The sequence below is a fragment of the Miscanthus floridulus genome, chromosome 18 (assembly GCF_019320115.1).
Source record: "Miscanthus floridulus cultivar M001 chromosome 18, ASM1932011v1, whole genome shotgun sequence".
Classification (NCBI taxonomy): Eukaryota; Viridiplantae; Streptophyta; class Magnoliopsida; order Poales; family Poaceae; genus Miscanthus; species Miscanthus floridulus.
The window spans coordinates 38,007,192-38,150,256 of record NC_089597.1 but is presented as its reverse complement, the minus strand read 5'-3'; the positions used below and the strand labels follow the sequence as shown (position 1 = coordinate 38,150,256).

General features: G+C 46.2%; 6 protein-coding genes, 1 long non-coding RNA gene and 1 pseudogene across 13 annotated transcripts; 4 read left to right on the top strand and 4 right to left on the bottom strand.

The window, feature by feature from the left end:
- Positions 1-25,225: 25,225 nt before the first annotated feature.
- Positions 25,226-27,309, bottom strand: LOC136520201 (ethylene-responsive transcription factor RAP2-13-like). Its single transcript, XM_066513650.1, has one exon. It carries the CDS (start codon positions 26,642-26,644, stop codon positions 25,598-25,600), a length of 1,047 nt encoding a protein of 348 aa, XP_066369747.1. The 5' UTR covers positions 26,645-27,309; the 3' UTR covers positions 25,226-25,597.
- A 36,500-nt stretch (positions 27,310-63,809) lies between these two features.
- On the bottom strand, positions 63,810-67,430 carry LOC136521663 (uncharacterized). Of its 3 annotated transcripts, none has more exons than XM_066515415.1 (6): positions 67,311-67,430; positions 66,502-67,097; positions 66,286-66,372; positions 65,791-66,064; positions 64,671-64,992; positions 63,810-64,579 (listed from the first exon to the last, which is right to left on the bottom strand). In XM_066515415.1, exons 1-4 carry the CDS (start codon positions 67,398-67,400, stop codon positions 65,821-65,823), a joined length of 1,017 nt encoding a protein of 338 aa, XP_066371512.1. In that variant the 5' UTR covers positions 67,401-67,430; the 3' UTR covers positions 63,810-64,579; positions 64,671-64,992; positions 65,791-65,820. The 3 variants fall into 3 exon arrangements, with proteins under 3 accessions (XP_066371512.1, XP_066371514.1, XP_066371513.1); XM_066515417.1 differs by having other exon boundaries at positions 65,927-66,064; XM_066515416.1 differs by having other exon boundaries at positions 63,810-64,992.
- Positions 67,431-68,544: 1,114 nt separating this feature from the next.
- On the bottom strand, positions 68,545-71,199 carry LOC136521614 (type I inositol polyphosphate 5-phosphatase 10-like). 2 transcript variants are annotated; one of them, XM_066515363.1, is made up of 8 exons: positions 71,082-71,199; positions 70,949-71,000; positions 70,695-70,794; positions 70,482-70,586; positions 69,552-70,400; positions 69,349-69,457; positions 69,075-69,223; positions 68,545-68,994 (listed from the first exon to the last, which is right to left on the bottom strand). In XM_066515363.1, exons 2-8 carry the CDS (start codon positions 70,992-70,994, stop codon positions 68,832-68,834), a joined length of 1,521 nt encoding a protein of 506 aa, XP_066371460.1. In that variant the 5' UTR covers positions 70,995-71,000; positions 71,082-71,199; the 3' UTR covers positions 68,545-68,831. The 2 variants fall into 2 exon arrangements, with proteins under 2 accessions (XP_066371460.1, XP_066371459.1); XM_066515362.1 differs by having other exon boundaries at positions 68,545-68,989.
- Positions 71,200-90,078: 18,879 nt separating this feature from the next.
- LOC136523674 (syntaxin-22-like) lies at positions 90,079-90,936 on the top strand. The gene has a single exon (XM_066517279.1). It carries the CDS (start codon positions 90,079-90,081, stop codon positions 90,934-90,936), a length of 858 nt encoding a protein of 285 aa, XP_066373376.1.
- Positions 90,937-99,903: 8,967 nt separating this feature from the next.
- On the top strand, positions 99,904-101,912 carry LOC136523673 (uncharacterized). The gene is made up of 3 exons (XM_066517277.1): positions 99,904-100,423; positions 101,470-101,654; positions 101,745-101,912. Exons 1-3 carry the CDS (start codon positions 99,904-99,906, stop codon positions 101,910-101,912), a joined length of 873 nt encoding a protein of 290 aa, XP_066373374.1.
- Positions 101,913-112,034: 10,122 nt separating this feature from the next.
- Positions 112,035-116,686, top strand: LOC136522225 (uncharacterized). 2 transcript variants are annotated; one of them, XR_010775809.1, is made up of 5 exons: positions 112,035-112,577; positions 112,678-112,729; positions 112,934-116,102; positions 116,195-116,261; positions 116,368-116,686. It is a non-coding gene; the product is annotated as an uncharacterized lncRNA (long non-coding RNA). The 2 variants fall into 2 exon arrangements; XR_010775810.1 differs by having other exon boundaries at positions 112,675-112,729.
- Positions 116,687-117,503: 817 nt separating this feature from the next.
- Positions 117,504-120,431, bottom strand: LOC136522695 (2,3-bisphosphoglycerate-dependent phosphoglycerate mutase 1-like; annotated as a pseudogene).
- Positions 120,432-123,402: 2,971 nt separating this feature from the next.
- Positions 123,403-127,503, top strand: LOC136522198 (agamous-like MADS-box protein AGL66). Of its 3 annotated transcripts, none has more exons than XM_066515995.1 (11): positions 123,403-123,700; positions 123,858-123,911; positions 124,070-124,088; positions 124,193-124,257; positions 124,430-124,457; positions 124,590-124,651; positions 125,718-125,817; positions 126,373-126,432; positions 126,596-126,756; positions 126,871-127,051; positions 127,148-127,503. In XM_066515995.1, the coding sequence occupies exons 1-11, from the start codon at positions 123,516-123,518 to the stop codon at positions 127,334-127,336; spliced, it is 1,104 nt and encodes a 367-aa protein (XP_066372092.1). In that variant the 5' UTR covers positions 123,403-123,515; the 3' UTR covers positions 127,337-127,503. The 3 variants fall into 3 exon arrangements, with proteins under 3 accessions (XP_066372092.1, XP_066372091.1, XP_066372089.1); XM_066515994.1 differs by having other exon boundaries at positions 127,142-127,503; XM_066515992.1 differs by having other exon boundaries at positions 126,871-127,503.
- The last annotated feature ends 15,562 nt before the right edge of the window (positions 127,504-143,065 follow it).

Sequence of the window (143,065 nt, the reverse complement as noted above, 5' to 3'; positions counted from 1 at the left end):
AGCATTTATTAACGGGTTGCTTGGCAGATATCAGAGTAATCCAGGAATAGAACACTAGAAATTAGGTAAGAAAGTTTTACATTACTTGCAAGGTACGAAGGGTCTCATGCTAACGTACAGAAGATCAGATTCCCTGCACATAGAGGGCTATATAGATTCTGATTATGCGGGAGATGAAAGAAAGTCCACGTCAGGATACATATTCACTCACGCAGGAGGAGCTATATCGTGGAAAAGCTTAAAGCAAACCGTCACTACATCGTCCACAATGTATGCCGAGTTTGTAGCATGTTATGAGGCCACAAGGCAGATGAATTGGCTAAAGAAATTCATGCCTGGGTTAAAAGTGGTAGACAACATATGTAAACCACTTAAGTTATACTGCGATAATAATCCAGCAGTATGTTATGCTCACAACAATAAGTCAAGTGGTGCTGCCAAACACAATGACATAAAGTATTATGTTTTGAAAGATAAAGTCCAGGATCATATAATTAGTCTTGAGCATATAAGAACAGAAAAGATGCTCGCGGATCCACATACAAAAGGCTTACCACCCAGTGTGTTCAGAGAACACGTAGCCGGCATGGGTTTAAGGGAAAGCCTATGATTCCTAGACAATAAGGGCCTAGTTAAGAATCTGTTTCAAAACAGAGAGGTGCATTGTAGCTGTTTAATCTAATGGCAAGAGACCGTGATGATGAGGCACGCTCTATGCACTGATCTGTGATGGAATGGGAACAAAAAAAATAAGTAAGTTAAGTTTAAGTTATAAGTGAGATCAAGGGGAGAATGTTAGTTGATCTCCACCAATTGGCCCAACAGCCAATTGGGTCCTTGGATCCACGCCCTGATCGGGGGCGTCCAACCCTAATATGGTTGGTGGGCCCCCGTCGTACAGCACCATAAATAGGAGGTGGGGGCCAGGGCGCCAAGCACGAGGTTCGCCTGAGCCGCCAAGCACCCCACCTACAATCCTAAACCCTAACCGATCATAGAGAGAGCGCTGCCAGCGACGGGAAGCGCCACCACCGCCTCTGCATCAAGCCGGAGGGTTGCTACAACGCCGGGCTGCCCCGTGACCCCTACACCGACCCCTGGACAACACCGCTACTGCACCGTCGCCTTTCACCACCGAGCACAGCGATGGCGAGCCCGTTTTCCTCCAAGGCGGCCGATGGTTTACACCTCGTTCACCCTCCTCTCTCTTACTCTATCTATTAATCCTGTACTATTAGATGTTCTATGACTCACTGTTTATTCTAATAGCAAGTAAACATGCTAGATCTATGGCTAGCTCACTCACCGAATGCCGCCGCACATACTCGGATCGATACTCCTCTCCTCCGATCCATACACATGCACATGCCTTTGATAATTGAGGCCATCGAGACGATAAGATCATACCGTTGACCTAGCCTAGTTTTAGACGTACCCTCACGTATATACTACCAATGCAAATGCTACTGCATGCTGGGCCTCTCGCATTGTGTGGGTCCTTCGGCCGGTCAGAGCTACCACACTTTTGTTTGTGCTGACCTAGATTCTCCTCAGGGGAGGTGGCATGGAGAATCTGCAAAAGTAGTGGCCAGAAACAGCTAACACGATGATACCATTTTTTGGTGCATGATGATCGTCGTCACGTCGTGGACATGCATGGATGATGGATGTCTAAGCCAGCTAACCCTCCAGCACCTCGCGTGTCGTCGCGTGGTGAGCTCATCATACATACCGGAGAATATACACATACCAGGGACAAATATATATGCATCAACGTGTCGACTAACTATTGGATGGAGGAGGTTGCATTGTATGTGTGCTTAACTGTTTGTCACGTATGCTCCACGTACGTACACATATACAGCTATCTTTAGGTCTTCTTTTTTATCTCAAAACGGGAACGTATGTACGTAGATCCTAATTAAACTTGGAAATACAAGAGATCTACATGTTAGGGCATGTACAACCTACAGATGAGGTTCTGTCTCTAAGCACCTCGAATCTATCATACACACAGGTATAAAGACAAGCCATACAACCCATAGACGAGAGTCCGTCTCTAATATGTTTAATGCTTTGTATGTAGCTAGGATCAACTATAATTATTTTTTGTACACTATTGTGTGGCTATTTGATAGAAAATGTATCAAGGATAAATAAGAGCAACATAATTACAATATTTTTTACAAACCATCAATATAATAATTATGTTATATATAGTTGCGACGCCTTTTGTCTAATTTTCTTTAACTGAGAAGAAATTTAACTGGGAAGCATTCAGGTAACTAGTAGATAACATTCAGATAACTAGTAGATAATAGGAAGATATATATCTGAAAACAGGAAGACACCTTCCAATTCTAAACCAAAGAACAGGGCTGCTTTCGAGAGTCTAAAATTCAGAACTGAAAACAGGATAACTGGAAAAAGGAAAACATTGCGGACGGTTCAGAAGACTTGATCTAGGCCCTTGAGAGTCTATTCACTAGCAGCATTCGTGCTTCATGTCTACATTGCAACATTCAGTCATCAAAACAATTCTCTCACAATAAATCTGAATGGTACAGAAAGCCAAGGCAAATAGCACATCAACAGATAGCCTATGCAGCCACTTTAAATCTGATTGTAGTCTGAACATCCAGCTTCTTATATAACTCTCTACTTTGTATTTTGAGCAGGTAGCTCTTCCGATTTCAGAACTGATAGCACCCTGCTGAACAAGGTATCCAAGTAGCACTGCACATAATCTCGCTGAACAACCAAATAGTAATAATTAACAATAATGTAGATATGATGCAATTTGCATCTTCGCCGTACTGCATCTAAGCATTCTAATACAATAATTAAACAACAAGGTGCATAAGCCATACGCCCCATACCTGCTCCTCCCCAGTGAAGTCGATCGCGTACAGGTCATGTTGTTCCCACCGCACCCAATGCAGCCGCTCCCGCCGCCGGCGTGCCCGGGCTCTTCCGCTCCAAGACTGACGCCGCCCCAATGCCATACCTGGGCTCTTCCACCCCAAAAGCTGGTGAAGAGAAGGGTAGATTTGGCGCGTAGAATCCTTCTTGCGCACACCCTCAACTTCCTCTGCGGACGCGCCCGCACTAGATCCGTGGGCTCGTCGACTCAAGGAGCCCCTCCCGTACAACGCGTCTCCAGCGGTTGAGAGCGTCTTGGAGCAGCGCCCTCACCGCCGACTCGTGAGGCGACGAGGAGAGCGTCGACTCGTGAGACCGAGGATGTTTTCGCAAAATTCATGTGCTGGGGATGGAACCAGGAGACGCGTTGTATGTGCCTTTAGGTTGATCTCCTCCCGGCTCGGTCCAAAGATCGAGTCGGGGCCTTGATCCGCGCCCTGATTGGGGGCACCCAACCGTTCCATGGTTGGTGGACCCCCGTCGCGCAGCGCAATATAAAGAAGGTGGAGGCCAGGGCTCGCGTCATGAGGTTCACCTGAGCCGTCTTTCTCCCACCTACAGTCCTAACCCTAATCTGATCTAAGATGGAGGCGCTGAAGCGACGGGAAGCTCCACTGACGTCTTCACCACCGCCTCTGCGCCACCACTACACTACGACATACCTCAACGTCGTGACCGTGACTCCGCTGATTCGGACCGCATCACCTTCGCCATGGCTACGTCGAGCTCTTCCTCCAAGCCCACGGATGGTCGGTGACATCTCATCTCCCTTCCTCTCTCTCTCCAGATCATGTTCTAGGAAGTTTTCATCCCGTATGTAAGGTTGTACCGGCTAGATCTATGTCTAGGTGATCCACTAAATCTATCAATGGTATCAGCTAAGCCGGTTCTAGGCGTAGATCTAGGATTTGGGGTAGTTTAAGTTTCAACAAGTAGAAGGAGGTGATTTGATCTTCGATTTCAACTCAAATCCCGTGCAAACCCTAACCCTAAGTAAGAAAGAAGAACGGAGAGGAAAGAACCTACCTGGGTTTTTCCCCACCATCGCGTGGGAAGGAAGGGCAGGGATGCTAGCTCCCCGGCGCTCTGCCGCACCGTGTGCATCAGCACAGGGCCCCAAACGGGCACCACCATAGTGCGACTAGATGGTGCCACACGCGTGCACCGACGAGGGGTGCCGAGGCGGCATCGCCACCTTTTCCTCCGGTCGCCACCCGCGGTCGCCGTCGCTCAGGTCGCGGCACTCAGAGAGGAGAGAAGGGGTGAGAATGAGAAATGGGGATTAGGGTTAGGAGCCGATGGCAGCGCTGGTTTTGATCTCGTGAAAATGGTGCCCAGCCGTTGGATGCAGATGAACGGCTCAGGATTCACCGGGCCAAATTCGGCCCAGGCGGGGAGGTGAAATCCTATCCTAGGCCCATGTTGCGGCCTGGGCACGGGGGATCGCACGCTAGCTGGGCTTTGGCTATGCAGGCGCGGGCCATGCGCGTTGCTTGCTGGGCCGCGCACGCTGCTGTTGCTAGCTGGGCCGCGGGCCACTAATTCTAAGCCAGGCCAAATTCGTAGCAAAGAACAGTTTGAGTATTTTTTTCATAATCAAATTTTGATAAATTAGATCTAGTTTTCCATCTCTGTTTAAATTTGAACGAACAGAATAATTTTTTATAGAGTAAATGAGTACAGTAGAATGCTTCTGAAAAGTAGACAAAATTCTTTTTGACGTTTCCGTTGCTATGATTATGTTCACCCTCTAATTAAATTGGACAAAAGGAAAATTTTAATTGGAGGGATAGTCATATTATGATTATAAGTTTATTCATGAGTTGTTTTCCATGCATTAATTCTATTTCTACCCAACGGTGATATAGAATTAATGTAGAAGAATGTTGTATTTATGATGTTGCTATTTTCCGACCAAAGTTGATGATAACAATATTATAAATTTTTATTTATGAGTTCTATGCATTAGTTCTATTTCTACCCAACGGTGATGTAGAGTTAATGTAGAAGCACATTGCATGTTTTAATTTTGACCAACGTTAAATTAAGCCATGCAAATATTATGTCATGTTTTCTCACTTTCTTTGATGATGTTTTCAAGACTCAACCCTATGACATTTATCTCACACATTCCGCCTCTTGAAGGGGGCAACTATTGCGTATGATGAGAGAAGTATGAGTTGGCACTTGCGCTATTTGAGAATGACCTAGCACTTACCTCTCCGTGTCCTACTGAGCCAGTGGACCCGATGAGGGCAGAGAATGAAACTGATGCTGATTTCACTGCTCGGCAGGAAGATCATGCAGAAGTGAGAATGAAATATGATCTTGATCGTAAGAAGTGGGACATTTCGAACCACAAGTGCTTGATGGTGGTGAAGTCCGCTATTTCAGATGCAATAAGGGGATCAATCCTAGATTGTGACACCGCCAACGAGTATCTCAAGAAAGTGGAGAGTCAGTTTACTGGCTCTTAAAAGGCTTATGCAAGCACCTTGATCAAGAAGTTATTCAATGAGAAATACTCTGGTGGAGGGATAAGAGAGCACATATTGAAGATGAACAACACGGCATCCAAGCTTAAGCCAATGGATTTGGGGCTCAAAGATGAGTTCCTGATTCATTTGGTTTTTGCTTCTTTGCCTAAAGAGTATGAAACTTTTGTTGTTAATTACAACATACAGTCCAATAAATGGGACATTGAGAAGCTCATTGCCATGTGTGTGCAAGAAGAGGAGAGGCTTAAAAGCTCACATGGTGACTCTGCTAACCATGTGAAGTACTATAAAAAGAAGAACTTTAACAAGAATGCCAAACATCAATGGAAAGCCCCTCAGAATGATCACCATCAGAAGAACAATAATGTCCAAGTTGACAAGGATCAATACAAATGGTGCAAGAAGTATGGACATTACCAGAAGGACTGTCTAGATTTCCTGAAGAGCTATTTGAAGAGAGGTGAGGACATTATTACATTCATATATGAGTCCTTATATTTAAGTTATTCAAAATCTACTTGGTGGATTGACTCGGGTGTAACTATTCATGTTGCAAATTCATTACAGGGATTTCATACGAGGAGAACACTGCAAAGAGGAGAAAGAAGAATTAAAGTAGCAAATGGAGTTGAAACTGAAGTTGAAGCCATTGGAGATCTCTCTCTAGAATTAGATGATGGTTTTGTACTTCAACTTTTAGATGTCCTTTATGAACCCTCTTTGCGTAGAAATTTGATAAGTCATGTCTAGACGATGATGGATATGATTGTCATTTTGGTAATGGCAAATGTCAGATTGTGTTTAGTGTCGGTCTTGCCTTTTGACAAGGCAAGCTTTATTAGTTATCAATTTCTGAGAATGTGAATGTTGTGAGCACTGAGAATGAGAATGCCTCCTCGTCTATGAATGCAAGAAATAAACGGAAGAGAGTTTATGATGTATCATCAAAATTATGGCACTATCGTTTAGGCCATATTTTGAGGGGGAGAATAGAGCGATTGATTAAAAAATCAATTCTTTCGCCATTAGAATTTTTAGATTTAAAATAATGCATTGATTGCATAAAAGGAAAGTATGTTAAGAAAATAAAGAAAGATGTCAAACGAAGCGCATGAATTTTAGAAATAATTCACACAGACATATGTGGTCCTTTTTCTATTAAGAGTGTGGATGGTTATGATTCATTTATAACATTCACAGATGATTATTCTCGTTATGACTATATTTATCCAATTGAAAAAATATCAGAAGCATTGGATAAATTTAAGATATTTAAGGCTAAAATAGAAAATCAGCACAATTTAAAGATTAAGATAGTAAGATCCGACCATGGGGGGGAGAGTACTACGGTCGACACATCCCATATGGCCAAGTTCCTAGACCTTTTGCAATATTCTTACAGGAAAATGGCATAGTTGCCCAGTACTCTACATCGGGCGAGCCTCAGCAGAATGGAGTCGCTGAAAGAAGCAACCGCACCTTAATGGATATGGTGAGAAGTATGATAAGTTACTCTACTCTACCGATAAGTTTATGGATGGAGGCGTTAAAAACCACCATTCATATTCTTAATCGAGTGCCAAGCAAGTTGGTGCTCAAAACACCATATGAGTTATGGACAGGAAATGAACCCTCACTTAACTATTTACGTATGTGGGGTTGTCCAACTGAGGCTAAAGTCTTTAACCCAAATGTAGGGAAGCTAGACTCCAAGACAGTCAATTGCTATTTCATTGGCTATCCAGAAAAGTCAAAAGGTTATCCCTTCTATTGTCCTTCTATTGTCGTGACAGACATACGAAGTTTGTAGAAACAAGACATGTTGTGTTCTTGGAGGAAGAGTTGATCAAGGGGAGCATGGTAGCATGAGAAATTAACCTAGAGGAGAAGCGGGTACATGTGCCTACTCCAATGGTTCAGGAGCCATTCTTCACGCTACATGTTGTTGCTATACCAACAGTGCAAGACACTATAGTAACAACACATATTGTTAGTTCTCCCATGGCGACAATAAATAAATATGAGGAACCTATCCTTTAGGATCCTGTAGAACCCGTTGTCACACATGAGGAAGAGCAACAACAGCCTCATATAGAACAAGCATCAATTAACGAGGCCCCTAGAAGGTCTCAAAGAGTCAGGAAACCAGCCATTCCTGATGACTTCTTAGTGAAGAATTTCAAATGGAGGGTGATCCCACCTCATTTGAAGAAGCCATGAGAAGCGCTCACTCATCAAAGTGGCTTGAAGCCATGCAAGATGAAATGAGATCAATGAATACCAATGGTGTTTGTGACTTAGAAATAATTCCTAAAGGAGCCAAGACAATAGGCTCTAAATGGGTCTACAAAACTAAATATAACTCCAAAGGGAATGCAGAAATATTTAAAGCGTGACTTATGACGAAAGGATTCACGCAAAGAAAAGGCATAGATTACAATGAGGCATTTTCTCCAGTCTCATGTGAGGATTCTTTTAGAATTATAATGGTGCTTGTAGCATATTACAATTTAGAATTACATGAGATGGATGTAAAGACGGCGTCCCTAAATGGGGATTTGGAGGAAAATATTTACATGGCACAACCAAAAGGTTTTGTTATAAAAGGAAAAGAACGTATGGGATGCCGCCTGAAGAAATCCATTGACGGATTAAAATAAGCATCAAGACAGTGGTATTTGAAGTTTGATAGTACAATAAGAAAGTTTGGGTTTCAAGAAAATATAGAGGTCAATTGCGTTTATGCAAAGTTCAAGAATGGGAAATACATTTTTCAAATCTTATATGTGGATGACATCTTACTCACTATTAGTGATGTTAATCTACTACTAGAAACAAAAAAATTCTTGTCCTCGAATTTTTTAATGAAGGATCTCGGTGAAGTTTCATTTGTTCTAGGAATAGAGATTCACCGAAATAGAAGAAATGGGTTTTAGGATTATCACAAAAGGCATACTTAGAAAAGGTTCTAAAGAAATATAGTATGCAAAATTGTAAGCCTTCACCTGCTCCCATAGTCAAAGGCGATAGATTTGGAGAATTCCAATGTCCCTTGAACCAATATGAGATCGATCAAATGAAAGTGGTTCCATATGCTTCAGCTATTGGAAGTTTACAGTATGCTCAAGTGTGTACACGTCCTGACTTAGCATTTGTTACCGAGTTACTTGGCAGATATCAGAGTAATCCAGGAATAGAACACTAAAGACTGGGAAAGAAAGTTTTGTGTTACTTGCAAGGCACAAAAGGCCTCATGCTAACGTACAGAAGATCTGATTCCCTACACATAGAGGGGTAGACAGATTCAGATTATGTGGGAGATGATAGAAAGTCCACGTCAAGATATATATTTACTCTCGCAGTTGGAGGTATATCGTAGAAAAGTTCCAAGCAGACCATCACTACATCATCTACGATGTATGCCGAGTTTGTAGCGTGTTATGAGGCCACGGAGCAGGTAAATTGGCTGAAGAAATTTATGTCCGGGTTGAAAGTGATAGACGACATACATAAGCCACTCAAGTTGTACTACGATAATAATCCAGCAGTATGTTATGCTCACAACAATAAGTCAAGTGGTGCTGCCAAACACATTGACATAAAGTATTATGTTGTGAAAGACAAATTCTAGGATCATATAATTAGTCTTGAGCACATAAGTACAGAAAAGATGCTCACGAATCCGCTTACAAAAGGCTTACCACCCAACGTGTTTAGAGAACACTTAGCCAGCATGGGTTTAAGTGAAAACCTATGATTCCTGGACAATAAGGGCCTAGTCAAGTGTAAGGAAAATAGACCCTAAGCCCATTTACTTTGGATTTTAGTGCTTCATGACCAACACAACCAAATTGGACTAATGAATTTGCAAGTGATTGTTTTGTAGTTCAATAGGATGCAAGACGTGACTTGGACAAAGCCGATGTGATGATCCGATGATCAGCACCTCAAGCAAGACCTTAGGAGCACAAGAGAAGACCCAAGATATCAAGTAAAGTCCAAGCATGAAGATAGAAACCAAGCCGCACGCAAGATCATGAAGAAACGAGCTCACAGCAGCGGCCGGACGCTGATGAAAAGCGACCGGATGCTGAAAGGTCCTTGTTTGGTTTTGGTAATTGAGTGACAACTTAGGTGGACTAATTGTGTTTATGTGAGATACACAGGTGATTAGTCCACAGGCACATGTGTGTGAGCAACATATGCCATGGAGGTGAAAATGGCTTGGAGATGTTGCAAAGCTCACACATGTGATGATGAAGGAGCTTATTGCACATGAGACATGACATTGAGTCATATGATCAAGGTGGAGAAGATCAAGACAAGACTTGGCTTGATGGACCAGTTGCAAGCGTGAAGGGCAAGTCGAAGGCTTTGGAGTGATGGACCGCGTGGTGGTGAAGCTTGAGCAAGACTTGACGCCGATGGACGATGGCAACGGTGAAGAGCAAGTAGAGTCAAGATCGATGAACCAATATGATCACGTGATGATATGAAGTAAATCATATCATTGTTGATTGTGTTGGTGCATGTGTTGCATCGACATTGGAGGAGATGGAATGGAATGCGCAAGGCAAAGGTATAACCTAGGGCATTTTATTTCACCAGTCATAGGTGTGTAGAGAAGTTTATGACCGGTTTAGGATTCGGCGCTTTCGGGAAAATGGAATGCCTATTTTCTATTGCGCCGGATGCAAATTCTTGTGGTTGGCACATTAGAGCAAGGGTGAAGAAGTTAGAAGTGAAAACGAGTTGATCGCGAAGATGCTGGCGCCGGTCAACTGACCAGACGCTGGATCTGAAAGGACCGGACGCTGGCCGGGTGCGTCTGGTCAGGCTGACGTACGGTGACGCAGAAGCTGGCGTGTGACCAGACGCTGGGCTGCGTCCGATCACATGCGGCCGGACACGTCCGGTAGAAGAAATACGCCTTGGGTACCTTACTGGAAACGACCGGACGTTGGGGTCCAGCGTCCGGTCAGTTGAAGCTGCTGTGTCCGGTCAGGTCAAGTGACTGTTGGAATCGGGACACGTGGCCGTCTGCGGGCGACCGGACGCTGAGGTCCAGCGTCCAGTCGACCCAATTTTTGCCCAGTGAAGGGGTAACGGCTAGTTTAGCCCTTGGGGCTATAAATAGAAGTGGCCTTCGGCCATGGCTGGTGTGGGAGCACCTTGGGGGACTTTGTGTCTATGCTTGAGAGTGCTTGGGAGCCCTCCATCACATATATACTTGATAGTGATCATTCGATTGTGTGAGTGAGCGATTCTAGTGCGATTGCATCGTGATGTTGCATCGAGTGGCACTAGGTGATCGAGTTGCAAGCTGGTGGTGCTTGTTACTCTTGGAGGTTGCCACCTCCTAGATGGCTTGGTGGTGGTCTCCGTCAAAGCGCGCAAGAAGCTTGTGTGGCGCTCCGGAGAAGTGCTTGTGAGGGGCATTGTGCTCGCCCCGCGGGAGCCACGAAGAGCAACTCTAGTAAAGCATGTCATTGAGCTACCCTCACTTCCGGGGTAGGTTCTTGCGGCGCCCGACGTGCGGGCTTAGCGGGTGATGCTAATTAGCTGCCGAACCACTAAGTGAGCGGTCGACACAACGGGGACTAGCGTGTTGGCAAACACGTGAACCTCGGGAGAAAAATCATCGTGTCAACCTTATTTTTTCCATTGGTTTGCATCCCCGTTACACAAGCTTGCAATTACTTTTATACATATTAAGCTTGTGTAGTTGCTCTTGTAATTAGATAGCTTGTGTAGCTTGCTAATTACCTTCTTGCTTGTGTAGCATAGAAGTAGCTCCCTTGCGTGACTAATTTGGTTTTAGTAACCTTATTAGTCACATTGCTTAGTTTGTGTAGCTAAGTTTTTGCGCTCTCTAATTAGGCATTGGTTGCCTTGTTATTAAGCATTGCTAGTGAGCTTAGTTAGCTTTGTGCTTTTGCTTACTAGCATGTGTAGGAGCTCCCTTGTTGCTTAAAGTACTAGTGGCATAGGTTTGTGTAACCTTGCTCCTAGAATTGGTTAGGTGAGGTCTAGCTAGCCCGGCACCTTTGTTGCTTGATCAGTATCTTTGGAAGGTGCTAGAGAACATAGATAGAGGGGTGTAGTCTTGGCTAGACCAATAGTTATAATTCCGCACTTGTTTCGGTTAGCCGACGCGATTAGTTTTAAAAAGACTATTTACCCCCCTCTAGTCCGCCATCTCGACCCTTCAGATGCTCCGATCAGAGGCTCGGCAACAGCAGCAGCGACTGGATGCTGGACCGAACGCTGGCGGCAAACCAACCGGACGCAGGACAACAGCGTTCGATCGAGTACAGAGAGGTTCCAGAGTGGCAAACTTGCGACCGGACGCGTCCAGTCAGGACGACTTCAGCGTCTGGTCAGTAGCAGAAAAGCGAGATTTCGTCCCCAACGACTACTTTCTCAGTGGGGCTTATAAATACAACCCCCAACTAGCCATTTGATGTGTGTGGAGCTAAGGAAACATATCAAGGGTGTTGATACACCATTTTAGTGATCTCCACTTGCATAGTGCTTAGTGTTTCATTAGGTGATTAGCATAGGTGCTTTGCAAAAGTGCTTGGGTTGATTAGACCACTGCTTATGCGCTTGCTCTAGGTTTAGGCCTAGTGTTTAGTGAGGTTTGTATACCTCTTACCACTCGGTGCTTGCGCGTACCATTGTTGTACATCGAAGGGGCTTGTAGTCTTGCGAGATCACACCAACCGCGTTTGTGGTGTGGCCGCCACCGTGTACCGGAGGAAACAAGGCCCCTGGTGTTTCGGCCAGAAGCTTGATAGTGAAGACGACAGGGAGCATCTGGGAGAGGCTTGCCGGAAGGCACGTCAGAGACCCACTTGCGCATGGGAAAGGCCCGAGGCTATCCATAGAGTTACCTGACCGAAAGCTTGGCTCTTGCGAGGGATTCCTTGCGAGGGGCTCCAACGAGGACTAGGGGGAAGCTTGCGCGCTTCTTGATACCTCAGTAAAAATACCGGAGTCATTGACGGGAGTTTGCATATCTCTACCTTGCTCGTTAGCTTCCGCATTTACATTGATTGTATTACTCCTTTTGCGGTAGAGATAGCAACACACTAGTAAAACCATAGTTGCACATTTAGATAGTTTATCTTTTGCATATGTTTTGCTAGGGGTAGAAAAAGAGGCCATAGTTTAGAGTTAGAATTTTAAGTTGCCTAATTCACCCCCCTCTTAGGCGTCATGGTTCTCTTCAATTGGTATCAGAGCCGGCTGGCTCAATTTGGACCTTTGGCTTAACCGCCATTGAGCCGACGCCATTTAGAGTGGTTGGGATGGATACCTCTAGGCCTCCGCACTTTGACAGCACAAACTTCCCCTATTATAAAGCTAGAATGGCTTGCTAACTTGAGGCAGTTGATTTGGGTGTTTGGAGAGTCACTCGTGATGGGATAAAACCCATTAAGAATCCTGAAAACTCCACAAAGAGTGATGAAAAAGAAATGCATTTCAATGCTAGAGCTAAAAATTGCTTGTTTAAATCTTTTTAGCATGGATGTGTTTAACCAAGTGTTCACCTTAAATACGGCACATGAAATTTGGTTAAAACTCCAAGAGCTCCATGACAGCACAAGTAATGTCCGTGAGCAAAAATATTGTCTAGCTAAGCAAAATTATGATTCATTTACAATACATAATAATGAGCATGTTCGTGATATGTATTCTCGCTTGAATCTAATTATCAATGAGCTTCATTTAGTAGGATTAACAAAGCTAGATGATGCGGACATCATGAGGAAGATCATCTTTGTGCTATCACAAAAGAAATATGCAAGCATCATCACCATCCTTCACAACATGGAGAACTTGAGCACCATGACCCCGGGCATAGTCACTGGCAAGATAGTGGCTTTTGAAATGTCATGTAAGATGGGTCAAGACGAAGCCTCGTCATTGAGCAAAGGCAAAGCTCTCACATGTAGCGAGAAAAAGAAGATGAAGGGCAAGCAAGTTGAGACAAGCTCAAGCTCAAGCTCCTCAAGTGAAGATGAAGAAGAAGATGAGCACGATGATGATGATGATGATGAAGATTCAAGTGATGATGATCAATCTTCCTCCTCCACCTCCGACCTTGATGAAGAATCAATCAAATTAATCAACAAGGTAGAGAAGATGATCCACAGGCTCAATGTCAAGGGTGTGCCCATCTAAATTCAAGATCTCATTTTTACCAATCAAAGAAATGAGCAAAGAAAGAGAGGATGCTATGGATGCAGCGAGTTGGGGCACTTTGTGGAAGTTTGTGCAAATAAGCCCACACCCAAGACAAAGAAGGCACGTAAAAACCAAGCCCTCACATCAATAAAATCATGGGATGATTCTTCAAGTGAAGAAGAACACCATCACAAGAGGCGAGGTCGCAAGCACTCATCTTCAAGCTCTTCTCGTGTGTGCCTTTTGGCACGAGGTAATGAAAGCTCATCCTCTAGTGAGAGTGATAGTGATGATGATATGGCTTCTTATGATGAAATTATGCAACAAAATCTTAATTATGCTATAGTTTACACTAGTCAACAAAAGAAGCTCAAAAATTTAAAAGAAAAGCTAGATAGTTCACAAGAATCTTATAAAACTTTACTTGAACAATATGAGAACTTTGCTAATCTCGATGTTGAACTATCTACTAAAATTGAGCAACTTAAGTCTAGTGCAACAACAAATGCATGCACAATCAATGATGAGCAACATGTAAAGAAAAATGAAAAATTAAAAGAAAAGTTAGCTAGCTTACAAGATGCTTATAAAAGTTTGCTTGCAAAAATGCAAACCATGTGCAAACATTGTGATGAGCTAACTAATAAAGTTGCTAAACTTAAAGCCGTTAATACAACTCCCACCAAGGCATCTAAAAGGAAAAGTTCTATCTTTAACATGTCTAAAAAGGATGCCTCTACTTCTTGTAATGATTTATGTTTAGACTCACCTTTGTGCAACCAAGTTTATGTTGAGAAAATTGTTGTAGATACATGCACACAAGAGGTAGCAAAGGAGAATGAGCAACTCAAGAAAGAAGTAGCTCGCCTCACTAAAGACTTGACTCAAGTGAAAGGCAAGACGAAGCAAGCCCAACTTATCAAGATAACACTATCAAGGGAGTGAAGAAGCTTGATGAAGGACAAACCGTGGTTTGTTACGTGTGCCACAAGGAAGGTCACAAGTCCTATGAGTGCAAGGTGAAGAATCGAGGAGGAGCAAAGAAGAAAGAGAAGAAGCAAACATGCAAGCTCTCCAACACCTACACCAACAAGTTGGACAAGAAGGCCTCCACACCATACTTGCTAAAGAAGAAGAAAAATGACAAGGTGGTGGCCATCAAGGTAAACAAGTAAGCCAATAATGGGGTCAAACGCTTTTGGGTGCCAAAGGAAATTATCTTCAACATGAAGAGCACAAAAAGGTTTGGATCCCAAAAGGGACGTGAGAAGTCCTATGGACGGTGGGGAATTTGGAGACTTGGCAAAGTATGGGTGCATTTCATGGGGTGCATCATGATGGACAAAGACATTGCCGAGTGGATTAGTGAATACTATGGACCCAAATTCCCCTTCCCATATTAGGTAACTAGATTCAATTTACTTCAATTGGTATTAGATTTTAATTTTCCTACAATTGATATCTTTTAGCATCTAGTTACTCTTTATGCCTAGATTTGCATTTGAATTCTTATATCTTTTGTCATACATACACTAGGTATATCATATGGTAGGCTTGCTCGGTTTCATTCTTAACCCTTGGAGCAAACCTACATGGTTTAAAATTAGGAGCACGGCATATAGCTGTCCTTCAATTGTTCATCTAATATGTGCTAAAGTCCAAATTGTAGATAATTTCTCCCGAATATCGCCTTCGAAAATGACCCTCACATTCATGTGATGTCATCTTTCAAGTAGTATTTTTTATTCTAAAATTAATGTGCATGTTTTCTACAAGTATTCCATACTTGTGTGCACAAATTTATGGGGAGGTTATTCTACAAGTTGGATGTCTTGAGACTAACACCGTTTCAAGCTTATCATGTGTGTAGTAGTCTCATTGCAAGGAAAATAGAGTCCCCGGAGTTAAGCATCATACTTCAAATATCCACCACCTATTGCAAGTGGTAGAAATCAAATTGGTTTCCACATATGGTATTTCTAAACTGATATCATCATGTTGATTTCATTTTGATATTTATTATGCATATGCTTTGTCTTCTACCATATGTATGCATATATTTAGGGGGAGCTTAGTCTATATAATGTGAGAGTCAAATTTTGTGATCTATTTCACTCTACCCACAAAAGATCACAAGGTTTGACCCTCCCTTGTGCTACTAATGTCTTCCTTTTTGATATTTTATTCCAAAAGGGGAGAATTTAGAGAACCAAAAGCAAGCAATAATTTATAGTAATGGTCCAAGAAAGGGAGAATAGTGGATTATGGATTAGCCTATGTAATGGGGAGAATTTGTAGGAAGCAAGGCTTAAATCCATAATACCACATGGGAATATTTGCAAGGGCAAGATAAGTTTTTATACAGTCTTACAAGTAGTATCTTTTAGCATCATATAATCTTGCCCCTTGCATTGCATCCTAGCAAGTAGGTAGTTTTTAAATTTCAAAATTTTTATTATTTGCTTGCTTTGGTCGTGTTGTCATCAATTACCAAAAAAGAGAGATTGTAAGAAAAATAGACCCTAGGCCCATTTACTTTGGATTTTGGTGCTTGATGACCAACACAACCAAATTGGACTAATAAATACACAAGTGATTGTTTTGTAGTTCAATAAGATGCAAGACGTGAGTTGGACAAAGGCGACGTGATGATCCGATGATCAACACCTCAAGCAAGACCTTAGAAGCATAAGAGAAGACCTAAGATATCAAGTAAAGTCCAAGCATGAAGATAGGAACTAAGCCGCACGCAAGATCATGAAGAAATGAGCTCACAACAGCTACTGGACGCTGATGAAAAGCGACCGGACGCTCCGATCAGAGGCTCAGCAACAGCAGTAGCGACCGGACGTTGGCGGCAAACCAACCGGACGCAGGACAGTAGCGTCCGATCGATTACAGAGAGGTTCCAGTGCGGCAAACTTGTGACCGGACGCTGGCAGCGTCTGATCAGTTGTTCGCGGCTCCAATAGTCGGGACGACCGGACGCATCCGGTCAGGATGACTTCAGCGTCCGGTCAGTAGCAGAAAAGTGGAATTTCGTCCCCAATGGCTACTTTCTCAGTGGGGCTCATAAATACAACCCCAACCGGCCATTTGATGTGTGTGGAGCTAAGTAAACATATCAAGGGTGTTGATACATCATTTTAGTGATCTCTACTTGCATAGTGCTTAGTGTTTCATTAGGTGATTAGCGTAGGTGCTTTACGAAGTGCTTAGGTTGATTAGACCACCGCTTATGCGCTTGCTCTAGGTTTAGGCCTAGTGTTTAGTGATGTTTGCATACCTCTTACCACTCGGTGCTTGAGTGCACCATTGTTGTACATCAGAGGGGCTTATAATCTTACGAGATCACACCAACCACATTTGTGGTGTGGCCGCCACCGTGTACCGGAGGGAATAAGGCCGAGAAGCTTGATAGTGAAGACGGCGGGGAGCATCTAAGAGAGGCTTGCCATAAGGCACGTCGGAGACCCACTTGCGCGTGGAGAAGGCCCGAGGCTATCCACGGAGTTACCCGACCGGGAGCTTGGCCCTTGCGAGTGATTCCTTGCGAGGGGCTCCAACGAGGACTAGGGGGAAGCTTACGCGCTTCTCGATACCTCGGTAAAAATACCGGAGTCGTCGACGGGAGTTTGCATATCTCTACCTTGCTCGTTAGCTTCCGCATTTACATTGATTGTATTACTCCTTTTGCGGTAGAGATAGCAACACACTAGCAAAACCATAGTTGCACATTTAGATAGTTTATCTTTTAGATAGATTTTGCTAGTGGTAGAAAAAGATGTCATAATTTAGAGTTAGAATTTTAAGTTGCCTAATTCACCCCCCTCTTAGGCGTCACGGTTCCCTTCATCGAGAATCTGTTTCAAAACAGAGATGTGTGTTGTAGTTGTTAATCCAATGGTACTAACTGTTGTGACGAGACATGCTCTATACGCTAATCTATGATGGAATGGGAGAAAGAGAAAAGGATTTTATGTTTAAGTCATAAGGTGAGATCAAGGGGAAGAATGTTAGGTTGATCTCCTCCTGGCTCGGTCCAATGATCGAGTCGGTGCCTTGATCCGCGCCCTGATCGAGGGCGCCCAACCGTTCTATGGTTGGTGGGCCTCCGTCGCACAGCGTAATATAAAGGAGGTGGGAGGCCGGGGCTCGCATCACGAGGTTCACCTGAGCCGCTTTTCTGCCACCTACAGTCCTAACCCTAATCCGATCTAAGTGGGAGGCGCTGAAGCAACGGGAAGCTCTACTGACGTCCTCACCGTCGCCTCTGCGCCACCACTACACTATGACCGACCTCAACGCTACACTATGACCGACCTCAACTCTGTGACCGTGACTCCGCCGACCTGGACCATGTCACCTTCGCTATGGCTACGTCGAGCTCTTCCTCCAAGCCCGCGGATGGTCGGTGAGATCTCATGTCCCTTCCTCTCTCTCTAGATCATATTCTAGGAAATTTTTATCCCGTATGTAAGATTATACCCGCTAGATCTATGTCTAGGTGATCCACTGAGTCTATCACTACACGCGTATGCGTATATCATAGGATGCTACGGATGATGTGCATGTGTTATTGCACGTGTTGCAAAGAGATTAGCTAAATGTTGGGTTCTCGAGTTTCGAGCCTTTAGCAGGACGACAGTGAGTCAGATGTTGTGGGTCATTTCGTGACGTGTTCGATCTACTACGTCCAACAACTGAAAGCAAGTTACCGGGACAAGAAATTCCGTGTTCAAGCCCGTACACGGCCCGTTTCTCATTTCAGAGGAGACGTTACTGGGCCGTCTTATTTTTGGCCCAAGATATACACATCAACCATTTCGCCTACTTCGGACCAGTGAAGAAAATGTTTTCGGCGGATAATGCCCCGTTCAGCTGTTCTTCCCTCCGGCTACACTCCGTAACCAAAAGTTATTGGGCCGTCCAGCCTACATGGCCTGGCTCGGATCCTATTCCACGCCACGCCGCTCACAGTCACCAGGAGACCTCGTCAGCATAACAAGTTGGCCCGGTACGTTAAGAACATGAACTAAAGTTTGCCTCTTTAGTATGATGGAAGAAATTCCGCCGAGTAAACATTTTGGCCCAGCTAAATAAATTGTTAGCCCAAGTAAACATTTTGGCCCAGGTATAATTGAAACTCGGCCGAGGCAGACTCTCCCAATTTGTCCGAAGGAGCTCGGTTTTTCCCTTTGTACCGGTATTTCTTTCTTTCTTTTTGAGCGTATCTTATTTTTGTTTTTTGGATTTGTTACCATAAATTCCCATGCATCACACACATATTTATGGAAAATATTTCAAACACAATGAGGGATCTGAAATGAATTCTCGATATGTCAATTCATATATGTCGTCAACTGTTATATTTTTTCACATGACCCTCCAACATTTTTCTCATTTTCAAACTATTTCATTCTCAATCGTGTATGTTAAGTTACTATTTTATTAATGAAGTAACTTTGTTGGTTATAATGATTTTATTTAGCTTTTTTAACTTGTTTCAATGCATGTCATTGTTGATTTTTTTTGTTGCCAACTTTGAATGGAAGAAGGCAACCGCAACATTGTGGCCACTTTTTGAACACAAAAAAATCACTGGAATCGTTCAGGAATACCACAGGGATCAATTTATTTTCATAAGAAAATTTTCTATGTTCCAAAGGAGGTCTATAATTTATGAGCCACTTCACTTTTTCCAAAGTCAATCTTTTATAACTTTGGATAAGTTTCCAGAAAAAATATGCTAACAATCTGCAAGTCAAATAAATATAATATCAAGACATATTTCATATATGACTTAATGGAGTTTGATATTGTAGATATTGTTTTTTTTCTAATGAACTTGGTTGAAGTTAAATAAGCTTAAATTACAAGAAAACTAAAGTAGCCTATAATTTGTACGGTGGACTTACAAATAGGCTTTTGAGAAGAAAGAAAAGGTATTAAAAAGGGACTTGCTAGTGTCCGGATGTTCGATTTTTTTGAACGCTAGTGTTGGACGGTACCTACTCAGCGAGCGAGCGAGCACCCCAGCGTGTCGGGCTTGCGAGCGACCACCCCAGCAGGGGGCCGTGCTGCCCCGGATGTTGCCCACTGTAAGGCCGAGATGGCAGACTAGAGGGGGGGTGAATAGTCCTTTCTAAAAATAATCGCGTCGGCTAACCGAAACAAGTGCGGAATTAAAACTATCGGTCTAGCCAAGACTACACCGCTCTATTTATGTTCTCTAGCACCTTCCAAAGATACTAATTAAGCAACAAAGGTGCCAGGCTAGTTAGAGCTCACCAAACCAATTCTAGAAGCAAGGCCACATAAATCTATGCCACTAGTACTTTAAGCAACAAGTGAGCTCCTAAACAAGCTAGTAAGCAAAAGCACAAAGCCACCTAAGCTCACTAGCAATGGTCAATAACAAGGTAACCAATGCCAAATTAGAAGAACGTAATTACTTAGCTACACAAACTAAGTAATGTGACTAACAAGGTTACACAAACCAAATTAGCCACGCAAGGGAACTACTTCTATGCTACACAAGCAAGAAGGTAACTAGTAAGCTACACAAGCTAACTAATTACAAGAGCAACTACACAAGCACAATGTATATGAAATATAAATACAAGCTTGTGAAAAGGGGATTGCAAACCAACGGGACGAACAAGGTTGACATGGTGATTTTTCTCCCGAGGTTTACGTGCTTGCCAACACGCTAGTCCCCGTTGTGTCGACCGCTCACTTGGTGGTTCGGCGACTAATTGGCATCACCTGCCAAGCCCGCACGTCGGGCACCGCAAGAACCTACCCCGAAAGTGAGGGTAGCTCAATGACACACTCAACTAGAGTTGCTCTTCACGGCTCCTGCGGGGCGAGCACAATGCCCCTCACAAAGCTCTTCTCTGGAGCACTGCACAAGCTTCTTGCGGGCTTCGACGGAGACCACCACCAAGCCATCTAGGAGGTGGCAACCTCCAAGAGTAACAAGCACCACCGGCTTGCAACTCGATCACCTAGTGCCACTCGATACAACCTCATAATGCAAACACACTAGAATCGCTCTCTCACACAATCGGATGATCACTATCAAGCATATGTGAGATGGAGGGCTCCCAAGCACTCTCAAGCATGGACACAAAGTCCCCTGAGGTGCTCAGCATCAGCCATGGCCGAGACCCCCTTCTATTTATAGCCTCACAGGCTAAACTAGCTGTTACCTCTTCGCTGGGCGTTTTTCGGGTTGACCGGACGCGCCGGTCATATCGACCGGACGCAGGACCTCAGCGTCTGGTCAACGGATGCTCGCCACGTGTCGCCTTTATTCAACCTCAGTCACTTGATCTCAACGGTCAAGTGATGACCAGACGCAGCTGCTCAAACTGACCGGACGCAGCAACCCCAGCGTCCGGTCGTTTCCAGTAAGGTACAAGTCGTGACCGGACGCGTCCGGTCAGTCATGATCGGACGCAGCGTCGGCGTCCGGTCCTTCTCCAACTTTTCTGTGTTACCTACGTCACCATACGTCAGCCTGACCGGACGCTGGCAGGGTGCGTCCGGTCACCTCCAGCGCCAACGTCCGGTCGAAGACCGACGCCTGCACGCTCTTGGCCGCCACTGACCGGATGCAGGATCCCAGCGTCCGGTCACCACATGACCAGCGTCCGGTCCACTCTATGAGACCCTATCTTTTATATATAGGGCACCGATGGCATCGTCAGACTGTCCGCACTCTACGGAAGGACACTCCGCCGGTGGAGTTTCAAACCCTTCTCACCTCCGTTTCATCGCCGAGTTGATCCACATCAACTCCAACTTCATCTCCTTTGTAAATGTGCCAATACCACCAAGTGTACACCATCATGTGTATGTGTGTTAGCATTTTCACAATCATTTTCCAAAGGATTAGCCGCTCAACTTGCCACGCCACTCAATCCTAGCGACGATGCAAAGTTAGATCACTCGAGTGACACTAGATGACCGATATGCAAACAAGTTTGCCCCTCTTGATAGTACGGCCATCTATCCTAAACCCGATCATCAACTTCTCTACACACCTATGACCGGTGAAATGAAATACCCTAAGTTATACCTTTGTCTTGCGCATTCTATTCCATCTCCTCCAATGTCGATGCAACACATGCACCAACATGATCAACAATGATATGATCCACTTCATATCATCACGTGATCATGTTGGTTCATCGATCTTGACTTCACTTGCTTTTCACCGTTGCCTTTGTCCATCAGCGTCAAGTCTTGCTCAAGCTTCACCGCCACGTGGTCCATCGCTCCAAAGCCTCCGACTTGCCCTTCACGCTTGCAACCGATCCATCAAGCCAAGTCTTGTCATGATCTTCTCCACCTTGATCACATGACTCAATGTCATGTCTCATTTGCAATGAGCTCCTTCATCATCACATGTGTGAGCTTTGCAACATCTCTAAGCCATTTTCACCTTCATGGCATATGTTGCTCACACACATGTACCTATGGAGTAATCACCTGTGTATCTCACATAAACACAATTAGTCCACCTAGGTTGTCACTCAATTACCAAAACCATACAAGGACTTTTCACCCACACCGTCAGCTGCTTCCCACGCGCATCCCATGTGCAACACCCGATATACTTTTAAAACATCCAGATACAATAGTTGCATTATATAAAAGAAGACAGACGACTGAAACACTTGCAAAAACACTTTAAAGAACACTTGAAAAACATTGCAAACATATGTAACATCCAGATGAAACACTTGCAACAGACATATGAAAACACCTAAAACACTTGAAACATGCGCTTGCAACATGCATGTATATGCAACATCTTGATCTACCTTTGCAACATCCGGATAAAAACACTTGCAACATACGTCTGATACAGATGAAATATTTGTAACATACACTTGAAACATACATGCATAGACATTGCAACATCCCGCTCTACTTTTGCAATATCCCGATCTACTTTTGCAACACCGATAGGAAACACTTGCAACATACTACTGAAACATCTGAAACACCTGAAACATATGTTTGCAATATGCGCTTTCAACGCAACATCTCGTTGTTGCTTGGGAATAGAGGTTCGTTGACGTGCGGAGTTCACCGGTGTAGAGGTCGCTGCTCCGGTGGAGAAGACCACGATAGGTCCGATGGAGAAGGCTACAACATATCTGGCTCGAGCTACCACCGCTCAAGTGGAGAAGGCCATCCGCGCCCTAGAAAAGGCCACGGCGATGGGAGTCGCAGCGGAGATGGAGGAAGGCTGGTAGCCGCGGCGGGCTAGAGGCGCGATGGAAATGGAAGGGCGGCCGGCCGCGCTCGGGCGCGGTGGAGATGCTGGCCGGCGGGCACTCGGATGCCGTGGGGAACACCGAGGCGGCATGGTGGAGTGCGGTCATGGAGCTGAGGAATTGAAGTTTCCGAGTCTTGGAAGCCTTCTGAAAAACAGAAGCGTCCAAATGTTCGAGAGGATATGACTGAAGCATCCAAGTAGTGAAAATGATATAAGTGTTGGGCCGTTGAACTGGTGTCGCGACCCACGAACGGATGTGTCCGGACGATCCAACATCCTCAGCATAGCGTTTCCGTGTAAAAAAAACGAAAATAAAAGCAATCCGTCGTCCGTGTCCTCCGTGCATGGCGAGACGCACTGCCGAAACAATTCGGAAAAGTGAGAGAACACCGGCAACTGCAGGCCTGCTGGCTGCTGCCACCTGCCATGCTGTTGCATTGTAGGCCTCGGCGTCATCCCCCCATCCCCCCCCCCCCCCCCCCCCCCCCCCCCCCCCCCCCCCCCCACACACACACACACACACACACACACACCCACACCCCACACACACACGCGCACACGCCTGCCAATGTGAACAGCACCGGATGCTCCCGGCGACCTTTTCCCGGTCATCGAATCATATCCCCGGCCCCCCGCACGGGTGGATTTAACAAGATATCGAATCGGCGGCCACTCCTGGGGCTCCGTCCTTGGCGGTAACGTGGAAAACGGGAGCCAGCCAGCATCTGTTCCGTTCTTCAGCAAATCAGCAATGGTGTTACACCGAGTCATCACTGGGATTAGTTCCCCATGGAATATTCGCTAATCGTTATCAAGTGTGTACGCTCAAAGCTTCAGCTTCTAATCTTGTAGAGCATTCCAAATTCTGGCATACGGTGGCAGTGTCATGCATGTGGTGATGTGGAGATGATGAGAACAAACGTACAGTGAGTGAAAACGCTAGCGTGCTTTCGTGCATCGCGTAGCTGTCTGTCTTGCGTGTTCTCGAAACCTATTAAGAGCGTGTTTAGAATGACAGGTCTGCGATGGAATAGTTTCAGACTTTCAGTTGTTCCAAGCAAAAGCGTAAGTGCAAAACCCTTCTCAGCAGGAAATAAAGAAATACAATTATAGTGTTGGTATTTTGCCTCTCAATTCTGAAGTCCATAACAAGGTCCCTTTCTGAAGACAAGTCATTGAGGTGACTGCTGAGCAATCCAGAAGGGGATGATATATGCTTGTGTAAATTTTCAACTTGGAATATATATTAAACACCTGCGAACGGTGCTTGAGTGATTCTTAAGTTTGCACGCGCAACTCTAATTTGAAACGTTAAACTTTTTAGAAGGGTAGGATTGCAAAGGAAGAATACTGCTCTTTTTGACCGAGCATTCTTTTCCTCCTAACTTCCCTTGCTGGTTCCTTACCTTTTCTGCATTCCAATGCTTAACATGCTACAATGTCTCTTGCACTCAGGGTCAGGGGCTAGCTAGGAAAGTGGCTACTCCAGAAATTTTCAACCGGCCCATACACATGCTTGCACCAAGCCCAATAAGCTAGCTCCATCTCTCGTCGATGAACATGTTGTTTTGGATTATGGAACAAGGATCGTGTAGTATGAAACAAGGGCAACTCTGAATCTAGTTACGACATAGCCCTAAATTATGTACTATGATCGAAGAGCTTTTGCAGGCAGAAGGTACACATGCGTACAAGAAGACCTTCCAATTGTATTGAGATGGAAGGACTAAGAAAAGCATAACAAAAAAATTGAAGTCTCAAGACTACTCAGGGCAGTCCCAATGAAAGAAACTGGTAGTTTCTATAACATAGGATGTCGCACCAAAAAAACACTGTTTTCCAACCCATGGTTTCTATGAGTAATAATTATTTTCTCTTTCTCTCTCTCAACTCTATCTTCTTCCTCCAATGGGAGTGCGACACGAGCTCCCTAGAAACTGGTGGTTTCTCCCCAATGGCGATTTCATGGTTTCTTGGTGCATTGGGTCAAGAGTAGACCTGGTTTCTTCATGAAGAAACCATTTCTATAATTTTTGCTCTCTTTCTTCATTAATTACATTACCATGTCAGCATTTTGCCTACGTGGCAAGTCATTTAATGAGGATAGAAATCATCATCAATGCACCATTGGGACTGCCCTTAACTGAACTGAGATGCCATCTTCTTCCACAACAATATTGGGAGGAGAGCTTACTTTGAGGACCTTAACCCGGCCATACGGCGCCTACGTACCTAGCTGGTCCTTAGCCATTGCTTTATGTATTTCTTTTTTCTCTACGACAGTGTAGAAGCAGTACTGGAACACAGAGACAAAACATTTGTGATGATCTAGACAAATTCAAATTCAGTACTAGCCAACGGTAGTTACATGATACTCCATTACACTTACACGGATTACACCCTCAACTGGTTCTGCGCCGGGAGAGAAAAAACAACCGGTCAAGCAACCAGGAGACACTCGACAATCTTAACAACAATACTACTCCATGGTTGATGACTAAATGGAAAAGCTTGAGCTTAAACCCTCCTTAATGTCCTCTACGTCCGAAGTCCTTAAACCCTACTCGCAGTCGCTGCGGCCGATGTCTAATATTCCATCGGATCCGTAGCGGCTACGGTTAATTAATTAAATTCATTGACAAAAATTACAGCGTGATTGAGCATGTGCTTGTTGTTGGGTTGATCTTGATCACGAGAGGATGGAGTCCCAGTCGATCTCCCAGGACGGGTACTTGTTGAGGTGCAGGGCGGCGGACTCGTCCCACGGCGCCTCCGTGAAGTCCAGGCTCGTCATCTCGGGATGATTCTGCTGCTGCTGCTGTGGGAACGCCGGGAGGGAGGAAGGAGGCGAGCCGGCGGAGTGTACTGACTCGTCGCCCTCCGTCGTGGTCGTGGACGCCGAGGCCTTGGGCGAGTCCGGGGGAGCCGCGGCGGCGGCCTTGGAGGACGCGGGCTCGGCGGTGGCTAGGCCCTGGCAGATGGCGGTGAGCTTGGTGTCGATGGAGGCGTCGAGCGGGCCCGCGAGGTGCGCGCCGCCCCGGCGGAGGGACGGGAAGTTGAGGCGCGCCGCGTCGCCGCGGAGGCGGAAGGCCGCCTTGTCGTAGGCGAGCGCCGCGTCCTCGGCGGAGTCGAAGGTGCCGAGCCACAGCCGCGTCCGGTTCCTGGGCAGCCGGATCTCCGCCACCCACTTGCCCCAGTGCCGCTGCCGGACGCCGCGGAACAGCTTCGCGGCCGACGCCGACGGCGGTGGCGGCGCCCCAGCGTGCTTCATTGGCTGCGCCCGCGGGCCGAGGAACGCCGCCGCCAGCAGGCCCCTCTGCTGCTGCGCCAAGAACTGCGCCTGGATCTGGTGGATTTGCGCCGGGCCAAGGTGGTTCAGCGCCGCCAGCCCCGACACGGCGTCCGCCGACGACGTCGGGTACGACGCCGCCGGAGAGGTGTACGACGAGGAGGACTGCGGCAGAGGCGGGAGCTGCGAGAAGGAGGTGGCTGTGGTGGGAGCAGGAGGTGGTGGCGGGAGCGCGGTGTAAGAGGATGTGGCGGGGAGGTAGTACGAATCTTGAGGCAAAGCAGAGCAGTAGGGGTACGAGTAGGAGAAGGGAGAGGTGGTGGTGGAGGTGGAGGAAGTGGGTGAAGAAGCACTCCGGATAAAAGGTTCGAGTGCTTTCATGAGCTCCTGGTCCGAGGACGACGACGAGAAGCTCAGCTGGTTTGAGTACAAATCTGTGGCTGCCATAGGGAAAATGGGAAAAAGACTTGGAAGACTAAAAACGGGCGGAAAAGGTTTAATCTTTTTTTGTTTGTTTGCAAAAACTGAACTGAAGACGGAACTAACCGAAAAAGAAGAAGAAATTGGAAAAAAATAAGGCCTGTTTCTTCAATAAAAGCGAAGAACAGGAGGATGGTTGGTCAATGGTTTGGTTGGTGCAGCCTGAAAGGGGGCTTAAAAACGACCCTTTCTAGCTTGCTAAAAGGAAGAACCAAAACAAAAGAAGCTAAAAGAAACCAGAAAGTTCTACAAGAACAGACACGAACTAATCCAGGAGAGAAAAAAGGTTCTCCGGATCTCTGTTCTCCCTACTGCAAGGAAGGAGGAAGACGAACCGTTCGAAATAAAAGCTCTGATCTTTTCCGGTCACACTTCCCTGCTCGATCAAATAGCAGCAGCAAGAAAGGCTCCCAAAAAAGGCCTCCTTTTTTCCTAGCTTGCTTCTACGAGAAGGGTTCAGAGAACAAACCTGTTGCCACCGTGCGCGCGGTGGTTCGTCGCCGTCGTTGCCGTGGTGGTGGTGGTGGATCGCTCAGCCTCACCGGGGAACTGGAGTGGGTTCTGGGTCGGGTTGCTGGAGGGGATGGCCGGAGGGGGAGGGATTGAAGGCTTGTGCGTGTGGGAGTGGTGGGGGCGGGTGAGTCTCTCTTGGGGATTGCTGGCCTCTGGCGCTGCGGTTTATATAGCGTGGGACGCCGGGAGGTCAGTCGCCGGGGCTGCAAGTGGCGGGCGGGCATGGCGGAGCCTGGACGAAACTTCGCGCGGTACGGTGAATCAATGCTGCTGTCCCTGGCGCGTGGGCCCGGATGGTTCTTCGCGGGGTGATGTCCCTGCCGAAGCATGACTTCCGAGCAGTGAAATTACGGCGGCGGGGTGATGTTGCGTTCGGGAGTTGGTTCATTCCCCGGATACGGCGAGTAAATTTCCAAAGAGAGCACTAAGAAAATTTCGATAGAAGTATATTTAAAAAAACATATATTTTTAATGAAAGTGTCTTTAAAAAGCATATATTTTAAGGGAGTACAGTTATCTTTAAAAAGCATATATTTTAATGGAAGTGTAAGCATATATTTTAAGGGAGTACACATACCCCGGATATGGTGAGTAAATTTGCAGAGAGAACACTAGCAAAGAAACTTCGGTGGAGTACAGTTGTTCATACCCTGGATATGGTGAGTAAATTTGCAAAGAGAACACTAGCAAAGAAACGTCGGTGGAGTACAGTTGTTTCATACCCCAGATATGATGAGTAAATTTGCAGAGAACACTACCAAAGAAACTTCGGTGAAGTACAGTTGGTTCATACCCCAGATATGGTGAGTAAATTTGCAGAGAGAACACAGCCAAGAGCCTTCGGTGGAGTACAGTTGGTTCATACCCCGGATATGGTGAGTAAATTTGAAGAAAGAACACTAGCAGAGAAACTTCGGTGGAGTATAGTTGAGTAAATTTGCTGAGAGAACACTAGCAGAGAAACTTTGGTGGTGAGTAAATTTGCAGAGAGAACACTAAAAGAAGCTTCAGTGGAAGTATCTTTAAAAATCATATATTTTAATGGAACTATACGTGCCAATTGATACGATGATCGTTCACACACCAATAAGAGCTAGATTACTCAGGTCGCTACGGATTGAAGAATGCATCAGATAATCAACACGCTTTCGCGGTGAAGAGCGGCGAGGTTTACGAGCAAACCAACAAAGGATACCTGTCACACTGACGTCAAAGCTCTCGTTGAGGGACCCCATCATGGCAAGGACACGATAGGGTGTTCTAGGTTGGCCAGCAAGCTTAGGGAGCCATCCTTGATCTTGGGATCAAGAGATGAACAACACGTGGATGAAAAAATAAGGATTAAGGAGAAAAGGGTATTAAATGTAATTTTGACAATCGGATGTTGGATACCTCAATCGACCGTTTACACCATATTTTATACAGAGCAGAGGTGGTCTTATCCTGTTTCACAACCAATGTGGTACTTGTTGACAACAAAAAATGTTCATTTTGTGAAGTCGTCAAAATGTGAAACGGACTTCACCATTGTGTTTCTCTCGTCGAGACGGTCAAAAAAACATATATGGAACGTCTAATTCGAAGTCCAGATGAAGAAGTTATACCCTCGGAAAGATGTCTCGTTGTCGGGAGTTCCGACCCAAGTCGGGACTTCCGACTGTCGGAAGTTCCGACGGGTGTCGGGACTTCCGGGAAGCCTGAAGAAATCTACTCGGGTGTCTGGGGTTATACCTATGTTGGGAGTTCCGACAAAAGTCGGAAGTTCCGACTGTCGAGGGTTCCGACCCAAGTTGGGACTTCCGACATATCTAACAGAAAATCCTGTTCGGATCTGGCCTTTTGGATTCCGATCCGAACTGTTCCAAACTTGTGGAAAACTTGGAAAATAAGGCTTGGAGAGGTTTTCTACTGGGATAAGACCACCCCCTCTATATATACGAGAGGATCATGGCCGATTGAGTTCCTATCTATCCAATCGTCAAACAAATCAATCTACTACCTCTACTCCAACCCTTTTGTCCTCTTCTCCAACCCCCATGTTGTTCATCCCTTGATCCGACGATCGAGAATGGCGCCCTAGGCTTGCCGACCGACCTAGGGCAACCCAGCGACGTCCTTGCCCTGACGGGGTCCCTCCCAGGCGTGAGCTTCGACGGTTTCTTTGCTAGTTTGCTTGAAAACTAGCCGGTTCTTCGTCACATAAGCACGTTGGTTATCCTTTGGTGGTTTGCCTATAAACCTCTCCGTTCTTCACCACGAAAGAGTGACATCCTCGCTGCGTTCTTCGGTCTGTAGCGGCCCGGGCGTCCAAGGCCCTGTTGGTATTTGATTCGGATCACTTCCGACGTCAACGGTACTATTTTAATGCCATTGTTTCATAGAGTTTTTATAAGATTGGGCCAAATCTATCTAGCATGGGTCGATTCTAAACTGGTTTAGGCCCAAGTGTCAACAGTACCCTTGTATTTGAGGTTTTTAAGGGTGTTTTCTGCAACAAAGGTGAGATTGTGCCAAATTGGCATGCATAGCGAAGGGCCAAAATTATGCCCCGGAGCCAGGTGGCTGACTACAGCGTAGAGGAAAGGAAACTACATACAACGAGGAGAAAGAAAAACACATACAGAAAACCCAAGCTATTTTTTTCTTCCCCAACAGCAACATGTTTGAAATAGTTGCCCGATTCCAATGTGCGTGAAAACCGTGCACCGAAGAGATTGCAATAATAACGAAGGAAAAGTCAGAGCCTCTGACAGTGCCGGAGCTGTGCCACGTTGACAGTGAGCAGGCACCACACGCAGTGGCAGTGTGCAGCCGGACTTCAACCTGACGACAACCTGTGTGTGGTGGTGGTGAGCTGGGTGACCATCATCTCGTCTGCGGCACCAGCGCCGTGCAACCTGTACGCGGCGCGGCACGGGACGGGACGGGCGCACGAGTCGCCCGTTTTTCTCTCGCCGTCGACGGCGGCTGCGAAAATCACGTGGCGATTGTAGGTAAAACCGTAAAAGCTCTCTAGCTCAGTCTGTCTCTGGTACTGGAGAGTAGTACTGGACTACTAGTAGTAAAACACGCACACCCCCCACGTATTCGAAGCAGGAGGAGGAATTGCCATCGCAGCGCACGCATCGACCGGTCCCTTTTTTGCCCCCGGAAAAGGGCGAAGAAATCACCGTCCCGGAACCCAGATGAGGTAGCCGGCGTGTCCAGCTCTAGGGAAAGCGACGTCGAGAGAGGCCGCCGAGGGGGCTCACGCGGAAACGCATGGGAGTCGCCACGCCGCGCGTGCGTTCGCGCGCGCGCGCACGGCCTGGCTGTCACGGATGGGGCTCGCTAGCTCCAGAAGGGAGGAGGCGGACGTCGTCGACGCCGTGACGGCGACAGTACAGGCCTACAGGTCGCTCAAGGGCCGCCGCCGCCGGCCGGGGTTTTGACCGACCGAAACCTGCGGCGCGGATGCGTGCCGCTTCACGGGTGGAACACTGGAGCGAGCAGCGTGAGGTGTGCACCGGGAGGGAGAGCGTCACGGCGTGGGGTGGGGGTGGGGGCAAGGTTTTCATTATCGGAAATAAAAAATTTATCGGAGGTCATGGATAAACAGGATAAGCAAGATATATCGGAAATATCGGACCAAATTCAAAAAAAAATTCAAATTGTTTTAAAAAAATTTCGTAGAATTTGACTTGAAACTATTCCTAAGCTATTAAACATCACTTGTTCACCGATAAAAACAAGAATAAAACATTATAGTGTGGGACCGTCGCACGGCTGAATTTGGGTTGTCTGTGTGAGAGCAGGAAAGAAGGGAAAAATTTGGCTGATGTCAAATTTTATCGGACCCTGTGGATAGAAAGGAAATTTCGGAAATTTCGGTGAATATCGGCCGATAAAAAAAACCTTGGGTGGGGGTGGGCGCGATCGTGCCCACTCACGCTGGTGACACGGCGTTAGCGCGCGGAGATGGGAAACGCTGAAACGGGATGGCGACGCGACGCGGCGTGCGTGGACTTGGTGGCGCGCAGAGGTGAGCTACTCCATCCATCAAATGCAAGGCAAGGTCAAAGCCGAGAGGTCGCGCTGCGTTTCCCATCCATGTGCTACTGGAACACGGGTGCCTCCTGAGCCGCGCCGACGTCGCGTTCGTTTCGTGCCACTAGTTGAACTATATGCGGGTGAAACGCTAGATCAATCAAGGTGCCCGTCACGGTGGAATTGGCATGGCAATTCTTGATTTTGCGCACAGCCCTCGCTGCACTGTACATGCATGCAAACGTACGTCATCCCCCCGTCAACCACGGGCGGACCAGCATATTCGTGCTCCTCGCCGGTCGCACGCAGCCACTGGGCTCGGCAGCAGCAGCGGCTGGTGGTAATCTGGTATCCGATGCCCGGTGCCCCGCCCCGTTGAGTCGTTGACGCGCACGCGACTGGGCTGCGGGTCTTTGCCACTCTGCCGCAGTGCCGTCCGCGCTGCACTGGTGCCTCCGTGTCCGTGGTGGAACTGGAACCTGAACCTCATGGTGGGGCTGTGGTTGTGTGTGGGGGTACGGTCTCCACCACGACCTCTCCAGAGTCTCACGCGGCTGGAGCTCCAGTCCAGAAGAAGAGGTCGTGTGGGTCGGTTCTTCCGATCCAAAGACGTACACTGTCAGGACTCAGGACCCTATTTCTGGACAAAGGACACAGCACATTGGTGCTTTGTTTTCGTCTGGTTTCTGCTTCTTCCAAATCATTTGTGCGTGGACCTTTTGGTACTACTACTACTTGTGATTGGATCTGTGTTGTTAGTAGTCAGTAATTAATAAGCCCCATGTGTTCTTTTTTTTTTTTTCTTTCTTCTTCATAAAAAGAAGTTAAAACGGGTACAAGCTAAGTTCAGGTCGATCGGCAGATGTAGTAGTTTTACATATTCACCGCAAAGGCGTTGATGATGTGTGGTTCCAACCATGGTTAGGTTGCTTGTTTCAACTCCTGAAACGGTTGTTAGGCTGTTCATGATCGGCCTAATGATGATCAATAGTCAAGACCTGCACCCCGGCCTATCTTACACGTCACAGTTACATTACATGTGGCCAAAAGGCCAGAGCACAAACGGTGGCATACCCTTCCCTTTCTGCGAGGACAGCTAGCTGAATCATACGTAGAAGTATAGAACCTCTAGCTAATCCAAAGCCAGCATCAAGCAACAGCATGCAAATCAAGTCGTACCTAAGTTGGACGACCTAGCTAGTGCAGATGTGACACTCTACTTTCTAGATTAATGTTCCCCATTCGTGCTCGTGCAAGACAAATCCAGGGGCCCAGGGCAATGGATCAACCGGCCGAACACTCTGGAGCCACAAAGTATACATGCTAATAATACTTTATATTCGTTCACCAACATCCTCCACTCGATGATGAGCTAGCTAGCTTGTGCAAACTGGTTTATCTATGATATCCGTGTGTTAATTAGCAAGAGGTTTTGTTTGTTAATTGAGGAGATAGGGATGGAACAGTTCAGGATTGTGACATGATCTTTCATCCTGAAACTCCAGATAAATCAGGGAGATGGTGTCGTATGCAGCTCTGCACGCTCCTTCTGTTTGGGTTTCTTTTTCTCGCCTTTTCTGGCTGAGGTAAGCCTACTTTGCCATGAAGTCAAATGGATGGCCTCAAATTGTTTGGGGGCATCACATCATGGTTTGCATGATAGGTTTCGATGGATCAACTATCTCTCATATATAATTTCTCCACAATAAATTATCTCTATGGAAGTATGCTGTTTTCGATGGGCAAAACAATACTCCTTCCATTCTAAAATATAAGTCATTTCAACTTTCTTAGAGGGTCAAAGCATATCAAGTTTAACCAAATTTATATAATAAAATAATAACATTTATAATACCAAATACTAAATATCATTATATTCTTCATTAATTATATTTTTATAGCATACCTATTTGTTGTCATGAATCTTTATAATTCTCTCTATATTTTTGTCAAACTTGAGATGCACTCTCAAGAAAGTTAAAATAACTTATAATTTGGAACGGAGGGAGCACATTGAATTGGATTGATTTCTTTCTAGATCATCAAGAGGCTATAGATCCATGATAGTTTATTTTTAATCAACAACAACAAAAAATAACAAAATCAAAGTCCGTTGCAATACAACTACCAAGTCCACCACAATAGAGACAATAATTCATCATAAAAGATCATGTATATGCTACTACTCATGCTTTGTACAGATATATTATTTATTGATTGAGATATCTATGTACTTGCAGAACCAAAAACTCAATGATTATGAAATTAACAAAATTAGTCCGGCCCCGAAGACAATAATTTGTGGTGTTTGTTGATATACACTACAAAAAAAACCGGTGGTTCCCACCATCTAGCTTAGCAAGAGCTAAATACACCCTTTACAAGCATTCTTTCTACTAGAACCTATATCATATCATTGCTATTGTCGTCACGTCACATCTTACGTCACATATCTATTGTTCTAAATTGTCCTATAGCAAATTAAGCTATGACTTAACAATCTATAATATAATATACATTGCAAATAGATGATATATGCTACTATGATTTTTCTAAAGAAACATTTCAATACACAAATAACACTTTGATTCCTACTCTTTTTTTTTATGGCGCCACCTTGCTGGCGTGGCCTTCTTTGGAGGCCTGGTGCAGGATGGGGTTTTGAACCCCTGCCAGCCGGCTCCTCCTCCCTCGGATCCAGGCTAAATGCCCATCCGCACCTTTGATTCCCACCTTGTCCGCTAATCTACTGTTCTAATTAGATCGCCCTATAGCAAATTAAAGCCACTATTTGACACAATCTACAAAAGATATTGCAGATGGATATGATATCCTCTAGCTTGTTCTGCTAACACAAATATTTCGCTATGCCAATAACCCTTTGATTCCCACTTTATATGCTCACAAAAAGATGTTCGTTAAGGATTGTTGTTGGTAAACTGTTTAGCTTTGAATTCGACCACCACCGGTATCTAAAATTGAGCATAGATTGAAAACAAAATATTCATAGTACATAACTCGTTCTAAAGTTCAATTTCAACATCGTAATTAATGAACTTGTAGTTGTGACGAGAGAGTAGAAAAATTACAATAGAATTCTTATGGTGGAATTTGCTCACCTGAGTTTGAGTCCTAAACTTAGCATTGATGAATGTGCGCGTGTATATGAGTGGTTGTGTGTGTATCATGTTTTATAAAAATTAATTAGAAAAAAAGATTTTATTTTTTAATAAGGAAAAGTTACACCTTCAAACTCATAATTGATGAGACATCAATAAAAAATGTTTCTTAAATAAAAAAAGCTACCACAACTCGCATTGTCACACATGATAGATGTAAAAGATATCATAAAAGGAAATTAGAATTTATTGGCCAATCTTGAAAATAAAAGGCCATCCTTGTTGCGTAGCTATCAACTCCAAGTTTTGACAAGCCAAAATCAGAGAAAGACATATTGATCCTCAAGGTGCTACAAAATGGTGCCCCCATCATTATAGCCAATACGTCCCCATAAATATTTAAGCCCTGCAAGAAAGATTTTGTTTGGCATTTATCACAAATCACCCCCATTTCTAGATAGCCATAGGGTTCAACGAACAGTTGAAGCACCTAGCAACGGTTGTAGTACATTATTTCGCTCCCTCTAGTGGTTATATAAGTCATTTGCATTCCTAGATGGTCTAATTCCAAATGTAACGAACACGGCACGTTAAAGAAACTTAGTCTAATGAAAGACACCGTACGCTAAAAAAACTTAACATAGATAGATGTTGGATAATTTCTTTTTGGCTAATTCTTACAGTAAAAGATACATATGTAGAAAAATCAAAACAATTTAAAATATAGAGAAAAAAAGATATACTTATTAATTACCCTCCGTGGGACCATATAGCCCTGTTCAGTTAGCCTGACTTATCGGCCATAAAACAATGTTTTTCTCTCACAACAAATCAGCTTCAGCCGGCTTATCAGCCGCAAAAACCAGATTTCTATGTTGAGTAGGCAGTATTGTTGCTGTTGACAAGAAACTTAGTTTATTTTGATTAGTTAACCATAACTGTATGCTAAAAAAATGTTTTATTCCGTTCAGCCCACTGAATTGCACCGCAGCAGCTTGTAGCTAGCTTGTTCCAACGAACGTATGGTCAGGTCAATGGAGCCCGCAACGGCAGGCATCAGATCACAAGAAAAGGACAATTGGACACCAGCTAGCTCGGGAACCGCGCGCTTTGCCGGCGAGAGCGAGCGAGCGCTTGAGGAAGACGAAGAAGAGAAGAGGCCACGTGAATACGGATACGGTGAAGGAATGGTTGGATCCGGATCGGGGAGCAAGGAACAGCGAATGCCACAAGGACTCTATTGCCTATTCTCTATTCCCTTCCGGCCTTCCCCGACCCGGAGCTCGTCGCCCGCGCTGCGCACATACATAATGCAACGCATGATTCCTTTCCTTGTCCGCTCCGTCAGTTCGTTGTTGTTCACCCGATTCCGATCTCTCGCGCTCGACAGCGCCTGACATGATCCCACAGAATGCGTGCGGAATTCATTCGTGGCGGCAGAGCAAATTGCCCCTTTAATTACTGCACAAGCTAAGTTAGCGCCGTGGGTTGCAATGCAAGTTGGAGTATATACGTACTATATATAGGTTGCAGTTGTATCATAAGTTGGAGTGTAAGCTTATGATATGATCCAATTGCTCGCGATAAGCATGCATGCTTGCTTGCTGCTGAAGCGGTCGTTTATCAGAGCTCGATCGGGTTTTTAACTAGCTACTAGTTAATCCTGGGGTCAATCGTGAGCACGTACTCGGCAGTTTGAATTGTGAAAATACCAAGTAGTAGCCACGGCGATGGTCCAGTCATATGCACACGCACAGCTCAAGCAATTTGCATTGCCATTGCCATTGGGGGCTGGCTCTACCACGGAAGAAGCCTGCAATGGGAGACGATCGATCGCGTAGTTCTGCAACTTGGTTCGCTGCATTTCTCATCCAAAGACCAAGAGCTCGTGATACACCGAAACGTGATCACCACTGATAGTGCAGCAATAAACAATGCAACGTGTGCCAGTTGTGCGTGGACTTGCTGCTGTGCAAAGTCAGTGTCGCGGCTGCTCCCTGCAACATCGCATCGCACCGCTCCCACGCACGTGCAAGGATCTTCTTGTCTGGCGACTAGGCAGCGCCGTAATCCCCATGCACAGCTGGGGGCGCAGGAATTCTGTCACTCTGACCAGCAAAGCGCTCTAAACAAATACTATAATGCTGCAAGGTCAGAGCTTAAGAATCAGAAAAACGTCGTCGTGCAGACCGCAAACCTCCATGGCTTTCTGTCCTTCCTTCTGGTTGCTGCTGCTGCGTTATATATGTGGGTGCATTGATCATGTGGCGGCCTAGGATGCGGTCGTACCGGTGGTTGAGAGCTCTGAAAATCCCCGGAGTCAGAGGCTCTGCTGCAGCTCTCTGAATTCTGAATTCGCGATGGTATTTTAGGGCGCTAGTGGAATGCGTGCACACTGATCGAGGATGCCCCCGTTAGTTGCATCTTGGCTTGCATGAATGGGATGGGGGCATGCATTGATGCATGCAGTTGTTGGATCAAAGCGTTTACCATTCACAGAGATTCTTCCGGTTCCATCGGTTAGGGGCAATGCATGCATCGAGATGGAAGGCATGGTACGCATGATGATGCCAGCTCGGATTGGCGTCGGATAGATTAGGATCAGAGTGGTTACCGAAGAGTATGCAGGTCAGTGTTTCTTTGTCTTCTCTTGAAGGTGAAAACAACTTTTTTTTTAAAAAAAAAGAGAAGAAGTTGAGAACGACCCTATATGACTTCAGAAGTTTTAGAACTCTTTACTGACACTTTTGCACAACCCTGCAGTGCAGAGCAATGGGACGTTTACTTTGCTTGTTTGCTCTGTATATAACTCCACCAGTTACATAGCGAAAATGTCGACTAACAATCATGTGTGCGGTGCAGCAGACAATTCCTTGGGTTTTTTTGTTTATCGTTGCGGTACGGTGCCCTTTCATTAGAATTTGATTTATTGGACACAACAATTCGTCTAATGCCTTTAGAGAGCCATAATAGAATCAGGTTATTGAAATTAGTAGTGGTGCATAGAGTGACTAGGTTCCGAAGTTTATAGGACATTACAAAACCCCCAAAAGTGCTCCTAAAGTGTAGCACCCAGTTCTCTTTGGCCCCTTGAAATTAATAACTTTTCTACAAACTGAAATAGGAAGTTACTCACTCCGTTCGAAATTGTAAGTCGTTCTGACTTTTTCTAGATACTAATTTTTACTGCATACCTAAATAATAATATAGTTTTCAATAATTTACTCTTATAAATAATAAAATAATAATAGTCCACTTGAAGATTTGTTATCACCACCTCTGCCACGCCCCGCCGCCGGCCGCACAAAGCTAGTCATGTTTGCACCTAACTCACATCAAGAACCTACAAAACTCTCCATTGTCTACTCTACAAACAAAACAGAACTTTCATTGCCTACTCTACCTACCAGTATTCTCAAATCTAAAAATAGTGGTGGCAAATCCAATTTCAGCGAACCTCCAAGCGGCGGTGGCGGTGGCCTCGCATCCATGGCCGATCGTTGTCGGCTATCTCGGAGCCCTAACTCATAGCTTAACACACAAAATAGAAACTTCACTACCAGCTCTATATCCCAATATTCTCGGATTTGAGAATAATGGTCGGAGAACCTCCCGGCAGTGGCGGTGATCAGGCGACTGCAAGTGTTTTGATTAGATGAAGGTTTTCTTTTTCTTTTTGCTAAAAAACCAGTAGGTTTACAAAATTGTTAGAGATAAGGCTAGACGAAAAACTTAAAGCTCGTTAGCTCGCTCGGCTCGTGACTGGCTCGGCTCGGCTTGACTTGTTATGATAACAAGCCGAGCGGAGCCAAGATTTTAACTCGTTAGCTATAACAAGCCAATTCGAGCCAGCTCACGAGCCAAACGAGCCACGCTTCTAGGAAAAAAAGCGTCATAACTTATATTAGTTTTGTATTATTTCATGTCTTGCACTTTACAATTGGTTGATGATTGGTCTAGACTCTATAAACTTGGAATTAGTATAACTTTATCATTTTGTTTTTAATGGATGTATGATACTTATGGACGCATTATGTATGGTATGGAGTATGGACCATGGATGTGTGATGTAATACTATATAATATATATACTATTATACTTGTATATATGTTAGCACATATGAATATTTTGTTCGATTTAAGGTTGTTAAATGTGTTACTTTTGTATTATTACTATTCTCAAGTTTTAGATAAATATAAATATTATATTTTGTGTATTTTTTTGTACCTAGCACGCGAGCTTAACGAGCTAGCTCGAGCTCGTAAACGAGCCGAGCCGAGTGTCGATCTTTCACCACCGATAGCCTGCCACGGGGGTACCCGGGGCAGTTTGTTCGGGCTTCGGCGTATGCAGAACTCGACGGTAAACGCAAGAGACAGTCGATTTATCCTGGTTCGGGCCCTCGACCGTGATCGAGTAATAGCCCTACGTCCAGTTCAGCGTTAGCCTTTGCGTTGGATTGATTGTGAAGTGTTGTCTCTCTAGGAACCCCGCCCTCCTTTATATAGTCAGGAGACCAGAGTCCTAGTCGGTTTACAATGAGAGTTCCTACTAGGATTACAGAATAATACTACTACTAAGATTACATAGAAAGAATCCTAGTTAGACTAGATCTTCTTCCTTTCTTGAGGGGTATCCTGTGGGTTTCGCATCGACAAGCCCTTGAGCACTTCATGGTTGAGCTCTGGAAGCCTCGTCTTGTTCCTTCAGGTCTTGCCGAGTAGGAACAAGCGTCGTCCGAGTGCTTTCTTGAGTGAAACCATGTAGCGCTTCTTGGGATCTTCGAGTGGTGTGTGCTTTTTTGAAGAAAAAAGTACTCCCATCTTGGTGTAGCCCTCGAGCCTATTGCTATTTGGAACAAGGAGCTGGAGGGTCTTGTCTTGAAATTGCTCTGATTCTTCGTCGAAGGGCTCCCGAGCATATACCCGGGTTCTTTATCAAAAAGAACTCGTATATCGCTCGGTCCGGGTTCTTTTTGTCTTGAGGCCTTGAAGTGGTCTGTCTTGAAGAAGTCTTTCTTGGTGACGTGCACTTTTTCAAAGAAAAAAGTGCACTCACTGAGTGTAGCCCCCGAGCCTCTTGCTATTTGGAACAAAAAGTTGAAGGGTCTTGAATCTTATGTTTTTTGAAAACTCCTGTCTTGAAGAATTCTTCTGAGTGATGTGCGCTTTTTTGAAGAAAAAAGTGTACTCACTGAGTGTAGCCCCCGAGCCTCTTACTATTTGGAACAAAGAGTTAGAGGGTCTTGAATCTGAGTTGTTCAAAGAACTGAAAAACCTCTCATGTTGCAGCCCCCGAGCATATATCTGGGTTCTTTTATTCAAAAAGAACTGGATCTTGGCATATTCTCTGGTAGTTTGCTGTTGTCAGATGTAGTTGTATGGTGGTGGTTAAGTGTAAATGTTGTTTGTTCACGAGTTGTACAGTGTTGGTATATTCTTCCGAATATGCTTGTTCTTGAGTACTGTTCCTTCACGCCTGAGTCCTCTTTTATTGAATTCTGTCTTTTCACTGTGTCCTTTGTTAGGTTTGTTCCGTTGGTGCTCCCGGTCCATGTGCACCGCTTCTTTGGTCTATAAATACCCTCCTGGTGTGCTATTTTGATTCATCGAGCATTTTGTTGCGTGGTCTGAAATCTCCGTAGTCATAAAGATGATAGTTTCTGAAGTAGAGCAGCCCCCGGGCGTATTCTGTAGTTCTTGTATATCTTGTCGTAGCTGGAGGGAGTCTTGTGATAGGGATTAGAGGTAGACTAATCTCGCAGCGGCATTGTACCAGGAAGTACGTGGCGGTAGTTGGAGGAAGTCTTGTGATGTGGATTATGTTCCTTCATCCAGCAGTTCTGGGTAGATCCCCCTTGCCTGCCCTGCGACTGTCCGGTGCAGATCAACGCCTGATCCGGCGTCACATCGGACTTGGGTAGACAGATGCCTGCAGGCCTTCCCTGGTCCATGTTGTCCTGCCGTGCTGCTGACTTCCGCCTTAGATGTACTGCGTTCGTCCTTTGAAGAAAACAGTGTAGCTGAGTGCGGTTTGTTCTACCGAGTAGCAATTTGGAACACGTAGTCGTTCCAGAGCCTAGTTGTGTCCAGGTTCCTTTTTGCTACCTTGCTCGTCGTAGTACCGAGTTCATTGGGTCTTATAAGATGTGTAATCTTGTAATTTTTGAAGCCATTTATAATGGAAAGAATCTTGTCTTATGAGTTGTCATTTTTTTTCTGCTGATGTCCTGGTTGTTTATGAGATTTTTGAGTTCTTTCTATAAGAACCGAGTTCTTGTGTTCCTTGTGAGGTGACCCTTCGCTGCTTCATGGTTGATGAGTTCTTTTTGTAGCAATATGATAACTCTGTCGTGGTGCTGGATGGATAAGTTTGAAATCTGCCCGTTGAACTGTACCTTTGTGTAGAAGTATGACGTCCGTCATTTCAGTTGTGTCAGTTGTGTTGGGAAATGGATCGTTGCGTTCTCATGCTGTGTTTAAACGGGCCTGGTGGGCCGCGTTTTTATTGCTATAAAGATTTATTTAAAGGCCTTTCTTCTTCTTTTTCTTTGCTGCCCTGCTTTTGCCTTGAAACCCTAGTCTTCAAAACTCCGCCGTCACCATTGTCGCCATCATCTGAGCGCCGCTGTCTGAGCATCATCGTTTCTTAGTGCTTTATTGCTTTCGCTAGTATATGGGTAGGAAGAAATCAATGAGCAAGTCCTAGGCAACCTTTGTAGATGAGGAGGCATCGCTTTCTGTGATTGAAAATCAAGAATTCATGGCCATGAGGGCTGCTCAGAAGATCTGGCCGGCTCCGACTACGACTGAGGATCAGTTGCGCGAGCTTGTTAGTGATGGTCTGATCCAGGGCAAGGAGTTTGCTGATTGGAAAGCTCCAGGCGAGCATCGGGTCCCAACTCTAGGCCCTGGTGAGATTGTTCTTTTTGTCTCCTTTATCCGTGCTGGACTCTGCCTTCCTGCTTCTGCTTTTCTTCATCGATTTCTCAGTTATTTTGGGATTAGCTTGAACCATCTCACTCCCAATGATGTCCTTCATCTGTCTGTTTATGTTCATCTTTGTGAAACTTTTCTTGGAATTCTTCCTTCTCTTTCTCTCTTTCGTTACTTCTTCCGTCTGAAGCCCCAACCCCGCAGCGATGACACCCATGTTCTTGGTGGCTGCGGGATTCAGTTTTGTTAGGGTCGTAAGAGTAAATTCTTTGATTATGACTTAGTTGATTCTGTGAGGGATTGGCGTGCCGACTGGTTTTATGCCGCCAATATGATTCCTCCTCTTGCTGTTCATTCTGGTTCTGGTCCCGTGGTTAATGACTGATGGGATAAAAATCTCCTGACGATGGATGAGCTCCAGGCGATCAAGCCGTTTCTTGAGAGGATATGTACTCTAAAACAGCAAGGCTTGACCGGCTTCAGGATCGTTTCTAGTTTTCTTCGCCGCCGTGTTCAACCTCTGAAGGAGCGAGAGAATTATGGTTTTGAGTACTTGTGGCAGAACCTCCTAAATTATAGGACCCACATGCACTTGTCACTGTCCAACGACCTTTGACAACTATGCATATGTTCCTAGTAACTTAAGAAGTATGTCGGGTGTCCTCGGGGAACCCCGAATCATCCACGATTTCCGAGCAGGATCACATTACAGAGTCATTGCAGTATTACAAAATTTATTCAAATATATACATCAGAGTAAAATAGCGGAAGTCTTATGATAACATAGTTTACAAACCAGTTGTTTCAAACCTTACAAACTAAGTTCGATAATTATTACAAACCATAGTAGTAGTGGAGTGGCATAATTAACATAAACATAACACACAAAATAAACATCCTGCCCAAGGATCACACATTCACTTATCGTCATCAACCTGAACAACAGTCATGCAGCAAGGTCCAAAATAGACCTGCTCATGAGGCTCACCTACAACAAGGGTCAACGAACCCTAAGTACAAAAGTACTCAACAAGACTTAACCGAAATAAAACTGAGAAGACCCAGGAATGCAGGCTCAGGGATTCAAGGTATGGCTTTAGCAATAATCAAAGTTCTTTTGCGTAAAAGCTCTTTAACAAAATTCTTTACTTCAAAGGTAAAACTTTATAAGTACCACATATGAATCTGCAATGATCCGTAATGAGATCATGAACTTCATATCAATCTCTTTCTCAAACCTTTCTCAAGTTCCAGTTATTAACTACGATGATGAACAGAGAGTTGAGTCTCCATAACCGAGGAGCAACGATGATTCGAACCGATTATTAACCCAGCTGGGAATTCCATACCACACGACATATGCAGGTCCCCGACCTACATATATCAACCTACACTCAAATCCTCTAAAACAAGAATGGGTCCGTGCCACCTGAGAATACAGTACTCCACCAATCCAGCCCATGGCCACGTGGGTACACGGTACTCTCGCCATCTCTCCACTCCCGGTGCACGAGTAGCCATTCTCATAATAGAATAGCCGAGTTAAGGCTTACCGGAGTATGTGGTTAGTACTACAAAGTCTCATCTCACACAGTTCAACAACGGACGGACCTTAATCGACACAGGCAGAAAGAAGCCGCTCACAAGACCTCCATGTCTTGTGGCTCTCACACACCAAGTCCGTCCGGTCTAGATTTATTACTTCACATTCTCATATCTCACGATAACATAAGTAACCAAAGATCTATTTGAAACTCGTAGGTGACAGGTAATCACCCGGCTAAGCAGGACTAAGCATAACTAGTCATTTATGAATTTAAAACTGGTAACAAGGTAGATATGAAAAAACAAGGTTGGTAATGCACCAATTAGGTTTCCACTTGACTCCTAATCACTTAATGCAGTATATAAAAGCAAAAGCGATAAAATTTGTAAAACATAAGGTAGGGTTAAATGCATCAAGGGCTTGCCTTCGTTGACGGAAAGGTTAGGTTCCTGTGACGTTCCACAAGTATCAGATCCAACCTCAACAGGCGGATTAACTTCCTCCACAACTTGATTAACTACCACGTGTTCACATTCGTTCACTACACGTAGTAACAATGCTATGTTTAACATGATGCGGGATACGAAACATGATGCTTGATGATGGATACAAAATTAACAATTCGAATACAACTTTCCTTCGCGGTACAGTTGCAAGTCAAACGAACTAAATCTTTTTCGTAACACATACATCAATTGCCAAGGATCATTATCAACTAATGACCCAAGGTCATCACTCAATCCAAAATTTCAAACAAAACCTAAATCATTAAAGGTTACTATTTGCTTTTATGAATTAATTATTTAATTCAAAATTATGAAACAAATCAACTTATTCTAATTGAGCTCAAAATTTTTGAAAAGGTTCATCACATGATAAGTAAGTGACAAAACAAATTTCATAATTTTTGGATAATTAAATAAGCCTAGAAAAATCATGGAAATCCATTTATTAATTAATTGAGCAATTTTCATCACATCTAAAAAGTACTGAAAACAACATTTCATATTTTTCTTAAATACTATACATCACAGAGGGCTCACACAAAAATTTTCATAATTTTTGGAACTATAAATAATTCTACACAAAAATAACAAAATCTATCACTATTCATTGAAATATGCAAAATAGAAAAATCCAATTTGAACGCTGTGTCACTGACATCGGGTCCCACCTGTCATCCCTAACCTCCCGCGTTTGACCACGGCGGTGACGGCGCTGACCAACGCTAACTCGCCGACGGTGAGTCCAACGGCGACGGCCAAGGTACCAAAACGTTCACAAAGACTAGGCGCACCTACTGATGTCCCTATTTGCACTAATTACGGCCCTATACTAGCTCAACGCTGGCCATGGCGGATGCGGTGGCACGGCGATGCTACACCGGCGAAACAAGGCCGATAATGGTGAAACAAAGAGTCCAAGAAGCATCAGTAGCTCACCACGAACACGTTGGAGTCAAAGACCGAGCCGAAGGAGCAACAACAAGGTGGTTCCACGGTCCGAGCAAACATGACGGAGCGAAACTTCATCGGTGGCGGTGTTCCGGCGACTGCAGTGGACAAAACGATCAAGCAACAATGGATTAAGCACCACGACATCGAGACGAAGCCGTAGGTACACCGATCAAGGGCAACGGCTCACCGGAGGGAGCTGGCCGCGGTGAAACGGGATCTCTGGTGAGGTTGCTGGCCACGAGGAAGAAGGGTGCTCACAGCGGGTTCCCGACAAAATCAGACGACCCAAGCTAGCTAGATGGATGCGCAAGGAGTAGGCAAAGCTAGAACTAGCCTAGCTGCGATGGTGAAGCACTACAGCGACGGTGGGAGCTCGCCGGAGATGAGCAAGGGCGACGGGAAAAACAGAGCAGCGAAATGAAGGTCGCCGACGTCGTCTGAGCTTTATAGAATGGCCAAGAGAGCAATGAGGCGACACGCAGTGGCCTTCACCACGCCAGCACGAAGCCAAGAGTGGCCACAGGCGCGTTTGGAAGACCGAAGAAGGACGCCGGTGGTGGGGCGGTGGTCGTGGTACTGTTCACAAGAATTACAGAATTGCCACCCATTTTAAAATTCAAATTACTCCCAAATTTGTATAACAACTCAAAAATCTCCAAAAATAAAAGTTGCTCAAAATCCAAAGTTCTACAACTTTGCTTTTATAATCACCCCCTAATTCAGTCTACATTTTGAAATGAACTTTTGAATTCAAATAGGGGACATTTAAGGAATTACGCCTTTTCAAATTACTTCAAAATTTTCATAACAACTTTGAAAACTCCAAAAACAAACTTTGTATAACTTGACAAGCTCTACACTTTTGCTTTTAGGCTCAACCCCAAAATGTGCTTAGATTTTGAAATGAGTTTTCAGGGTAGGATTTAAATACTGAAAATTAGGGTTTTTCATAAAAATTCAAAATCCAACCAAAATTTTGAACTTGATTCAAACAATACAATTCAACACATACCACATAAATGTAAACTTGTTTTAGTGTATGCATATCAAAATTTTCACTAAATGACAAATGCTTTGCAATGCATATGATGACATGACATGTTTTAGTATTTAAACACCCGAGGTGTTACAGTACTCTAGGGCGGAGGACCCTTCTCGTATGGTCCCTGCCCTTGAGTTGACTAATGAGGAGGTGCTCGGGTGCCTTCAGAAGATGTTGAAAGGAGTAAGCATCGTCCCATATGCTGTCCCTGAGTATTGTGCTGACAACCTACCTCCTGCTATGAGTTATTTTTTCTTATGCGGGTACTTTTTGTATTTCCTTTGGTGTCTCCACTTTTTGCTTAATCTTTCTTGTCTGGTTGTTTTACTCTTTTATAGGAATTGGGGCGTAACTTCATTGATCTGATCCCTCTTGATGTCCGCCCTGCCTGGTGGAGACTAGGAGAGTCTTGCTGGGGCATCTTTAACCAGTAAGTTTCAAACCACCACGATGTTTCCTGGTGTTTCTTCTACAGTTCTTGATGCATATGTTGAGTATGTTCCTCGTCCAGTTCCTTGAGCTCCTCGTAGTATTGGAAAAAGGGGGCGAGCGGATTGTTCTTCTTCTAATTTGTCTGGTACCAAGAAGTCTCGCCAGTCGAGTACTCGTCCAGGTACTCAAGTTATAGGTAGCGTGCTCCTAGGTGAGCATATTAATACGTTTTGTCTTTTTGTTGTTTGTTTGTGCCTTTAACCGAGTACTTTTCTCCTTTTTCACTGTGGTTGGCTTGTTTGAGAGTGAGGTAGATGAGGATGATGATGCGGCCCTTGTCAGGCGCCGATGAGTTGTTTTCTTGTTTTTCTATTGTTGAACACCTCTTTTTGTTCTAACTCTGGCCTTGTTCTCTTGTAGTAAGCGATCGTCGAGCTCGAGTTCTTCTAGGGCTCTGGTACCGACCACGCCACTCCTATCGTAGAGTGGTGGTGATATTTTTGCTACTATAGTTCCCCCTCTAAGGTCTTCTGTTGGTCTTGGGGATTTTATGAAGAAGAAGATAGCTAAGTGAGTGAATCCTGTTTATGTTTCTTTGCTTCTGTTTTCCTTTTTTCTGATTCATATTCTTATCGTCGAGTTTCCTTATCATCTTGCAGACCCTCGCCTTCCCTTAACCCTCAGTCGACCTCTTGTCAGTCTTCTGGTGCGCCCCTGTGTGCTGAGTCTCGGGACTCAGAATGTACGGTCGGCGAGGTGGCTGTGAGGGAGATAGGGTTCCCTGGTGATCACGCTGCTGTGGATTTGCTAACTCCGGGGGTGACCCTGGCCGTGGCGGTGGCTCCATCTGAGGGGGTAGCCGGGGCTTCCTAGGATACGGTCCTGGCCCTGCCTTCTTCGCATCAGCCGGCTTCTCCCTCTACTCCTATTGCTACTGGTGGTCATCGTTTGGATGATGATGTGGTGCAACAATTCAATGCCACTCATCGGTTGTCAGAGCTGACCGCTGCCTGGGGAACCTTTGCGACTTCTTTTGGGGAAAAACTCCAGGTAAGTTTTTCTAAAGTTCTTTCTTTGGATGTTCGTCTTTCTTCTGTTCTTATGTCTTGTTTCTCTCTCTCTCTCTCTCTCTTTGTTTAGTCTTTTTCTCGGGATCATACCGGCTTCTTTTTCTCGTCTGAAACCGAGAAAAAGTTGTCTTCTGAGGTTAGTGCCCTAAAAATAGAGCTTGACCTCTATCGGGCTGAGATGGAGACCGAGCGTCAAACGCACCAAAGGGAGGAACATGCTCTCCATGCCCGGGTGGTTGAGGTAGAAAAGTGGAGGGATGCTGCTATCCAGGAGGCCTTGAAGAATGTGGAGGCCATGAAGAATGAGTGCAATGGTATTGCGGGTTCTTTTTGTTTCCTTTTTGTATTCAAATTTCCCTTTCTGCTGACTTGTTTTTTGGTGCCTGGTCTAGCTCTCTGAGTTGACAAGCAGAAGCTCTAGGAGGGTATTGAGGAAATGAAGATACTTGTTTGCAACAGTCACAACAGGGCTGAGGAGGTAATTACTCATGCTGAAGAAGAACTCACGCTTGCCAAGTTGATTAGGCATAGAGCTGACAGGGATCTTGTGCAGGTCCAAAAAACTATTGAAGTCTTGACTGGCAAGTTGGCGACAGCTACTGAGAACTGGAATGCTTTGTGGAAATCTTTTCGGTCAGTAGCCGATCTCCTCCGGACTTCAACAGATGATGGTCAATCTTGGGCTCAGTTTATTCCTCAAGTTCTGACCTGTTTCCAGGAGTTCGTGAAGAGGTGTGCCCAACTATGTACCAGAAATTTTCTTGCCCAGGTTTGGGTTCTTGCTCCGGAGGTGCCTTTGTCCAAGATTGCAGAGGAAGCCGAGAGTCAAGAATAGCTGGATGCCGTTGAAAAGGTGGAGCCTGAGGTCGAAGATTTAGCCAGGAGGGTTGTGGATAATCTTAATATTGATATTTCTTCTCCTGATGACGATGCTTGATGTAATTGACCTTTGTACTCTAGCCTCTGTAATAGGATATTATACTTCTTTTTGAATGAAGATTCTTTATTTTTGTTGATGTCTTCTTTGCCTGGATGTCTTCGCTTTGTTTATTCTTCAAATGAGTTGTCCAAGTGATCAGAATTTTTTCTGAGTAGTCGTTTCTTGGGCATGGTGCGCATTCGCAGTTTAGAGTGGTCGTGTTCTTTCATTCGTTGTAGGGTAATTCCTTGATAGGTCGAGCGTTTGTATGGCTTTTATCTGAGCCTTGATTTGTCGAGTGCTTATTTGGCTTTTATCTACGCCGTGTAAACAACTCGGGGTATGTAGATCGTTGCCTTGTCAGAGTCCCTTGATTTCTCGAGTGTTTGTCTTGCTTTCATCTGCGCCATGTAAACAACTCGGGGTATGTAGATCTTTGCCTTTTTGTTCTTGTCAGTATTGAAAAGACTTAGGACCGGCGATCTCAAGCATCTTCAGTTTCTTTGCTTTTGTCTGGTGAGCTCAAGCATATTTTTAGCTTTTTGCTTAACTCGGGGTGTGGCCAGTATCTAGCTGTTTCCCTGGTTGTGAAAACAACTCATGATCGGTTCGGGTGTTTGCTTATTAGCTTCCCTCATCGGCGGGCTCAAGCATCTTTTTAGCTTTTTTGCTCTCGGCCGGTAGGCTCAGGCATAATTTTAGCCATTTTGCTCTTTGGTTCGGGTGTTAGCTTATTAGCTACCCTCATCGGCGGGCTCAAGCACCTTTTCAGCTCTTTTGCTCTTGGCCGGTATGCTCAGGCATAATTTCAGCCATTTTGCTTTTTGGTTCGGGTGTTAGCTTATTAGCTACCCTCATCGGCGGGCTCAAGCATCTTTTTAGCTCTTTTGCTCTTGGCCGGTATGCTCAGGCATAATTTCAGCCGTTTTGCTTTTTGGTTCGGGTGTTAGCTTATTAGCTACCCTCATCGGCGGGCTCAAGCATCTTTTCAGCTCTTTTGCTATCTCGGCCGGTATGCTCAGGCATAATTTTAGCCATTTTGCTTTTTGGTTCGGGTGTTAGCTTATTAGCTACCCTCATCGGCGGGCTTAAGAATCTTTTCAGCTTTTTTTGCTCTTGGCCGGTATGTTCAGGCATAATTTTAGCCATTTTGCTTTTTGGTTCGGGTGTTAGCTTATTAGCTACCCTCATCGACGGGCTTAAGCATCTTTTCAGCTCTTTTGCTCTCGGCCAGTATGCTCAGGCATAATTTCAGCCATTTTGCTTTTTGGTTCGGGTGTTAGCTTATTAGCTACCCTCATCGGCGGGCTCAAGCATCTTTTCAACTCTTTTGCTCTCGGCCGGTATGCTCAGTGAAAACAACTAGGGGAAAGCCATAATAAGACATATGTTGTCGAGGAACACCATCTTTATTGATCATGAACATTGATATGCTTAGTGAAAACAACTTTGGGAAAGCCATAATAAGACATATGTTGTCGAGGAACACCATCTTTATTGATCATGAACGTTGATCTCTTGTGGCTTGTATATATATTCTTCCTTGAGTTGTTTTTATGCGTAGAATCTTCTTAGTTGGCTGATGTGCCATGTATTGTTGGCTTCTTTTCCATCTTTAGTTATCAACTTGTACGTGCCTGGTCCGATGACTTTTATGACAATAAAAGGACCTTCCCATGGACTGAGTAGTTTATGGTGTCCGTCAGTTTTTTGTATTCTTCTTAGTACTAGGTTTCCGATTTGGAGTGATCGAGGCTGGGTATTCTTGTTGTAGTGGTGTCTTAAACCTTGGAGGTATCTTGCTGATTGAAGGGTAGTGTTTACTCTGACTTCTTCTGTACTGTCGAGTTCTAATCTTCAGGTGTGTTCTGCTTCTCCTTCGTCATATTGTTCTATCCTTGGTGACGTCCAAATCAAGTCGGCAGGTAGTACGGCTTCTGATCCGTAAACTAGGAAGAAAGGTGAGTATCCGGTGGCTTTGCTTATTTGAGTTCATAGCCCCCATACTACTTTGGGTAATTCTTCAATCCATTTGGATCCATGGTCCACTAGTTCTTCATGCAATCTTGGTTTTAATCCGGCTAGTATTAGTCCGTTAGCCCTTTCTACCTGTCCGTTGGCTTCTGGATGTGCGACTGATGCGTAATCTATGCCGAAGCCGCAATCCTGTGCCCAACTTTGGAATTCTGTAGCTGTGAAGGGGGAACCCAAATCTGTGATGATTCGATTGGGCATGCCGAAGCGGTGCATAATGTCTTGGATGAACTCGACTGCTTTGGCTGCGCTGTATTTTGCGAGTGGTTTATATTCAATCCACTTGGTGAACTTGTCAATTGCTACGAAGATATACTCGAAACCGCCCTTTGCTTTCTTGAGAGGTCCTACTTGATGCAGCCCCTAGCAGGAGAAAGGCCAAGCAGGAGGGATGCAGATGAGATTATGAGCTGGTACATGAGCTTGTCTTGCAAACATTTGACAACCTTTGCATTTTTTGACGAGTTCTTCTGCGTCTTTCAAAGCGGTTGGCCAGTAGAATCCAGTGCGGAATGCTTTACCGACTAGTGTTCTTGAAACGGCATGATTTCCACAGCAACCTGAGTGTATTTTGTCTAAGATCTCTTTGCTTTTTCAAACGAGACACATTTTAGGAGTACTCCTGATGATGCGTCTCTTCTGTACAGCTTGTCCCCTACTAGGATGTAGTTCTTGCTTCTGCGAACAACTCGGGTAGCCTCCGCTCTACCTGCTGGCAACTTATTCTCTTTGATATAATCGATAAAAACCCGGGTCCATGAGGTGGTGATTACCAAAATCTGGGTGCCTTTAGCTGGGAGTTCAGGGGTTATCTCACCGAGTTGTTTGATAGAGGGAGCTGATAACTCCTCTATGAAAACACCGGGTGGGACCTTCACCCTGTCTGATCTGAGCTTGGCGAGGACATCTGCCGCAATATTAGAATCGCGCAGGACATGTAGAATTTCCAATCCTTGAAAATGTTTTTTGAGTTTTCGTATTTCAGCACAGTAAGCGCCCATGTTTTCTTTGGTGCAGTCCCAATCTTTGTTGACTTGGTTGATGACTACTGCCGAATCACCATATACGAGTAATCGCTTGATTCCAAGGGTAATTGCCACTCGGAGCCTGTGGATGAGGGCTTCGTATTCTGCTTCATTGTTTGTAGCTTGCCATAATATCTGAAGGACATACTTGAGTTGTTTTCCATCTGGAGAGATGAAGAGAACGCCTGCACCAGCTCCGCCTAGCTTGAGTGATCCATCAAAGTACATCTTCCAATGGTCAAGGATGATATTTGACATAGGTTGTTGAATTTCTATCCACTCGGCAATAAAATCGGCAAGGGCTTGAGATTTAATTGCCTTTCATGGGTTGAAATCGATATTAAGAGCACCAAGTTCAACTGCCCACTTAGATATGCACCCTGTTGCGTCTCTATTGTGTAGGATGTCTTCGAGTGGGAAATCTGTCACCACGGTAATCTTGTGGCTTTCAAAATAGTGGCGAAGCTTGCATGAAGTGATTAGGAGAGCGTATAGTAGTTTTTGCACATGCGGGTACCGGATTTTTTATTCTGACAGTATTTCGCTGATGTATTATACTAGGCGTTGTACTTTATATACGCACCCTTCTTCTTCTCTTTCTACGACTATCGCTGTGCTGATCATAGTAGAAGTTGCCGCAATGTACAGCATCATGTCTTCGTATTTCTTTGGAGGTGTGAGAACAAGCGAGGAGGTGAGGTATGCCTTAAGTCTTTTGAAAGCTTCGTTGGCTTCTTTTGTCCACTCGAACTTGTATATCTTCTTTAGTAGTTTAAAGAAAGATAACCCTTTTTTGCCGAGTCTTGATATGAAATGATTGAGGGCCGCCATGCAGCCTGTTAGTTTCTGCACATCTTTAACACTTCGAGGAGGGCCCATCTCTGTAATGGCTCGAATTTGCTTGGCGCTGGCTTCGATTCCATGATGACTGACCAAGAATCCGAGTAGTTATCCTGAAGGAACTTCGAATACACACTTGTTTGGGTTCAATTTCCACCTCCACCTTTTTAGATTTTCAAAGGTTTGCTTTAAGTCTTCAATTAGTGTGTCTAGGTTCTTTGTTTTTACTACTACGTCATCCACGTATGCCTCTACGTTTTTGCTGATCTGATCACTAAGGCATGTTTGGATTGCTCTTTGGTATGTGGCACCAGCATTCTTAAGTCCAAACAACATGGTCTTGTAGCAGTAGGCACCGAACGGAGTAATGAAAGATGTCTTGCTCTGGTCTTGTTCCTTTAATACGATCTGGTGATATCCTGAATAGCAATCAAGAAAGGATAATAAGGCAGATCCTGCTGTTGAATCAACTATCTAATCAATGCGTGATAGCCCGAATGGATTTTTTGGGCAGTGTTTATTGAGATCTATATAGTCGACGCACATGCGCCACTCATCCATATTCTTTTTTTGTACTAGAACTGGGTTTGCTAGCCAATCTGGATGAAGGATTTCTCTGATGAATCCAGCTGCCATTAGCTTTGTGATTTCTTTTTTTATTGCTGCCTTCTTGTCGGGTGAGAATCGTCGTAGTCGTTGCTTCATAGGCTTGGAGCCTTCATTGATATCGATTTTGTGCTTAGCCAACTCTCTTGGGACACCTGGCATGTCGGTCGGCTTCCAAGCGAAGATATCTTTGTTGTCCAAAAGAAAGTTGGTGAGCGTGAGTTCCTATTTTGCCGAGAGGTGGGTGCTGATGGTTATCGTTTTGGAGGGATCACCGGTGCCTAGGTCGATTTGCTTGACGTCGGCTTCTTTTGGTGGTGCGAGGATGCTGGGCTTTTTAGCCGGTATCTCTAGTTCTTCTGGGCTCATTTCTGCGGCAATAGTGGCTATTTCTTTTCTACCATTGGCGGCTTGTGCTTTGGCTACAATTTGAATTGCCTGAACGTCACAGTCAAAAGCGCGCTTCAAATCACTTCGAAGGGAAAGGACACTGTTAGGCCCTGGCATCTTAAGCAATAGGTATGGGTAATGTGGTATCGCCATGAATTTTGCTAGTGCTAGGCGCCCGAGGATTGCGTGATATGATGAATCGAAGTCTATAACTTCAAACTTGATGAACTCTGTTCGGTAGTTTGAGGGAGTTCCAAAAGTAACCGGTAGAGTGATTTGTTCAAGTGGCATGGCTGCCTTGCCGGGTACTATCCCATAAAAAGGGGTGCTCGTTGGTGTAATCATCCCGGCGAGTTGTAGTCCCATCTTCCTTAACGTTTCTGAAAAAATGATGTTGAGTCCGGCTCCCCCATCGATTAGTACTTTTGTGACAGTCATACCGGTGATAGTTGGATCTAGAACCAGTGGGTAATGGCATGCATTTCCTACGCTAGTCCATTGGTCTTCTCTTGAAAACTGGATTGGATACCGTGACCAATTGAGATATCTTGGAGTAGCCGGTTCTACTGCCATGATGGTTCATAGAGCTAGCTTTTCTTGATGTTTGCTTCTGGAATCTGGGGCCCCAGCGAAGATCACTGCTACTGTCCCCCTGGATTTTTGGAATCCCTTGTCTTCATGGTTGTCTTTATCTTTTTTCTGATTGTCTTCTTTAGTGTTTACCTTATTATCTTTTCTTGTGTATCGATCGTTGAAGGTGTAGCAATTTCCGATGGTGTGATTTCCTTTAGGGTGCCAGATGCAATGCATGTTTTCAATGTCGTCATACCTTCTGGGTATAGAAAACTTCCTTGATTTGTCAGCCACCGCTACGGTGTTGTCTGATCCACGTTTTCTTTCCTGATGTCTGATGTTTCGATGATTTTGCTTGTCCGGATTGTCTTGGTTGTTTCTATCCAGGAACCTTTCTCGTGTCTTCCCCTCTGCAGTAATTATCTTTTCTACTGTGCGTCTGAATTCTTCATTGTTTCTCGAGTTTTCTTTGCAGAAGTCCTGAAATTGCTACCTAGCCATGATTTCGTGAGAGAAAGCTTCGATTACTTCTCGTTCGGTGATGTCATGTACTTGAGCACGCAGTTCGCCAAATCGTCGATAGTAATTTCTGAGACTTTTGCCTCCTTTCTGCTTGAGTCCTTTTAATTCTACGTGGGTGATGGGGTGCGTAATGATACTCGCAAAATTTTCACAGAAAACTCTTTGCAAGTCCTCTCAATTTCTGATTGACCCTGGATTTAATTTGTCGAACCATTGGAGGGGCATGGTTTCTAGGGCCATGGGAAAGAACAAGGTCTTGAATCGTCGTCTCCTCCGGCTAGTTCAATCGACTGCGAGTAAATCCTAAGCCACTGCCTTGGTTCAGTCTTGCCATCATATTTAGAGTTGTTGGACGGCTTGAACTTGTGAGGTAGTCGTATTGAAGCAAGTCTATTTGCAAAATAGGGGAATCTATCGTGCGTTTCGGCTTCTGTGTATTCTGATTCAGCACCTCCTTTTAGCCAACTGTTGTCTTGGTGAGAGTAGTTCTGCGGGGCTATCTGAATAGGTACTTTGCTTCTGATCTTTCTTGGTTGTTCGACTCGGTAGTCTTGACTATGGTCCCTTCTATTTTCTCTATTGTGACTTCCACTTGGTCCGAGTCTCTCGAAAGCGGACTTCCTTTAATTTTGATCTTCCTGCCCATGAGATGTTGACCTGGCAGGTAGTCTTGAGCGGGTCCTTCCGTCGTGTGTCCTTAGGGCTATTGACCGGAGAAGGTCCCGGAGCTGTTCCTGTCTTTCACTGGGTTGTGAGGTCGCTCCGAGTTCTTCTATTGCTTCTCGGATCCTATTGTAGGGTGTATTCGCCATGCGTCTTTCTTCGACTTCTTGCTCTGATTTTCTTCTATTGTACTCGGCCAGATCTGATTCATATCTGATCCAAGCTTCCTTGTGCTGCCTAGCACGGCGTTGGCGTCCTTGTTTTAATTTGTTTCTTCTTTCTCTGGCTTGCTTCTGATTCTCGGTCTCACCATCGTGTCCCTAGATAAAGGGTGATATGTTGGACTCAGATTCATCTGATGACCTGATGTCGGGTGCTTCTGGGGGGACCAATGGTGATCGAGGACGTCGAACCATGAATACTTCTCGTGCGTGAATTGTTCTGTTATCAGCGTCGGTTTCCACACTGTCGTAGTCGTTGATAACTTTAGTAGAGGCTTCAAGGTCGCAGATCGAGTCTCCTTCTTGGTAGTGTAGAATTGCTGTTGTCGTCGTGCCGACTAGTCGGGTACCGCTATCCTCAGGAACAGAACCTGGCCAGTGGACGATGCAGTCTTGAGATGTTATAGTTAGTACAAGACCTTCCTGAGCTCCTTTCAGTGGCATTCTAAGCACCAGATCGAGGGATCCTTCGGGCCGTGCCTGATAAGATTTTGCCATGTTGTGGAGTCCGAACGGAAAAGGACCCGACTTCTTGAAAGGATTCTAAGTGTACTCTGGTTTGTATTCTTGATAGGCCGAAGCCGCGTTCTGGAACCCTGCCGGAAAAGAACTTGGTTTCTCGAAAGAACTCGGGTAAGACTCCATCTCGGATGCGGAGCTTGAGTTTGAGTTGGATGTGCAAAGCCGCGAAATCTGAGTTGGATCGGACATCACGAGCTGCACGAATCTTCCGACGAGTTGATCTGTCGTAGTCGCCGAAATAGAAAAGTCTTCATGGTGATCCGAATCTTCGAGGAGACGACTTTGGAGCTTGCCATCGTCGCCTGCCTCGCAGATCCATGAAACGAAGATGAAGGTTGATCCCGTCGAGAAGATCATGTTGTCGAGGTCCGTCGAGCTCTCGGATGCAAATTCGCCGAAAGCCCCTACCTGGCGCGCCAGCTGTCGATGTTTCACCACCGATAGCTTGCCACGGGGGTACCCGGGGCAGTTTGTTCGGGCTTCGGCGTATGCAGAACTCAACGGTAAACGTAAGAGACAGTCGATTTATCCTGGTTCGGGCCCTCGACCGTGATTGAGTAATAGCCCTACGTCCAGTTCAGCGTTAGCCTTTGCGTTGGATTGATTGTGAAGTGTTGTCTCTCTAGGAACCCCGCCCTCCTTTATATAGTCAGGAGACCAGAGTCCTAGTCGGTTTACAATAAGAGTTCCTAGTAGGATTACAGAATAATACTACTACTAAGATTACATGGAAAGAATCATAGTTAGACTATATCTTCTTCCTTCCTTGAGGGGTATCCCGTGGGTCCCGGCTCGTTATTCAGCCCTAGTTAGAGATGCTCTTATTAGTACTCCTAAGTTCTATAAGCCTCCTGATAACCAATTACCCTTTTTAGGAGCAAAAGTGCACTAAGCTTCGTACTAATTCTTGTTTTCTCTCGAACTGGAGTTTGATACTAGAGATAGTTTTTCTTTCACCAAAGGGACGAGACAGTCCTATGTTTTTTTTTAAAAAAAAATTAATAGGTTTCACTTGACCAAATATACAGTCAATAAGAATGTGTGGAAATAAAGCCATCAGCGGTCTAGGTGTCGACTTCTCGAGTAATGTGCAAAGTTGTCTTGATCATCAGTTACAATATGATCATGAGAAGCAATGGATCATCATTTTTAAACCAAAGATATCCACCTAGCTTTATTAAAAAGCGTAACGAGCACCTCCGGTGCTGGGGCCTCCAGCTTACAATGACAGCATTTGAACAACTTGAAAAACAAACTCGATTCAAGGGAAAACTCAACAAAAGCTCTCAACGCTCAGCAGCTCTCAGCATACTACTACTATCTCAACCATATCTAGCAGAACGACCTGAACTAGAAGCCCCGGAAAGGAGACAAATTACACAGCAGTAGACGCATTCGCTGAGATCAGCGGCTTGTTCGGGAGGCCATAAACGATCGTGGATTATTTACTGCTGTCTGATTTGGTGTGAGAGAAAAACACTGTTCCCGGCTGGAAATTTACGATCGTTTACGAGCAAGCGAACAGGCTGCAGATTTATCATGTCTTCCACCATTGGTTTCATCTTCGGCTTGAGGAGAGGGCGCCAGGTTTTAGATAGCATCAGAGTCTTGTATATCAGCCCCACCGGCGTTGTCATGACTTTCTTGTTGAACACCACATCGTTGCGGGACTTCCACATCGACCATAACGCACCTGCACATAAGAATAGCGTTACCATCTGCTTCTTACCTCGACATCTTTCCACAATCTCTAAAAACAGAGTGGAGCAGCTGGTTGGTGACATCGACCATCCCAGGCAGTCCCTCGTGAAGGACCAGAGGAAGACAGCAATGGGACATTGAAAGAGTATGTGATCAGTGGTTTCGTGTTTAACGCATACAAAGCATTTCTCAGGGCCTGACTCAATGGAATGGATCATCATAAGCTACAAGAGAGATAAGTGGAGACTGAAGAGAAGACTAAGGGCCCGTTTGGATCATCAAAGGATTATGAGAAGCCAGATTATAGATACTAATTTTGAAAATCTAGATTCTGGATAGTGAGAATCAGTTTTGTTTGGATCCCAGATTGTACTCTTGGATAGTGGATTTGTTCTGCAGCAAAAGGCTCTTTTTACTTTTCTTTTCATTTGGCTGTCACATCTCATGGGCAATATTATCTTTCTTGGGACATAATCTCCCAGAAGCTCCTCCCCATAGGATATTGGATTATAGCCTAGGATTTCGAGACAGATACCCAGAGTCCGCTAGAAAGCTCGCCCGTTTGGATTGCTATCTGGATTTTTTTGCCGGATTACAAAATGCTATCCGGAACCAAGCGGGGCATATTCACAACTATCACACTCACATCTTCGCCACAAAGTCTCCTGCCCCATCTACAAGGATTCTTCCTCTTGGTAACAAAAACCCTTGACGAAACGGCACAGGAAAGAGCAGACACATCGAGTCATTGACGAACACCGGTTTGTCACCATCAGATCAGTCACAACTCACAGTCACATCTCACAGGTCACTAGTGGAGTATCCGAGCACAGTGGACTTGACCTAATGCGATAGGCCTCGTCGACCTGCCACCTTGGTTCGTACGTACGAAAAGAACCGAAGGATTTTCATGTAATTTCGGTGATATATACATTATACAATGTTGAACAATGAACAATACCAGACACTACAGCTGCTTGATTCGCGAGTCGCAGGGACTCAGGCCTCAGGGAGTACAGGTAGAACCAAACCTCATCAACAGGGACAATCCATCCGTTATGGTCAGCCAGCTGTTGCCTCAGCAATTTATTCTTGTTTACATGAGCTCCTGACCGTCTCCACCGGTGCTGCATGCAGTCTCAAAAACAAACAGAACCCCTTAGGATTCTACTGCATAGCTTAAAGTAAATGATCTGTTACAAGCAACAACACTCACCATGCGGCCTTTGTGCAGCAAGGTACAGTACCCAGCCTTGAGAGTTTTTTCAGAGTTTATCGAAGAACCAAGCTTCATAGCAAGAATACCATGGTACACAAGCAGATTACATCCTGAGTTCCTGACGCAACAGCCAAAAAGAGAGCAGCAACTCAATGACCCTTGGGGCAACAGAATCCAGAACGAGGCAATGCAGTCATGGGTGTTCTCATTCTTTCAAAAAATGCCATGGGTGTTCTCAGCCAGTTTAAACTCTACTCAGCTATGAAACTATGATCTTTAACTCAAACAGTTATGGCGATGATCTCACAACTGGATAAGAGATTTTCCTAGGCCTAGTAAAAGAAGCCAAGGACCTTCCCTCCCACATTCTTTCTCCTCGTCCATGATGCAATCAGAGGTGGTAAAACGATGTGCCCAAACTGCAAAACGGAAAATGAAGTTCTCAGGAAACTTGGTTCGATTAAGATGCATTAGATAAGTGATGTTTGCACATAAGCTGTTAGTTAACTAATCTGACGTGAAGGAAACAGCCTCGCGGCCCAGGAATCAATTTCCTTAACACTAACATCAAAGCACGGGCTGACCACGGCACATTTGTTCAGTCTACCGTTGAGTTCAACAACTTCTTAACTTTGAGGTGACCATCAACAAACAGGCCTATCATAGTTTTACATTTTGACTCAAAAATGTATCCTGCAGTAAAAAGAGCAACACCATCACTCATGGAGAGCTAGAAACAGGCCTATCATAGTTTTACATTTTGACCACCAAAAAGTAGGCACATATTTGATTAAGAGCCCGTTTGGATGGGTGAGACATTTCTGATTCTGGGCAGAATCACCTGAATCTCTACCAAACGCTGAAAATTCAGAACATTTCACCCTGAATCACCTAGAAACATTTCTCATTTTAACATTAGGAAGGAGAATCACCCAAAAGGGTGCTTTGAACTGATTCTAGTCATTTCGGGGAGAATCAGGATAGATAGCTAAACAAATTGAGCAAGTGATTCTGTTTCAACAGAGAATCGTTTTTAGAAGAAAAAAAACAATCCGGATCCAAAATGTTTCAGTGAGAATCTGGATCCCTACCAAGTACCAAATAGGCCCTAATGATAAAAAAATTACCATGCTTTTGTATGACGATGATGAACATTGATGAAGGCATGATCATCATTTGGCACTTGCCACACTTCTCAGCATTGTGCATGCTCTTAAGGCATCATTAACCACACTAATTCTCACCATTTCTGCTACAAATATATATAAAAAGAAGAGTAAGACTACATGAGCACTGTAATAAGGTCCTCATCAGTACAAGGAGGTAATTGTAGCTGTCAACTGTTTCTTTCAGACAGCAAAGTCGGAACAATGTATGCCTATTACTCAGTAATTAGAGCATTTATTTCATGATGCAATCTGGTAATCAACAATCTTTTGTCAACAGAAGCTCTACCAAATTTCTGCAGTGAAGGTTGCATAGGTGATAGGACACAGCTTCTTAACAAGTATGACAGTTCTATTTTATAGCTAAAGCTGCTTCTTTTTTTTACCAACATTAGATAGGAGCATTGTCACCTAGCAAGTTTACAACATCATGACCTGTTTATATCGATTTCTTTCTAAATAATGCAGGATAGCAAATTCAAATTTACTAGGGATGCAAAGGGGCACAGGCATACCTGCTACCTGCTAGGGCCCGCCTGAAAAAAGTACCCTCGCTGATCCATGCGGACGTCTGCACTTGCTTAGCAGGTTGAAACAGTGGTGGCCATCAAAGCCTGTTGGACTTAACGGGCTAAACCTGCAAAGCCCGCTTACCTGCATCCCACCTGCGTCGCATCCCTTCTTATTCACTTGGGCGGCGACGCTTTGGAACGCTGTGTCCCCATGGGCAGCCACACCTAGTGCTTCCCATCCTCGTTCCGTTGACGCATACACCCCATGGCCCAGCTGCCCCTGCCTTTCATGGACGCTTCTTCTTGCATCACAGCAACTCGTCAGTTTGCAGAGCATAAAGGGCGCCGGCCATCGCTCTCGCCTAGTCGCCTGCGCTGTGTGTCCTGTGGGCACCCGCTCCAGATTCCATTACATAGTCAAGTGCGCGCACTGCAGCCGTGACTTGACTGTAAAAACTTTGGGCGTCTGGCTTAGGCTCCGGAATTTCCACTTAAACTAGCTAGTGGAGGATGCATGCAGACCTGGTAACTGGAAAGAGCGAGTGAATGTTCAGTCTGCACCATCCTTGTTCACATGGCCTGCTTGGCTGCTTCATTAGCTGCTGCTGCCTGCGACTGCGACCGCGACCGCGATGCCACCATGCATGGGCAGAATCGGCGGGCGGGCGAGGGGCGATTAGGACTAGTTGCGAGCGCTTGCGTGAGACACCTGATGACCTCTCCGACTCCAAGAGCACGTCCCCCTCCGATTCGATCCTTCTTCACATGGCATTGGCAGCGGCCAGCAGCCCGAGGCAGACGGCGGTACCAAGCGACGCAGGCTGTGGCAGACGTCCGCAGTCCTGCTTACGTTCTCCTGCAAAGCCTGGCAGGAAAATGCAGACAACTAAACTATGCTTGCGGGCTCCTGCAGGACGGACAATTTTCGCATGCAGTCGTTGCCGTGGTGTGGTGGGCGCCCGCAGGCGGGCCCGCTTGCATTCCTAAAATTTACATGGCTGAATACAGTTCTATTTTGAGTTCCAGACTTCTGTATAGAGGGCCAAGTAATGAGGCCTAGAAAAACTCGTGTTCAGTTGCAACTTGTAAGGACGTGTTTGGTACCCTTCCCAGCCCAGCCAGGCCAGCTCCATGCAGCCAGGCTGCATTTGCCCAGGCCAGATGCATGCAACAAGGGTTGTTTGGTTACATGCATCTGTGGAACCAGGCTGGGCTGAGACAGTGTTTGGTTGTATGCATGTGTTTGCAGATTTAAAAAGCCCATGCATGGATCATTGTTTGGTTGGCTGCATACAACAAGTTCTAGTCACCTCTTGCATGTAGTGGTAACATTACCACCCACTAGTTGATATCAGATATTACATCAATTTCCAAATGAAAAAACCTACTAGCAAGGCAATAACTACTGCTATTACAAGTATAAATGTACTGTGGCACAAGCGAAAGTTGTCATTTCTATCATTTTCTAGTAGAGGTGCACTGACATGTTGGAGGGGAGGTGGATTTTCAGGTTGATCACCATAGAAAGCTAGCAAAGCTTCATTTCTTGTTTCGTATTTTTTGTAGCAGTTTCCCGTGAAACCAACTACTTGAGCATGTGCTTCGGCCCAGCTGGAGTAGACCCCAGGCTCCTTCCCAACATGAACAACATACCAAGCCATAGCTGAACATGTTCTCAGATCAATCAAAAAAACATCACAGGCAATGGACATGTGCTCAGATTAATCAAAATAACATCACAGGCAATGGGCATGTGCTCAGATCAATCAAAAAACATCACAGGCAATGAACATGTGCTCAGATCAATCCAAAAACATCACAGGCAATTGACAAGTGCTCAGTTCAGTCATAAAGCATCACATGCAATGGACATGTGTTCAGATATAAGAAAACAAACATCACAGGCAATAAAGCAAGTGCTCAGAATAAAATTGTGCAAATCACAGGCATAGGCTGGTGCCCATATCAAGTTCAGAACCACAAGGTTCACATCATTGGCAATGGACTCATGGTCAGATTGCCACCACTAGGTTGATCTAGGTTGTAGGTGCAGAGTTATCTAAGACACTAACTATATGTTAGTGTTAGTAAGTAAGCTATGCAGGATCAGATCAACTGCACAAAAGAGAAGGTCAACCCACTACACATCCACCAGCTGTAGTTAGGTATGCACAAAAGATGCCACCACTGCACAGGGACAGGCCACCACCATTGCATAAGGGCAAACCAGGCTCCCGGGATACATGTCCAAAGCCTCAGCATAAGTGTAGTATCACAGAAAATTTATCATCATTGCACATGCCCAAAGCCTCAGTATAAATGTAGTATCACAGAAAATTTATCATCATTGCACATGCCCAAAGTCTCAGATCAAGTGTAGTATCACAGAAAAAAACATCATTGCTATTGCCCAAAGTCTCAGATCAAGTGAAGAATCACAGAAAAAAATATCATTGCTATTGCCCAAAGTCTCAGATCAAGTGAAGAATCATAGGAAAAAGGGTGCCCTTCTCATTCTAAGCATGTTCACACACTCTATATCATTGTAGTCGTAAATTAAGTTCAAGTTCCTTTGGCGCTCCTCATCCCTAATGCTCATTGGACCATAACTGATCTGAGGCCGCTGACTCTGAAGCATTCTAAGTGTAGCAAGTAGCACGAGCAAAAAGAATATGTCTCTTCTCTTCCAAGTCCATCTAGAAAAAATGAATGGAATTTAAGGACAAATGCTCAGAATGACAATGTCATCATCATGGACTTGGACAAAAGCTCAGAAAAAGGATTCATCATATACTAGAACATGCTAAAAATAAGACTTTCATCATCACAGACTAGGGCAATAGCTCAGAAAAAGGCATCATCATAGACTAAGGCAATAGCTCAGGACAAAAGGAATCATCACAGACTTGGACAATAGCTCAGACAAAATGACAACTTCATATACTTGCTCATAATATCACAAAGTAGGACATGCATCTAAATCCAAGAACGCAGGACTCACTATCGCACGGTACAGATTACGGGGGAGGCGAGAGGGGGAGTAGAAATACAAAATACCCACGTCAACAAGCAGCAGCACCAGCAAAAGCCCAACCCAGCAGGTGAGAGAGCTCAGATCTGCAAGCACACAAGCAAAGAAAAGAGGATTAGCATACAGAAAATAGGATTTTTACTTGGAAAAAACAAGAAAAAAAATGAGACCTAAGAACAAGGATCCATACCGCAATAACAGCCAAAAAATCAGATCTGGTGTGCCTGCAGCGAGATCAACGATCAATGGTGACCTAGGGTTTCAAATCGCACAGAAAAATTGGAGAAAGAGAAGGGGAAAAACTCACTTGCTTCGAGAGGACGCAAATCCACGGCACCTGCAACAAATCGAGAGAGAGGGTAGGCATTAGGAGGCCACGAATCCATCAAGAACACCGGGGGGGAGGAAGAGGAGGTGGAGCTTACCGGCGGCGTAGACGGGGAGCGACAAGAAGAAGAAGAGAGGGAGGCGGCGGGAGGGAAGATATAGAGGCGGTGAATGGCGGGAACGGGGGAGGTAACCCTAGGATCTTCGCGCCATCTCCCCGCGCACGGAATCGCCAGGCGCGCGAGCTCGCAGGAGGACGGAGCGAGCCAGGCTGAAGAAAAACAACCGATTTGGGCGTTCCTCGTGAGCCAGGCCGGGAGGGGACTTTTGCACGAGCGGAGCCTGGCTCGGGAGGGTGGCCAGGGAACCAAACATGAGCAGGCTGCATCCCGGGAGCCTGGTTTGCCCTATGCGGGCAACCAAACACGCCCTAAGTGAACTCAAGTACTGAACTGTATAAATGGTTAGAATTTACTCCCCTGAGAACATCTTTTATCTCAACAGTTCGATATCATATCGAATGTTAAGGTTCCATGCAAATCATCACCATGGCATTGATACTAGGCGAGGAGATTTCCCAGAAAGGGAGGAAAATCTCTGGTTCCCGGTATCCGACAAGGGCGGATCCAGTAAAGACACGGGTGTATACATGTACACCCAATAATTTTTTTTTGCAAAACAATCGAAGTTAGTAAGCATAATACATGTATGCACTTGTAATTAGATCAGATCTGAATACAAGGTTTTGCCCAAATTGGATAGTTCATAAATGACAAAAATGATATAATATTGCTGATACAGGATAGGAAAATATACAGTTCCTGTAATCCAGTCTTCCAGATATGCATCAGTTCAAACTTAACCTCGTCCCCTGTTCGCTTGAACTTATCAGCCGACTTATCAGCTAGAATCTACAGTATTTTTCTCTCACAACAAAACAACTTCAGCCGTCTTTAATACCAGCCGAACGGCCTAAAGTGCCAGCTATGCATCTAGACAATCCTGACCATGCGCATGGAGGAAATTCACATCTAGAACAAGTGGCCCTTCCCACCACATAAACTCAAGATATCCTGATTTACTGCTGCAGGATTCAAATCTTGTGAATTAGGGCTGGGGTGCCGGGCTATGGTAACAGTGGCAATCGGTTTGTGTGAGCAGTGCGGATGCAATAACGAGCAGACAGAGGGAGACACCCAGCATACACATCTTCAGAGACGGGAAGCAGAGCATTCGATGTTCATAGCAAGTGAAGTAATCAATACACTGTTTGTATCCGGGCATAAAGGGCAACTTATGCCCTTGCAGGCATATAGTTACCCGAGATAGAACTTTCACGGAATACACTAATCATTTCAACACATACTGGAGAATTGGACGGAAAACTGTCAGGAAGCAAGTGTTGCTGACAAAAACCTGCATATGTCCTCAATGCCGAGTGGAGATGAGTGGTATGCCAATACTGGAGATGCAGTGCCAGGATCCCCTGGCTAAGTAGTGAATGGTTATGGTTATGCTGTTGTTTGACATATTGTTGTTCAGCTGTTGAGATTAACAAATAAGTAATTTGATGGTGCTTACCACTCCAGAAAACTGCAATGAATATGATCAGTCAGATAGTGCCACAGGCTCCACAAACTGCTTCAAAGTTGTAGCCTGAACAGGCAGAGAGGCTGACTTGGTGCTCTGGCCAAGCAGCACCAAGAGGCCACTGCGCTTGGTGCTACTGCATGTGTCGACCACCATCAATATGCTGCTGTTTATCAGCAAGTTTCACAGACTGAATTTGGTACCATTAGGTCCTAGAGCAAGCCTGCTAACATATTACGCTCCTTGTGAATAATTCTCATCATGCGTCATACCTATCGTACTGAATCCAAATGTGCTAGTCATCAATATTGACCTACAGAATCACAAGAAAGAAGCTTAAATAGAATCTTGTTTGAGACAGTAAAGTTACTCTGGTATGTCTGATAAACATATGACACAAAGGGGATGTTACAAAAAACTCATGCACACCTCACTAACTATTTGTTCATAGAAAAGCAGTGCTGGTGTATGCTCAGTTTCTTAACACTAGCTATCAGACTGTGCATAGTGATTTCATACCAAATAAACTACCTTAAGAAGCTTGGTATACTATGAGTTACTGGACTGAAATATATCTTAATTTCCAGGAGTAGGATACCATGGCACATGAACTACAGTCTATAAATCATCAGCAAGCACACTGGTTCATTAGTAAAACCAAAGTGCCCATGGACAAAAGGCACTCAAAATCTTGCTTTCATGCACTTGCTGGACACAGAGGATAAAAGGCCAACAAACAAATCAAGAAGCTTCTAGTTCTAAGGTTGCATATCGAGATCTCAGGATATGACATTCAAAAAAAAAAAAGGGCGTACCCAGTGCAGAGAGCTCCCGCTCTGTGCGGGGTCTGGGGAAGGGTGTTAGTTGCAAGCCTTACCCTCGCCTGTGCAATGCGAGGAGACCGCGACTCGAACCCGGGACCTTCCGGTCACAGGCGGTAAGACTCTACCGCTTGCACCAGGCCCGCCCTTCAGGATATGACATTCAAATTGGTCTAAAAATTAATCAGATGGTAGTGGCAGCAATAAAAGCCAGAAGTGGCAAAAGTTTATGGAGTAAACCAACTATGTGAAGCCAATAAATATAAAAGTGATATAAGCACCACAGATACCTTGGATTAACATTTGACTTTTCATTCATATTAATGTGACCATCTTATTGCAAGGGCTGTCAGGCACAAGAATGCTAAATATACCATAATTACATGCCATTCTCTAGCTAACCAACAGCATCTCAGAGTCACAGACCCTTTAGTATCAAATGTAGCAATGACAAAACCAGGAACTCCTCTTGTCTTCCATGTCATAGCTGGCACTGTTACTTCACGTGTACCATCAGCATGGACAAAGACAGAGAAGCTACCAGCATGAGCATTAAATATAATCCTGCAGAAAAAAAAATGACATTAGGACTTCAATTACCATTCTAAAGAAAGCAAAACAGAATTTTTATGAACAATAATTTGAAAATAACTTTACACATAACACGATGACAATAGCCAGACAGTATAACAAAAAGAACAGCCAACTATAACAGATAATTCAATACAAAGCTATACACATTTTAGGTGCAAAAAGAAGGCCATTTACCAATACAGAGGGCTCACCTTGGTTTAAGTGCCTGAAGGATATATTGTGTTGAATTCGCAGGAAGAGTATGCAAGTGATCGTATAACCTCCTGCCATTAGCTCCACTGCATGGTTTCAAGTAGTATGTCACAGTACATATCACACCAATTCCAGTCTTCAAAACAACATTAACATAATACAGCAGTACAGGACTAAAGATTCTACTTATAAAATACATGATATTGATGATTTACCTTAGTTTTGAGCTTGAATCAGCTAATGAATGATCGGATACAACAGCGTCTGAAAATGTGGGAACACCAGTAACTTCTCCATCGAACTTATGCAATGGAAAATGGAGCAAAACAACAGGACCTGACCCTGATTCCATGTTGGTGTGCCTCCAACTAATGTCAGCGAAATTTTCACTTCTTTCACACCCTAAAGGGTTACATTCTGCTTCATAAACCCTTTCCCTTTGGATATGATGGTTCTCCCTCTCCATAACCTTCTCAATGCTGAACCGCAATGCATTGTCGCTACAGAGCAGTGCAACCGCATTTAGTGACACGAAACTTACGTTACTAATATCAAAAGACCCACATCCACTTGAATCCAACCCCGGCAAATGTTTGGCCCTGCGGCGGACGAATTTACCCTCCAAATTCGCACAAGTGCCGACATCTTTATCACCCAAAACAATATGAAGAGGAAGAGTGGAGTAAGGTCCCAATATCCCCTCGAACTGTTCGATAACGGAAATCCATTTGGCCTCTGTTGATTCTGAACCTCTTGCTGAGATGTCCCCAAGGACTACGATCATATCCGGCTTCAATCTTTGAATAGAGTTCTGGAAAAAAGGCATAACATCGCAAATCAAATCTAACAAGTAACACTGAAATCACAAGAAAACGAGCAACTCCACTATTTTTAGCACCCCAGAACAGCAAATTCGCAACTGCATTAGCCCGTCTAACGTGTGCGAAGTCTAACATTTCAAGATATCCGACAAAATTTCGCGAAAATTCGGGACACCCGCTGGCATCTGAATTCAATCACTCACAGCGAAGAACTTGGACATGACGTGGTCGCGGAAGTGGCGGTCAGCGAAGGACCCATCCGACCCGAGGAGCATCAGGTCGGCGACCATCATGGCCCTGAGGTCCCCGGAACCGTGGGCGGCAGGCGGCCCCCCCCCCCCCCCCCCCCCCCCCCCCCCCCCCCCCCCCCCGAGCAAGAGGGCGTGGAGAGCCAGTCCCCGAACGCGAGCAGCGCCGCGACGAGGAGGAGCGGAACGGCTGGGTTGGGCCAAGTCGCCATCGTCGCCGGCGTGGAGACCGGGAGGGGGATGGGATGGGGGTAAGGGCTGCGTCGGGGTTTGGGTGTAGTCGCCGCCGGCCATGGACCATGGACGGGCGGTTGCTTGCTTGCATCTTTATTTATGATGACTCAGCATTCGCAGTAACTGGAAGTTGACTTTTGACCGGGACGTGACAATCAGACGGCAATCGCTGGAAGTAGCCGATGGACGATTGAGATGGAAAGCTAATATATATATAGATAGAGAGAGAGTATATTTAGCCAGCTAAAAAATAAGTTATTCTGTAGTCACCTTCATTTACAATAATTTTATATACTCATTTACGATAATATCAATACATATTTACGATAGTTGGGTTACTATAATATAAGGTATTTACTATAACGTTATAGTAAATCACTTATCAAGGAGTTACTATAATCTCGTAAATTAATATAGTAATTATTGTAACTCAAAGTGGCTACAGAATAAGTTATTTTGTAGCCAGTTACATAGTAGTTATATATAGCCAGTGCAACATATGCAACATCCAAATAAAACACTTGCAACATACGTTTGAAACAGTTGAAACATTTAGAACATATATTTGCAACATACGTGTGTCGTCATGATACGTGTATAGTCAAGGTACGAGGCGCGGGGCAGACGGGTCCATCCCGTCCGGCCGGACGGACGCTTTGATAGAGAGCAAATTTAAGCGGAAAATCTAAAACCAGAGGGCCCTTTGTCTCAAGCTTCACACAACCCTGTCAGAAGTAAGATTAGCCAAAGTGAAGAGAAGGGGTGAAGGAAGGCAGACGTCTATCAATCCAATTTATTTTTGAAAAGGAAAATGCTTCTCTCCAAACTCACAAATTTTAACCATGTCTTTGCAGGCTTGCACACCCTGCCCATGAGGAAGAACCTATGACACAATGATATGGCAGTACTGTTGCTATTTTTTAAATAGAATCTATACAAGAGAGAAGACTTGCTAGTGGCAATGTATACTCCTCATACTTCAGCTGCCATCAATGGACAATGGTCTCTACAATCTTTACTGCTCTACAGCCTGTTCGGGAGGCCGTATCGTATCGTGAATTATTTACTGCTGGCTGGTTTGGTATGAGAGAAAAACACTGTTTCCGGCTGAAAATTTACAATCATTTACGAGCAAGCGAACAGGCTGCTAGTAATTCTCTGCCTACACACAGCATTCCACTATACGAGGGCTCGCAGAAGCTAGCCGTGTCTACGCCGGCTTGTCATGACCCATCCGCGCGTTCACGGAGTAGTACCCCCTCTTGATCTTGCTGCCGTCGTCGGTGTCCACCTCGACGGCGAACACGCCACAGACCGGCCGGTGGTCGGAGAACCTGGACTCGCCGCGCAGGTACTGCAGCTGCTCGATGCCGTCGCCGTGCCACAGTATCCGGTCGCACCTACACTGACATGCACGTCCTTGGGTAACATATCGTGATCGAGCTGAAGAATTACAATGTCGAATCGGGATGATCGACCGAATACCATGCCGGCGTCCTCCGCTTCTTCTTGGACTTGGCCGTCTCGCCGGCGTACGCGTCGGAGTTGTGCGTGTACTTGTACGTCGGCGCGAAGCAGATTTTGCCTTCGTTCCAGCCACTGAACACTCTTCCTGCTTCTCTCTCTATCATCAGCTGCACAAATTGTTGTGTTTAACTGTTTATGGTGAAAATTTGGCCAAGCTAGTAGGTTTTCACACGCTCGATTACCAGAGAGACGTCAGTGTCTGATGATCAAAACTGCTGTGGACAGTTCGTACCTGATCTTTCTTCAGAAGCTCGTCCCAGTCATTCTCCTCGAGCAACGTTCTTGTCTCTTCGTAGCTTAGCGACACTCGATAGTTCAGATCACCGAGCCATATCATCCGGCTGTTTTAACATTGTGAATTTGCGTTAGCACTGCAAGATTGTGGTGGAAAAGAAAGGTTCATATATAGGTGCTTTCGTTCTAAAGCTTAATTACTCGTGGTCAAGAATCTTTTCCGGGACACGATGGCTGGCCAGCAGCTTGCACGCGCGCGGGAAGTGCGCGCTCCTGAGGATCTCGGCGACGTCGGCGTTGCGGCGCACCTCGTCGCCCTCCTTCTCGCCGGAGGCCAGGTGGCTGCAGACGAAGCAGAAGCTGGTGCGATGCAGCGTCATGCTGATGGCGATGCAGCCCTTGTTGCCGAGCCAGCCCATGATGCCCCTGCCGACGCAGTCCACGCGGAGGTGGCCGATGTGCTCCACCAGCTCCCGCTTCACCCACACCGACAGGAACAGCCCCACCATCTGCTTGCTCCCGATCAGGCAGTAGCTCATGCCGCCGCCGCCGCCGCAGCCAGGCTCGCAGTGCGCCGGCGTGCCGCCGGCGGCGTCGTCTGCTGCTGCGTCGGTGTCGTTGCACCCGCTGGTGGATGTGTCGCCGCCCCCGGCGGCGGCGCTCATGGACGCCGCCGCCGCTTCGGCCTCGGCCTCGGCCTCGGCGCGGTACACGGACGCGCGTATCTCCGTCGCCCTGCGGCGCATGGACGACGGCTCGGCGGAGCAGTTGCACGTCTTGACGAGCGCGCTGTCGACGCGGTAGCTGTTGCTGAGCACCTTGAGCGACGGCGTCTGGAAGAAGAGGGAGGAGTCGCGACGGCGGTGATGATGGTGCCGGCCGGCGTCTGCAGGCGGCGGCGGCTCCGGCGGTGGCGGGTCGTCGTCGTCGTCGGGCTGCTCCTGGGGCTCGTTCAGCGCCTGGTGGATGAGAGCCAGCCACCTGGACGCCGGCTCGTTGTCCTCCACCACCAGCACGTTCCCGGCGGTCAGGGGAACTATCTCCTGAAACCTACTCGTGGCGTCAGATTAATTCAGAGACATGCAAACACAAATTATACGAAACATTTCGAAATGTGGAATTTGGCCGTACCCTAAGACGCAAATGTCAGGTGATTCTTCAACCTGGAGAAAATCTTGCAGGTTAAGCCTATTACTCGGAGTCTTTCCTCCAACATTCCATGTAGCAACAAACATCCTGCATCCATGTATTAGCTAGGGTCATGGCCATATCATCTTTTGTAGGAGTAGTACATGATTTGATCAACATCATATAAGGTTTAAATCAATTGAACATCGTAATTACTGGTACTGGCGTGTATCATCCTTCTGCCTATTGGGCAAATCCACATGGTGCAGGCTCGCGCTCTTCAACCGTGCCCGTGCTGCATTGCAGCTCTGTGGATCTGAAACATCAGCAAAATTTTATACATTTGCACTGTGGTGCCCGAATTTTCTGAAAATATTTCATGGGCAATTCCAACCAATTTTTTGCCATATTGCTGTAAAACTGAAATTGAATGACGATGCAGGCGGCTCACATATACAGAAGCTACTAACCTGCACTATTCAGGTCCCTCCCTTTCATGGCGAAGACGTTGGACATGGCGCCCTGTGAGCACAAACGGTGCAATCAGAAACGCACATTGCAGAATACAATCCTGTTTGCAAGACGTGAGGACCTGATCGTTACCTGTCTCCTGGTTGTAGTTCACGTGATGTGTTGCTTGAGAAGGAACACGAAGGTTTCCGCCATTTCTGCCGCTCCGAGTTTGACGCGAAGGATGCTCTGCTCATCCACGCTATTCGAGAGAGAAATGTGGGGAGGTAGACGAACGGAGAAGGGGCAGGGGAAACGGAGGGTAATGGGTGGTTGGGCGGTACTTGTGTGAAAGGCTGCTTGAAATGCCCAGGAAAGCAGGGCATGTGTTCGTTTACCCCGGTCAACTTTTTTCTCCCTCCTTTCTCCTGTTCTCAAGGCCAGTTAAAAAAATCGAAAGGTGAAAAAAGGGACCAAGTTCTTAGGATTTTGTATAACTTCGAATAAAACCCTCTACTGGTGTAGTCCGCTAGGAGGGGATCGCCGTTGTAAACAAACTAAATATATACAGGGCTGATTGGTTGCCAATTTTTGCCCAACCAAAATTATGGCAAGCAAAAATTTAAGCTTGCCAAAATCAAGGCTGCCAAAGTTAGGACAAAAAAACATAGGCGTATATTTGGTTTGCTGTCAAAATCAAGGCTTGCCAATTTTCTCTTTTATATATAGTTTAAGAACTTTCTAGAGACTTGTCAAAACTTTAGCCATAAATATTGTGTTGACGGCGAAAAGCGACGGGCTTATCCTCACCGCCGGGAAACACAGCAAGCCAAGAGAAACCGCGTGGACCAGATCCCGAGCTCTCCCTGGGCTTAAGGAAACACCGGACCGGATGATCGTGACCTGGGGCGTGTCAGTCAATTTAAGCCTGTAATTAGGGATGAAAACGGATCGGATATGGACGGATATCACCAATATTATATTTGTTTTCATATTTCTGTCCGGATTCGGATTCGAATACGGATAGTGTCAACTATGTCGGATAGGATACGATTGGATATCGACATCATAAATATGCGATTTGAGTATTTAGATACGGATACGGTATCGGATGTTGGATATCCGGACTCGGATACGGACAGATCTCAACCCCTCTAAACGGATTCGGTTTCGAATACGGTCAGAAAATATCCGTACCGTTTTCATCCCTACCTGTAATTGACAAGGAGGACAGATTGATCAATAATTTAAGGTGGAATATGTCGGTGTTGTTCCACACAGTTCCAAATGTGCGGCTAAGTAGCCAATGAGATAAGGCTATCGACTAAAGAGTCAATATACAGCATGTTCATGATGCAAAGTGAATAAAATAAGCATGTCGACAATCATCAGATATTCGAGTATATAGTCTTAACACCTGATGATCATGAGAGCATGTAATAAAGGTATAATGAGTAAACATGAAAAAAATCTATATCAAATAAGAAACATACTGTGGCAGAACCTCCTAAGAAATCGGGCCCACGTGCACCTATCGTTTTCTTAACAGACCTCGGATAGCGTTCACGAGTTCCCAACAACTCAACAGGTCTGTCGGGTGTCCTCGGGAAACCCGAATCATCCACGATTCTCTTTTCAAACAGGATCCCAATCATAGACATTGCAGATTACAACAGTTTATTCAAATATATACATCAGAGTAAAGATAGCGGAAGTCTTAAAATAACATAGTTTACAAACCAGTTGTTTTCAAACTTACAATACCATAAGTGTCATACAACCATAGTAGCGGGATAATATTACATTAACATTATTTATCAAACAAACTAGTGCCTTGTCCAAAGGCCATTCATCACTCCTCATCGTCATTGACTTCAAACACAGACATGCAGCAGGGACCAAAACAAGCCTGCGCATGTGACTCACCTGCAACAAGGGTTAACAAACCCTGAGTACAAAGGTACTCAACAAGACTAACCCAACGTAACAGGGGTTGAAAGACTTTAAAGATGCAGGTGTTGGGACAAGGTAAGAATGTAGCAAGATTCAAAAGTTCATTGCCAAAAGCTTACTATGCTTATTCTATTTTCAAGTTTTACCCCTAAGTTCTTTTAGTTCATTATTTCAACTAAATGTATATTTCCCATATTCCATTTCTTCTCATTCCATTCTTTTCTCATATTTTAGTAATTCACCAGTCCTGCATTGCTTCTATAATGAATCGAGTCTCCATATCCGTGGAGCACCGGCAATTCGAATTGATTCAAGTCCCAGCTGGGGATTCCTTATCACACGACATATGTAGAACTTAATCTTGCATATATCAACCTCGCTACCGGATCCTCCTATACTAAGCCGTCTCCACGCCACCCGAGAGCACAGTACACCTCAAATCCGGCCACATTCCAGCCACGAGGGTACACGCTACTTCCGCCATCTCTCCACTCCTAGTGCGTGGGCATTCGTCTTAGTATCGGATTAGCCGAAGTAGGCTTACCGGAGTATGTGACCAGTACTACAAAGTGTCTCGTTCAGAAGATCCACAATGAGTGGCCTTTAAGCGACATAGTCGGCAACATTACCCAACATTCAAGATAAGTCACCCGACTAGTCTCTAGTTCATTCTATCTTCTTTCTCTCTTTGGCCAGTATGCCATCTTTGATTGTATCGAAACTTTTGCTTTGAAAACCTACCATAAAGCACACTAAGCATTCTACGCCTTTGTAAATGAAAACATCTTCAAGGATGGTAAACAATTAACAAGGTAGGCAATGCATCAAGTAGGTAACATTTGAATTAATCAACTTAATGCAATAAGTAACATAGGTGATAAACTTTTCAAAGTAAACAAGGTAAGGGTTTAATGCATAAACTGGGGTTTGCCTTTGTTGACGATCTCGGGTTCCGGATCAGTATCATGATTACCGAATCCCGTGACAACCGGGGACTCTTTCAGAACTTGCTCAACTAGAATTGTTTCACTCTCGGGTTCTACACGAAATAATAGCATATGCTTCAACATGATGATAATGTAAACATGATGCTTTCATGGTGCATGAAATATAACAACACCTTGAATACAACTTTCCTTCATGGTACAGTGACAAGCCAAACTAACCAAACCATATTCGTAACGGATGTGACCATGCCAGCACCGACCACTTCGACGAGCTCTCCGACCACTTCGGTGAACTCTCCGACCACTACGGTGAACTCTCCGACCACTACGGTGAACTCTCCGACCACTGCGGTGAACTCTCCGACCACTACGGTGAACTCTCCGACCACTGCGGTGAACCCTCCGACCACTACGGTGAACTCTCCGACCAAACTGATCTTGAACCCTACTGGTCACAAAACATGACCAAAACAAGATCAAACACTAATCAAACACTTAGGGTTTGCTTTTATTTATTTTTGAATTAATTTGGAAATAAGCCCAAAAATGAACTTATTCCAAATGACCTCAAAATTTTATGTAAGCTTCCTCATGACAAATTAGTGTACCAAAACAAATTTCATAATTTTTGGAATTATACAGTGCCTACAAAAATCATGGAAATTGCATTTATCAATTAATGGACTGAATATTTTAACATTAAAAATTTATTCATATTTCAAGTTTCATATTTTTAAACCATACTAGAGCATATACAGAAGCTACAAAAAAAATTTCAGAATTTTTGGAGCTATGATTATTTTTCTACAAATTTCCAAAGATTCAGCACTATTCAAAATCAAAAAATAACAAAACATCACTGTTCTTCTCCTTCCTTCTCACTGACAGGCTGACCCCACTCGTCAGCGACTCATATAGTTCACGGCGGCGCTGCCCTCACTGGTCGGCCCCAAAATGCACCGACGGTGACGCTTCGGCGAGGCAGACTGCACCCAAATGACCTACACACTGCTACGAACTCATCCCAGCCCTCAGATCGGTAGAAGGCGCACCGGAGAAGACCCCTCGCCGACCATGGCGGCTCGAGCACGACGGCTCACGGTGTAACCTCGGCGAGAATGCGGTAGAGTCAAAAGCGAAGTGAACATCATGTTCAGTAGCTCACCACGGTCACGCCGGTGGGCTTGGTGAATGCGGAGATGGTCTGGAATGGCCTGGCCACGTCGAGGCGATGGTGGCGGAGCTCCGGTCGGACTCGGGGAAGAAGATGTTGTGCCGGGCGATTTCGGCCAACCTAAGCGATGTGAGCAAGCCGCAGAGAAGCGCAAGGCCGAGGCGATCGCGTTGGCGTAGCTGGGCATGATAGAGACTGCTCGACGATGGCTATGGCGAGCGGCGGAGCTAGCTGGCGGTGGAGCAGAGCAAAAGGGGAAAACGGGGACGACGGCGGCGACTGCTGCTATTTATAGCTAGGAAGGGACTGCCCCGGTGACAACAGCGCACGGATGGACCTACCATGGCACCAGCTGCGTGTCAAGGCGCGAGGAAGCGGTGAAATCAGATCGGCGGCGACATCCGCGTGGCGCCGGCGGCAAGCAGAGAGGTGGATTTTGATTTTTGAAATATTTACAGAACTGCCACTGAGTCCAATTTTCAAATTACTCTCAAATTTTCTAAAGAAGTTGAAAATCTCCAAAAATGAAAGTTGTTCAATTTTTCAAACTCTACAACTTTGCTTCTAGGAATATTTTCAAATTCTGCCTTCATTTTGAAATTTGAATTTGGGGTGCATTTGAGCATTTGAATCATTTCAAAATTACTCCAAATTTTATATGTAAACTTGAAAAACTTTGAATACCAAAGTTGATCTACATAAAATAATCTCCAACTTTGCTTTTTGCCTCAACCCCAAATTCCACATGGATTTTGAATTAGTCAAAAGGGGCAAAAAGGACTTATGTGATTTGAATTTGAATCCAAATTTGATTTGTCTTCCTTTTACTTAAATTTTGATTTTTGACCAGTAACATGGCCCATTAGGGTTATTTGAGTCAAATGACACATGACTTCACATGATCACATGAATTTTGACCCTTGTAGTCATGATCTTTATTTAGGATTTTGAATCACATCACATGAAATAACAACATTATGAACTAAACCTTATTTAGTGAATGAATTCAAAATTTTATACTATATGAATGCTTTGCAATGCATATGATGACATGTCAAATTTTAGTGCTAGGTCAAAACACCAGAGGTGTTACAACCCTTCCCCCTTAAAGAAATCTCATCCCGAGATTTAAAACTTAAGGCTAAGAAATGGAAAAGGAAATATGTCAAGCTAACACATCATAACTTTATTCAAAAGGCTAGTGAGGGGGTTTTGCATTCTGTTAACAACAAGACAAGTTACAATATAGACAAGGTATTGCAACTAGATAGAAGCAAAGAAGTCAGGAAAGTTCTCTTCTAAGTAATCCTCGGACTCCCAAGTAGCTTCATCTTCAGTGTGTTGATTCCATTGTACTTTGTAGAACTTGATTGTACGTCTACGAGTGACTCGATCTTTCTGATCTAAGACTCTAATGGGGTACTCGGCATAAGTCAAATTAGGTTCTATTTCTACATCACCAAAGTCGATCTCTTGGTCAGGTACTTGAAGACACTTCTTTAACTGAGATACATGGAAGATATCATGCATAGCTGACATATGATCTGGTAGCTTGACGCGATAGGCGACTTGTCCACATTGTTGTTGGATTTGAAAAGGACCTACATAACGGGGTGCCAACTTTCCCCGAATCCCAAAATGATGAACTCCTTTCATCGGTGATACCTTGAGGTAGACATAATCTCCCACTTTGAATTCTAGCGGTCGTCTCCTCTTATCAGCATAGTTTTTCTATCGAGATTGAGCTAGCTTCATATTAGCTTGTATGAGTTTAACTTTCTCTTTAGCTTCCTTGACCACATCCGGTCCAAAGAACTAACGTTCTCCAGCTTCTGACCAATTTAAAGGTGTTTGGCACCTACGGCCATACAATGCTTCAAATGGTGCCATTTTAATGCTCTCTTGATGGCTATTATTATACGAGAATTCAGCTAAGGGAAGGCATTCATCCCATTTAGCACCAAAGGAAAGAACACATGCTCTTAACATATCTTCAAGAATTTGATTTACCCTTTCAGTCTGTCCATCTGTTTGCGGATGATAAGCAGAACTACGAATAAGTTTAGTTCCTAAAGACTCATGTAGACTTTTCCAAAACTTGGATATGAACAATGACCCTTTGTCAGAGACAATGGTCTTGGGTGCTCCATGCAGACTGAAGATTCTATCAAGATAAAGCTTGGCATATTGTTCTGCTCGATATTTATCTCTGACTGCTAAGAAATGAGCTATCTTGGTTAGACGATCAACAATAACCCATATTGAATTGTAGCCTGCAGATGTCCTGGGCAATCCCACGATGAAGTCCATACAAATATCTTCCCACTTCCAAGATGGAACTGGCAACGAATGTAACGGACCTACAGTCTTCATATGAACCGCTTTGACTCTCTGACAAATATCACACTTGGCTACATATTGAGCTATTTCTATTTTCATTTTGGTCCACCAATATCTCTTTCTCAGATCATGATACATTTTGTTGCTACCCGGATGAATGGAGTATCTTGTAGAATGAGCTTCATCAAGAATCTGCTTTTGTAGCTTCGGATTTTTGGGTACTACCAATCTATCCTTGAACCATACGACATCTGATTCATCAATCTTGAAACATGTTGGTCTCCCAGATCTGACTTTATCCTTAATATGGGTTATGCCCTTACTTTTCCGTTGAGCATCAATGATCTGATCTTTGATAGTGGACTCAATTATAATATTGGACAGGGAACCTTGTTCTATGATTTGTAAATTCAGATGCTCCATCTCTTGACACAACATTCATTGTATAGGCTCTATAGTCAGACAATGACAATGACTCTTGCGACTCAGGGCATCGGCAACCACATTAGCCTTGCCCGGATGATAGTGTACTTCTAAATTATAATCTTTAATAAGTTCCAACCATCTTCTCTGCCTCATATTCAATTCTGACTGGGTGAAGATGTATTTCAAACTTTTGTGATTCGTATAGATATGACATATATTGCCCAACAAATAATGTCGCCAAATCTTGAGTGAATGAACAACAACAGCTAATTCAAGATCATGGGTGGGATAATGTTCTTCATGCTTCTTGAGTTGTCTAGAAGCGTATGTGAAAGGTCCTTGTTTGGTTTTGGTAATTGAGTGACAACCTAGGTGGACTAATTGTGTTTATGTGAGATACATAGGTGATTAGTCCACAGGTACATGTGTGTGAGCAACATATGCCATGAAGGTGAAAATGGCTTGGAGATGTTACAAAGCTCACACATGTGATGATGAAGGAGCTTAAATGCACATGAGACATGACATTGAGTCATGTGATCAAGGTGGAGAAGATCAAGACAAGACTTGGCTTGATGGACCGGTTGCAAGCGTGAAGGGCAAGTCGAAGGCTTTGGAGTGATGGACCGCGTGGCGGTGAAGCTTGAGCAAGACTTGGCGCCGATGGACGATGGCAACGGTGAAGAGCAAGTAGAGTCAAGATCGATGAACCAATATGATCATGTGATGATATGAAGTGGATCATATCATTGTTGATCGTGTTGGTGCATGTGTTGCATCAACATTGAAGGAGATGGAATGGAATGCGCAAGGCAAAGGTATAACCTAGGGCATTTCATTTCACCGGTCATAGGTGTGTAGAGAAGTTTATGACCGGGTTTAGGATCGATGGCCGTACTATCAAGAGGGGCAAACTTGTTTGTATATCGGTCATCTAGTGCCACTCGAGTGATCTAACTTTGCATTGTCGCTAGGATCGAGTGGCGTGGCAAGTTGAGTGGCTAACATCCTCGGCGGGATTCGGCGCTTTCGGGAAAATGGAATGCCTATTTTCTATTACGCCGGATGCAAATTCTTGGTGGTTAGCTCATTGGAGCAAGGGTGAAGAAGTTAGAAGTGAAAACGTGTTGGTCGCGAAGATGCCGGCGTCGGTCAACTGACCGGACGCTGGATCTGAATGCACCGGACGCTGGAAGGCTGCGTCCGGTCAGGCTGACGTACGGTGACATAGTAGCTGGAGTGTGACCGGACGCTGGCTGCGTCCGATCGCGTTCGACCGGACGCGTCCGGTCATGCTTGGGAGCTTACTAGAAACGACCGGACGCTGGGGGTTCAGCGTCCGGTCAGTAGAAGCTGGAGCGTCCGGTCAGGTCAAGTGACCGTTGGAACCGGGACACGTGGTCGTCTGTGGGCGACCGGACGCTGAGGTCCAGCGTCCGGTCAACACGACCGGAGCGTCCAGTCGGCCCGACCGTTGCCCAGTGAAGGGGTAACGGCTAGTTTAGCCCTCGGGGCTATAAATAGAAGTGGCCTTCGGCCATGGCCGGTGCTGAGCACCTCAAGGGACTTAGTGTCCATGCTTGTGAGTGCTTGGGAGCCCTCCATCACACATATACTTGATAGTGATCATTCGATTGTGTGAGTGAGCGATTCTAGTGCGATTGCATCGTGAGGTTGCATCGAGTGGCACTAGGTGATCGAGTTGCAAGCCGGTGGTGCTTGTTACTCTTGGAGGTTGACACCTCCTAGACGGCTTGGTGGTGGTCTCCGTTGAAGCCCGCAAGAAGCTTGTGCGGCGCTCCGGAGAAGTGCTTGTGAGGGGTACTTGTGCTCGCCCCGCGGGAGTCGCGAAGAGCAACTTTAGTAAAGCGTGTCATTGAGCTATCCTCACTCAAGGGGTAGGTTCTTGCGGCGCCCGACGTGCGGGCTTAGCGGGTGATGCTAATTAGCCGCCGAACCACCGAGTGAGCGGTCGACACAACGGGGACTAGCGTGTTGGCAAAGATGTGAACCTCGGGAGAAAAATCATCGTGTCAACCTTGTTCTTCCCGTTGGTTTGCATCCCCATTACACAAGCTTGCAATTACTTTTATACATATTAAGCTTGTGTAGTTGCTCTTGTAATTAGATAGCTTGTGTAGCTTGCTAATTACCTTCTTGCTTGTGTAGCATAGAAGTAGCTCCCTTGCGTGGCTAATTTGGTTTGTGTAACCTTGTTAGTCACATTACTTAGTTTGTGTAGCTAAGTAATTGCGCTCTCTAATTTGGCATTGGTCGCCTTGTTATTAAGCATTGCTAGTGAGCTTAGTTAGCTTTGTGCTTTTGCTTACTAGCATGTGTAGGAGCTCCCTTGTTGCTTAAAGTACTAGCGGCATAGGTTTGTGTGACCTTACTTCTAGAATTGGTTAGGAGAGCTCTATCTAGCCCGGCACCTTTGTTGCATAATTGTTATCTTTGCAAGGTGCTAGTGAACATATATAGTGGGGTATAGTCTTGACTAGACCGATAGTTTTAATTCCACATTTGTATCGGTTAGCCGACGCGATTAAGTTTTAGAAAAGACTATTCACCCCCCCTCTAGTCGCCATCTTGACCCTTCAGTATGCTATGACTCTGCCTTCTTACATCAGAACACAGCCAATACCAATTCTAGATGCATCACAATAGATATCAAATGGCCTCTCGATATCAGGTTGTGCTAATACTAGTGCAGTTGTCAACAACTTTTTCAATGTCTGAAAGGCCTCTTCATATTCTATTGACCATACAAACTTAGTTTGATTTTTCAGCAATCCAGTAATTGGCTTCGCAATCCTGGAGAAGTCAGGGATGAACCGACGATAATACCCTGCCAACCCCAGAAAACTACGAACTTGATGAACATTTGTAGGTGCTTTCTAGTTAAGGACTTCTTCTACCTTGCTCGGATCAACAGCTATACCTTCAGCAGATAGCACATGACCCAGAAATTGTACTTCCTCCAACCAAAATGCACATTTGCTGAATTTGGCATATAGTTAGTGATCTCTTAATCTTTGTAGAACAATACGGAGATGTTCCGCATGTTCCTCTTTGCTCTTAGAATAGATAAGAATGTCATCAATAAACACCACGACAAACTTATCTAACTCGGGCATGAAAACTGAGTTCATCAGGTACATGAAATGAGCCGGGGCATTGGTCAGCCCAAAAGACATGACTAGATACTCATATAGACCATATCGGGTAGTAAACGCTATCTTCGGCACATCTTCACGTCTGATCTTAATCTGGTGGTAGCCTGATCTTAAGTCTATCTTCGAGAATACCTTAGCTCCCGCAAGTTGATCAAAAAGCAAATCAATTCGGGGTAAGGGGTATTTGTTCTTTATGGTGACTTCATTTAATGGCCGACAGTCAACACATAACCTTAAGGTTTGGTCCTTCTTTTTCACGAAGATAGCAGGGCATCCCCAAGGTGATGAACTGGGTTGAATGAAACCCTTGTCTAACAACTCTTGTAGTTGCATTTTTAATTCTGCTAGCTCTTTGGGTGGCATCCTATATGCTCATCTGGACACTGGTGCTGTCCCTGGTTTCAGATTAATTCTGAACTCTACGTCTCGGTCTGGTGGCAGACCAGGCAGATCATCGGGAAAGACATCCGTAAACTCACATACCACTGAAATTTTCTCGGCTCCTTCAACAATAGTTGCACAGACTGTTTCCACTGTACTCTTAGAAAAGGGAAGTTGGATGAGAAGTTGGGTTTTGCTGCCAGGTGCATTTACCCTTATGGTTCTACGTAGGACATCTATGATAGCCCCGTGTTGAGTTAACCAGTTCATACCAAGGATCACATCTATATCTTGATCCTTTAATATCAGCATATTGGTAGGGAACTCATAACCTCCCAAATCAATAGGTACATGCTGAACTACCTCCCTTGTACAGATTCGTCCCCCAAGCGACTGTATATGATATGGTTCTTTTATTTCCCCAATAGCTATTCTATGCTTCACAACAAATGTACGATTGATGAATATATGGGATGCACCAGAATCAAATAAGGTAATTGCAGGATGCTTAGCAATGGGAAACATACCCATCATTACTGGTTCTCCTTCTGGAATAGATTCCACTTGAGTATAGAAGACCCTTCCAGTTTTCATTTCAGCCTGACCCTTCTGACTGTTCTGAGCATTGCCCTTGTACTAATTTTGAGCTTGAGTAACAGGGGCTTTGGGTGCATCAGGATTATTCTTTCTAGGATATGGACATTCTCAGGAAAAGTGTCTGGGTTTACCACAATTATAGCATGGAAAATTGTGATTCTGGGAAGTAGCATTGCGGTTTGCATTATTTGTATTATTTTGCTGCTGCGGTGCTTGATGAGTATAAGGCGTATTAGTTGCAGGGCGAATGAAGATCTGCTGCCTGCTTTGGCCTTGTTGTGGGTGGAATGGCATACGGCCATGATTCTGAGGATGGTATACTATCTTCTAACGCTTGCCACTTGATGATCCGGAAGCAGATATTTTCTTTTTCTTCGCCTCCTTGTGTCGGCGGTAATTCTCCTCTGAAGCGATAGCAATGTTGATTGTCTCATGGTAAGTTGCGTTACCACAAGTTGCCATCATGGTCTGAAGTTTAGTGTTCAGGCCTCTAAGAAAATGATTCTTCTTCTTCCTATCAGTATTCACATACTCTATAGCATACTGCGACAGGTGATTGAAACGCCCAACATAATGCATCACCGGGTGCTCCCCTTGCTTAAGAGCTAAGAACTCTTCTAACTTCATGGTCATCACACCATCTGGAATATAGTGTGCCCTGAAGGCATCCTTGAACTCCCTCTAGTTGATTTGGTGACCAGCGGGCTGTACTGCTACCAAATTTGCCCACCAGGCACCAGCAGCTCCTCGGAGTTGCTGTGCCGCAAACCTAGGTTTCTGAACCTCGGTACAGTGAATCAGCTCAAACTTTTGCTCTATTGTTCTAAGCCAATCATCTGCTTCTAAAGGTTCTTCTGCCTTAGAGAACACCGGTGGACGTGTGTCAGTAAAATCAACATAGGTTGACTCATCATTTCCATTATTACGACGGCCATGATTAGGGTATGGTGCCTGCTGGTTCTGCGCCAATTCCCTTAACAGCCTAGCATTCTCTGCCGTTGCGTTGATGAGTGCGGCTATGGCATCTGCCATAGTCGAAGGCATAGGTGGAGGATTTGGGCACTCATCATCGTCATGCAAGCCACTAGCACCAGTTCGGGTGATAGGTCGAGGCATCTGTTAGAGAAACACGTTTACTTACATTATTCTTTATTGAAAGCATTTAAAAGGTTTCATGCTACAAAGGGTTACTTATTTAAATTACATGTCTTGTATCTCACAAGACAACCCTGGTTTACTAGGAAAGCAGTAAAGGAACCATTACTACTCCGAGCTCTCAGTCTTCGGCATTCGTGCCCATATCGGACGAAACCTCATCTTCATCCGAGAAGTACACTAACTCCTCAAGATCCTCCTCTTCTTCATTCTCGACTTCTCCTAGAGCTACAATCATTTCTTCATCTGTAACTTCACCATCCCCATGAGGTGGATGAAGTTGAGCGTACAGCATGTGGACATTCTCATGAAGAATGGCATTGTCCATCTCCAGGTCTTCTACGTAGAACTCCAACTCATGGACGCGTTCATTGGCCACATCCTCTTGTGTCTAGGCTTCATTTCACAGCTCCATGGTCATGGTAATGCCCCTTTGCATTTTCGCCAGCTCTTCTTGATCTTTGGCATGAGCTCGACGAAGAGTGTTGAGCTCCTTGTTGAGGTTCTCGACGTTGGCGGGGTTGCTTGAAGATCCTTCCTCTCCTAGGTTCTTGGAACTCCCTTCACCAAGCTCGTGGTTTCTTGGTGCCAACTGGTGACGAGGGACTCCATGAGGTCCAGTGGACTTGCGTGCGGTTACCTTGGTCTTTGCCATAGCCTGTAGGATTTAAGGTAGGACTATAAGAATAGCTTGAGGATAATGGAGGTTAGCAAGAATGGTATTGACATTACTTACCCAACCACTATTAAGGGGAATTATTTATGCAAGGTGCTCAAGCATGATGCATGAATCGATCTTACGAATCTAAGTACAAAAGATTTATATAATCATAAGTACTAGATTTTTAATACATAGGACAAACCTAATCATATTATCCGCCACAAACTTTCAAATAAGACAGGATTGAGGCTAGATCAAAGGTAAGAAGAAAGAAATTTGAACTTTAAAATATCAAGTTTACTTTCTTTGATCCAAATCAGTTTGAAGGTTTTTCAAAGTAACCTACAATGATCTTAGATGGGAACGCTCTGATACCAGCTGTGGCAGAACCTCCTAAGAAATCGGGCCCACGTGCACCTATCGTTGTCTTAACAGACCTCGGATAGCGTTCACGAGTTCCCAACAACTCAACAGGTCTGTTGGGTGTCCTCAGGAAACCCGAATCATCCACGATTCTCTTTTCAAACAGGATCCCAATCATAGACATTGCAGATTACAACAGTTTATTCAAATATATACATCAGAGTAAAGATAGTGAAAGTCTTAAGATAACATAGTTTACAAACCAGTTGTTTTCAAACTTACAATACCATAAGTGTCATACAACCATAGTAGCGGGATAATATTACATTAACATTATTTATCAAACAAACTAGTGCCTTGTCCAAAGGCCATTCATCACTCCTCATCGTCATTGACTTCAAACACAGACATGCAGTAGGGACCAAAACAAGCCTGCACATGCGACTCACCTGCAACAAGGGTTAACAAACCCTGAGTACAAAGGTACTCAACAAGACTAACCCGACGTAACAGGGGTTGAAAGATTTAAAGATGCAGGTGTTGGGACAAGGTAAGGATGTAGCAAGATTCAAAAGTTCATTGCCAAAAGCTTACTATGCTTATTCTATTTTCAAGTTTTACCCCTAAGTTCTTTTAGTTCATTATTTCAACTAAATGTACATTTCCCATATTCCATTCCTTCTCATTCCATTCTTTTCTCATATTTTAGTAATTCACCAGTCCTGCATTGCTTCTATAATGAATCGAGTCTCTATATCCGTGGAGCATCGGCAATTTGAATTGATTCAAGTCCCAACTGGGGATTCCTTATCACACGACATATGTAGAACTTAATCTTGCATATATCAACCTCGCTACCGGATCCTCCTATACTAAGCCATCTCCACGCCATCCGAGAGCACAGCACACCTCAAATCTGGCCACATTCTAGCCACGAGGGTACACGCTACTCCCGCCATCTCTCCACTCCCAGTGCATGGGCATTCGTCTTAGTATCGGATTAGCCGAAGTAGGCTTACCGGAGTATGTGACCAGTACTACAAAGTGTCTCGTTTAGAAGATCCACAATGAGTGGCCTTTAAGCGACATAGTCGGCAACATTACCCAACATTCAAGATAAGTCACCCGACTAGTCTCTAGTTCATTCTATCTTCTTTCTCTCTTTGGCCAGTATGCCATCTTTGATTGTATCGAAACTTTTGCTTTGAAAACCTACCATAAAGCACACTAAGCATTCTACGCCTTTGTAAATGAAAACATCTTCAAGGATGGTAAACAATTAACAAGGTAGGCAATGCATCAAGTAGGTAACATTTGAATTAATCAACTTAATGCAATAAGTAACATAGGTGATAAACTTTTCAAAGTAAACAAGGTAAGGGTTTAATGCATAAACCGGGGCTTGCCTTCATTAACGATCTCGGGTTCTGGATCAGTATCACGATTACCGAATCCCGTGACACCGGGGACTCTTTCAGAACTTGCTCAACTAGAATTGTTTCACTCTCGGGTTCTACACGAAATAATAGCATATGCTTCAACATGATGATAATGTAAACATGATGCTTTCATGGTGCATGAAATATAACAACACCTTGAATACAACTTTCTTTCATGGTACAGTTACAAGCCAAACTAACCAAACCATATTCATAACGGATGTGACCACGCCAGCACCGACCACTTCGGCGAGCTCTTCGACCACTTCGGTGAACTCTCCGACCACTACGGTGAACTCTCCGACCACTACGGTGAACTCTCTGACCAAACTGATCTTGAACCCTACTGGTCACAAAACATGACCAAAACAAGATCAAACACTAATCAAACACTTAGGGTTTGCTTTTATTTATTTTTGAATTAATTTGGAAATAAGCCCAAAAATGAACTTGTTCCAAATGACCTCAAAATTTTATGTAAGCTTCCTCATGACAAATTAGTGTACCAAAACAAATTTCATAATTTTTGGAATTATACAGTGGCCTACAAAAATCATGGAAATTGCATTTATCAATTAATGGACTGAATATTTGAACATTAAAAATTTATTCATATTTCAAGTTTCATATTTTTAAACCATACTAGAGCATGTACAAAAGCTACACAAAAATTTTTAGAATTTTTGGAGCTATGATTATTTTTCTACAAATTTCCAAAGATTTAGCACTATTCAAAATCAGAAAATAACAAAACATCACTGTTCTTCTTCTTCCTTCTCACTGACAGGCTGACCCCACTCGTCAGCGACTCATACAGTTCACGACGGCGCTGCCCTCACTGGCCGGCCCCAAAATGCGCCGACGGTGACGCTCCGACGAGGCAGACTGCACCCAAATGACCTACACACTGCTACGAACTCATCCCAGCCCTCAGATCGGCAGAAGGCGCACCGGAGAAGACCCCACGCCGACCATGGCGGCTCGAGCACGACGGCTCATGGTGTAACCCCGGCGAGAATGCGGTAGAGTCAAAAGCGAAGTGAACATCACGTTCAGTAGCTCACCACGGTCACGCCGGTGGGCTTGGTGAAGGCGGAGACGGTCTGGAATGGCCTGGCCACGTCGAGGCGATGGTGGTGGAGCTCCGGCTGGACTCGGGGAAGAAGATGTTGCGCCGGGCGATTCCGGCCAACCTAAGCGACGTGAGCAAGCCGCAGAGAAGCGCAAGGCCGAGGCGATCGTGTTGGCATAGCTGGGCACGATGGAGACTGCTCGACGATGGCTATAGCGAGCGACGGAGCTAGCTGGCGGCGGAGCAGAGCAGAAGGGGGAAACGGGGACGACGACGGCGACTGCTGCTATTTATAGCCAGGAAGGGACTGCCCGGTGACGACAGTGCACGGACGGACCCACCACGGCACCAGCTGCGTGTCAAGGCGCGAGGAAGCGGCGAAATCAGATCGGCGGCGACATCCGCGTGGCGCCGGCGGCAAGCAGAGAGGTGGATTTTGATTTTTGAAATATTTACAGAACTGCCACTGAGTCCATTTTTCAAATTGCTCTCAAATTTTCTAAAGAAGTTGAAAATCTCCAAAAATGAAAGTTGTTCAATTTTTCAAACTCTACAACTTTGCTTCTAGGAATATTTTCAAATTCTGCCTCCATTTTGAAATTTGAATTTGGGGTGCATTTGAGCATTTGAATCATTTCAAAATTACTCCAAATTTTATATGTAAACTTGAAAAACTTTGAATACCAAAGTTGATCTACATATAATAATCTCCAACTTTGCTTTTTGCCTCAACCCCAAATTCCACATGGATTTTGAATTAGTCAAAAGGGGCAAAAATGACTTTTGTGATTTGAATTTGAATCCAAAGTTGATTTGTCTTCCTTTTACTTAAATTTTGATTTTTGACCAGTAACATGGCCCATTAGGGTTATTTGAGTCAAATGACACATGACTTCACATGATCACATGAATTTTGACCCTTGTAGTCATGATCTTTATTTAGGATTTTAAATCACATCACATGAAATAACAACATTATGAACTAAACCTTATTTAGTGAATGCATTCAAAACTTTATACTATATGAATGCTTTGCAATGCATATGATGACATGTCAAATTTTAGTGCTAGGTCAAAACACCAGAGGTGTTACACATACTAGCTTTTGACCAGAATAAGAACAAGTACAAACATATGAATAGCTAGTATATTCTCAACAAGCGGGCTATCGGCTAAAATAGCCGATTTCGGTGAAGGTAAGCTCATAACATGTAAACACTCAGCCATTAAACATGGACAGATCCATAAACCTATCAGATCCAACCTATTATCTCTAACAGTGGAGTTCGATCGGATCGATGATAGCCATAATAAAGATAACAGATTAAACCTTCAAAGAATATGAATTCATTCACACTTAACAGAATCGTGAAAAGCATGTTACGATCGTGAAAAGCGCGAGCGATCGGCTAAATAGCCGATGCGAACATAGCATGCAGCCAAAGACTATATTTGACCATAAGCAAGACTTATTAATTAATAATTTTTAATCTATAGTGCTCACAGTGGGGGTCCACTGGATCGATGGTGGCCATAATAACAATTCTAGACTAGATTTCATCAACTAACAAGCTTTACTTAGGATCAAACACGCCTTTACCACATGCTAGCTTCGATCAATATTTAAATAAAATGACTAATCTAGCCAAAACCATCGTCAAAAGTGAGATCTAGACGATGTAAAGCGACAAGACGATAGCTTAAAGAGATATAAAGCCGATTCGTTTCGATCTTAATCGGGTGAGGAGTGATGTTGTTACAAATAATAAGAATACCAATGATAACCAGATCGATGACTACCAAATCTATTAAAAACAGTAAGAAAACCCTACCAATCTTAATAGATTTAACCGATAACTAATCCGTATCAAAATTTGCATGAGATCAAGCCGGATCGATGCAACCTTACAAATTTTGATAAGAATCGAGGGATAACTTGTACCAGAAATTGTATGAGATCGAGCCAGACCGATGCAACCTTACAATTACTGATAAAAGTTGATAACTAACTTATACAAAGCTTACAAGAGGTCAGACCTAACCGATGCAGCCTTATAAACAAAGTATAAGTCGTGACGGATACTCACAAACAAACCGGAGGTCGGACCTAACCGATGCAGCCCTGCTTGCCCGAAGAACTCGCCGAGATCTACTCTACTCCTACTCCTACGAGGTGGCGTAAGCCGAAAAGTAAAGGTACTTGTTTGATTGATCGATGAGAGATGTCTATTATAATAGCCGGTGTCTAATATTTATACCTGAGGCTTGACTATGAGTACTGATCAATCAAAACCGATTACAAAACTTAAAAAAGAAAACAAAATATACTAAATTAAGATAATTTGGACTCCAAATTTTTCTTTCTACGGAGTCCACAGTGTCTTCTTGTTTCAGGTTACCGCCATCCTTTGCTGACCCGGCTCACCCTTGAAATGATGACGTCACCTCGTTTTAGCTGCTTCGAACGGCAACTCGCTTAGCCGATTTTTGCAAATATCTCTGCTTTCTCCAGCAGATTCCGAAATTCAAGGTTCTTTTGTATTCCGGTCAAAATTTGGTGTCAACATATTGGTATGCCAATTTTTTGACAATGAACCAATTAATAACTACAAATTTTGGTATGCCATGGTTTTGGCTGGGCAAGAATTGAAAGCCAACCATGCCCATAATTAGCCGTCGAATGTAAATTGGACGGAAATTGTTTTCCTGCTGACGTGGATGATATCATTGCTGATGGACTCCAGCTGTTTTGTTCAGACAATTTAATCTTAATCTGTGCCCCAGCTTCACAATAACGGGTTGATGGAAAATTTGGTTGGCTTGTTTGATCTCTTAACCTGAGGTCACGGGTTCCAAGCTATCTCACCCCAATAGTGTATAACCGAGCGATGATGACATGCTCTCGTGACTACACGAGTTGTCACATTCATCTCTCCCATAATTCAGATGAACTGAGCACCAACTGAGCTTGGTATTTTTCTTTTCCTTCATTTTTTTACAAAAAACATCTTATTTTCTTCTCTAATCTAAACAATTCTTCTTCTTTTTTTACAAAAAAAAAACATCTTATTTTCTTCTCTATAATCTCTAAACAAAAATTGTGAACGATTTCTGCGTTGTCCTCTTCTTCCCCGACATGTATTCCGCATTCCGCATATGCAAATCCATCTATATTCAGTCCTTTCCGTGCCTGACTCCCTCTCACGCTGGCGGCTGCCAAGCAATTGGAAGGGTTACCGTCTCCGTTTCAACGCTGCCTCCGAAGTCCGGTACGGACGTAAGATAAAGTCGACCGCTCGGCCCGACTCCGACTCGCCGCCTCCGTTTCAGCAGGCTTCACCAGCGACACCGCCACCGCCACCGCCGCGCCGTCCTTAAATACGAGTCCTCCGCTCCCTACGCAGATCGCCAGCAGCATTGAAGGATCAGACGCCCCGGCTCACAGCGCGCGACAGCCGCCACGCCGATGAGTTTCCAGGACGTCTGCCACGACCTGGAGGCGGGCCTGCCTCCTCGTCCTCCGCCGCCGCCACATGCCGTGGTGGCGCACTGCGTCTTCCAGATCAACACCAAGGTGTCGGAGCTCCGCCGCCTCTCGCACGAGATCGCCGCCGGCGCCGGCGACGCCCGCGTGGTCCGGGAGCGCATCCGCAGGGCGCGCGCCGACGTCACGCGCCTGGCTCGGAATACGGCGCGGAGGCTGGCCGACCCCGCCGCCGCCGCTGCCGTCGGGCCCAACCTGGCCACGGACTTCCAGGCCGCGCTCAGGGAGTTCCAGTGGGTGCAGGGCCGGATCATCGAGGCCGATCGCCAGGAAACCGCCGCCGCCGCCCGTCGTGTGCCGCCGATGTTTCCTCCTCCGTCGCCGCCCAGCTACGGCGGCTCTCCCATAGGATCATCACAACTGAACAATGCCAATGCCACTGCCGGCGCCGCCGATCAGCAATACAACAACATCCAGATGCAGCAGCAGCAGCAGCTGGTGGAATCACGGAGGACGCAGGAGCTAGCCCTGCTGGACAACGAGATCACCTTCAACGAGGCCCTCGTCGAGGAGAGGGAGCGGGAGATATGCAAGATCCAGCAGGAGATCGCTGAGATCAACGAGATCTTCGTGGACCTCGCAAAGCTAGTCCATGACCAGCAAGGGGCCATCTATGTCGTCGAGACCAACGTGGAGAAGGCCGCCATCGAGACAAGCAAGGCGGAAGAGCAGCTCTCCAGGGCCGCACTGACGCATGAGACCAGCTCGTCGATGAAGTGCTTGCTGATCACCGTTTTTGGGCTCGTCATGTTCATCTTTGCGTTAGTGTCTGTAGCGTAGTAACCTGCTAGAACTGTAGTAACTCTTGATTGATATATGAGGATTGTTTCCAAATCTTGTGATAGATTTAGGTTGAGAGAATCTACCAAATTTCTAACTTTCCGATTGATGGCCAAATTCATGTTTTGGGGTGGTGGCTGTGAAGAACTCCTGCGACGTTAGGGATTGATTAGAGTTGGGTTTAGCCTTTCCGGGCAGATTTGTGGTCTCTAGCTCTTGAAAAGATGGTTAGTGAAATCAGCCTAGAGGTGTTGGTGGTGAAAAACTCTTGCCAAGTTAGGGATTTGATTAGAGTTGGGTTTAGCCTTTCGAGAGGATTTCTAGCTTCTAGCTCTTGAAAACAATTAGTGAAACAGGTCTAGAAGGATGACCATTGGCCCTGTTGGGTCTAAGAAAGAAAATTAGCTATTTGCCATAGCGGGCTTTGCAAATTTGCCATTTTTTCATCCTATATGCGTACACACCCACTTCGCCACATAGGGAAACAAATCCAGTGATGACGAGCTCCAAACCTTTGGACGTACATACCACCTTCGATGGTTGACACATGTTCGCTTATACGATCCTTTTCGTGCATGTACGTAGTGCTCACTCGAACCCTTCACCTAGAGGGTGTGATGTGGCTCGCTCCTCTTCACACACTACATGGTGCCTATATATCCTCTCGACCTTTGACTACTCATACCTCGTGGGGGCGTTCACTAGTATTACTCTTCACTGGACCTCATGGAAAACTATAGGAGATCCTTCATGGTGACTTGATAAGACGTCGACAAGGTTTGCCTGTGTGATGTAGGGCAGGTCGTCATGATGGGGGAACAATAACACGTGAGCATTAGTACGTAAGGATCATGTGTCCGTGTGCATGATTATGTATAGTTTAGGTATCAGTGATAACAACCCAAACCAATAGGATTAATTAACATGTGTTAGATAGGCTCTACTAGGTCCTAGGGATGCGAGGAAAGTAGTGGCTCGAAGAATATACGAGAAGAGAGACCATGAAGAAAACAACAAAGATTTACTTTGTCGATAGTCCAAGAGTCCTAGGGTGACGACCTTGTTAACGAAGGTGACATGTCTCACCTACTTGCAGAACCCTACATTAGACATGTAACTAGATGGCTAGCACTTTATTTGTGTATATGCTATGTGGTAATGGTGCATGGTACATTAATTGTGAGCCTTGTTTTGTCGTAACCTATCACCCTGGCATACCTGCTGTTAGGATAGACACTTGCTTTATACACATGCTATGCTATTGTGGTAGGCGTACACGCTCCACACATTTTTAGATCGATGGTCATTCATGTTCTTCTGCTTAACTTCAACTAGTGAGAGATGTGTGCTTTTTCCCCTGGTTGGTTAAAGTCCGGCTTGAGACCGTTGAGGCGAGGACGGGCAGGAACTGTCCTTGTCGACTAGAGTGTGGAGGTGAGATATTGAGGGTGCAGAGATGTGCTTGATAGATGGGAATTGTTGGGATATAAGTGGGAGGTTGTTAAGATGAGTTATTATTGAGATGTCGATCACTAAGGTTAGCTCAAAGCCAAATGATAGGTTTATCCTTGCATTCCACCTACCTCAAATCTTCACGGCATAGAGTGGAAATGTTGGCCAGTTCAATTTGTACCAAAATTTGTTAAAGACAAGCGAGAAGCCTGACTATGACTTCGAGAACGCGGTTGCCCGGCTGCGACAAGTGACGATTGACATGTATTACCTCGAATCACACCTCAAAAAGTCCGCGTCCGTCATTATAAGTCCTCCGTCATTATAAGTCCTTGAATAAAATTATACAGTACCATACATGCAAGTATTATTATTATTATTATAGTTTGATTTAGGCTTGGGTAAGTTCAACAAAATCCTTCGCTTCATCTTCAACCACCAAATGAACAGTCGATGGCATTGCAAATGGACGAACGTATAAAATTGAATACTCTAACTTCTTAGTTTGATAATATTAGCTGAAAGCTTATAACACCATACAACACACCTCTTTTACCTCTCAAATCGATTTATAGCTTGTCTAATTTATTGCGGAGCACTAATGATCAATAAAAAACATCGCTAAAGCAGGTATGCCAGGGTATTATCACTGTGCAAACAGCAGCCGCCGCTGCAAAGAAGCTGCAGCGAACGGTCCCATATGGACATCAACTTATTTGATGACTTCAAGCCATACACTTTTTTTCATCTAACAATGCATGAGACCGAGGTGTCTTTCATTAACCAGGAGAGAGGCGGAGACATTCCCCCAGTCAACACACCTACAGTAGCACCACAACATACACACACACACAAACCACCATGAACAACCCTGAAACTTCAAAAAGAACTAACGCCATGTTCGCTTGGCTTATAAGCCGTACTTTTTCAGCCAACGAACAATATTTTTCTCTCACAACAAATCAGCCAACAAGACTTTCAGCCATGGCTTATCAGCCAAGCGAACATAGCTCCAGCTCAACACCATAAACTACTCTCGTTAGCCACCATCTGTAGGTTTGTTTGAATGCATGGTCTTGCTCCTTCATTTCAAGACATGATGATATACTAGCAAATTATGGAGCCTATCAAAAAGTTCCCTACCCATCCTGACCATATTGAAGCAAGCTGTTGGATTCTTAAGGGCTCATTTCCTCTTCATATCCGGATGGTTTGTTTTTCTTCTCTTTGATTTTTTCATGAAAGTATTATGGTAGTACATACCAGCAAGCATGCATGCAATGGCACCATACTGTTGCATCATCTTCAGGTGATTCAATGCAACCTCAAGTGTTTCGTCCTCGTCATCACTTGAAGAATCGTCCTCGTCATCACTTGAAGAAAAGTTCATCTACAAGCAGTACAAAATTAGTGGAACAAAATTGCAGATGATCAAAAGTTCATCTACACGCAGTACAAAAATCAGTGAAACAAGATTGAGGTGATCATGTTTAGTACAAACACACAAATTTGAGATGGTACAGATACAGATGTACCCCAGGTTACAAGAAGCGATATGAAATGTGCCTTAACAGGTTGTATGTTCTCTATACAGACAAATGTTCCAAGAAGCAATATGAGATGGTACAGATGTACCACAAGTTACAAGAACTTTGAATGCCTTAACATGCTTATCACCAAGAAATATGTACATACACAAATTGGTTATATGAGATGCTACATATGTATCCCAAGTTACAAGAACTGTAAGAATTTCCATTGCAAACAAAATGATGGGATTACAACAGTTTAAATGTTGAAAAGAACAAGATATATGCAGGAACATACTATTGTAGACTGATGTAGCAGTCCACAAATATATCCTTAATGCAGGCAGTCTTTCAGAAATATGTGAATCATGGAACAAACTACTATGGCCCTGTTTGGATCATGACCAACTATCCAACACAGTAATAGTCAGCAAGTAGAGGACAAACCATACACATCAAAGTTGCTATTCTGTTACCATGCAGCATCAGCAAGGAAAAATTAAGGCACAAGACAATATTACCATTCTTTATATGAAATGTACTAGGCCAGTTGTCGGTGTTTTGGGCCGGCGAGCCCTCAACCAACTAGTAAATTTGTACTACGTATTCCCAATCCCGGATGGTGATGTAAAGAGACACAAGGTTTATACTGGTTCGGGTAATGGGTACCCTATGTCCAGTTTGAGAGATCGATCTTGTATTCCTTGCGCTGAAATGCTCGTAGTAGGGGGTTACAAGCAGGGTGAGAGAGGGAGCTAGTCCTAGGTCTCTAGGTGGAGCAGCGTGGATTGCTTGAGATGTTGATCTCAAGCTGTGGGGGAGCTCGTGTGTTCGTCCGTGTGGGCGCAGGCCTAAATCATTCGTCTCCCCCTAGAAACGGCCCAGGTCCCTCCCTTTTATAGTTGAAGGGGGAACAAGGGTGATACATTTGCTAGCTACACGGCGTCGTGCGAATGGAGGCGGCATGTCCGAGCCCTGTAGCCTGTTACTGTGGCGGCGTGGGTGACAGAGTGGTCTCGTCCTTGAAGTACTAGGGCGACACGCCGGTCACATCCGATCCTGTGCGTCATGGGAGCTCCAGTGTTACCTCGAAGCGGGCGTGGCGGTCGGCGTGCTGGTCACTGTGTGTTGACTGCGCGAGAAGCCGAGGCTCAGTCGGTGCCGAGGCCGAACCATCGTGGGAGGCTCGGCAGATGTGAATCCCAGGGTTGCAAGCCCCTGAAGTAGATTGCCGAGGCTTGGAGGGAGTAGTTGGTCTCATACGCTGATTCCGAGGCTATGGTGACCCGGACTTGACTCCCCATGCCGCGTTGTCTCTGGGGCGGGGGTTAGGTGGCACAATGTAGTGCAGGCGCTGATAGTGGGCACATCACCAGAGCACAGTGGCCGGTAATCCCCGCCGCGCCCTGTCCAGGTCGATATGGCGCTGATGCGACTTCTTGTCTCATCGGCCACTCTGCAGTGTCGAGCCGTCGTTCGGCTGATATCGCGGGAGTAGTTGGCGCATTAATAGGACACGCCACGCTGTCGGGGAGACTGGTCGAGGCGGAAGCGACGGGTTGTTGCCGAGCCAGCTTCGAGCGAGACGGAGAATCGACATCTCGTCCGAGGCTTTACGTGTGGGGCCTCGGGCGAGACGGAGAATCGGTTCCCCGTCGAGGCCCCCTGTGCGAGGCCTCGCACGAGGCGGAGGTTCGATAGGCCGCCGAGACCTCCCGTGCGAGGCCAGGAGCGAGACAGAGAGCCGGTGGGCTCGGACGAGGCCGGGGTTTAACAAATGGCTTACCCTTTAGCCTTGTTTTTGATGGGGTTTAAGTGATTCTTTTGGTATACGCTCGGGGTACCCTGTTTTATGGTACCCGACAGTAGCCCCCGAGCCTCAGGGAGAGTGTGAGCGCTCTTCTTGAGGTTTTGACGAGGCTTGACTTGCGGTAGCTCCTGGTGGAATAGTGTTTCATACTTCGAGGCCTCGGTGGGTGCATGCGAGCGCACCCGTCGGGTGTAGCCCCCAAGGCCCTGGGGGAGTGGATTCATTCCTCTAGGGTCTTTTCTCACGTTGACCGAGGGATGTTATCGTATTTACCGAGCCCACAAGTGCGAGTTCGGGTCGCGGGGTCTCGGCAAGATCGTGGGAAGAACCCCCGAGCCTCTGCACGGAGCGAGAGGGCGATCAGGAGTTCCCCTAACTTTTTGTGCAACCCTCGTGCTTCCTTTTCGCTCAGAAGGAGGGGTGGAATATGCCAGGCTACCCTCGGTGGGCGCGAGCGGTGACACTTCCGGCGAGCTGTTATCGGGTAAGTCCGATTGGAGGCCCGTGCCCCGTTCGCTAGGGGTCGGCTAACGGTCCAGAGACGCACTCCAAGGGTACCAGAGGGTTTCTCTAGTGGGTGCCGGGGCCGTTCGCTGGGCCCCGGTGGCTCGGTGCCTCCCTACGGTGGGATCCCATTCGGAGACCTCCCTGCCGGTCTCGGACACGACTTAGGGCGTCCCAAGCATTTCGCTTGCTTGGGCCTTGGCCCCGTATGGGCTTGCCCATAGTCGTCCCTGACTCTGTTGCCCTGGGGCGGCTGTCGAAACCCTTAGGGGCCCAGCCTTCGAACCCCTGGACCATAACGGGCTCGATGCCCTTTATCACATTTTTTTGAGTCTTCAAGTGCGGGCTTGGGTCGCTTGTCTTTGTCTTGGGTGCAGGAGAAGCCCCCGAGCCTCCGCACGGAGCGAGGGGGTGGTCAGGGGTCCCCCTGACTTTTTTATTCGACCCTCGCACATCCTTTTTGTTCGGACAGAGGGGTTGTTAGCCAAGCCCACTCGTGTGCGAGCCTGGGTCGCTGGGTCTTGGCAAAGCTGCAGGAAGAGCCTCCGAGCCTCTGCATGGAGCAAGAGGGCGATCAGGAGTTCCCCTAGCTTTTTTGTACGCCCCTCGTGCGTGAGGGTTTGTTTGCCGAGCCCCCCTCGGGTGCGAGCCTGGGTCGTGGGGTCTCGGCATATCTGCAGGAAGAGTTCCCTAGCCTCTGCACGGAGCAAGAGGGCCGTCAGGAGTTCCCTTGGCTTTTTGAACGACCCTCGTGCGTCCTTTTCGCTCGGAAGGAGGGGTTGTTTTGTCGAGCCCCCTCGAGTGCGAGCTTGGGTCACTGGGTCTCGGCAAGGTCGCAGGAAGAGCCCCTTAGCCTCTGTACAGAGCAAGAGGACCGTTAGGGGTTCCCCTGGCTTTTCGTTTGACCCTCGCGCTTCCTTTTTGTTCGGAAGGAGGGGTGGAATATGCCAAGCTACCCTCGATGGGCGCGAGCGGTGGCACTTCCGGTGAGCTGTTATCGGGTGAGTCCGAGTGGAGGCCCGTGCCCCGTTCGCTGGGTGTCGGCTAGCGGTCTAGATACGCACTCCAAGAGTACCAAAGGGTTTCTCTAGTGGGTGCCAGGGCCGTTTGCTGGGCCCCGGGGGCTCGGTGCCTCCCTACGGTGGGATCCCATTCGGAGACCTCCCTGCTAGTCTCGGACACGACTTAGGGCGTCCCAAGTGTTTCGCTTGCTTGGGCCTCAGCCTCGTGTGGGCTCGCCCACGGTCGTCCCTGACTCTGTTGCCCTGGGCGGCTGTCGAAACCCTTAGGGGCCCAGCCTTCGAACCCCTAGACCATAATGGGCTCGGTGCCTAGTTCCTTCGTCTGAAAGGAATAGGGTGGGGAGATATCTCCCCCATCGGCTCAACAACGGCTGGCGTGCCTTTTGAGGCGATTTTCTCAGGGAGGCGAAACGACGCCTGCCACTATAGCGGTCGGATGCGACGTCTTGTCAGTGGATGGGATGTAACTATTCCCACGATTAATGAGGAAAAGGTAGGCATGTGGGCGGTAAAATCGGATCGGGATTAACCGCGTCGGATCTGAGGGAAACTTCCCCGATTTCGTCGCCCGTCAGTTTTGCCTTCATCCTGCATAAATATGCAACGAGCCTTGCCCCTCCCCTCCTTACCTTGCCTACGTCAGCTTTGCTGCCTTTGAGCCATCGCTAGAGCAGAGAGCCCCGGGAGGAAGAAGGGAGAGAGGCGAGGCAGAGAGAGAGAGACTCACCACCGTAGTCGAACCCTCCATCACACTCATGGCCGGTGACATTGTTGTCATCGAGGTGGACCCTTGGGGTCCATCCGACGTCACCATGGAGATGCTTCAGTCGCTCGTCGACGGTGGGCTCCTTCGTCCGATTACCGACCCCAATAGGCCGGAGTGGATCGCTCCGTCGGGCGAGCCGGAGCCGAGGCCTCACGACGGTTACGTCATGAGCTTCGTGTCTTTTCACGAGCGCGGCCTCGGCCTTTCAGCGGACCGGTTCATGCGGGCGCTCCCACACTACTACGGCGTGGAGCTCCACAACTTCAACCCCAATTCCATCGCGCAGGCGGCCATCTTCGTCGCTGTCTACGAGGGGTATCTAGGGATTGCTCCCCATTGGGAGCTGTGGCTCCACCTCTTCCGGGCAGGGCATACCACCAAGCCGACGAGTATGTCGGGCACAAGGAAGGCGGTGAGGGCAGGCGGCTGCACTCTCCAAGTGCGCCAGGACCGTCAGCACCTCTACATCCTGGCCCAGCTTGCATCAACCAATCGTCGATGGTACACGAGCTGGTTCTATCTTCACAATGACGACGGTGGACTTCCCCCATACACCGGGCGAATCGTGGGGAGCTGCTCGGAGAGGTGGAAGTATGGTGTCCCAAGGGAGGATCAGCCTAAGCTGCAGCCGCTCCTAGAGGGGCTGGAGAGGTTGCGGGACCGCGGCCTTACTGCGGCTATGGTCATGGCCGCCTTCCACCGCCAGAGGGTGCTGCCGCTGATGGCTCGGCGGCAGCGCCTGTTCGAGATGAGGCCGGATGAGCCAATCGAGGGCATTCGGATGTCTGCCTTCGCCCTTTCCGATGAGGAAATTCTTCGCTGGGTGAGGGAGACGGTGGAGGCGAAGCTGAGGGGCGGTGGCCTGACCCTCTTCGCGATGCGCCCATCGTGGGGGTTCCTATCGCTGGTAAGTCACATGCCGCTATAGCCCCCGAGGCCTCCCTGTTTCTCATTGTTTCTTGTTCCCTTATCCGTGTTTGCCGTTCCTGCAGGGGATGAGGGACGTGCGAGCCTCCCTATCGCCCGTTCCCAAGGACGCAAGGCGGCGAGCGGCCAACCGAGCGCACGCCGAGGCACAGAAAAGGCGGAAGGACGCCAAGGTGGCGAAGCGCACGAAGAAGATCCTTGCGCGCGAGGAACTAGAGAAGCACCGCCGGCAGCAAAGGAAGGATGGCCTCCCGTTGGAGGCGTCCCCGTCGCCGTTGCTATCGATAGACGCCTCAGACGGAGATGATGAGGGTGAGATGGGGCGGGGTCCCCTGGACCATCTCCCTGACATCGAGGAGACGGTGCCCGGGGCGTCGGCAAGCAGCCCGACGCTCCCAGGAGGAGGAGGAGGAGCTGCCCTGAGGTCGGCAATTGCTCGCCTCGGGGCCGAGGCCGACACGCCCAAGGCGCGGGCGCTGGGAAAGCATGCCGTCAGTCCGATGGGCTCGATGGCAGCGGTGGAACAGGTGGCGGCGGGGGCGACGCAACTGCCCCCGCAGAGGACCGAGGGGGCGCCGGGGTCCGTCGAGGACCGGTTGGCGCCGGCGGATACAGAGGTCGTGCCTCTACCGCCACCACCGCCTTTGCAGACGAGGGTCACCGTGCCGAAGCGGTTGTAGCCCCGCTCAAGGTAAGCGTATTTTTGGTGGAGCCATAGCGTTTTCCGTTTGTTCTTTGGTCTCGTGCTGACCCTATAAGTGTTTTGTCCTTAGCCGAAAGCGACCTGCGGAGGTGCCTACCTTGGCGCCCCTTAAGGCACTCAAGGTGAACCCTGGCTCCATCGCCCACTGGGTGGTGGAGGCACAAGCCGCCATACAATGTGGCGCGATGTCGGCGATGGCCGATCCGAGGGAGCCGGCCACCCAAGGAGGGGCTGTCGAGGTGACCCTAACGTAGATGGGGGAGGGAGCGCCTCCGCCCCACGAGGGCGAGGCTCGTGAGTTGGATGGGGCTGAGGTGCCCTCAGTTGCCGAGGCCACCGAGATTGAGGCCCCCGGGGTCTCTGAGGCCGAGGCGATGGAAGCCAGGGCGCCTAGGACCGCCGAGGGCGCAGCGGCGGTGGCCAGAGCCCCCGCGACCACCAAGGCCACGATGGCGGAGGCCGGAGCCCCTGGGACCACCGAGGCCACGATGGCGGAGGCCGGAGCCCCCGGGACCACCGAGGCCATGATGGTAGAGGCCGGAGCCCCTGGGACCACCGAGGCCGACGTGATTGCGGCGAGGCTATCGGCCCAAGAAGTGGAGATGAAGGCGGCGGAGGCCTCGGTGGCACCCTTGGTGCAAGGCCCACCGTCGTTGCGGGAGAGCGCCCGGGAGGCGGAGGTCCATCTGATCTCCTCCGACGATACTTCTCGGGCGCAGGAGGTGGTCGACGCCAAGGTGGCCAGCGCCGTGGAACAGCCGGTTCTGACCCCGGGTGAGGGAAGCTCGGCCCTTGTGCGGGTACGACCCGAGCCCCGTGGGTGGGATCACCCGCGTGTCCTATGGTAGAGCCAGGATGACCCTGAGGGGGAGCCTCTATTCGCCCTCGAGGACACGGTCGAGGTCAGGCGCTGGGACACCTTCGAGCAATGCCGCCAGCTGGCGGAGCGGTCACTGCGGACGGCGCTGTCCGTGGTGGCCGACGATCTGCCCGGAGTCGCTCAGGTTCATGCTTTCTTTTCTCATGCGGTGTCGTCTTTTTCTGAGTTTTCTTGTAGTGAATGCCCCCTGTTCTGCTTACCCAGGAGCTCGAGACCTGGTCCCTTGGGAAGTCGGTCTTTCTCTGGTGGGAGAGGGACGTCTGGGACCAGCTCCAGTGGTAGAAGGGCCTGCTTGCCAGCGCCAACGAACTTCTGGCGGCACGGAGCGTGGAGGTGGAGGACCTCCGCCTTCGTTGTGCCAATGCAAAGGTCGAGGCAGCCACATCCCAAGAGCAGGTCGCCCCTCTGGCAGCGTGGGTCAAGGAGTTGGAGGAGGAGCTGACCCGCATGGCCGATGAGCGGGACGCCTTCAGGTCCCAGGCTGGAGAGGCCACGGCCTTGGGCAAGGTCCTTGCTGGGTAGCTAGGGGTGGAGCAGAGTGCGCACCAGCTGACAAAAGGCGCCTTGGATGAGGCCCCTACGGTGGCTGAGGCCTCCCGGACCGAGGCTGTGGTCTGGAGGGGAAAGGCCGAGGGTGAGTCCTATTCCCCTTGTTTCGTTCGCTTTTCTTGTGTTCGCTCCCTAACTCCCTGGTGTAACGTAGAGTTGGGGAGAGACGCTTCCAGGGTGGCTGAGGCTTCTTGGGTCATGGCCCAGCGCCTAAAGGAGAAGGCCGAGGCATCTCGGGTCAAGGCCCAGCGTTGGAAGGAGAAAGCCGAGGCCTCTCAGGTCGAGGCCCGATGCTGGGGGCAGAAGGCTGAGGGTGAGTCCCATAGACTTCCGCCCTTGTTCTGGCTTGTATTCCTTTGTGCTTAGCCTCATTCCGTTGCGTTTGGCGAAGAGCTGGAGAAGGAGGTCACCCAGGCAGCTGAGGCCTCCGCCGTAGTGCAGGCGGTGCTTGAAACCGAGATCGGGGAGCACGATGCGCTGAAGAGCGCCGCCCGTACCGCCTACGAGGCCCTGGAAGTCGAGGGGGTCCAGTCACGAAGCTCTCTTGGGAGCCGCCTGATTGCGTTGAGCGGCCAAGTGCATGAGCGACTCCGAGGGGCGCTGCATACGGGCGTCAAGCGCGCGCTGGCCGTCATCGCCTCGTACTACATCGGCGTTGACCTCCAGGCCATCAGCGATGGCTACGTCCTACCCGACGATGATGATGAGGCCGACGAGGCGGTCATGAAGCTGATAGAGGTAGCGGAGGGCCCCGGTATGGCGCTGGCCAAGCTGTTCGAAGAGGAGGTGGTCCCTCCCCCGCCGTCCGCCGATGCTGGAGGCCCTGAGCCTTGACCTGGGCCCAAGAGGCCATGTTAATAGAATAGAGATTAACTTTGTTTCGTAACGCTTGTGGCCGTTGAGGCCTTTTTTAAAGTACTCGTGCTTCTTAATCGTTTTTCTTGTATTTCCGAGCCTCTGCCCTCTGTTGTCTCTAATCAGATGTCTTTTGCAAAAAAAGCCCCCTTGGAACCTAAGCCACCCCTTGGGCGAAAGGTGGTGAGGGAGTGCCGTAGCCCAGAGGCGTAGGCTGTCTCGCGACTCTACCGGCCTTCTGGCCCTGAGACAGACTTTCGGTCCTTGGGTTTTTCACAACCGATTCGTCAGAGCATGCTAGAGAGTTTTGGCATAGGATTTTTTTTCGAAAAACGACTACAAAATGGTGCATGAGACTTAGGGGGGAATCCCCCGTCTAGCCCCCGAGGGAGGCTCGGTTCTACAGAAGCAGAGCCGTGTCTCCCTTATGAAGTTATCGTAGTGCTGAGGCCTTTGATGGGCTCGCGGGGTTTCTCGAAGAATTAGAACAACTAAAGAACGCTTCTTAATTATATTTCGAGAAACAATGTATACAATGCTTGGAAATTTAAGGGTAAAAGCGACGTAGCTGTTCTATGTTCCAAGCGTTGTTGAGAATTTCGCCCTTCTCGTTGGCTAGCTTGTAGGTCCTGGGTTTTAGCACTTGGGCGACGATGTATGGTCCTTCCCATGGCGGGGTCAGCTTGTGGCGGCCCTTGTTGCTCTGCCTTAGCCTCAACACTAGGTCGCCTACCTTCAGGTCTTGGCTTCGAATGCGCCAGGCCTGATAGTGCCGTAGGGCTTGCTGGTACTTGGCCGAATGTAGTAGCGCCACATCTCAGGCTTCTTCCAGTTGGTCGGGGGTGTCTTTGCAGGTGGTGTGGTTGCTTTGCTCGTTGTAGGCCTGTAGCCTCGGGGAACCATATTCCAAGTCAGTAGGGAGGACAACCTTGGCTCCATAGACCAGGAAGAAAGGTGTGAACCCCGTGGCTCGGCTTGGAGTGTTCCTCAGGCTCCAGATGATCGACGGGAGTTCGGCGAGCCATTTCTTGCCAAACTTCTTCAACCGGTTGTAAATTCTTGGCTTGAGGCCTTGTAGGATCATGCCGTTGGCACGTTCTACTTGGCCATTTGTCCTTGGGTGTCCTACGGCCGACTAGGCCACACGGATGTGGTGGTCGTCGCAGAATGTTAGGAATTTTTGGCCGGTGAACTGTGTCCCGTTGTCGATGATGATGGTGTTCGGAACCCTGAACCTGTGGATGATGTCCGTGAAGAACAGCACCGCTTGCTCGGATTTGATTTGATTGATCGGGCGAGCCTCGATCCATTTAGAGAACTTATCGATTGCTACCAGCAGATGGGTGTAGCCCCCGGGGGCCTTCTGCAGAGGCCCGACCATGTCGAGCCCCCACACGGCAAACGGCCATGTAATGGGGATGGTTTGGAGGGCCTGGGCCAGGAGGTGCGTCTGCCACACGTAGTACTGGCATCCCTCGCAGGAGCGTACTAACTTGGTGGCATCGGCAACCGCCGTCGGCCAATAGAACCCTTGGCGGAAGGCGTTTCCGACGAGCGTCCGAGGTGCCGCATGGTGCCCGTAGGCCCCCATGTGCAAGTCCCAAAGTAGGGCCTGGCCTGCCTTGGTGGTGATGCATCGTTGGAGGACGCCAGATGGACTTCGCCTATACAACTCGCCATTGCAGAGGACGTAAGTTTTGGCTTGTCGCGCAAGCCGTCGGGCTTTGGTCCTGTCACTAGGAAGCTCTCCCCAAGCGAGCCAATCAAGGAACGGGACTCGTTAATCCGTGTCCTGGTCGGTCTGGGGAGGCTCCATGTCGACTTCCATGACCTTGGGCTCGGCCAAAGGAGTTTTGGTGGCAGAGGGGGCATCGAGCCCTGCAGTGGGTTCGGCTAGTGGGCCCTTCTCCGCTGCTGAGGCGTAGTCGATGGAAGGCTTGTGGAGGTCTCTGGTAAAGACGTTTGGGGGGACTGGAGCCCGTGCCGACGCCATCTTTGCCAGTTCATCCGCGTCCTCGTTGTATTTCCACGCGATGTGGTTGAGTTTGAGACCGTCGAATTTGTCTTCTAGGCGACGTACCAACTTGCAGTATGCCTCCATTTTGGGGTCAAGGCAGTTTGACCCCTTCATGACTTGATCGATGACGAGCTACGAGTCGCCCTAGATGTCGAGACGCCGTACTCTGAGTTCGATGGCGATCTGCAAGCTGTTGACGAGGGCTTCGTACTCGGCTACGTTGTTGGAGGCGGCGAAGTGGAGCCGAACCATGTAGCGCATGTGTACTCCGAGGGGCGAGATGAAGAGCAGACCTATGCCTACCCCGGTCTTCATCAGGGACCCATCGAAGTACATGGTCTAGCACTCCATCTGAATTTGAGCAGGTGGCAGTTGGGTGTCGGTCCATTTAGCCATAAAATCGGCCAAGACCTGAGACTTTATTGCTTTCCGAGGCGCAAAGGTGAGGGCTTCCCCCATCGGTTTGACGACCCATTTGGCTATCCTACCCGAGGCCTCCCGGTTATGGATTATCTCTCCCAAGGGGAAAGACGACACCACGGTTACCGGGTGGGACTCAAAGTAGTGACGCAGCTTGCGCCGAGCCAAGACTACGGCGTAGATCAGCTTCTAGATGTGGGGGTAGCGCATTTTGGTCTCGGAGAGCACTTCGCTGACGAAGTAGACAGGTCATTGGATGGGTAAAGCATGCCCCTCTTCCTGTCTCTCCACTACCATAGCCGCGCTGACCACTTGGGTCGTTGTGGTGATGTAGAGTAAGAGGGCCTCATCCCTGGCTGGCGGTACCAAGACGGGAGGATTGGTGAGTAGTGCCTTGAGCTTGGCGAGGGCTTCTTCGGCCTCGAGGGTCCAAGAAAAGCGTTCAGATTTTCTCAAGAGGCGGTACAGAGGCAAGCCTTTTTCACCAAGGCGCGAGATGAAGCGGCTCAGGGCCGCAAGGCATCCCATGACCCTCTGCACTCCCTTGAGGTCTCGGATTGGTCCCATGCAGGTTACGGCCGAGACCTTCTTCGGGTTGGCCTCGATGCCGTGTTCCGAGACTATGAATCCCAAGAGCATGCCTCGGGGGACCCCGAACACACACTTCTCAGGGTTGAGCTTGATGCCCTTCTCTCTAAGGCATTTGAAGGCTATCTCCAGGTCGTCGACGAGATCCTCGGCCTTTCTGGACTTGACCACGATGTCATCCACATAGGCCTCGACGGTTCGCCCGATGTGCTCGCCAAAGACCTGGGTCATGCACCACTGCTATGTGGCCCCCGCATTTCTGAGGCCGAAAGGCATAGTCACATAGCAGTACATGCTGAAAGGTGTGATAAAAGAAGTCGCGAGCTGGTCGGACTCTTTCATCTTGATTTGATGGTAACCAGAGTACACATCAAGGAAAGACAGGGTCTCGCACCCCGCAGTGGAGTCGACGATTTGATCGATTCGAGGTAATGGGAAGGGGACTTTTGGACAGGCTTTATTCAAACCGGTGTAATCTACATACATCCTCCACTTCCCATTTTTCTTCTTGACTAACACAGGGTTAGCTAACCACTCTGGATGGGATACTTCCTTGATGAATTCGGCCGCCAGAAGTTTTTGCACCTCCTCGCCAATGGTCCTGCGCTTTTCCTCGTTGAATCGGCGTAGGCGCTGCTTCACCAACCTAGAGCCAGCCCGGATGTCCAAGGTGTGCTCGGCGACCTCCCTCGGTATACCTGGCACGTCCGAGGGACTCCATGCGAACATATCGGCATTCGCACGGAGAAAGTCGACGAGCACGGCTTCCTATTTGATGTCAAGAGTGGCACTGATCCTCAGCGCCCGGTCATTGGGGCAGGCGGGGTCAACTGGGATGAGTTTGACGGCCTCCTCAGGCTCAAAAGTCCCGGCTCAACGCTTGGGCTCGGGCAGCTGGCTGCCGAGTCGGTCGAGGTTGACAATGAGGGTCTCGGCCTCCACGAGAGCCTCGGCGTACTCGATGCACTCGACATCGCAGTCGTATGCATGCTCGTACGTGGACTCGATCATGATGACGCCGTTGGGACCCAACATCTTGAGCTTGAGGTAGGTATAGTTAGGGACCGCCATGAACTTGGTGTAGCACGGCTGCCCCAGGATGGCATGGTAGGTTCCCTTGAACCCAACCACCTCGAAAGTAAGGACCTCCTTGCGGTGTTGGAGGGGATGCCGAAGCAAATGGAAAGGTCGATGCGCCCGAGGGGTCACGTGCGCTTCCCCGGCATGATGCCGTGGAAAGGTGCGGTGTCACCCCGAAGCTACGACCGGTCAATTTCCAGGAGCTCCAGGGTGTTGGCGTAGAGGATGTTGAGGCCGCTGCCTTCGTCCATCAACACCTTGGTGAGTCAGGTGTTGCCGATGATCGGGTCGACGACGAGTGGGTACTGCCTAGGATTCGGGACATGGTCGGGGTGGTCATCTCGATCAAAGGTGATCGCTTCCCGAGACCAGTCAAGGTATCGGGGAGTGGCCACCTTAACCGAGAAGACCTCTCAGCGTTCCCTCTTTCGCTGGCGCACCGTAAGGCATGCCGAGGGTCCACCAAAGATCATGAAGGTGTTGTGCACCTCAGGGAACCCTTCGTCCTTGTCGTCGTCCTGGTCGCCGGCGCCCCTCTTCTTGGCATCGTCGTCGGGGAGCCTGAGCTTGGCGTAATAACGCTAGAGCATGGTGCAATCCTTGAGGGCGTGCCTCACCAGGCCCTGGTGATAAGGGCAGGGCTTCTTCAGCATGTCGTCAAAGAGCCCGGGGCCCTTGGGGCCTCGGGGATTCTTGCACTCCACGGCCATGACTAGATCAGCCTCGAGGATCTCCTGCTTCCCCTGGCGACCCTTTTTCTTTTTCCTAGGGAGGCGGGGAGCCGAGGCCTCAGTGGCCTCGTCCCTCCGCTTCCCCTTGGCATCTTTATCAGGGAAGATGGCTCCAACTGCCTCTTCGCCCGAGGCAAAGTTGGTGGCAATGTCGAGGAGCGCGACAGCCGAGCGCGGCATGTTCCGGCCTAACTCTCGGACCAAGTCTCGGTAGGTGGTGCCAGAGAGGAAAGCCTAGACGATTTTTGAGTCGCCGACCTAGGCAACTCGGTGCACTGTTTGGAGAAGCGCCGGATGAAGTCTCGGAGAGACTCGTCCGGTTTCTGGCGACAGCTCTTAAGGTCCCAGGAGTTTCCAGGGCGCACGTATGTGCCCTGGAAATTTCCGATGAAGATCCTAACCAAGTCGCGCCAGTCGTGGATCTGTGAGGGAGGAAGGTGTTCGGGCCAGGCTCATGCTGAGTCTGACAAGAGCAAGGGGAGGTTACGGATGATGAGCAGGTCATCATCCGCGCCGCCTAGCTGACAAGCTAGGCGGTAATCGGCAAGCCAAAGCTCGGGGTTGGTCTCACCGCTGTACTTCATGAGGTTGGCCGGTTGCCAAAACTGGGCCGAGAAATGAGCAACGCGGATGACTCTGCTAAAAACTCGTGGGCTAGGCGGCTCGGGAGAAGGACTACGGTCCTCCTCACTATCGTAGCGGCCGCCCTGGTGTGGATGGTAGCCCTGGGTGGGCTCCTCACTGTCGTGGCGCCATCGTCGGACGACCACCTCGTGGTCGCCTTGCGCCTCACGTCGGTTGTCGAGGCGGTCGTGGACCGAGGGGACCCTGTTGATTGTCGGCGCTCGAGCGGGCTCAGGACAAACCGAGGCCTCCCTATCCTGCCGATGTGGTACCGAGGGGAGGTCCAAGGCGACTCCGTGCCATCGAGAGGCGGAACTCTCGGCCTGCTGCACCGCGGCAGTCTCAAGGAGATCTCGGAGCTCGCTGCGGATCCATCACCCCTCCGTGGTAGAGGGCTCGGGCATCGTGCGGACTAGCATCGCGGTAGCCACGACATTCTGGCTAGCGCGATTGAAGATTGGGGGATGCTCGCCCCCTTTGTCATCGTTGATGCGGTGGTGGACGTCGTGGGCCCGCCGCTGGGCTCCTCCGCCGTCACCGCGACCCTGCTGCTCCTGCTCGAGAGTGTTTCGGAGCTGTTGCAGAAGGAGTTGATCTTGCTCGACCTTGGCCTGAAGCTCACGGAGCTGCTCCAGGTCCGGGCGTCGAAGTTGTCTGAGGGTAAGGTTCTCTTCCCATGCTGCCGGTGGGACAATGCGTGAGGGCGTGGCATCGCCCGTTCCCTGGCGAAGCGGAGTATGGTTGTCTGCCCCCTCGTCCTCATCGCCCGTGCTTGGCATCCCGAGTCTGACGTGGAAGCACTCACGAGTGGGATCGTAAGTACCTTCGTCGTCAGAGTCGAAGTAGCCAAAGTAATAGTCACTCGCGGCCAGGAAGCGGCACATGGCTCAGGGTCGCAAAGTCTGGAGAAATCCGCTCCGGCCCACGCCTCGTCCTCCTCCGAGGAGTCAGCGTGGGAGTGAGTCGAAGTCGCGGTACCGAAGTCGAGGGCGAAACGTTGGTGGTGTCCCGAGGGCTCTATGTGAGTGGAAGCGTAGGCATAAGCATAGGAGGCGGCGGCATTTCTCAACCCGAAGGGGTACGGAGATGGTGCCATCATCGGGTTCTACTTCGCCGAAGGCGGCTCCTCAGGAGGTGGCGGGGCAGAGCTTGGTGACGGGGCGTTGCCGCACGCCACCAGCGTCTTTCCCTTGTCCAGGCTCAGGCTAGACAGGTCCCCAACCAGGGACCTTGTGCCAACAGCTGGGCATGGGATACCGGCGGAGCGCGGCGTGTCGCCCAGGATTCGCGTGGTGTCGGCGTGGCCCCGCCCGTGTCGTGCCTGGCGAACGCAACAAGAGCGGCCGCCCGAGCGCCGCCTGCACCTAGGCTATGGGTGCGTGACGTCATTGTCGGTCGACGGGGCTCAGGGTGTGAGGAGTACCATGTCGTACTCATGCCCTAGAGACATGAACTCTAGGCTCCCAAACCAGATCACCATGCCGAGACGCAGTGGTCGTACAGGGTCTGCCATCCGGAACTTGTTGGGATGACGAAGCTGACACGCAGAGGCCCCTACCTGACGCGCCAACTGTCGGTGTTTTGGGCCGGTGAGCCCTCAACCAACTAGTAAATTTGTACTGCGTGTTCCCAATCCTAGATGGTGATGCAAAGAGACACAAGGTTTATACTAGTTCGGGTAATGGGTACCCTACGTCCAGTTTGAGAGATTGATCTTGTATTCCTTGCACCGAAATGCTCGTAGTAGGGGGTTACAAGCAGGGTGAGAGAGGGAGCTAGTCCCAGGTCTCTAGGTGGAGCGGCATGGATTGCTTGAGATGTTGATCTCAAGCCGTGGGGGAGCTCGTGTGTTCGTCCGTGTGGGCGCAGGCCTAAATCGTTCGTCTCCCCCCTAGAAATGGCCTAGGTCCCTCCCTTTTATAGTTGAAGGGGGGACAAGGGTGATACATTCGCTAGCTACACGGCGTCGTGCGAATAGAGGCGGCATGTTCGAGCCCTGTAGCCTGTTACTGTGGCGGCGTGGGCGACGGAGTGGTCTCGTCCTTGAAGTACTGGGGCGACACGCCGGTCACATCCGATCCTGTGCGTCGTGGGAGCTCAAGTGTTACCTCAAAGCGGGCGTGGCGGTCGGCGTGCTGGTCACTGTGTGTTGACTGCGCGAGAAGCCGAGGCTCAGTCGGTGCCGAGGCCGAACCATCGTGGGAGGCTCGGCAGATGTGAATCCCGGGGTTGCCGAGCCCTTGAAGTAGATTGTCGAGGCTTGGAGGGAGTAGTTGGTCTCATACGCTGATTCTGAGGCTATGGTGACCCGGACTTGACTCCCCATGCCGCGTTGTCTCTAGGGCGGGGGTTAGGTGGCACAGTGTAGTGCAGGCGCTGATCATGGGCACAACACCAGAGCACAGTGGCCGGTAATCCCCGTCGCGCCCTGTCCAGGTCAGTATGGCGCTGATGCGACTTCTTGTCTCATCGGCCACTCTGCAGTGTCGAGCCGTCGTTCGGCTGATATCGCGGGAATAGTTGGCGCATTAATGGGACGCGACCCGCTGTCGGGGAGACTAGTCGAGGCGGAAGCGACGGGTTGTTGCCGAGCCGGCTTCGAGTGAGACGGAGAATCGACATCTCGTCCGAGGCTTTACGCGTGGGGCCTCGGGCGAGACGGAGAATCGGTTCCCCGTCGAGGTCCCCTGTGCGAGGCCTCGCGCAAGGCGGAGGTTCGGCAGGCCGCCGAGACCTCCCGTGCGAGGCCAGGAGCGAGACGGAGAGCCGGTGGGCTCGGACGAGGCCGGGGTTTAACAAATGGCTTACCCTTTGGCCTTGTTTTTGATGGGGTTTAAGTGATTCTTTTGGTATACGCTCGGGGTACCCCGTTTTATGGTACCCGACACCAGTACTCTAACCAACTAACAAGTTCATGACTAATAACTCTAGGAGTACATGTTCCTTGCATGGTAGAACCACCTCTTTAACCAACTAAGACTTTATTGGTGGCAAAGGTGAAGATGATTTTGCGGTTTTTGGCTTTCACAAAAAAAGAGTTGACTAGTCATGAAATGCTCAATGCTGCAATCTGTTGCCCCACTTTCTACAGCCAAATGCACTGTTTTCTTGATGGATTCTGCCCTCAATTCCCCCAACCATCACCATTTGGCCTATAGCACTGTTGGACTACATTCTCTCTAAAAGACCCTTCATATCTTGACCATTGGACTCTTTGATTTCTTCCTTGGGCTAGAGCTGTAACTTGTAACTACCCCTCTTCAGATTACTGCTAGTCGACTGCCTAACAGAATGTCCTCATCTCAACAAATTCAAAAACAACATCATCAGTTATCACTGCCTACTTGAATATCTGACATGAGAATTAACACAGTCTCCTTGAATTAACAAATTCCACAAGCATCAATCAGTTGACCAAGAGCAATTATTGTCTAGCCTACTTGTGTGGCTGTTTCATACACAAAGTTCCGTGAGCAATGCACCTCATGACCATAAACAATCTCACATGCACACTAATCTGACTTGTGATGCACTGACGATCTTTCTCACTTGAACACAACTCAATCATGCTCAATCCAATAATTGATATTGACATTGGGATCAATATCAAAACATCTTCCAACCCCGAATAATCATCACTAACCATCAAACTAACGACCCTACTACCATTGAGACAATACAATCACAATAGTAAGCACGCGTGAAGAAAATGTTCTTACCGAATACCCAAGATCAAACCCTTCGTCCTCGTCCTCTGGGCCTGCAGCTTCATCTTCCTCCAGGCCGGTGGCAGGAAACAGCGGAGTGCCACCACTGCTACCAGCCCCAGTTGGGATGACCGTGGCCCGAGGCATCCCACCACTTGCAGCAGCGACAATGCCAAAGACAGGAGTTACACCACCAGACACACTTGCGGTGGTAGCGGCATCGCCACTGCCAGTAGAAGCAGAACCGGCAGTCCGACGAGAGCGAAACGGTTTCCCCACCATGGCAGCAGCATCCCCGCCGAAGTCATGGCGTTTCGCATGGCCACCGGTGGATCAAGAAGGTCCATTGCCTCGGACCGGTGAGGACTGAACCAGGCCTTGGAACGAGTTCATTTGGGGGAGCTCGGTGGAATGGGAGTTGAGGTCGAGCCCCTCCAGTCCACCGGATCGACGTCGTGGAGGCATGCCCCGACCAATTGCAGCAGTGGACAGCTCCGAGAAGCAATCCCTGACGGCGGGAGTTGCTCGCGGCGATATGGGATCGATGAACTCCTCGTCTCCATGTTCACCGACATAATCCATCGACGGATGCGACAACTATGGTTGGATCTACAACGGAGATTAGGCAGCTATGGTTGTGGAGGCGGCGTCGGCTACGGATGGACGGCTGTGGCTCCGCGAAATCTGGCGGTGGCGGGTGCGTTTTTAGGATATAGAAGAGTCAGTTTCAAAACAGAAATGCTATACACCACATATATGTTTTAACGAGAAAAAACACATTGATAACTGTTCCGTCTACGGGAGACACCCAAACCGTTCGCTCCCATACATCCAGCCATGTAAAAGATATGGATAGATTCCGTGCCACCCGGCGACGCGAAACCATCCCCTGAGCCTTCGCTTCGCCCGGCCTGGGGTAACTCCTCCCGCACTACGGCTCCCCTTCCGGCAAAAAAAGGAAACTGCCCCGTGCAATCAGCTCATCGGGCGATCTCGTCCCCGGTCGCGTGCGCCTCCCCTGGTCTCTCGCGACACCCACCGCACCGGTTGTGCCGCCGCCATCTCTCCCTCCTTCCCTCTCGCGCTGCCAGGACGAAGCAACCCGGCCGCGCCGCCACCGACGCCAGGACGAACCAACACGGCCGTGCTGCCGCCTCGTCAACCCAGACGGGCCGCCGCCGTCGGACGCGCGCCGGACGGACCGCCACCTAGACGGCTCCGAACGCGCACCCGTCTCCACTCCGCCTCGCCCGCCTCGCATTCTCCACGAGCGCCGCCGCTAGGCTCCCGTAGGTGGGGTGCCTTGGCGTGTGATGCTGCTGCTGCTGTAGGCGTCGATGGGCATGAGGTGCATAGAGCCACGTGCTTTAGGTGCTGCGCGGAGCCTTCTTCCCAGGAGGAGAAACCCACAAGATCGCCCCCATTCGCGTCTGCTGGGCATTTCCATGAGCAGCTGTTCTTTCATTTTCTCTGGCAGGTGATTTCTCTACATTTCCGTCTCCTCTCCCCCGATCTGGTGCTCCTCGAATCCCTGCAACACCAACGTCTCCTCTCTGACTCGATTCTTTTTGCAGCAGTGATTTGTTGGCGAAGCTGTGTAGTGATTTGTTGGCGAAGCTGTGCACACAGGCAAGTGATTTCTCTCTCCCGCTTCGATTTCCCTTGAAATCGAATCCCTCACTTCAACATCTCATTTGTGCAGCCCCAACTGGTATTCCTGCATTTTACTAAACTGCAGTAGTCTATTGAATTGGTAAAATAGGTAATCACAAATGCACAGTGCTTTGCCTTTTCATTAAGTACTTAACGATTGGTCTCTCTTCATCTATGCAGGGATACGTTTCCCCTTAGTTATCTGGTGGCTTATGGTTTATTAGTTACTGTACTTTGTATACAAGAAAATAGAAAAGACTTGCTCCCGGGATTGGATGACCTGTATAGTCAGTGTCAGAGTCAATCTCATTTCAAGTAGCTCGAGCATGTTTATGTTGTGTTTTAATTAGCCATTTGTCCCTAGCAATGTCCTTATCTTGTTGATGAAAAGAAGGAATTTTTTATGGGGGTTAAATTATTAAAATAAGAGTTCATTGTAGCTTCATATGAGGTAGTTGTGCAGCTCAGAAGTGCCAATAGAGATGGATTCTGTATTGAGAGTTTCAGACATGGGCAGTAACATTGCATGTTGTTTCTCTGTCCTATGTGAGTTACCAAAATGATTTCGGATATGAAAAAAGGGGTCTATTCAGATGCAGTTTGATTGCACTAAGTTGTACTAAAAAGTCACAAACGATATCGTCCATCCGGCTCCCCTTTGCCCCGCTCACGACGATGTCCTCCAGCGCTTCGCTCGCAGCTCGCTTGATTACTTTTTATATGAGGTAGTAATTGGAAAAGGGTACCTGTCGACGAAATATGGTCGGCAGTCTACCTTGACGGTTGTCTGATGGGTCGTTGTTGCGCGAGCCACGTTGGTTGGGTGACTGTGGGCGACTTGAGTACTGGCGACTGCGGGTTGATTCGACTGAGACGGACGGAGCCCGGGCTCGGTTTGCAATCTCTGCGGTCTGGGCCATAGCAGCCGTCAGGTAAGCTTGTACATCATCACGAATTGCCTGAGTTTCCGGGGTATTGGGTAGTCGTTGCATTGTTGCCATAGCAACAGCTACGTTGGCGCTTGGAGTCCTGAAGGCCTACTTTTCCCCTACCCTGTCAAAGGCATTGTTGAGGTCACGTGGCTGGCACCTTATGCGTCGTGCCTCCTCTTCTGTCTCGGCTTCGGCTTGTCGGCGATTAAACCGGTCAATATTGCGTGCTTCGCATGCTAGCCTTTCTTGTTCTGTTTCGCCGATCGCCGGTGGTTCGTCATTACTGACGACATTGACCAAGTCTCCTCGCCTTGGTGGGAAGGATGAGAATCGTGGGTACCCCGGGGCGTGGTCTGGGATATACAGATCGTATTCAACGCCTTCATCATCATGATGCTGGAGCTCGGTGTGGACGGAGCCATTAGATGCGGTGCCGGACGGGGAGCTTGAGCCGCCCTCTTGAACTGTGTGGACCGATCCTTCTTGATACTCCTCAATCCGGACCATGTTGACGAAGTTGCGCAGGCCATAGGGCTGAGCCTGGTAGTTCTTCATCGAGGCTTCGCACTCGGAGAGCCGGAGACCCGTCGCGGGGGCTGGTCGGCGATGAACGGAGCGCCCTTCAGGAGTAGATGTGACCACGAGATCCGTACCGAGTCGTGCAGGACGACTGGCCCGAGCTGGTCGGGTAGATCTGTTGTGGGTAGTGGTTACCTTCACGGTAGGTTGATTTTGAATCGAACTTACCAGAGCTAGGGTTTCAGCAAGCTTGGTGCCGACCCGATCGATGGAGTCGAGCAGGTCGGTGTTGTCGATCTGCCTCCCTTTGTAGCGAGGAAGCGGACGACGGGTTGTCGGCGTGGCTGAAGACGATGCTGGTGTGGCCGGAGCCAGATCCACCGCGGTCGGAGCCGTAGCCGATGCAGGTGAAGAAGTGGTCGACGCAGATTGAATCCGCGCCTCCTCCGTGGTCATGGCGATAAAGTTGTCGGAGCCAGTGGTCCAGGTGATCTGGCCGATGGTGAACGTGAGGCCGTTCGGCGTAGCCATGGAACCGAGGATGATGACCATCTTGTTCGTCTGGAGAGCAGTACGCACACCCCCTACCTGGCGCGCCACTGTCGACGAAATATGGTCGGCAGTCTACCTAGGGGTATGCCCAAGGTAGTAGATTATCGGCAGACAGATGCGCAAGCTACAAACAAGATGGTGACGCAAGACAGACACGAGGTTTTATCCAGGTTCGGCCGCCGTGAAGGCGTAATACCTACGTCCTGCGTCTGATTGTATTGTTGTATGTCAATGAGAGATGTTTTTTAGAGGGGTCCCCTGCCCGCCTTATATAGTCTGGGGAGCAGGGTTACAGATCTGGAAACTAATCCTAACCAGTTACAATTGCCATAGGTGGCCGGATAAGGATTCCTATTCTAACCGACCAGGATCTTGCTTGATCTCCAGGTCTGCCTTGATTCCTTGCGCAGGACTCCGAGCAGATTGGCCGGGCCGCGCGTCGTCTTCTAGTGGGCCAGACCCCCTGGTCCGGGCCGGCCCAAGCCTAACCGTAAGGGTATAGGGGTTAATACCCCCACAGTACCACGAAGCTATGAAAACAAGTTTGCATGGAGAATAGAAATTATATATAAGAGCATAAGTCTTATCCAGTGGTGCCTACCTTGACTGAAAATGAAGCCCCAGTCTGTGCCTGCCTTTGGGTTTGTGTTATCAGGCGTATTGCTGCGTAGCAGAAACCAATGTGACAATTATGGACGGGCATTGTAAGATGCTTGTGATGTTAAAAAAAAGGAGATATAGTAGCTGTTACCCTATTGTAACTTTTTTTGTTTTTGAAAAATACTGTTGGAACATTTTGGAGCTCCTGAGTCCTGATCAATCTCTGTTCATGTACATTTGTCACCAACAGCATGCGTGTTTGCAGACTTTAGGTGTAATATGATATTGGGTTATAAAATGAGGATAACTTATGAGCCTAGCTGAATTTATCACATATGACGGCGATGGCGACGTCGTCCTTGCCGTTAAGTGCCTCAATCAGAGGTCTACTATTTGCTTTCTTTTGCTTCTCTTTAAATCTATTTTTTAGGAATAATCAGAGTTCTTAATACTTAGCAAAACAGCAATTTTGTGGAGTCCATACAAATTTACAGAGTAATTTGCACCTAAGCATTTTAAATATAATTGGCACTTTCATCTAACCACATGACATATGCTTTGAGCTGGTTGCGTAGTTACTGATGCAGCATGAATGATATGGTAACTTATTTTTTTGTCTGTGTCATTTCGGGATAATTTGCACCGTGAGTATCTGGGATGATTGCCTTCAACTTAAATAGCTTCAAGCTGATACGAAGATCCATATGGTGCTTATATATGGTGGCAGCAGTCCTGCTTACAACCAGGTGATCCAACCTAACCTTTATGACAATCACAAATCACATATCTGTGACTGCAATGTATTATTTTTCTTTATTAGCATAATATTTTTTGGCAGCCAATGATATATGGCAGACGACCAGCACCGGCAAGAATGAGGATGATGCCGATGGTGCTTCACGATGGTCGCCTTGACTATGCCCTATAAGACATTCTCTACGATATCATCGAAGCTCAATGTATGTTGAGCACATATCTGCACTTTGTGACAGCATGTTTTGCTGTTGACAGGCAACAACCTGGTGGAATGCCACCTTTGCATCCACTGTGGAGGGGTGGCGACCGAAGAGATAGTGGCAGAGGTGGCTAAGGGCACAGTTGTCGATATCACCCTTACTAGCTTTTCCCTTGTGAGCTCTACTCCCATCACTCCATGTGAAGCATTTGTATGAGATGAGATAGGAGCCTGTGTTGTTGTCCCAGTATAAGGCCTGCAATGGGAGGATGCTTGTACCATCTATTTTTTCGTTAACTTATTTTATCATGCAGTGCATGTGACTTGAAACTGTGATAGCCTTGTATTGCTTGCTGCCTTCTGGCACCTATAGTAGTGAACTGATCAACAAAGTACCTATGGACTGTGAAGCTTTGTTGGCTTCGCATGGGATAAATACGTGTGGACTCAAGCTTTGGGTTAAAATGCTTATTTTGCGAGATTTTGTGCAGCTTAAGATTGGAGCGTTGTTGGCCTCATTTCACAACAGAGAATTCTTGACAAGTTGAGCGTTCTTGTACTGAAATTTGGTCTTCGTGATCCAACCTCTTGTTGACAGAGGATTTATGGATAGAACAGAACAAATTGAAGCCCAAAGAAAATAAGAATTGTTGATCACGGAGACAGCAAAAAAGAGAATGGTATTTTTTTTCCCGTTGCAACGCACGGACATTAGTGAAGAAGAAGAGAAGGATCTACAAGAGTCCAGGCTGAGTGGGCTGATTCTGATTCAGCGGCTTGTTTGGTTTAGGCCCTGAAAAAGGAATCTTTTAAAAGCCTGCTAATTAGGCCTTTAGTTAGCTCTAAAAAAAATCACAGGCCTTAGTTTAGTTTTTTATTTACAGGGAACTAAATCATCGTATTTTTTCCCTCAAAAAGAAAAAAAACCACCGTATTTTTTCCCATAGCTTCAAATATAATCATTTATAGTTTTACTTCATCAAAAGTTAAAATATATAGGACAGAGAGCTACACGATTAAATAGGTCTACCTTCTCTATCAGGACTAGAAAGCTTGAAAAAACAAAAAATGGAAAAACAAATGTATATCACTCTCAACAAATTCAAATAAATATACAACATGTGATGCTACTTCTACCCCATACTAAAGCCATTGCACATGTTTGTTTACAAAAGAAGCTCCCAATTGATGAATTTTGTCCCAGTAAAAAATGATCCTCATGCCAAGAGTTTGCTTAACCATTTCTCCAAAAAACAGACATAGCCGACAAAGAAATATTGAGTCATGATCCAAGTGTGGTGTCTGAAACGTCAAGAGGTAACAACATAACATAAAGTTAGCGTCAGTTGGAATATTCAATGGGAACTGAACTTACTAGATTATTCAATATTCACTGACCTTTTACTGAACCATACTATCAAGCTTCTGTCTGTATTTAGCCAAGGTCTGCAAGCAGGTTAATGCGAACAACACACATAAGTTAATAAATGGTAGAATTTCCAAAAAGAAATAAAGTACAAGAAACTCATAAAAACTATTAAAGAAAAAATAATATGTATGTGTTATGCACTAACACAATAACACAGATAAAGAAATATGCATGCAATTAAAAATGTTAAGTCCACAAGGGCTTCCACAGTACCACCTGAACAGTGGTTTAACATTGTGAAAGCGAAAGTAGCAATATATTTTAAAAACTTTAATTTGAGCACAAAACCTATTGCCATCAAACACACCCAACTTATTAAAATAAGAAGATTTTCTGTGTCCTTTTTACATTTAACAAAGCTTAAGTAAAATTTTCTGAGATTCATTAAATTGCTCAATGGTTAGAATAATCATGTAAAACACAAATACATGAGCTTTGTGAGCATTCAGATATTGACCAGCAGAACTGTTATCTTCTTGGTCAATCTGTTTTGAAATGTAATATGCTCACCAAATTGTTTCGTCTGACAGATAAGGTTCGTAAAATAGAGTATCGTCCTTTGTTAGAAACATGGGGCAAAGAATCTCACCCTGGTATAAGCATAAACACTGGCCTCCGAAGGTCCTAGTCGAATAAACTTTCCTTCCTTGAATATGTAAAGCATGGGAATGCCAGTAGACAGCTCAAGGCTTATTACCTGAAGGGACAAAAGGCTCACTCCCAAATTTAACATAATGCTACATGTTCTGTTTAGCCAAGTCCTTTTTGAGGGAAAGATAAAACAGACAGTAAATTACCTCTTGAGAAGTTAATTTGTCCAGGTGCATTATAATTGAACGAAGTGAATTCCCATGTGCAGCAACCATCACATGTTTTCCAGCCACAAGTTGTGGAACAATCTATATTAGGAAAAAGAACTTCAATAGGTCAGATTGAACTAGAAAAAACTGCTTTTACAGTCGAAGATAAAAAAGAAAATCAGGCTATAAATTTGATATGAGCTAGCACAATGGAAAGGTAAACTAAGCACATGCATTGGCGTATTGCACAGTACAGGAATGCATCAATTCAACACATAACCTTTAGCATAATTACCAATACTACAACAGTTAGCAGCAGGGAGACCAATAATCCAGGTAAATAGTGTATCTTCCAAATAGTGTAAAATGGCCTTGCGAACTATACCTGATCATTGAAATAAGCAACAGCTCTCTCAGCACACATCTCTAGGCTTTCTCCACTTGGGGGAGGGATATCATAACTGCGGCGCCACTCATGAACTTGTTCTTTGCCAAATCGATCTACAGTTTCTTGCTTATTACGGCATTGTAACCCACCATACCTAGAAATGTCAAGGGATATTTCAAGACAAAAACACAGTCAAACAACTATTAGAATTATATAATTAGCAAATCAAAGAATATGGAGAAAGTATTACATCCGTTCATTCAATTGCCAAGCTGTTATGACTGGGATGGACTGTTTCCTTGTCTCCTCACTGTATATCTGACTCCACCTGTGAGCTTGTTCACTCTAATTATGCATGATAACTGGGATCTGTAGATACATATAACACATAGCATGATTTCTCAGGGCAGTTGATACACATGCTAGAAGAAATTGCTAAAACGTTTTCGATAAAGGAAAGACGCACAAACCTTCTTGCGCCAATGCTGCATCATGGCAAGCATTGCGGTCATCTGAGCACGAATCAGTGATGAAGTATATATTACATCGATTGGGATATTGCATATCCTTTTACCTGCCTCAATGGCCTCCTCAACACCCTTTGGTGTCAGGGGTACATCAACGCAGCCAGTAAACAGATTTTTCTCATTCCACAGGGATTCGCCATGCCGAATCAATATAAGAGCGCTTTCACCTGCAACGGCACAAAGATAACAGATTTACAGAACTTATATGCCCCATATTTGCGAAACCCAAAGTTAAATGTGGCAAATGGCCAATTTTTTCAAAACAAAAAAACAAACAAGTAACAACCATACGAGTTCGTTCAAATGGAAGTCGTTAAAATTACTTGATTTCTTTGGGGTATGGCCACTGTTGCCATCCGATGGTAGCTGCATCGGCTCCATGACAGAAGACTGCGAGCTCGAGGCCCACACCAAACCCAGTTTTCGGCTGCCTGAACCACAGCTTCCCTTTACATAAACCAAGCGGACACTGCCCGTCCTCTTTTCGAATCTAGAGTTCTTCGCACGGCACCAGTGGGATTGCGAAGATGCCAGCGCATGGTGAGAGATAACCCCAGCCATTCTAATCTAAGAAAAATAAAATCAGTAGTTAGCAGCTGGTTCTACTTGTAATGAGTTCTGGGAAGAGACTGAACAATTATTCACTCGCTAATTTTATGATGAAACGGACTGCATAATCACTCAGTTCGACCATTTAGCCATGGATCAGAACTAATCCAAGAAACCAACATAAGATTGATTTTTTAGATAATGGAACAAAGAACGTAAGATTGATGAACTCTTCTAATAAGAACATTCCGGGCCTTTATTCCCAAAAGGGCAGAGCAATAAAATGACATACATGACCAACAAAAATGAACAAGTTCTCAATGAAGCGCACCTCAAGAACTCAATGCGGCACCAGGGGGGAGATGGAGTTGGTTCCCCCCTCTTATAGCGCTGGTTCTCTGGGACCTGCACTCCCAAGAAGCTCGGCGAAACCCAAGTGCAGAGCACGTCGGAGAGATCTTGAGCGGCGTGGTTGGACTTTGGAGGGGATCGCCGGGAGTACCAAGGAAACCGAGTAAACAAGACAAGGAAAAGGGCGGCTTTTCCGACAGTTCCCTTTCCCGAGTTCTTGCGCTGGCGCGTGGGTGCTTGTCTCTTGCGGGCGGGTGGGGGCTCGACGGCTGCTTATTTGAAGCCGAAGGTGAAAGGAAAAAATGGAGTTAGGCGCCGCAACACATCGATTAATAAACAGGAAAAAATGGGATTCCAACAAAAAAGTAGTTTGGTTCTAGTACAGTTCTTAAACAGGAGTATTTGCATTTGAAACAAGTATTTTAAAACCTTTTTAGACCATTTCTGGTCAATGGTAAAAAAAGGAAACCCCATTCTAGGAAAAGAGAACACAAGGGGCCACGACCGTAACTAGGAAATTAGCAAGAGGTTAGTTGAACAATTATTCACTCGCTAATTTTGTAATGACACTGGCTGCATTAATCACTCTACCTCGACGAAGATGACGACCAAGCCAAGAGCACTGAGCAGCACATGTCCACTCCACCCCTGCACGAGAGAATATGCCTGTGAGAATTGAGAGTATGTGACCTACTCCTACTCGTGTTCAGTCAACTAAATTGCAGAGAGAAGGTCCTAGCAAACTGCGGAATTGAGCAACATATCAATGCCAGTGCCACCTTCGATGAATTGATCGACCCGTGCGGTGTGTAGAATCTGGCAATCCATGAATCATCGCCGGTCCCATTTGGCATAGGTCTAATCATCATTCTATTATCAATTATCATAATAATCAGAAATATTTAACATTTTAATTCAATATACTCTAACTATTATTATCAATAATAACGATGAGATATATTTTATTTTATAAAAAAATCAACTTCTCACATTATGGAAAAATAAAGTAACCCCCTAAATTTAAATCTAAATTATCCACCTATGCCATTATGATATATAAATTAAAAACTATGAAATTTATTTAAACTACTCACCTATGTTATTATAAAAGATAATTTAAAATAACACTTTTGTTTTTTATATAAATTACCCACCTCTAATAATGCAAAAAAAAAAGTTTGCATCCAAATTATCCACCTACCCCAGTATAAAAAATAAACAAAAATACCTCTTAAATCTACGTGTAAATACCAATATAACATTCTATAGATATAAAGTGTGCTATATATATATTTCTAAATTACACATTTCTAAGACCGATAAGTTGAAGGTAGGCATAATATGTTCCACCATATAGAGGAAGTTAACATGTATACGTTTGGTTAAATGTTTATTTTAATAGTTTAGTAAGTGTAGAAAAATGTTTCCTCAACAAATCCCATATATGTCAATAATAATAATAATGACACTGATAATTCACTTCAAATTATATTAATATTTTATTATAATAATTTTTTTGTAAGTTATCGTTTCAAAAAAAAAAACTTATACATTTTGGCTGAAATATTATGCCATATTAATATTAGTAACTTAATGTTAAGCACTCTATATTTTTATAAAAAACAATACTACTACACATATAACTATTTTGTGTAAAGTTCAATATCTTTTGCCGCGTTGCAAGCTGAAAGGACTATTCGTTCAACTGTAGTAAGTGTAGCTTATGATCTAGACTATTTTTTAATAAAATAAAATATAATAATTTTGCATAAAACATATAATAAGCACTAGAGTTTCAATATAACACGTAGATAAAAATTTACAAATCTCGTAGTTATTTGGCAGTCTTGTAGCTAGGTCTACAAAGTTTAGTGATGGAGAGGGCAAGCACATCTCGAATGTTAGCTACAATTTGAAGGTTTTTCATGGGCCAAGCTTTTGAGTTTAAACAAAGCACTATCCAGAGATAACCCGGGCTTTCACCCTCTTTTCTAATATTTTTTTCCTTTAGTATTTCACCTAATAAAAGAAAAGTAGCAAGACACATTTTCAGAACAAATTATCTTTGGGTATTTTTTTGTCACTAACCATTCCGGATTGAAATTAAAAAGAATGAATAGCCATACGATGCCCGAGAAAATGGGGTTACATCAACTCTAACACATTGATACTGTTTAGCAATAGAGTACATTTCAAAGGAGACTCCTACAATGCACACTTGATTAACTTGATTTTTTGCATCAAGTGACACAAAAATTCAAGTGTAGGGGAGGTCTAACTCATGCCATGTTCCATTCATGCACCTACACGTGGATGTGCACATGCTTCTCGATCTCCTCCACCGGATCGGATGCAAGGGCGGCCGCCGGCCGGTGAGAAGAGAGCTAGTAGGGCAAGAACGGCAAGAAGCACCAACAACTCGTCATGGTCAGAGTGGTACTGCTGCATCGACGACGACAGCTGTTGCTTGGTGGCATGCTGTTGGTGACGCAATGCACTGAGGGTGTTTGACGAAATGCCAATGTTGATTTGGTGTTTGTAAAATCAACCAAATACATAACATATATCTATTGCACATACCAGCGTGGATACGGACCACAGGTAGATCAGAGGTTATTATTTTGTGATTTGACATTAAAGCACCTCTTTATGCGATCATCATAACGACGATTCAGCAGACAACATTATTCAGAATACAACCAGAAATACAACAATGCTGCCTGCCTCATTTTCCACGACAAACACATGAAGAAAATTAACAAGACTAACCTTCTGATAAAGCTTCGATGTCTCTCTTGCACAATGCATGCATGCATGGCGCCCACCCGTGACGCGGTCCTTTTGACCTTTTCACACGCATTCAGTTTTGCAACAGGAGACTACAGCTACCAAATTTTTTTTGCTATCATCTACACAGAGCGAGACGTAGGTACACAGTAGTGCAGTACACCTGTGACTTGCGCGGCACTACAGTCGTCTATACAGGTGTAGCTTTTGCGCCGTTTGTTGCTCGCGGTTATCCCGACAAATTCTCTCCTCCTTACAAAGCCACCACCGACCCCAAGCGGGCGGGCTACCTCTTCATCCCCGGCGCGGCGGCCCTCGTCTTCTGTCCCCTGCAATAATCTAGAGTGATTGCATCAGCGTCAGCACAGGCATTATGGGCCGCGTGAAGCTGCAGATCAAGAGGATCGAGAACAACACGAACCGGCAGGTGACCTTCTCGAAGCGGCGGAATGGCCTCATCAAGAAGGCGTACGAGCTCTCCGTCCTCTGCGACATCGACATCGCGCTCATCATGTTCTCCCCCTCCAATCGCCTCAGCCACTTCTCCGGCAGGCGCAGGTCCGGTTGCCGAGCGCCTTTTCTTTCTTTAATTACATTCTCTCTTTTACCTGCTCCGGCCGAATTCGGTAACATGTAGTATGCATGTGTGCCTGTCGACGATTTCAGGCAAAATTTAATCACATTTGTTAATTTTACTTAAATACATATATGGCAGGATCGAGGACGTGATCACGAGGTACATCAATCTCCCGGAGCACGACAGGGGAGGGTACGTTCAGTTCGCTCGCGCGGATCCCAATTGCATGCGGCCCTCTTTCTTATATTAGTATTAGTATTGCGAAAGAACCTTCTCTCATGTTCTTAAGGCAAACACAACAAGTTTGTTATGGCTATTTTGTTCTCTGATTATTGCTTGCTGTGATGCAGAGTCGTTCGGAATAGAGAGGTGACGTATCAGATACTGTATTTGGATATCCAAATTCAACATTAACCTTTGCTCGTTAACTGATTTTTTTTATCATCTTAACACATGTATGTATCCAAATACAGTATCTGATCAAGATGCTTACACAACTCAAATGCGAGGGTGACATAGCCGAACAACTTGCACCCAAGTATATCACTCTCTCTCTCTCTCTCTCTCTCTCTCTCTCTCTCTCTCAAATGTTGATGATATAATCTTCCTTTATATTTACTTCAATTCTTTTTGAATCTCCTTTTTCTCATTGATGCTTGTTGTTTCTCTCTGATGCATTGTATTATTCGATGAATACCTTGATGAAACAGTAAAGGGCCAATAAACTCCAACGTAGAGGTAATAACCTATCTCATCATGCGACTCACCATCTTCTGACAAAAGACAATATATACATATTTTTTACTCAAAACATGGATATCCCTGATTATTTGTTTTTCTTTCTCTCTGTGTGTAATCTTACACGCACAGGAGCTTCAGCAGGAGATCAGGACATACCAACACCAGCTGCAAGTCTTGGAGGAGCGACTTAGGTTCTACACAAACTCCCTACAATGCATGCATTTTCCACGTTTAAAGATGCAACACCTTTGGTTCGAAACAAAAGATGCAGCACATTGCAAACCGTGATAAAACCATCCGTGCCTATAACTAACAGCGTAGACTTAATTGATAGCTGATAAATAGTTAGTTTCCTAAAACTATCTAGAGCGTATTTGGATACATGGGCTTGTTCGCTTGTTCTCCGTGGTGTGCAAGGTGACGTTCGACGGTTGTTGCTTATGAGGCTCGCCGGTGCTGTGCTTTTGTGTGGTGGTGATCTTCTTGTTGCCTCCTTCGTGAGGGTTTTGTTTTATTTTTATTTTTTTATATTTTTAATTAATTTTTGTAAAACTTCTTCTCTATTAATACATATCCGGCATGCTCTTGTCGCTGGTTCTTTGAAAAAAAAGATACATGGGCTAATAGATGGTAGAATTCATGGTCATAGCCACACACGTGACCATAAAAGGGGTTGTGGAACAAAATTGTTAAACTCATGATCAATACTGCAGCATGTATTTGGTTTTTCATGTTAAGGTTGGAGGGCACAGCGCTACATAGTGTTATAACTGTTAGTGGCAACTAGCCAAAATATCACATATAAAATATTCTTTCCATTCTAGAAACTTGATGTTTTAGTCTTTAAATTTTGTCCAAAAACTTGATGTTTTAGCTATTGGAGCTAGCTTGGGCCCTTACAAACTTGAGATTATGGTCTGCATGCATCTATACATCCCTTTTAATTAGCAATTTATTTCTTAATTAGCATGGTTCACCTTCAATAGATAGGGCTACATGGGTAATTTCGATTCAGCATTAATCTATCTAAAAAAAATCCTAAAGCATCAAGTTTTTTGAGGGATATTATTACTATAAAAAATTAGTTATCTATTTTCTACCAGTATAAATATCTAGCGCTAGAACCTTCTTCACTTCATCATGAAGAATGAGTAGTATATTTTCCTTTGTCATGAAGATAATTTGAGAATCTTCTTAAAGCTTCTAAATATAAGTTCATATTTTTAGTCCATTTGAATCCATCACATTGTCTTTTAGGATGTTTCAGCCAGATCCGGTGGTGCTGGCGTCGATGAATGAGGTTGAGACGTGCGAGAAATTCCTCATGGACACCCTCACCCGCGTCGAGGAGCGGAAGGTTAATTAGTTAGTTGTTTGGATTTAGCCCTCGAACTTCAAAACTAGAAATGCGCAGTCATCCAACTATTAAAATTAGACAACTTTGGCCCTTGGCTAGTTTCGAAGGTGGTTTTGAGTATATATGTATTTTCTAATAATAATAAAATAATAAGTAAAAGCTAAAATTCATAAGTAATTATTGCTTAATCAGAAAACTATGAAATTGGTACCAGAACTTTTCTAAAAATATAATCTACCTATTTAAAATAAATTAGTTATGATTTTTTTTAGAAATTTAACTATTTTCTTATTTTTGAAGTTCTCATATTTAAAATTCAAATCTCTTGAATTGTTCAAATGAACTTGAACGGAGAAATGGCTAAAACCAATACAACTTTGTAGTTGACGACTATTTCATTTGAAATCATTTGAGATCTACAACTTTGTTTTTTTAATGATGACAAATCTGATGTTAATTTTGGATCAAGGTAGCGTAAACGAGCACATAACAAATGACCGGATTATTTCTCGCAGCCGTTATATTAACCGCCGTACATGCGTGCATTCACTGCAGAAATTTTTGCTGTGCAACCACATGGCCCCGTTCGAGCCGTCGCCCTCCGACATGCACCACGTACGTGACGTGATCGAGTCTGATGATCACATTCACATCGTCTTTGATCGATTCATAATCATGGATTGAGCACGTAATTACTGCTGCTGATTCGGTTCAGCGAGTAGTAATTAGTGGAGTACGTAACTAACATGGAGAAAGATCTACCCATGCATGAGTGCAGGTGTTCGGCCTGCCGCCGCCGCCGCCGCCGCCGCAGCACGAAGAGGAGCAGCAAGGGGACCTGAGCGTCAACGCGTTCGGCGGCGACGTGTCCTCGTGGTTCGCCGACGGGCTGCCGACGTCGTCGATCTTCGCCGGGCCGGACCCGATCTTGTCCTTCAGGTAGCCCAAATTCCATCGGATGGGCCACATACATTCCTCAGCTATATATATGGGCCGAGCCCATGCATGATTGTTGTGCTCATGCAAGTCATGCTGGTGGTTCCTTGCCAACAGGGATCAGGTGATCTTCGACTCGATGCGGCGGGACCCGGTCGTGGGAGGGGTGGACCCGGTAATAGCCTCGATGTGCCACGTGGACCAGCAGGGCCCCAGCGACGACTGGCAGCAGGCGTACACGTCGGCGGAGCTCCTCTCCGCGCTCATCCCGTCCACGCCCTTCCCACTCGACGACCAGGTGACGTGGCACGGATCAGGACCGTCCAGTTCGACTTCGACCACTGCTGCTTTGCTTTCACCTGAGCTGGCTAGATACGGTGTCATCCAGATGCAGGACGCCATGGCGCCGGTGCTCACGTCTCCGATGGTGCCGCCGCACGTGCACGAGCAAGTGGAGGCGCCGCCGGGGAGCTGCTCCAACGTGCCGACCGACGGTGACTGCGCCACCCCCATTCCTGCCACCGCCACCGCCACCGCCGCCGCCCAGGAGCACGGCCTGCCCGGCGCGGTCAACATCGGCTAATCTGCATATCCGGCGCTCTTTCGCTTCGTCACTTGTTTACCAAGCATGTCTTGGCAAGGCTGCAGCCACGATCTCTTCTAGTTTCACATGGACGATAATTGTTAATTTTTTAGAGAATGGACTATATATAGTTTCCTCCTGAAAGAATAATACATGAAACAAACTTCAACCGGTAAATGATTTTGGACCTGTTAGACTGTCTCCAACAACGCACGCAAACGGCAACGCAATCGCAAAATCCATCGTGCACAGTGTTTTGCGTCTCAAAATCACGCTCCAACGGCGGACGCAAATAAGGCGCCATTTTGCCTCGCCGGCGAGTCGAGGCGCAAAAACGCGTCGCCTCTCTCGACGACGCAAACCACTGTAGACGGAGGCGCCGCCGCGTGGAGAGAGAGAGAGAGGAGGTCGAGAGCAGAGAGAGAGAGGGAGGAAGGAGGCGGAGGGGGAAGGGGCCGCGCCTGTGCGACGGAGGCCGGCGGAGCGGAGCTCGCGGCGGAGCTGACGCTCGCGGTCGGCAGAGCCGCGCCCGGTGGTGCGCCTTGCCGAAGAGGTCGAGCGATACGACGGCCGCCCGGAGCTCGCCAGCCATGGCCTCCATCACCCGCGCCGCTCGTGGAGGCCCTCCCAGTGCCGCGCCCGCGCCGCTCGTGGTGGCCGGCGGAGGCAGCCTCGCCCGCGTCGGATGCGGACGCGCCCGCGCCGCTCGTGGTGGCCCTCCCCGCGCCGCGCCCGTGGCCGGCGGAGGCGGCCCTCCCCTCGCCTTGCCCGCGCCACTCGTGGTGGCCGGCGGAGGCAGCCTCGCCCGCGTCGGATGCGGACGCGCCCGCGCCGCTCGTGGTGGCCCTCCGTTGGGTCTGGGTCTGTTGGAGAAGGCGGCATTTGGTTGCGAGACCTTTTTACTGTAGGTGACATATACTACTGAATGGGTATCGTGTTTGGGTTATTTCTGTTGGAGACAGTCTTAGGCAGCCATTTTTAGGCTTTGTTTGGATGCGCATATATTCAAACAAGGCCTTAACGGCTGTTGATGTAGCTGCGGCCTGTGGCTGCATCTCATAAGTTACAGTGTAAACAACAACAGCAACTGCAGTTATAGCTGAAGCGAATTATCCCTGTATCACTATTTACTATTTAGCGTGCAACATTTTTTACACGAGGAATACCCCGTTTCCATTGAAAGCAATGGAAATACAACGTTATAGAGTATTACAGAGAGAAAAAGAGCGCAAGGATATAGCGATTTCCGCCTTACATAGAAACGAAAGAACTACAAAAGACCGCCGCAGAGTAACAGACAGAAAAACAATCCATCGCAGGGATAACAACCACTAAACAGTTCCTGAACTTCAAAAGAATTACCCAGCCATCAACATGAAGATCGTCGGTATGTCATTTAGCGTGCAGCTAATCAGGTCAACTTTTTCTTGTTATCTCAGCAATTCGCTTCGCCCTTTTTGAACCCACAGTTGTGTAGTAACCTACTCCTATATACAGTAGCTAGTTATTAGCTACCATCGCCATTCTTGGTTCCCAAGCATGAGACATATGACTAAAGTGCGGAAGATATAATTGCTACTTAAAAGGATTTAACAATTGCAATTCGCAAAACATTTTATGGGGATATAATTATCATTTTCCGTTTCCAAAAGAGATATTTGCAACAAAGTGCGGACGCTGTGCCCCATGAAGTGTGATAAATAAACGGAATGGCTAGCGCTCGGACGTCCAGACGCTAGCCCCCGTCTGGACACCCGTGCCTGCCCCGTCTCGTGCACAAGCTGCTGCGCCTGCTCGTGCCTGCTACGTCCGCCCGCCCACCACGCGCTTGCTGTTGCACCTACCGGACGTCCGCGACTCCGTGCGCTCGTCGGCCGAGCCCGCTCCCGCGCCTACCCGACGTCGACGTCCACATGACTCCGCGTGCTTGTGAGTCGAGCTCAAACTGTGACCAGAGATGGAGGGAAGGGAAGGGAGGGGAGGGAGAGGAGAGGGAGAGGCGCGCCGTGCGAGGAAGGCGCAAGGTAGGAGGCGAAGCCCTACGACAGGCCGCCGTTTGCCAGCCATCAGGGGCCATTGCAGCATGTACAACACCCGATCTACTTTTCAAATATCCAGAAACACTTGAAACACATACATGTATAAGCATTTGCAACATGTGCAACACCAATATCTACTTTTGAAACATCCATACCAAACATTTACAACATACGTTTGAAATATCTAAAACACTTGAAACATAGGCTTGCAACATGCGTATTTTATCCTTTCAACATATGCAACATTCATATCTATTTTTGCAACATCCAGATGAAACACTTGAAAATATACGCATGCAACATACATATATTGTCATTGCAACATATGCAACATCTCAGATATATTTTTGAAACATTCAGACCAAACACTGAAACATAGCGTCGCCGACGGCCACGGCCTACCTGGCGTCGAACTACTGTAGCTAGCAAGCTTGGGTCACGGAGATGTCGGCCCAGCGCACACCTCCGCTGTAGGATGTCGGCCCATCGCTCCTCCTGCGATTACCCCGCGCCTACTCATTGCCTAGGCTCGCTCCTGCTGGCATGGCTTCTCCAGCACCGCCGCTGCTCGCTGCAGTCGTCCAGCCCCATCCGCTCGCTGGAGATGGGGCGCGGCGTGGCCAGCGATGGGGTACGGTGCGGTGGGGGAAGGGCAAGGCATTGCGGGGGCAGGCACGCGGTGGGGGAAGGGGGCGAGGCGGGGACGGAGTAGGGCGGGGTGTATGCACAGTGATGCTACGACATCGACACGAGTGGGAAGTGGAGAAATTTCCAGAGGTGAAAGAGACGTAGAGGTGCTATTGAGCCTGTACGTTGGGTAGGTCTAGAAAGGCATGTGTCCGGACAGGACGGGCGACCATGTGCAGGCCCGTCTCATGGGGGGTGCAGGAAGTGCGACGGCCAGGGGCCCATGACGCTGGAGGGCCCATGAGTATAGTACATGTATTCAGGTTCATACGGTCCATTTGATTATGCTGCAACTAGTCCGCTTAGCCAGCGTTTCGTATCACGCGTGACGCGTCCCTTTGAGTCGCGACTTCCTTGCCCTGGACGCGGTGACGGCGTGCTGCTGCGCCACTGCAGGCCTGCAGCCGCTCCGGCGTTCACCAGGCCTGGCGTTCCCCGGTCGATCAATCCCCAATCCGTCATCCGTGAGACCACGATCGTATCCGGCGTTCCCCGTTCGGCCGTTCCTTGACTTCGACGCAACACATGCTGGACTCAAGACAGAACTTGGTAAGTAATTTCAATTCAGTTAGGGCCTGGCGGCCTGCACTAATTTTCTAAATTTCTATTCAATATTTGTTTTGAACATATTAGATGTTGTCTAAAAAACATTTATCTGGAGCTATACATAGGGTTTTTTCCAACTTTATTAAAGCCGGCTTGCCTAACAGCCTGCTTTTCTTTCAATTCAGTTAGGGATTGTGGATTGAGTTTGAGTTCTTTTGCCGCTTACGATTGATTACGTTACATTACCTACTGCACCGAGCATTGATTTGAACGAATTAATTACCAGATTTATTGGGGAGTGTGTACGACTTAGTGGAGTGTTTCCTTTTTAATAGAATCAGAGCAGAGGATTGAATCGCATGAATGGGTTGAGCATTTTCATAGATATACCCTTTTTCTTAGGCATCGATTCTAGGATTGAAGAAAGGGGAGATTTCCCACACTTTGAAAGATTCACCTATTGGGTGGGGCGTGTTTGAATTACCTACCCAGGATTTTTCATATTAACTATAGCTAGGGAATTGACTGACTCTGATTAATATCTTTGTCTAACATTTCCAAATTGCCTCAAGACTTATATAGATTTTATGGAGTTAATTACCACAGGGCGGCTTGCCCTAAGAGTATAGTTAAGCGGGTTGACCTGTGAGACCTCCAAGCAACCGTCTACTACTAGTTTATATGACTAGCTCTTATACGAGTTCCTGGTAAACCACTACTTGTGTAAAGTACTCCGCTCGTTCAACTTGATGATGATCAGTTTGAGCATGTTCAGCAAGTTCACCAGTTAGCTTTCCCGCCTGCTTGCCAACTAAAGCAAGGACAGCTATCATAGATAGAAGCCTACGTAGGGATACTACAGACAAACTGCTATATAGAGTGGAAATAATAGCAAGGGAGGACTATTTAGTGAAAAAGCGGAAAAAGCCTTGACAGCCGACGTAATTTAATGCGCATTGCCCTTATAGTGGATTGTGCTATTTCTACTTAGGTAATTGCCTTTCTTTAAGAAGAAAATAATAGCCCATTGGACTTACCATGCATTGGAAAAACGATCTAACTATGCCTCCTAGATAGACAGACTTTCTATATATACTCTCTTAAGTCTATATTTGCTACACCACCAAACAAAAAACAAAGTAAGATACGTACTACTCGACTACACAAATAACCATAAATAAGCAAAGAACGGGACTACACACAATAAGTAAGAAGCTAAAGTCTGAAGCTATTTGTTGAAAAGCAAACCCAACTTGATAATTAATTGAATGAGCGAGCCCGCATTGCTACACGAGCTTAGGCCTCAATCAAACACTAACTAACCACCCGCTAACAAAGCTATAAATGCTGGAAAGACACTAACCAGAGGAGATTGAATGATACCCTTGCTACATCGAGTAGACTAGACTAAGTAATATGCGAGTAAAAGATTCTTTCTGCCCGCAAGTAAATTCGACTGCTAGAGGCGCTGAAGCAACAAAAGAACTTTTCCATAGATAGGCGTACTTAGGTTCGTAACATACCTTTCTCGGAAGCCTTGTTGAATTAATGGCAAGGGAGATATTAGCTTAATGCTTTACAGGGTGGTGCCTTATAAGAAATTAAAAAAGAGAACCTTTATAGAATAGAAATACTTTGCAAGCATTAGAGCTGTGCACTGTGATTACTGGTTGTCAATCCTATATTGATAGTTATAGCACTTGCAAATTCGAATATTAATGAATTACGAGTAGTGTGCAAGTATGCTTTCTTTCTTCATCACTTAGATAGATGTGGCACCTCCTCCTATATCCACCAAACTGATTATAAAGCGCTTAACTAACTTATCAATAAACCCTACGCCGAAAGCAAGATGCGAACCAAGAACATTCACAATTTGATCCCATCTTTCTTCACTTGCTTCCTTCCTTTCTACTAAACAGAATTTGACCCTATTTCAGTACCACTTGATAAGCCCGGATCTGTCTGACCAATAGGAGTGAAAGGTATCAAGAGATGTCATATTAAATGATAAAAGGCATTCGAATCCAGCCAAACTAAGTTCGAAATCGGAGTACGTGCCTAGCCCGGATGAAGGAAGAAGCAAACAGGGGGATTAGTCACATCAATTATCATTCATGCTGTTTACACCAAAATTTGAAAGGAGAGTCACAGAGACCTAGAAGCTCCCAGGATCGTATCATCAAGGGATCAGTTGCGGGTGGATTAGAAACAGCTGATTCAGACGCGAAATCTAGGAATCGGCTTTCTTCGGACAGCACCAGCAGATAACGACAAGGATACGATCCACGCCAGGACGAAAACATGTTGGACTCTACAAAAAGGGAAAGATTAGAGTCCAAGTTATCTTAAATTAGGAATATTTTCATTTTTATGCCAAAGTCTGTAACAAATCATGCTCAAATAGGATTCATGTTTAGGCTCCGGGTATAAATACCAAACCCCGGCTATTGTAAGAAGAGACCAATCAATCAAATACAAGTCAATTACTTTTTTCGGCTCCGGCCACCCCTTAGGAGTAGGAGTAGAGTAGATCTTAGCGAGTTCTTTAGCAAGTACGGCTGCATCGATCCGGTCGACCTCCACTGCTTGTTGTGAGTACCGTCATGGTTTATACCTCTGTCCGTATGGCTGCATCGATCTGGTTGACCCCCACTGTGGCTCTGGTATAAGCTAGTTATCAACTCTTGCCTAACTCAAGTATGACCTGTGTGATTCTGCCTCACACCCGACTGCTTGAATTAGATCAAGGTCAAGTTATCGGCTCTACCTTTGAATGACAATCTTTGGTAGATTCATTAAGTTACCGATATTGCTTATTACTTTTATTGTTTATCTAATTACAGCAATATCACTCTGCCCGATTGAGATTAATCCGGATCGTCCTTATATCTTATTTAACCCATCGTTTGCTAATCTTAAACTAATTTAATCTACATCTTAAAACGATGAGTTATGTTTTTATTGACTGTTTTATATCAATCTTAATCGTGCATAGCGTGCGGTTAAGGTATGTTCGATCTTGAGTAGATCTATTGGTTAGAGAGAACCTGAGATTCTGCCTCTCACCCCACTATTGGCACCGTGGAGTGGGGATCGTTAGTTGGTAGATCCGTTCCTGAGAAGGCATGACCTTAACTATGCGCTATGCCTGAATCGGCTGTTTAGCCGATATCGAATGCTTTCACCAACAGTTCACATCACAAGATCGTTGAAGTAGAGATAAGTTGAAAGATGTGTTAGCCCCATGATCTTGTTATTGTATTACGGCCTGCATGATTCTACCTCATGCCCCACTGATATTAGTAATGAGTTAGGGTCGTCGAGTCTATTATTGTTTCTACGGCTTGCATGATTCTGCCTCATGCCCCACTGGTCATGACGATAGATGAGATCTAACATGTTCATTAGATTTATCTTTATTAGATTGTTGAGTGGTGTTGAATTGTTTCTTTACATAAATAGGAGTTCGGTTACTTGTAATCATTGGCTCAGTATAAACCAATCATCATCGATATCTTATTGCCATTGATTAATGTTTGCTAAAATGATATTTATTCTGAATGATATCTGATTCTTCTTCACACGACCCCATGAGCTCTAACTGACTTATTCTCATGAATATACTGGGATCGGCTATTTAGCCAATTTCCTTCCATATCGGCTCTCATAGCCGTACCTTCAGAACTGTCTGGCAACACCGGCAAGTTTTGCCCTTAATTACTGATGAACTTTCTCTCCTTGTCAATTACAGGGTCAAATCGACTAGCACGCCATGGGAGGATTGCACAGGATCGACCATTCCTACGCTGAAGCTAGGTGGATCTGCTCCATCGAGCGGACCCTTCTGGCTTGCTGCGTGTGTCCTCGGCACGGGATGAAATTCTGTGTCGACACATGCCTTGCTCAACTAGATCTTGATTGCCTGTTTCATTGATACCTTGAGGAAGTACAGTAATGCAAGCAAGCGAGGCCAGAACAAGAGTCAAGAAAACAGTAGCCGTTTGCTCACAAGCTAACACGAAGCACGAAACACATGGAGTCTCTGAGAACCGGATTGACCCAACCAAGCAATCTCAAAGAACTGTCCGACCCACTTTCAGGTTATGAAGGGAAGGCTCTCGTTGAGAACAAAAGATGTAGTTTCTTTCCTCTCGAGAGGAGGCGCGACAGAGATAGACAGCTCATTACATCGAACTAGCAGTCAAGATATATAACTCATCTTTCTACTATGAGAATAGTATAGTGGATCAAGAGCCACGCCGCCAACCTCAAACTCGTCATTCCATGCCAATAGTTTTGCTATAGTGACTACGTACCTTTAACACATTCTTATTGAGACTAAGCTTCAGGCCAACTACGAATTGAGATTCAAGAGCAGGGGGAACTTCATCACTTCGAGGGAAGCTTTCTTCTCTGAGACAACTCCTAAAAGGAAAGATAGATTGCTGGCTTAAAATAAAGATAGACTGCTGGCTTAAAATATAGATAGAGTTTGCTACTAAAGGCTCGGCTGAAAAGGCTAACTATCTTTTGATTTCACATTCTTGAGTATGGAGAAGAAGAAAAACTAGTCTAGCCCGGGGACTTTCAGTAACTTTATGGAAGAAGCTTTCAAAAAGAGGCTCAAAGGCTTTTTACGTCAGTCATCTCTTCATACAAACCTTCCTACAACTTCTTACTTGCCTTTTGAATTTACCTTCAAAGCTAGCTTTACCTATTTATCTTGACCAGAAAGGAATTGATAAAGAGGACCCATAAGGACAATATGCAGATCTTTGAAAGATTACGGTGTCCAATTGTCAATCAAGATACTACTCTTATCCACGAGCAGGGAGACAAGGAAGCTATTCTCCGTTCCTATTCAATATGTATTGGGAGAAGCCAATCCCTTGGGCAAAGAAAGAGAGTACATGTACGCTCCAGGTATCTATTTAGAATAATGTACTTTGAGTTCGAATATGCGCTGCTTGCTTTGTTTAAAAGATCTAGTAAAAAAGGGGGGTAAAGGGGCAAGACCAATTTCTCTTTCAAAACCAAGTGGCCATAGATGCCCAAGTCTTCTTTTCTTATATGGGAAAGGCGAAGCTATCAAGGCTTGCTATGGAGGGAGAAAAAAGCACACCACAAGATTGATTATGTATAAGTTCAAATCAGAAATATCCAATAGGTTAGGTTTTGTACTGCTACAAAAGACAGCTCGCTCGGAGACGAGCACAGTACCCAGCCCACAAGATGTTAGTCTCCTAGGCCCAGCCATACCAAAGGAAAGTAAAGCTATTTCCATAAGAAGCTTTGAGGTATAGGAAAAAGAGTAGTCTTCTATTTAAGACGAAGGAAGAAGGTCCTTTTTATTTATCCTTCAGACTCACTTTGCCATCATAAGAGGAGTGCTCCTACCTAAGAGTTTAGGACCGGCAAGTCAAGTATGTCTTCACCTAATCATATAAAGAAGTAAGGACTCCTTTAAGGATGTGGCGGAAAAGAAAAAGATAATTGGGTGACTTGTCAGAGTATTTCTTATCTTACCTGCCTTGTTCATTTATTTCGCACTGTAGAAAAAGGTGAGAGGCAGTTTCATCAGTAGCACCACATAAGGAGCAAGTGTGATCCCCAATCGAACCCTCCCAAAACATATTATTTATGAAAAACACACACACACAAACGGCGAGACAATGAACTCTTTCACTCTATATGATCAAATGAAATCTGCTTGCGCCAACTTGAAGCAGCTGAGTCACTAGCGAGCTAATAAAGAGCCATTGAAGAAAGATGTTGTAAGCGATAACTTGATAAAGGAGATAACCAAGCCATGCATCGAATCATCCTCACTAGCATCATACATCATATAAGAGCATTTCACTTAGCTATTAGAAGTGTGAAATTCTATGCTGAATGCATGAGATCATTCCTCACAATAGAGAAAATTTGAATCTAATAGGTCCATAACTGACGCGAGAAAGAAGAGTGCAACTTGGTGACAGGTGTGGCGGGCAGTCTCAAGCTGGTAGTGCACCTCGTGCTTGATTGTGCTGACCTGCTGCTTCAGAGTCTGTCCTACTTAATTTACCTTTTTCTTTTTCTTTACTAACTAGTAGTGCATTTCCCGTCAAAACATCACTTCTCATATTTGGTCTGTGGGCTACCACGCTTAAGCTTTCTTATCTTACTCTTTCCACTAAGGTTAGGACTTAGGCGAGCTGCTGAATACGAGACACTTCTTTCTTGGCCGTGTGTGGTCTTCCCTCGGGGATGGGAGAATATAGAAGGTGGGTGGGTGGATCCATAAAATGAAAGTTTACTTTTTCAAATGGGAAAGAATGAGGCAATTAAAGAAAATGAAATCGTTGTGGTTTAGTTTTTGCTTCATATTAGGCTGACTTCTACTATGGGAGTTTTATTCCACCGTTTTTTGGGCAAGCAAATAGGACAACCACTCTAAACTAAAGGTCGATCCTTCGCTTCCTTACTTCCCTCGGGGTCTGCATCCAGTAGGGTATGTGGTCCTAAAAGACCTCTCTTGCCTAGCTTAAATAAAGGGCTTTCACTACCTCTTCTGAGGCCCCCCTTTCTGTACCTACTCCGCATGGTCTCGCTCCTTTCACTTCCTCTTAATCTAGAAATGACCCTTTTTGTGGCTATCGGACCTTACTTAGGAGCTTTAGTTGAATCATTTGAAACCTTCGCTCGGAAAAGGACCTTAAAACATAGTAAAAAAGGACCTAGCCTCTCGTCCATAACTGAGCCCAGAAGAGGAACTGAACTCCTCCCTTTAAAAAGGGCCTTACTTAAAGGCGTGCCCTGGAAGAGCAACTATTGAAAAGGATAATCTTACAAGCCCCAAGACTAAGAAGTTTCTACAACTCCGCCGTACCTTTTGTCTTCTTTTCTCATTTGAAAGTCTTCTATGGATTCGGTAGTAACGATAACTCTGATTTACAACTGTAAGCCTGAGAGATGGCCTAGACCAGAAAGTATAAATTGAAGTAGTTGTAGAGGGGCAGCAGCAGAAGGTTGGACTGGAACCCAGAAAAAAAAGATATCTTCAGTGGAAGTGCCAATATGACGTAAGGGCGATCAGGCTTAAAGCAGTTAAATGGCGACGATCCACCTGAACTCCTGAGCTTGCTTGGGGGAGTGATGGAATGATAAATGGACTGGTCGACCCTCTCCAAAGTTTCCTTTGAAGAAAGCCTTTTGGTTCTTTTTATAAATGGAAGAAGTTTGTTTGGTTAGTCAGATTTTTTATCGCAACAATTTTTACATAAATCAATTTTGGTTGTAATAAATCTAATTATACTTGTACACAATTTTTTAGCCCTGTTACTGGTTAACCACCGGGGGCTGCACCACCACTTGCGTGCCGTGTACTCGGGGGTTGAGATGTGGGCTTCGCCTTACTGCTCGAAGTGCCACCCCTCAGCGCGTTAGTAGCAACGGCCCCCTGAGCCCACCTGAGGGAACGGAAAAGTGACCTGGTCGACATCCAAAGTGAGGTGGCCCATGGAATCTCGGAGGGCTGGCTGGAAGAGACATCACTAGCATCATTAGAAAAACCTAGAAAATCATCTATATTAGGCAGAGAGGAAGCTGGTTGGGCCGGATAGAATTGAGTTGAAGACCCGGGACAAAGCAATTTAGTACTATAAAAATAAGAAAAGAAACAAGGCGTGGAGCGATGAGTATAGCCCATTAGGAGAACCTGTTAAGAAAGCCGGAGCAAAAATCCAAGCTTCTGGTAATTTATTCAATTACTTGTACTTGAACTATTTTTTCTTTCTTTGTTGAATTATTTATTTCTCTTTTGGTATGTTGGTTATCTAAAAGCATCTGTGACTTGTTTTAGTACTTTCATCACAACTATGGCATTGGCATGGGCCTTTGCTAAATTAGACTATCAGAGCTCTATCATGGCAAATGAAGGAACTCAGACCCAATCTAGAAAACTTGAGGAGCAAGTTAGAGCTATGAGAGAATCCATGGATAAGATCCAAGCAGATCTAGCTAAACGGATGCAACAACAGAGTGAAGAGTTTCAAGCTCAAAAACAATTACAACAACAACAGTTTGAGAAGCAAGTAGTTGAGTCTCTTTTTGAAATATAGAGAGAGGTTAGTGGCTTCAACCTCTCACAAAGAGGGATAGAGGCAACACCTTTTGACGCCCTCCAATTTAGACTCACTGCAGGGGCAATAGAACAATTTAGAATATGCGGTAGTGTTAGTAGTTTTTTACATCTATTAGGCATTTTTGCAAATACATGGATTTTTTGTGTGTAACCAAGACAATACACATCAACGTCATCTTATCGAACACATAAAGGGGACTGGCCTCTTTCACTAAGACAACAATTATGGCCATGTAGATGTAGTATTCGATGTTTCATGAAACAAAGACAGAGGAGGTTGTAAGAGAGATCTTGTCAGTGCGAAGGAGAGGAAAGGCATGTCGAGAAGAAGACACCTGTCCGGAGAGGTGCAAAGGAGAGCTGCGAGAGGAAATGCAATTCTTGGGTGAGGGAATGGGAGGCTAGCAACCTCGTTTGAAGCAGATTTTCAAGCAGGGTCTGGATTCGTTCGACAGGTAGAAGGCCCAAAGCAGGACAGAAGGGCTTACAGCGCTCTAGGAAAGAAAGGTTTTGCTTTCTCCACTTTAGTTAGAAAATAATTGTTTTTAGGCCTTCAGAAAGTAAACTTTTTAGCCTTCAGAACTGAACGTAATAGGTCAAAATGGAAAAAAGTTACCGGTGCGTAATTGAAGATTCGGTGAAAACTAGTCGACCTTTCATCACAAATTGAAGCAGAGGTTGTTAGTTGAAAATCCATTTGCAGATCCTGTTGTTGAGGTAGAACCAGCTTCACCAATAGCATAGACTCTATCAGTCGAAGAGATAGCAGGTACGAGGATAACAGAGATAGAGATAAAGGCTTCATCAGCAGAGAGGAGAGCAGGGCCCATTTGAAAATAAGAAATAAGAGGGGCGATCAATGAATTGGCCAGGTGTAAGTAGAGGGAACCGGAGCAAAGCAATATGTAGCATACTTTTCCGTTTGAGACCCATATCTAGACTCTTGTGATCGATAGCCGGACCCATGCTGACAGCATCGAAATCCTGCCCCTCCCGCGGGGAACTAGTACCACCAATAGATAGGCCCGTCCCTTCTTGGGCAACCCTGAAAGTCACTTCTTCTACGGACTGAAACAATACAAACTACTCACGGGACCCACTTCTGATCTCTTTCTTTACTTTTCCGCTTTATTCCTTTATTAGAAAAAGTAGCTTTCCTTATTAGTAGCGCTAGTATCTTTTCATAATGATTACTTTTTTTCAGAGAGCTTACTTCCTAGATTTTGAGAAGCTGAGGCATTGTTGGTTGGGGGGACAATTGATCGAAATGAATAACAACTAGTCACGATTAGGGACAAAGCTCAGCTAGTATATGTAATGTGTTCAAGGCACATTTCCTCCAATAACTAGACTAAATAATATGGGCAGAAGGATTGACTTAAACATTGTTGCATGAGCGGCTTCTAAATGAGTGGTTGATGATTCACTTTCATATTATTACCCGCCTGCTATTGAAGCAGCAGTGTGACGTCCACCTACTGTGGAATGGGCGCCACCTAACTATGATTCAGACAACCCAAATTTCTATCCGTACCACATTAGGCCACCCCATAGAGGACTGTTGGGTCTTCAAAGACAGGGTGGAAAGATAGTACAAGGCAGGAGAAAGAACTCTATCGAAGAATGTGTAGCAGGATCCTTAAATATGTGTAACCTATTGATGAAGCGTGTTAACCTCCACAATGGAGGCCACCATGTATATATTGCCTTCTAGGTCGGTTACAGGTGAAGCCATCTTCTACTTGATCTCCTGAAGGAACAAACCAAATATCCAGCAACCCTTGAGACACTCGTTCACGCACAAAGTGGTAATCCACTTCTATGTGCTTAGTTCGTGCATGGAAGACTGGATTTGCTGATAAGTAGGTCGCACCAATATTGTCACACCACTAGCATGCAGCCCACAGCTGAGCTATGCCTAGTTCCTTGAGTAAGGTTTGAACCTAAATAATTTCTGCAGTAGCATTTGACAAGGCTTTGTATTCTGCTTCGATACTTGATCTTGAAATAGTTGCCTGCTTCCGAGCATTCTAAGAAATCAGATTAGCTCCCAAGAATACTGCCTCTAGTGGACTTGCGATCATCTGGACATCCTACCCAATCAGCATCTGAGAACGCACTTACTAGAGTGGAATCTGACTTGCAAATTCGAAGACCAAGTCCCAAGGATCCTTTGAGATATCTCAATATGCGCTTAACTGCTGTCCAGTGCAATGAAGTGGGAGCATGTAGATATTGGCAAACTTTATTTACCAGAAAAGCTATATCCGGTCTGGTCAATGTCAAGTACTGTAACATACCAACAATACTTCAATACCTTGTAGAGTCCTCCGCACCTATAGGCTCACCTTCTTTTGCCAATAATAACGCTAGAGGACGTAGTGAGCGCTAGAGTAGAGATATTCCTTTTCATCTAAGTCCTTCCTATTCCTATTCCTTTTACGAGCGCAATACTAATCGAATCCAGTCCCATGTCTCTGGTTCTACTCCTATCCCTCTAACAAAGGCAAAGGGGCACGGTACCAATGCTAGGCTCTCCTTTTAACAAAGTTAGGATCATTCTCATATATGGGCAAAAGTAGTAAACCCAATTTCCCTTTAGAAAGTAGATGATGGCGGAAGTTAGTAGTTCTCATATAGCGGGGAAATCAATGAATATCATTTTCACTAAGGAAGTGGGTCACCCATTGCAAAAAGGTTAGGAACACATATAGGCGAAAGTACTACTTTTTAATTCAACTATAACTGAGCAGAACCTTCCTTTTGGGGCAAGGCACGACAACAACAAAAAGAACATTGAGAAGGCTTTCTTTATTCACAATCTAAAACTATAATCATAAGAGAAACATGAGGGACAAACTCTCCGTTTGCTCTATCTGGTAAACTGAAGAACGGGAATGGATCCTTTTTCTCAGTAAAATCCAACCAAAACACCTTTTTTACAACAAGAAAGAGAAATAGTGAAATGATGAAGCATATTTCTGTTAAAGGGAAATCAATGTTGATTTCTAGTCGTCTATTTTCATATTATATTGATTTGAATCGTGTAAAGCTGATATCCGCAATTCACTCTATCTATAACAAAGAATGGAAGGTGAGGGGAGTACTTCCTTTTAGGATGGAATATTTGCAAAGGGAAAGGATGGTAAAGATATTGAAGTACTCACAAAAAACTAGGATGAACCGATAGCTTCGAAAAAGAAGAATATTAACTTCCCCTACTACTTACTACTCGACGATTCGACCATTCATGGTTGGTGTGGCTCCTATTCCTCGATATGCCAGACCTTCTTCTACACTACCACAAGTTCGTAGCTTGCAAACTCCCGATTTGCCCATTATTTAATTAAACGATGCGCGCCTTTGCTTTGAAAAAAGGTGCTTTCACCATGGACATGCCAGTAACTGATGAATTGGATGCTCCAGCAGTAGTTCCAGTTCCAAAGGGAAACAAAAAGGGAAAGTCCTGCTTGTCAACCATGCCTGAGCCCAAAGGAAAAGCAGTACCAATCCGCTTCAAAGCTTCAATCCTAGCTAGCCTATCTTCGACGTCAGAACCAATTTCTTCAAAAGCTTTCTTCAGCTCGCCCTTGTGCTTACGCCAGCCTTTGTTCACTTGTCTCGGGCTTACTTCTAGACTTGGATGGACTTCGATTTGCATCTTTAGTAATACCTAACGTTGCTAGAGTCTTCCATGCTTATAAAGTATTACTAAAAAGAATCTTTTTTCCTAGTGTTTAACTTTTTCTCAAAGAAGATTTATACAACCCATTTTCCTTGATACTGGAATCGAGCTACTTCCATTTTTTTAGGTAAAGATCAGGCAGGAAAGCTTACACCACCCATATTATTCTTTATGTGGCTGACCTATTTATTCACTTTTCACAAATCATGTAGCAATTTCGAAAGAGAGATCAGGATCAGAGCAAATAAGCTATGAAATGAGGGGAGGAGACTCTACCTCCATAGTATAAGTTGCTATCCACTTATGCTTGGTTTGTGCCTTACCACAAAATCTTGCCTCTCACCATCATGAAAGATAGATGATGATGTCAATTTCTTACTGTCGAGACAGCCTGTCCGAATCCAAATCATTCGACTTCCTCCTTTGTAGTGGCGAGGTCGTTGATTCCTATAAATCAAGATGTTTTGTTGCCTACTTCTTTTTATGGGCCTTCTCTCTTGGATGGTATTATCCACTTGGTATATTGTGAAAGTCTCTACAAAGACAAAAGGGCCCCATGCCTTCTTTGAAAACAATATCCCTCTTCAACGCTTCCACTAGCCCTAGACTCGAAATACTCTGCTTAAGAGATCCCCCTCTCTGGC

What these genes read in the sequence shown, in the direction of transcription:
- LOC136520201 (XM_066513650.1), bottom strand. Translation starts at nt 26,644, where the DNA reads ATGGCAGCCACAGATTTGTACTCAAACCAGCTGAGCTTCTCGTCGTCG.
- LOC136521663 (XM_066515416.1), bottom strand. Translation starts at nt 67,400, where the DNA reads ATGATGGTCGCCGACCTGATGCTCCTCGGGTCGGATGGGTCCTTCGCT. An exon ending in TCATGTCCAAGTTCTTCGCT is followed by an intron (nt 67,098 to 67,310) that starts GTGAGTGATTGA and finishes CCTTTTTTCCAG; the next exon opens with AACTCTATTCAAAGATTGAA. An exon ending in GATTCAAGCTCAAAACTAAG is followed by an intron (nt 66,373 to 66,501) that starts GTAAATCATCAA and finishes GAAACCATGCAG; the next exon opens with TGGAGCTAATGGCAGGAGGT.
- LOC136521614 (XM_066515362.1), bottom strand. Translation starts at nt 70,994, where the DNA reads ATGTCCAACGTCTTCGCCATGAAAGGGAGGGACCTGAATAGTGCAG. An exon ending in CCTGACATTTGCGTCTTAGG is followed by an intron (nt 70,401 to 70,481) that starts GTACGGCCAAAT and finishes CGCCACGAGTAG; the next exon opens with GTTTCAGGAGATAGTTCCCC. An exon ending in GAAAAGATTCTTGACCACGA is followed by an intron (nt 69,458 to 69,551) that starts GTAATTAAGCTT and finishes ATGTTAAAACAG; the next exon opens with CCGGATGATATGGCTCGGTG.
- LOC136523674 (XM_066517279.1), top strand. Translation starts at nt 90,079, where the DNA reads ATGAGTTTCCAGGACGTCTGCCACGACCTGGAGGCGGGCCTGCCTCCT.
- LOC136523673 (XM_066517277.1), top strand. Translation starts at nt 99,904, where the DNA reads ATGGGGGAGGGAGCGCCTCCGCCCCACGAGGGCGAGGCTCGTGAGTTG. An exon ending in ACAGCCGGTTCTGACCCCGG is followed by an intron (nt 100,424 to 101,469) that starts GTGAGGGAAGCT and finishes CGTTTGGCGAAG; the next exon opens with AGCTGGAGAAGGAGGTCACC. An exon ending in TGATTGCGTTGAGCGGCCAA is followed by an intron (nt 101,655 to 101,744) that starts GTGCATGAGCGA and finishes GTTGACCTCCAG; the next exon opens with GCCATCAGCGATGGCTACGT.
- LOC136522198 (XM_066515992.1), top strand. Translation starts at nt 123,516, where the DNA reads ATGGGCCGCGTGAAGCTGCAGATCAAGAGGATCGAGAACAACACGAAC. An exon ending in CGCCCTCCGACATGCACCAC is followed by an intron (nt 126,433 to 126,595) that starts GTACGTGACGTG and finishes GCATGAGTGCAG; the next exon opens with GTGTTCGGCCTGCCGCCGCC. An exon ending in GACCCGATCTTGTCCTTCAG is followed by an intron (nt 126,757 to 126,870) that starts GTAGCCCAAATT and finishes CCTTGCCAACAG; the next exon opens with GGATCAGGTGATCTTCGACT.